General features: G+C 45.1%; 1 protein-coding gene across 2 annotated transcripts; it reads right to left on the bottom strand.

Annotated features, from left to right (window-relative positions):
* Positions 1-4,196: 4,196 nt before the first annotated feature.
* Positions 4,197-99,436, bottom strand: MYOCD (myocardin). Of its 2 annotated transcripts, XM_032839965.1 has the most exons (15): positions 99,065-99,115; positions 58,981-59,046; positions 54,654-54,680; positions 50,074-50,129; positions 48,576-48,651; positions 45,760-45,921; positions 32,682-32,857; positions 30,413-30,538; positions 25,286-25,536; positions 23,514-23,667; positions 12,510-13,442; positions 10,030-10,173; positions 8,955-9,086; positions 7,643-7,700; positions 4,197-5,217 (listed from the first exon to the last, which is right to left on the bottom strand). In XM_032839965.1, the coding sequence occupies exons 5-15, from the start codon at positions 48,589-48,591 to the stop codon at positions 4,664-4,666; spliced, it is 2,706 nt and encodes a 901-aa protein (XP_032695856.1). In that variant the 5' UTR covers positions 48,592-48,651; positions 50,074-50,129; positions 54,654-54,680; positions 58,981-59,046; positions 99,065-99,115; the 3' UTR covers positions 4,197-4,663. The 2 variants fall into 2 exon arrangements, with proteins under 2 accessions (XP_032695856.1, XP_032695855.1); XM_032839964.1 differs by lacking the exon at positions 54,654-54,680 and having other exon boundaries at positions 99,065-99,436.
* Between the last annotated feature and the right edge of the window lie 22,460 nt (positions 99,437-121,896).

Genomic DNA, 121,896 nt, shown 5'->3' with positions numbered 1-121,896 from the left:
CAACACACAGCTCCCCCCAGAAAATATGCCGGCTTTTCTGATTTCTTTGCAAAGTAGGTCTTTGGGTTTCTCCAACGGAGGGCTTCAAGCACCCTTTTTCCTCACTGCAGGCCCACTGGAGGGGAACTCTAGGGAGCAGGTGCTTTCTCTTCCTTTGGAAAACACTAGAATAGCATCCAAGATCCCCATCATTATACTCCCTCTTTCCATAAACACTCGGGAGCTGTTAAACCATTTGTAGAGGAAACTCGGGTGACCAGTGTCCATGATGGGAGCTGGTGATTAAAGAAGCATGAGATGTTCAGGAGTTTGTTGGTCCTAATCCACTGGGGAAATCACCAGATTCTAGAAGCAGAATCATTACTTCTATGTTGTTGACCCTAGTGAGTTCTATTACAATTTCCCTGGTAGAGAGTAGAAATCGTCTTGAAATCGTCTTCTTGTGCGTCATCTCAAGCTAGCCAGGGATCCTCCGAAAATGTGGATTCTAGAATCAAGTTCAGCTCCCTAACACAACCTGAACAGTTCCTGGAACTATAGGGCCATCTGGATTTATAGGAGATTTGTAGGAGACTTACAAGAGAATGAAGACCCCAGACTCTTTTTACTCTGAGTTGACTCATCCCTGACAGCAAACGGTGTGCCCACATTTGTGGGCTTCCCACTGGGAGGAATGAAGGAGGGGGAGGCTGAGTGCTCTTCTCTTAAGGGGATCTGCTTACAGTGGGCACCCCTACCCCACCCCAAGTGTCCCTTTTGCATAGAGAGCTTGTAAAGTCAAAGACAGGGTCTGGAAAAATGAAGACCACACCCCCCATTTTTTTTTTTTTAAATCATAGCAAAGGGTTTCTGATTTGAGGACTGGGAGATTCCCAGTGCTCTTGCTTGTAGGAACCACAGCTCGAGTCACAGAACCTGAACCATGGGTACCTCGTCTGATTAGTAGTGGATATCTGGGAATCGGTGTGCTCGCTGCAGACCAGACGTCAAGGAATTGCCCATTGGGTGAGTTGACTTGATACGGGAGTTTCAGCCAGGTCCGTGTTTGTTTCTGAAGAGTTGGTGGAGTTTAAATATATCTTGAAAAGGACTGTCTTAAAGAATTGGGATAGGGTTTTGTTTGTTTTCCAGATCAGAAATAAATGTCTTTGAATGGCAAAGGCCACCAGTGCACAGACCCATGACTGTTCAGATGGAAACTCTCTTGGCTTCCTTCCCTCTTTCTTTTCCTCCCTCTCTTGTTCCTTTCTTCCCTCCCTCCTTCTCTCCTTCCCTCCCTCCCTCCATTCCTTCCTTTTTCCCCCCTCCCTTCCTTCTTTTCCTCCCTTCTCTGCTTCCTTCCTTCCCTTCTTCTATCCCTCCCTCTCTCCCTCCTTCCCTCCTTTCCTTCCTTCCTTCTTTCCTTCCTTTCTTCCTCCCCTCCCTTCCGTCCTCTCCCCCTCCCTCTCCTCCTTAAAACAGAACGCGTGCCATCTCAATAATATTGTTAGAAGCAGGGCTACTACTAATGACCACTAGCTTAATGAGAGCATTTGCACAGATGCATTTTCTGACTCTGCTGAGTAAGCTTGAACCCACGCGGCCACAGCAACATTGGGGTTGGCTGCAAACTCTCTTGGGCCTGCTTCGCCATGGGAGTCCCAGAAATCTGGGGAAAACCAAATGTGGCTCCTTGCAGCTCTGAGAGTGTGAAGAAGCTGGAACATGGCCATCTTCAGAAGTCTCCGTGCATCCCCCCGGTCACGCCCCACTGATCTCCAGAAAAGAGGATGCACTCAACAGTTTAAAAGTACTTAAAATGAAAACTCCCACTAGCAGATAGATGAATTAACGTGGTCTGATTCACTGGGTGCAGCCGACTTCTCCGAGTTTCTCCCAGGTATCCCTAGTTTTATACTGTAAGTGCCGCACCTGACGGATGGAGAGAGAGAGGGAATAAGTGTGTGGGGCCTGTGGGAGGGGGCTGAGACCAGGAATCCAGGGGTCTGCTCTGTGATGCGTGTATAGTGCTGGTAACATCCCACCGGGGTCTCCACACAAATGCGCCGTCTTAACAAAGCACAGCGGCCTCCCAACCAAGGCCTGTCCTTCTGCTAGAAACAGCCTGAGTAGGGACCCTGCGAGTTTCTTTTCCAAAGGCAGCAAGGGCGCAAAAATAACATAACGTCATACAACATGGCACACGAAAAATGTACTGACCGGCAAGCTTCATCCAGATCCTAATAAAATGTCAACATCTTTGGGACCAACAAAAGTGAGGAATGTGTTAGTAAGAGTTTTCTCCTTCCCAGGAAAGATGGGTAACACTTCCCTCTTGGCTCCTGGTTCTGATGACTGACGTAAGAGAAAATGGAGGAAAAAAAAAAAAAAGAAAAAGTACGGTGTGGATCTCTCAAAGCATAGTGCTGATCAAGGAATGTAAGAACGGTCTTCATGTCTCTCTGATGCTTTCCTAGGAGAGACGGTGTTCACTGTTCCCGGCAACTAAGGGTGAAGCTGTTGTGTCTCTTCACGTCCATAGTCCTTGTCAAGATGAGCGCGTCCACGGTGAGCAAGTGGCCGGGAGTCACGGGGCTCGAGCCGTCAGTCATACACAGAGAGGCAACATGGGGTCTGTTGATGAATCAGGAACTCATAGTGAGAAAGGCCAAGTATCATTTCACATCAAGCTGGGGCTTAAGGGCTTTGGGTAGAGAGTGCTCTGTAACACTGCGTACATGTAACATACGTGTAGAGACACAGACACATGGCATGTATACAGACACGCATATGTCTACACACATATGCACACCTATCCCCCCTTAGATCTGCCAGCGTTCAGAGTAGCGGTCCCCAAAAACACTCCGTGTTCACACATGTTTACAAGTTAACAATGGAATGACTTCTAAAATCTTTGGTTTATCAAAAAGAGAACTTCTAGAATCACAATGTTTTTGGTTATCTTCTCCGTAAGTGCACAGTGAATATTTCTTTTTTTTTCTTTTCTTTTTTTTTTTTTTTTTACAAAAGAAGAAAACAGTGCCTTAGTGATTTAAATTAAACAACAACAACAACAAACCAACCAACCAACGAGCAATAGCTACTTTCTACGGCATGCACTACGAAACGGTGGAGCCACAGTGAACTTGAGAGAGACCGTCCTGCCCTTTGAGTGTTTTGACTCCCAGCAAAAGCCCGAGGTAACGAGGGAGGCACAGGAGACCATTATTTTTCTTCTTTCCCTCCTTTTTCCATGTGCAACTGTGTTTCTTTTCACCAGCCCAGAGCAGCCATCCTCTCTCCTTGCAAATATCATTCAGATCTATCTTTACAACGTAATGATTTCCAATTTCCCCCAAACCACCCAAATCACTGATTGCTATATAAAATGAGAGTGGAACAAGGTTTGGGGGTGATGGGCCACGTCGCCAGTTTGTTTGTTTGTTTGTTTCCCCCTCCAAGGACATTTTTTTGGCTTTTTTTTTTCCCCAGCAAATGATGCTATATGGAAATTGCATTCTCTGGAGAACCTGGAGTTTGGTCTTTTTAAAATATGGCTTTATTAGGAGTGTGGTAGCTTTTTACAGCTAAGGAGTCCTCTTGATGTTGGGGCAGAAAAAAACGTGTCAAAAGAGGAGCAAGAAAAGATTGGTATTTTGAAAGAAAAGTGGGAGAAAGAAAAATGGAGGTGGACCCCCAAGCCCCTTCCCCCCAAAAAAGCTGGACCTCCATAAATCATCAACCTGTTGTAGGAACCCATGGTATTTATTCTCATGGCACATGAAACAAGGGTTTCTAGCACTGTCTGAATGATCCCTGGTACGGCTTCCTGAAGCTAGAGATAGGCTTCCGATCTGCTCATGGGGTCATCTCCAGTCTTTGAAACTAAAGGGGGTTGTGGTGGGGAACTTTCCATGGCAAGAGGTTTGGGGTTTCATCTGCTTTAAGGTTCTCAGCTGTTTCATGGTGTTTAGGACCACGGAGACAGCAGGAATGACCTGGTGACTGGTTGACCAAGAGGGAAATTCTCAGTGGGGTTCTGTGGACCAAATGTGGGTTCATCATTAGCCGTGACCACACAGTCCCGGGTTCCTGGACTGGAACCACCTCAAGGGGGTGGCTTTGAAGCCGAGTTGATTCCGTTTCCCTGGGAATGGATTGGTTCTGTTCCTCTCTCCTACCTCGAGAACCTAACAGAAGAGGGGTCTGACTTCTGTTCAAAGACAGGGAGGGAGGCTGGGAAGCAGCCTCCACCATGGGTCTATTCTCCAGAAACGCTGATGGTTATGCTACAGTCCCTGTACCCCAGAAGAGCCCCACTTCTGTTCCGCACTGTGTCTAATAAACCCACTAGAGAGGCTTCCACGATGTGAGACTATGCCCGGACAATGCCTGATAAAAATCATGGGCTACAAAAATATTGGTATTCGAAAAGGCAGTGAAAGATTTTTTTTTTTTCTTTTTGGCATTTCTGATCTGAGAAAGCACATCTCTGAATGCATTGCTGAAATCATTGAGAGTAACTGACTGCGATTTGCTCTCGTTGCTGGTCACAGACGTCTCCACTGTTTCTTTGTAATTCCCTCCTCCTCCTCTTTTTGGACGATAGGAGTGCGTTGGGGATTGTGTGTTTTCCCCCCGTGAAATTCCCACTGGCCTCTCTTAGCGCCTCTGCCCAGGCAGTCTACCACTGCTGTAAGTGGAGGTCCATGGGGGAATTCAGATTGAGATCCGTGACATCCAGGAAATCAATGTTGAAGATGCTGGGGCCGCTTGTGCCAAGGGAGCTAAAGCTTGGTGTGGAGCTTGGTGGCGTGAGGTCCAGCCACTCCATGGTCTCCCAAGGAGACTCGGTGAAGCTTAGCTGTAGCCCACTGCTGTCCACAGAGGAGGGGGAGAACTGAGTCTGCATCGGGGACAGGGGGCCTGGCAAGATCTCATGGGCGCTGAACAGGTCTTCCGCAGCCTTCCCAGAGAATCCATCCATTATCCCATCGAAGGGAGGCTCTTCATTCCCGATTTTCAGCAGGGCGACATCGCCCACTTTCCCTAAGGGGCTTTGGGAGTTTAGTAAGACTTCAAGGTGCTCATCGCTGTCGGCGCCGTAGTGATCGAAGGAGAGGTGGCCCCCTGAAGAGGAGGGTTTGGGCAGGGCAGCTGGGGGGCTTCGGGAAGACCCGGGTATCTTGGGGACTTTTTGAAGACACGAATGATCGTCTCTAGCATCAGCTGGCATTTCTGTTGGCAAAACACGATGGGAACCATTAAACCATTTCAGGTTCCACAATAGGGATCTTTGGGAGGAAGGAGTCACGCTTAGACACGAGATGGACACGTGTCTCCAGTTATCATCCAGTCTCATCCCTAAAGTGCCCTGTCTGTGCCCAGTTCTTCTCCCTGGTCTCTCCCCAAGCTCTTTTTTCTGGAACTTCCACTCTGATCAGCAACCTTGCAAAGCAGGTTCCTTCACCCGCTCCTTCACTGACACCTGGCTGTCCCCCGAGGACACTGCATCCTCCTCACACCCACAGGCGGGGCTCATTTACTTCAGAGCCAGAAGAGGAGTCACTGGGTGCCATGCCATGTCACTTTCCGATTGCTGGCCTGCCTCCTCCTGATGGCTCCTCAGTGGTTCTGAGGGTCCCTCCGCTCTCCCCGCATCTCCTGGTCTCTCTCCTGCATCCAATGAAAACTACTCCCCAGTTCCCTGCCTTTCCCACTTCACCTCTTGTCCTTCCTATGACTTCAGCATCCTGGGAAGTGACATGACTGTCCACTGACCTCTAGTGCCTTGACATCCTATCCCCCCAACTCAATGGGTTCCTCCATTCCCACTCTGTTGTACACCCTGGACTCTGTCATCCCCAAATACTATATCCCCCTGAAAGCTTAATCTCAGGCATGATCTCTCGCTCTCTGTCCTTCCCTCCCATCCCTCTAGTTCATATATGAAGCACCCAATGACAGCAGTTTCTTATCCACCTGGGGCCACTCCAACCTACTGACTCTACTTTGTTCTCCAGCCATCAGTCCCCCTGGCTCTGGACGATATTCTCTGCTCCATCATTATAGCCACTGTCTTATAAATATTCTCTATCCCCTGGCTCTTTTCTCCTTGCACCACACTCCCTTAGCAAAACCCCACACCTAGGGACACCTGGGTGGCTCATATGGTTAAGCTTCTGCCTTCAGCTCAGGTCATGTTCCCAGGGTCCTAGAACTGAGTCCCACATTGGGCTCCCTGCTTAGCAAGGAGCCTACTTCTCCCTCTCCATCTGCCTCTCTCCCTGCTCATGTTCCCTCCCCCTCCTCCAAATAAGAAAAATCTTAAAAATAAAAAAAAAAACCCACACCTGGATGAAACTTAGCTCCAAAAGAAACATGACACAATGGAGCTGATTGGACTCACTTTAGATGTATGACAACAGACCTACCAATTGCACTTAATATAACCTAGCGTCCTGTGTTTCTCCAGAAAATTCATCCATGATTGATTTATAACTGTCCTCAAATGATGTTTCTGTCCTCAAATCTCCTGTGCTCCCCTCCTGTGCCCTTACCTTTACTGACCTGGCTATACAATTCATTAAAATTAGAAAGGTGTCTTGGGGCGTCTGGGTGGCTCAGTCAGTTGGGAGTCCCACTCTTGGTTTCGGCTCAGGTCCTGATCTCAGGGTTGTGAGATGGGGCCTGTGTCGGGCTCTACCTTCCGCAGGGAGTCTGCTTGTCCCTCTCCCTACCCCTCTGCTCCTCTCCCTGCTCTCTCTCTTATTTAAAAAAAAAAATACATATAAGGATGTCTGATATCACCCTCTCCTCTTATCCATATAAAGATACATCAGCCCATCTTTTCCTTCTTCCTCTTGCTATGAGAGAGGAACTGCCAGTTTGCTTGCCTGCTGTGCGTTCTGCCTTCCCAGACTCTTAGGCTCCACAAAGGTCGGACTTGGTCAGGAGCAGTACTGAGCCCAGTACCATGCCGGGCCCTGCCTTCTCCGAACTTTCGAGGTTGTTATCAAAAGGCTCAGATCTGAGGTTTGTTTTTTTTTTTTTTTTTCCCATCTACATGTTCTCCTTACACAACCTTATTCATCTATGTGGTTTCAGATTCTGGGCACATACCATGCAACTTTGAAAAAATAAATGAATGACTAAAAAGGAGGCAAAAACAACATGTCGATCTTTATCTTTTCTTTTCTTCTTCTTTTTTTTTTTTTTATGGTCACAAGCTGGAATGACATCTAAGCGTGAACGGACCATCCAGAGGGAGGTCAGTAATTGAATTTCATTTCGAGTAGGTAGCACAAAACTTGGCTTTGTCTGTTCTCCTCTTATTATTATTAAGAGGATAGGGAGATTGGGATTAGAAAGGCAAAGAGAAATGGAACAGCAAGGGAAAAAAACTTAGGGAAATGGACCACGATGAGGATGCAAACTGGTAAAATGATTGGTGGTCCAGCTCGGAGGACAGAGGGACAAGGTCAGGGAGGGCTTCTTTCATCTGCTCCAGCGTGGACGGTGAGCTCACATGAAGTGACACTTGACCCCCTCATGGTTTTTGGGTCTGACTTCCAGCGAGCACCTGACATTGGTCCTAAGGCTCACTCCCCAGAGCACGAGCAGGTGCCGATCCACCCCAAGGGCAAGATACAGGCGGTCTTACCTCCACTTTCAATGAGGACGTCCAGGAGCTCATCCATCTGCTGGCTCCGAGTCATTTGCTGTTGCCAATTAAGGAGAGGGGAACAGAGAAGTGAGAAGGTTGGCCCCCTCTTCCATGGGAGTGCGTCAGAAGTAGCATGACAGACTTTGCGAGCTAGGTTTGGTTAAGGTGTGTTTTTTCCCTTAATTTCGGTAAAACACAACATAGAATCTACCGTCTTCATCATCTTTAAGCACACAGTGCAGTGACATTAAGTACGCTATGTTCACATTCTGTGACCATCCCCACCACCTGTCTCCGGGACTTTCTCATCTTCCCCAATGGCAATGCTGTCCCCACGAAATGTGAGCTCCTAGCCCCTGGCGATTACCATTGTGTTTTCTGTTCCCATGAATCAGGCGACTCTAGAGACCTTGGAGAAGTGGGGTCACTCAGTGTATTTCCTCTTATTACTGGTTTACTTCACTCTGTAATATCCCCCAGTCTCCCCCATGTGTCAGAATCGCTTTCCTTATTAAGACTGACTAGTATTGGGGTGCCTGGGTGGCTCAGTGGGTTAAGCATCTGCTTTCAGTTCAGGTCCTGATCCTGGGGTCCCAGGATCAAGCCCCTAGTTGGGGCTCCGCTCTCAGCGGGGAGTCTGCTTCTCCCTCTCCCTCTGCTCCTCTTCCTGCTTGTGCCCCCTCTCTCTCAAATAATAAAATCTTTTTTAAAAGACTGAGTAGGGTTAATTGTATGTATTCACCACATTTTGGCTAACCATTCATCCACAGACGCACCCCTGGGTTGCTTCCGCGGTTTGGGAATAATGCCGCTGTGAACAGGACTTGAACTTGCTGACCGCGCGATTAAAGCCCAGTGTTCATCTCAGATGGGGAAACTCCTGGAGGAAACAATCCAGCACAGGAGAAGGGGAGAAGGCAGAGTGCACCCCAGGAGAGCCCTTCAGAGTGAGCTCGGCGGGGAGGCTTCCACCCCAAGAACAAGGCAGCTGCGGCGGCAGCTGCTGCTGCTGCTGCTGCTGCTTCTTCTTCTTCTTCTTCTTCTTCTTCTTCTTCTTCTTCTTCTTCTTCTTCTTTTTTAAGATTTTGTTTATTTATTTGACAGAGAGGGAGAGAGCCCACCGTCTTCTCTGCCTGCCTCACACACCTGCTATGCACACCCAGCACCTTTCTGCAGTGGCCCATTCTCACCGAGGGGCCCCCGATGCACTCAGTGTCACCATCTACAAACTGCACGGAGGTGACTAATGAAAAAGAAGGTCCGCTTAGGCAACCTGTTTCCCTCCAGAAAACAAATCTTCCAAAGTTACCTGCTTGACAGCGTCTTCATAGGACGGAGGCTGGGTTATCTCTGGAACGGCTGAAGTGGACTTGGAAAAAGTTGGGGATGGAATGGAGAACTTTGGCCCCGTCTTCTCAGAAGAAGAGTGTAAACCAGCCATCTGTGGGGGTACAGTGCAGAGAAAGAGAGTCAACTCGTGGGGTCACAGACGGTACGGCTTCTGTTTTATAAACTCCAGGCTCGAACCTGGAACAACTGATTGGAGGGGGAACAAAAGAGAGCTAGGGTTTAGAAAACAACGTCAATATACTGACAATGGTCCACATCATGGGCCTTCTACTGACAAAGGCACATAGCACGGGCGCATCGAGGGCGTACCCAGAGGCATGTTAGGATGGGAAGATTACAGACTCATTTCCACCTCTAGGATGAACCCTTTTCGGTTAGGAGAAAAGCAAATAAAGTAAGACTCCAGTCCGATAGGAAAAAGTGCATCACCCCAGGAATTCCCAGAGTACTTAAGCCCTCCCCCCACCTCCCCGCCCCGCCAGCAGAGCATTTCATTTGTAACCAAGTGCATTTGCAGAGAGGGGGAGCCATTGCCAGGCTATGTCTTCAGGAACCAGCCTCGTGTATGGTGAGTGTTTTATGAAGTGCCTGGGCCCTTTAGGGCACCCACCCGTGATTTCCACCTGCTGCGATGTACGACCTCCTCCTTTTTCCACCGAGAGTCTGTAACGTGACTCCAACTCCCTGCACCTTTCTCGACCTTTCCACATCTCCGCATACCTTCCTCTTTCCCATGATTATTTTCCCACATGCCTCTATTCCAACCTTCGACTCCACGGAAACTGGTGCATTTGCCGTGTCATTTTCACAAACAGACCACATTCATGTTCATCCTTGAGATTCCCAGGATGACCCCCGGCAATGGCTCCTCGGAACACCCTAACTTCCATCGGTACATCCACATCAATCTGTTTCCAGTGAATTTGTTTTTACCTAAGATGTCATTTATTTCTGCCTTCGTACCCCCTCATTTGGAGGACAAGACCACAGAAGAGGGAAAGAGGCAGAGTTTAAACCCTTCTCCAGGTGCCTACCTTTTGCTGGACCCCTGGGCTTTTAGGACGAGGGGTGCCCCCAGCACCATGACTGCTGTCTGCCTGGACTCCAGAGAAAGGGGGATGGAGGCTGGAGGGCTGGGGAGAGAAGCTCGTAGGCTGGCTCTCGTGCGCCCCTGAGTTCTGGAAGGAAGAAACAACCAATGAGGTGGCCTCTGCTAGCACACTTGAGAGCTTTTGCTGAGACTCCCGGCCCCTTCTCTGGTATCTTATGTTTTCAACTCTCCCTAGATCCCGTGACCAGAGTCTCCAATCTGGATTCGTATGCATCACCCATTGCTCAAAAGCCTTCCATGGCTCCCGTGCAACCACAGCATAGGGTCTGCTCCTGTAACCAGTGTTCTAGATGCTCTAGGGTCTCCATCTGTAACCAGTGTTTGAGATGCTCCAGGCTGGGTACCGTTTCCTTTAAGACTGTGGATTCTATCTATCCCTCCCCAAAACTCCCTCTGCATGCCTTGCACATTGGACCTCCTTATCTTTTCCCACATGGAATGTTCTTTTCCCGACTCTCGTTTGTTAACACTGCCCTTCTCATTGAGTCCCACCCCTCTGCAAAACCTTCTGCCCTCCCCCCACCAAAAGACCTTCCTGGACCTTCCTAGCCCTTCATGACCAATGTGCTTCCCCCACCTTCCCCAACACTTGGTCCTGCATATGACACCAGAAGCATCCATCAGGCATGTTACTCTACATCGCTTTTTATCTTTTTAACTTGGAATTGTTCGTGTCCCCAAGGAGTGCTGTGTAAGCTATGAACCACTGCACAAATGCTAGTTCTTTATGAGTACCCACATCATCAGAATGGTCTTAGGTCCAGAGCTGTGTTTCCAGAACTATTTTTACCTTTGTTGCCTAGAACACCATAATGAGGATGAAGTAAACTTCATCAACAGGGATGATAACCCTTGGGACGTCCCAGTCCCCCCCCCAGGGTGCCCACTCAGAAGCGGGCGTCATTCACTTGAATGTGCTGTCTGAGGCTGTAGAAACAGATTCCCCTTGTCCATGGCCACAGGCCAGAGAACATTCAGTGGGAAAAGGGCCCACCCTTTAGCATCAGAAAACCCTGGGTTGCCATGACCCTGGGCTCGTGGGTTAACCTCCTCAAGCTTCACTTTCTTCCGTGGTTAAGAATAGAGAACTGCAGCTCATAGGGTTGTGACAATCAAGATTACTCAGAGGCAGGCCTCTCCATACCGGTCACGTGGCAGGATCCAATCCTGTGGATTTTCTTCCCATTTCCTTTCTCATAACGTAGATTTGAGAACTTTTGATGACGAAGTTTTCTTTCTCAGAGAGCCTTAGGGAGACTTTCCTAATGATTTTTTAGCTTCGTGGACAAGGGAAGTCTCTGATGATCCCTTGGGTCGATTCTTTGAACTAGTTACTCCTGCAAGCTGTCCCTACAATGCCTCTCATTCAGCTCCAGCCACACTGGCCTCCCTTCTGGTCCCTGAACATTTCACCCATGACTCCCACCTCGGGGCCCTTGCCCTTGTTGTCCTTCCTTTGCCTGCAATGCCTTCCCCCCAAATATTCACCAGGCGCTCTCCTTTACTGCCTGCAAAGATTGGCTCAAATGGCCCCAGACCTTTGACTTAAAGTCGTAAATCTGAAATGCTCCATCACCACCCCTCCTTGCTTTTTCTCCATAACATCTATCATCCTCTAGGGGTGCCTGCGTAGCTCAGTGGGTTAAGCATCTGCCTTTGGCTCAGGTCATGATCCTGGGGTCCTGAGGTCCTGGGATCAAGCCCCACATGGGGCTCTCTGCTCTGTGGGGAACCTGCTTCTCCCTCTCCCCCCTGCTCGTGCTCTCTCTCTCTCTAATAAATAAAATCTTAAAAAAAAAAGATCAATTTCTAATACATTTTACATTTTACATGTTTATTTTATTTACTGTCTATCTTCCCATGAGAATAGGGACTTTTGTTTGGTTAGTGCTCAGCACATTGTAGGTGCTTGGTAAATATTTGCACTCGGCACACCATTAATGGAGATAATAGTAACTTTCCGTTGGCTCTCTTGATGGACTGGTTTGGCCTATGGTAAGGCTTTATACCGAGGAGTCCTAACAACAGGGGATGGCAATCTGGCCCACCGCCTGTTTTTATAAATAAAGTTTTATTGGAGCCCAGCCATGTGCATTCCTTTACAAGTTACGGTTGTCTGTGTTCATGTCCTACTGAGTTGCCAGACTCAGGCCCACAGGGCCCACAAAGGCAACATGTTCATTTCCTAGCCTTATTACAAGATAATTTTGCCAACCTCCACCTTGGAGAAGAGAGTCCCATCTACTGCCACCACTAGAGGCTGCTTTGGGCTTCTGGTAAACCCTGCCCATTAAAACTCCCAATGTCAGCTCTTCCCCCTTTGCCAGGCCACCCCCCCCTCCAACACTTGCAGGAAGCAGGGTGCTGGCTGGGGAGTGGGAGCCTGGGGGCGGGAGCTCTTACCTGTGCAGCACACACCTGGCTGACAGGTGAGGAGATCCTGTGCCCTTCCCCTGGGGCGCCCGAGGAGGAGGGCAGGAAGTAATGGTTGTTGGGTGACGGGGGCAAACTGATGTGCTGCGGGCTTTTGACAGCGCCCAGCGGCGAGTGCTGCGGGGAGCACTGGGGGCTCAGGAACGTGGAAGGCAGCGCGTCGCTGTGGCCCGAGGCCTCAGCGCAGGGAGCGGGCCCCCGGGACCGGCGCCCGGCCGCTTCGCCCGCCTGCGCTTGGCCCTCGGCGCCGTGGCCTTGCCTCTTCCCCGGTCTCTGCTGCGGCGCGAAGGGGCAGCTGGACACGGCGTCCTCCTGCTTGATGGGGACGGCCAGGAAGGGCGGCGGCTTCTCGGGGCCGCTGGCCCTCTTGTGCTTCTGCAGCTGCATCCGGAGCTCCTCCACGTGGCGCTGCTCCTGCTGCAGCTTCCAGGTGAGCTCGTTGATGACCTTCTGCTTCTCCACCAGCATCTTGTCCTTCTCCGAGTCCCGCCCGTCCGGCTCGGGCGCCAGCGAGCCCCCGCCCAGGCCGCCCAGCAGGCTCTCCTCGGCGCACGCGTGCACCGGCGACGGGTGCAGGCAGAGGGACGGGGACGCGTCGTTGAAGGTGTCGGGCAGGGACCCCGCCCCGGACAGGTCGGACGAGGCGGGCGAGATCGGGGGGCTGGAGCTGGTGCTGCCGAAGTGGTAGAAGCCGTTGGACAGGGCGCCGGCGGACGGGGACGACTGGTAGCCGGGCAGCGCGCCGCTGGGCGTCACGGGAAAGGTGACGGTCGTGATGTCCCCGAAGCTGGCCACCGGGTTCCCCGCACAGTCCTGGAAGGGCCGCAGCCGGTCCATGAGGGCCGTCTTGGTGCCTGACACCGGCAGACCCCGGATTCGGAGCTGCTGTCTCAATTCCGAGACCTACAGAAACCAGGGCGTGGTTAGTGGCTGTTTAAGGACAATCTTAAAAAAAAAAAAAAAAAAAAGTTACATTTGCTCTAAAACATCACCAGTGGAACTGTACAACGTCCGCTTTTCTATCACTGGCTTACAATTCCCTCCCCTCCCCTGGGGCTCAGTAGGGTTTTGCACCATACTTTTCTGTACCATGCTTCCCCTGCAGGATCCCGGAATCCTACAAAGGGACAGCCCACTTGAAACCACATGAACACAGAGGTCGCCTACTCTACGGGCTTCCAACCCTCACTCCAGTCCTCGCCCCATTCTGTAGATAAGACTGATGTCTGCCGGGGTTTAGCCATCAGCAGGCAACCAATCATCCCAAAGCACACCGGGTCTTCTGCTCCTAGGCCACTGCTCGCCCTACCAGGCTCCCTCTGTCCTCCGTTCTCCAACTTGAGCAGGTGCAGGAAACGGGCCATGTGCATTTTTAACAGGTTCCCAGGGAATGTTGGTGCCACTGGTCCTGGGACCCAGTTTTGAGAACCATGGTTCTACATTAACACTTAGGTCCTGTTTTTTTGTTTGTTTTGCTTTTTTTTAAGATTTATTTGAGAGAGCGCGCAAGCGAGCGAGGCTGAACCGGGGGAGGGGCAGAGAGAGAGGGAGAGAGAGAATTTTAAGCAGATTCTCCCAATGAGCGTGGAGCGGGACACAGGGCTTGATCCCACCACCCCAAGATCATGACCTGAGCTAAAACCAAGAGTCAGAGGCCCAACCGACTGAGCCACCCAGGCACCCCACTTCATGTCCTAATTTTAATAACTGGCTAGATGATAGTCATATACTGAGAGAGAATGTAATGCAGGAAGTCCCTCAGTTCAAATCCTGACCTTGCCTCTTTCCAGCGCAGAGATCACTTTGTGCCTTGGTTCCCCTTCTGTAAAATGGGTCATACCGACCTGATATGTTTTTGTGAGGCCTGAAATGGCTCAACAGTTGTAAAGTGTTTAGAATAGTGTCTTGCAAATGGTTAGTGGGGTGTAAGCATTTGCCATTATTATGTGGATTCATGTGTGATAATTTCATCCCTGCATTTTTTATAATATTCATAAATGACGAGCTACAGCTATCTAGAAATAGCTGTACTCTATTAAAACTAAATTAATGGTAGTGCCTATGGATGATGGAATACCAGAATCCATGAGCCCTGATGTTACATACAAGAATGAATAATTGCTGATGGTATATTACTTTTTCTTGATCTTTAAAATTTATTTGGGAGAGAGAGAAAGAGAGAGAGGGAGCACGAGCAGGGGGAGGGACAAAGGGAGAAAGGGAAGCAGACTGCCCGCTGAGCAGGGAGCCAGATGCAGGACTTGATCCCAGGACCTTGAGATCATGACCTGAGCGGAAGTCAAACACTAACTGAGCCACCCAGGCACCCCTGTTTATGGTATATTTTTAGGTGAAAAATAGCTTAAATTGCTTGATTCTATTTTCCTAAGAATTATATAAGTTTATATGTGTGCATATATTTAAATGTATGCTTGCAGATGAAAATATGTGGATAAAGATAGACTAAAATGTTAACAATGGTTCTCCTTATCTCTAACACCCTAAATACATCACAGAAGATACTACTTTTATGACTGAAACAGGAAACATTAAATATCCAAGTGTCAATAATTCCATAAAACAGCTAGAAAAACGTATAGGGAGACAGCCTTCTGATATTCTGTACGGAAGGATCTTTTGAGCCCAAAAGCAAAGAAAGCTATCCTAAAAATAAGACAAAAATAAAAAATCCCTCTAAGTCAAAAACACCAAAAAGAAAATGCAAATGCAGATAGCAGTGTCAGACAGAAATAATCACAGGACAAGTAATAAGGTGTTAGTAAGCTCGATGTACCAAGGGTGATTTAACAAACCCCCAATATAAACCAACACCTCAAAATGGATAATGGGTGCGGTCAACTTGTCACAAACAAAAGATTTTTTTAAAAAATCTATTTATTTGAGAGAGAGCAAGAACAAGAGGGAGAGAGAGAGCCCAAGCAGGGGAGAGGAGCAGAGGGAGACAGAGAAGCAGGCTTCCCGCTGAGCAGGGATCCCTATATGGGACTCCATCCTAGGACCCCTGGGTCATGACCTGAGCCAAAGGCAGACACTTCACCAACTAAGACACCCAGGAGCCCCTTTTATTGGCCATTAAAAAAAAAAATGTATCTTTTGTGGGCATCTGGGTAACTCAGTCAGTGAAGTGTCTGCCTTTGACTCAGGTCATGATCCCAAGGTCCTGGGATCGAGTGCCGCACTGGGCTTCCTGCTCAGCGGGGAGCCTGCTTCTTCCTCTCCCTCTGTTGCTCCCTCTGCTTGTACGTGCTGTCTCTGTCAAATAAATAAATAAAATCTTTTTAAAAAGATTAAAAAATTAAAAAATGGCCAATAATGGACATGTACCAGCATTAGTAACCCAAAAAAAACAATTATGGACATAATTTTGCACTCATGAAATTGACAAAGGAATTAAGAATACTTTGTGTTAGGGAAGTAGCAGCAAAAATAAGCCAATAAAAATGTTTTTTAAGAAAGTTCCTTAAGGGGTGCCTGGGTGGCTCAGTGGGTTAAACCTCTGCCTTCGGCTCAGGTCATGATCTCAGGGTCCTGGGATCGAGCCCCCCGCATCGGGCTCTCTGCTCAGCAGAGAGCCTGGGTACCACCCCGCACCCACCCGCCCGCCGCCTGCCTCTCTACCTACTTGTGGTCTCTCTGTCAAATAATAAATAAGATCTTAAAAAAAAGAAATAATTCCTTAATACCTTGCTATTCCAAGTGTGGTCCTTGGACCACTGGCTCCAAGGACATCTGGGAGCATGTTAGGAATGTGGACACTTGGGCCCCCTCCCCACACCTACTGTATCAGAACCTGTATTTTTCCCAGAGCCCCAGGTGATCCAGTGTGTATAGTCATGACAGATAAACGCCTCAGCCCACTGCTTCTGGCAAGTAGACTGGCATAGCCGTTCAGGACAGAAATTTTTACAATATGTATTCTTTGGCAAGAACTTTAGTTTTTTTTTTTTTTTCTTCCTTTTTTTAAAGTAGGCTCCATGTTCAACACAGGGGTCGAACTCATGACCCTGAGATCAATACCTGAGGTCAAGAGTCAGACGCTCTACTGACTGAGCCATCCAGGTACCCCTGGCAAGAACTTTAAAATATGTTAATATGTTTCGGTTCAGGAATTCTACTCCCAGGAATTTAGCCTGGAGCAGTAATCGGATACATTAAAACAAATTTATGTGCAAATATATAATTTGCACATAAATTTGTTTTAATGTATCCGATTACTGCTCCAGGCTAAATCTTAATATATATATATATGTATATATATATATATATATTAAGATTTTATTTATTTATTTGACAGAGAGAGACCACAAGTAGGCAGAGAGGCAGGCAGAGAGAGAGGAGGAAGCAGGCTCCCCGCTAAGCAGAGAGCCCGATGCGGCGCTTGATCCCAGGACCCTGGGATCATGACCCCAGCCGAAGGCAGAGGCTTAACCCACTGAGTCACACAGGCACCCCTGTACAAATTATATATATATATTTTTTAAAGATTTTATTTATTTGACAGATCGCAAGTAGGCAGAAAGGCAGGCAGAGAGAGAGGAGGAAGCAGGCTCCCTACCGAGCAAAGAGCCCAATGCGGGGCTCAATCCCAGGACCCCGGGATCATGACCTGAGCTGAAGGCAGAGGTTTTAACCCACTGAGCCACCCAGGTGCCCCACAAATTATATTTTTAATAGCAAAATTGGAAACCAAGTTAAGTGTCCGACAGAAGACTGTTAACTAGGTGGTAGAATGATATGCTATGAAAAATAAAAATTCCAGGATGCCTGCGTGGCTCAGTTGTTTTAAGTGTCTGCCTTCAGCTCAGGTCATGATCCTGGGTTCTGGAATCGAGTCCCGCATCGGGCTCCCTGCTCAGCGGGGAGCCTGCTTCTCCCTCTGCCTGCTGCTCCCCTTGCTTGTGCTCAGTCTCTCTCTCTAACAAATAAGTAAATAAATGAATAAATAAAACCTTAAAAAATAAAAATTTTATTGAATATTGCAAATTATGAAAAAGCTTATGATATGTTAAACAAAAAAAAAAAATGCCAGAAATTCATGTTCACAGGATTACCCTAAAGCAATAATTTTTAAATTTTTTTTCAACAATAATTTTTAAAAGAAAACATATCCACCTGTATTTTAAGTTTATAGGGAAATATAATCTGCAATGCTATCTATGGGTCAATTATCTTTTAAAATACTCTTTACTTCTCCCTACACTATTCTCTTTCGACAGTAAATAATCACTTTATAATCATTTAAAAGGTATTTGAGGATTACAATATATTACAATATAAAAGGATTACAACAAGTCATACTACTGCAACTGGTAAATATACCCGCCCTTCTTCATCTTTCTGGCACTGTCTTATCTTTTTTATATTCCCCCCAGATTTGCTGGTTTGAAAAAGTACAGAACGGCAACTCATTATTGTTTTAAGTTTGAATTACTTAAAATTAATGAGTTCTACATTTATTTTTAGAATCTGCTCTGGCACTGAATATTTTAAGCTACATCATTAAATAATGCAATTCATATTTGCACTCGGTTTACCTTACATTTCAGAGTATGATGCTGTGTGGGCTTGCTGGGGACAAAGGTTTGTATACATCTCTTTCCTACACTCGCTGGTGTTTTCACCGCCAATCACTCTTTCAACTGTGTATTATGGAAAATGTCTATCATACACAAAAGTTGATGAAAAAAGTAGAATGAACCCTTTGGAGCCATTCACCAGCTTCAACAATGATCCATCTGTCCAATCTTGAGTCATTTATGTCCCAAATCACTTCCACTATATTTCTCAAATTATTTTGAAGCAAATCATATAATGTGATCTGTAAATATTCCAGTATCTTTCTCTAAAAGATAAGTGCCTTTTATTAAAAAAAAAAAGATAAAAGACCATTATCACACCTGAAACACATGAACAACTATTTCTTAATATCCATCATATTTTTCCAGTTTTTAAATTTCCCTTTATTTTCTCTGTTTCTCTCTCTCATGCTCTCTGGCTCTCCGGTTTCTTAGAAACCAGAGGGAAAAAAAATCCATATACTGGATTAGCAAAGAGAAAAAAACCATATACTGTGATGTTACCATGTATAACTTAAAGGAAAAAAAGGTTTATTCATTTGAGAGAGAGAGAGAGAAAATGAGCTGGAGTGAGGGACTAGGGAAGGAGGAGAGGGAGAATCTTCCTGCTGAGTGCATGGCCAGACACAGGCCTCCATCTCACCACCTGGAGAGGGCGACCTAAGCTGAAACTAACAGTCAGATGCTTAACAAACTGCACCCCCATAAGCGCCCCCCTCCCCCATGTATAACTTTTTAATGAAAAACCAAACTTTTCTCAGTGCTTTTCCCCTTTTACTCCGAGTCAGCAAAACATGAGCCTTTTGGGAGAACATCTACTTTTGATACCTTGTCTTTCTGATGACCTGTTTTAAGGGTCACCTTCGTTAACTCCTCCTGTGTCTTCCTTTTCTATAAAGTATGGTTAATCACCCACTTCCTTTATTTCTCTCCTTCTTCCCTTCCCACTCTTTCCAACTGCTCTCCTTCTGTCTTGTTCTATCTTGTGGCTTGCCCCACTATGCAAATGATTCCAAAATTTCTGTGCCTAGGCTGACAACACAGTTGAGCTGAACTAGATCGGAAACTGCACAGACACTAGCTAGACTTTTCCCCTTGGTCATCCTGGTGGTACCTGTGACTTGGTTTCCCCAAACGGAATGCATCTGCCAACATCCCTTCAGATCAGGTCCCCATTCTACCCTCCCAATGTCTGCCCCTGGTGTCACAATCCCAGGTGACACCTCTCCCCAAACACCTAGAGGTCAAGTCCAATGAAGGTTTCTCTGTCTGTCCCTCCCCTTTTCCATCCTCATTTCAAGTGACAGTAGCAAAACCTTTGCGATCACTCAGTTAAAACTAGAACTACTCTCCAATCCAGTAATCACACCACTGGATATTTACTTAAAAAATCATAAAAACAGGAATTCAAAGGCATATAGGCACCCCTATGTTTACTGCAGCATTATTTACAATGGCCAAATTACAATGGAATATTACTCAGCCGTAAAAAAGAATGAAATCTTCCCATTGTGCAACAACATGGATGGAGCTAGAGAGAATTATGCTAAGTGAAGTTAGTCAGAGAAAGACAAAAACCATGTGATTTCACTCCTATGGGGAATTTAAGAAACAAACAAAATGAGCAAAGGGAAAAGAGAAAGAGAGAGAAACCAAGAACAGACTCTTAATTATAGAGAACAAACTAATGGTCACCAGAGGGGAGGGGGGATGGTGGACATAGGTGATAGGGATCAAGGAGGGCACTTGTGATGAGCTCTGGGTGTTGTACAGAACTGTCAAATCACCATATTGTACACCTGAAACTAATATAACACTGCATGTTCACTATACTGGAATTTAAAATTAAATTAAATTAAATTAAATTAAATAAGAAAAAACAAACAAAAAATCATTCCCTTAAGGCCAAACCCCAGTTTTCTCATCTATAGGCTGGTTCACTTGCACAGCATTTAGTCTCTTTTTTGCGGGGGAGGATAAGCACAACATTTATTCACTTAGCATATGATCTCAATGCACCGTGTGCCTGTAGCATGAACCTTGAATTCATGACTGACCAACATTCAAACTTGACAATGTGCAGCCCATGCAGGGAAGTGAGGTTGTTAGGGTAAACGTCATCTGTCTCCTGAATTTAACTCCAGACTTCCTACTTGAACTTAAAATACACAAATCAGTGTTACCCGAGAAACTGAAACTAAATCCTATGAATTTACCAAACTTATTTATGCTGTAAAGGTTCTTTGGCTCCTACAAAAGGAGATATAAGTCTGTTTTTAGTGGTCAGCATTCTGGATTGACTTGTGGGCTCTAGACACACCAGGCAAAGTTGTCAAATGACCAGACGGAACTGGGACGGCTTCTCTAGGTGGGGGAGAAAATGCAGAGTCTCTTTTACGTGTTAGCCTGAGTCCTGATAGAACTAACCTATTTCCCCCACTTTTCTCACCTGTGCTATTGGGGCCAGCTTTAGGTTTACCAACAGTATCTTTCTTCTAGGGGCACCTGGGTGGCTCAGTCGGTTAGGTGTGTGACCTCGGCTCAGGTCGTGATCTCAGGGCCCTGAGATCGAGTCCCACATCGGGCTCCCTGCCCCTCAGGGAGTCTGCTTCTCCCCTCTGCTCCTCCCCCCACTTATGCTCTCTCTCTCAAATAAATAAATAAAATCTTAAACAAACCAACCAACCCAGTGTCTTTGTTCTATACAGCATACCATTTTTGAGCTCAAAAATATCTAGGATGAATAATGAGTTACACATTATTTATTTAGCCTCTTGGAGGTCCTGAATTTTAGGTTCACATGTAAAACCCGTCTTGCAGGGTGAAACATGGAAGCTCTACACAGCATGGTCGACTGATGGTTTACACTCAAACACTGGCAGCTGCTAACGCCATCGTTTCCTAGTACCGACGCTGATCTATTTTGACTCTGACCGGCCCATCATTCTGAGCATGAGCCCATCGAGGAAACCACTTTCAGCCACTCTGCTTAGATGGTACATCACCTCTGGACGATGTTGTCTGGGACTGAGGCAACTTCAGATCTACCTGACCCCGAGCTCCCATCATAAGGTAGACGACTTTAAAAAAAAAATTTTTTTTTTTTTTTCCAATGTGGGGCTTGAACTCACAACCCTGAGAGTAAGACCTGAGCTGAAATGATGACTCGGATGCTTCACCAACTGAACCACCAAGAAGCATCCAAAAAATCTTTTTGCAGGGAACCTGGGTGGCTCAGTTGTTAAGCGTCTGCCTTCAGCTCAGGTCATGATCCCAGGGTCCTGGGATCGAGCCCTGCACTGGGCTCCCTGCTTGGCGGGAAGCCTGCTTCTCCCTCTCCCCTTCCCCTTGCTTGTGTTCCCTCTCTCGCTGTGTTTCTCTCTGTCAAATAAATAAATAAAATCTTAATTTTTTTTTTTTTTACTGTGGTTAAAGACTTACAGCATGAAACATCCTTTAATCACTTTGAAGGATGCAGTTCAGTGGAATTAGTAAATTCACACTGTTGTGCAAATATCACTGCTGTCTGTCTCGGAAACATTTTCCTCATTGCACGCAGAACCTAGGTACCCATGACACACTAACTCCCCGTTCCTCCTCCCCCCAGCCCCTGGCAGCCACCCTTCAACTTTCTGTCTCTTTGAACGTCTCTAGGTCCCTCGTGTAAGCAGATTCATAGACTAGTTGTCGCTTTGTGTCTGGCTTACTTCGTTTAGCATATTACTGTCTGGGTGAGAGGAGCTGATTTTATACCGTCATGGATTCAGGACCTGCGGAGCGGAGGGTGGGTGGCCCGCTATTTTGGAGGGCATTCCCAGAAGCCTGGCAGCCTTATCCAGCCTTAACGGAGGCTACGTTGGGACAAGCTCAATGAAACCCAAGCATTGTGATTCCAAGCGGAAGGGACAGAGGAACTCGGTATCACAACCCAAGATCCATTTCATTGGTGGGTATCGGCCACTGTTAGCCATAGAATTAATTTTCTTTTATATGAAATATCCCACTGCCACCTTTCCCCCAAGGCAGATAATGGCCAAAGGCTGAGAATGGGAACAGAGGGTGACAAATAAGGACTGAGAAAGCCTGGCCATGGGGAACTATAGGAAATTGGCTTTTTTGGGGACAAGCGATAAGGTCCTTCCGGGGAGGAGAGAGTAACAGGTGGGTGGAAAGCAGGTGTACAGGTGGGATCACAGACAACAGAATGAAGCTTTGAGGGGAGCAGGTGTGCTCACACGTTAGAGGAGATGAAGGCACCACAATTGCCTTCAGTTCTTTTGTAAATATTGGAAGGATGAACACACCAGGCGTGAGCGCTGTTCTGGAATGTGTTAGGTTCAGCTCAGAGCCCAAGGTCCATCCCAGTGAAGGGACATGCCTGAGGTCTGTGATCCAGAGGAAACTGCTCCCCCACACCCAGCACTGAACGCGTCTCTGTCGCATTTCAGGGCAGAAGTTCTCGCACCCGGGGATTTCACAGAACGGTACGTTATTTCACATTATGCCGCCAACATCGGGTTACCAACATGTCATCTTGTTCCCCAAGACTCACATCCTTCTTGAACAATACCCCTACTTAACACAAAGAAACAAAAGTCTACCAGCCACATTCAACTTCCGCCCACTGCTGTCATCATTTCCAAACAGGATCTTTCTTTAGATGCGGAACATCGGGAGGAAATAAATACTTTGAATACAGATCTGCCACAGTATGCTGAACACACTCAGATTTATGAAAAGCCCTTTACATGGTTCTTGCTTTTCTCATTTCACCGGAGACTGGTTGAAGTTCATCATGGAGCTGACTGCTGGCTTAGAACATTCTGGAAGCCCACATCAATCTTACCGCTGCTGTGTGCGCTAAGTTCTACCATGGATATACGATTCCAACGGGTTCTCACAAGAACCCCTGTATGCAAATGAGTGATCCAAGAGACAGAGAAATTAAGAAACTAACCTGAGGCTGCATAGCCAGGGAAAGAGCTGAGTTTTCGGAAGCCCAGGGTCTTCTGCTTTGTGGGCAGGGGTGGGGGTTCTCAACCACAGCAGTTAAAATTTTGTCATCTACTTGAGTCTCCCCCATACCTTCTCCCTCCCAATGTCTGATTCAAGAAATCAGTTGGGGGAAATGTTAAAAAGCTACTGATGCATTTGTTGGGGTGCCTGGCTGGCTCAGTTGGTAGAACAGGTGACTCTTAATCTTGGGGTTGTGAGTTCAAGCCCCACATTGGGTATTGAGATGACTTACAAATAAAATCTTGAAAAAAATCTACTGATACATTTCTTGGAAGATAGGAAGGAAGGAAGGAAGGAAGGGAGGGAGAGAGGGAGACAGGGAAGGAGGAAGGAAGGAAGGAAACCACACCATATCCTATACCTTCAGATCATCTAGGTTTGATGGCAGCGGGCCAGGTTTGAGAGAAGAGACACCAGTTTGTCCAGAAAAGCTGTTTTTGACAGGAGACAAAGGGGTATTGCTCAGTGGTGTTGAAGTAGAGTTTGGATTTCTGACCATCTGCTCATTTGGCTCCCTGAAAAACAAACAAAAAAGAGGCACTTAAAATACAGCCAAATAGATATATGGGGGTGTAACGCCATGATGTACAATAAGAAATGACACATTTGGTCCTTGTCCTTCTTTCTGGCACAGAGCTCCCCAAATCCTCGGAGTCTCCTAAGTGATGGGAGCCCTGGGGTTGTCGTCTGTCATGCTGGTGAGGTGACTTTGTGAAAGCCCCAAGGTCACCTAAGGATGGGGGCTGGATGCCTGAGAACCAGCCCTGTGATTTGAGGTGGAAACTTTCAGTTCTACCCCCTTACCCCTCGGGAGAGGAGCTGGGTTGGAAGTTGGGTTGTTCACCAATGACCAATGGTTTAATCAATCAGACAGCCCGCTAACACCTCAAAGAACGGAGTTCAGAGAGTTTCCAGGTTGGTGAACACATGGAGAACGACGAGAGTGTCACGCTTGGGGTGGGGGGCAGGGAATCGCCTCGTCCTTTCCCCATCCCTTGCCCTGCACATCTCTTAAATCTGGCTGCTCCTGAGTAACATCCTTTTATAATAAACCAGTGGTCTAGTAAAGTCAAGTGTTTCTCTGAGTTCTGGGAGCTGCTCTAGTGAATTAATGGAACCCGGGGAGGAAATCGTGGAAACCTCTGACCTATAGCCCAGGCCACCAGAAGCCCAGGTCACAACGTCTAGGCTTGAGATTGGCATCTGAAGTGGGGGAAGGTGGGGACAGTCTTGTGGGACTGAGCCCCTCACCTGTGGGATCTGATGCTCTCTGTCCAGGCAGATGGTGCCAGAATTGAGTGGAACTGCAGGGCACCTGGCTGGTGATGTGGGGAAAGCTGCCCCTCCCCCCCACTGGAATTGGGTGGCCAGAACTTTCCGTGGGTAACTTGCATTTAGATCAGGTCATGTGCTAATGGCCTGCAAGGATCAGGCAAGAAATCAATCAGCAGGAGAGGCAGGTTGAAGACACCAACCACGCAGGTGCAGTGCCAAGGGGCAAGTGACACTCCAGATGAGTTTCGGGGAGACAGGAGGGAGTGGTAGAGACTCTGGCATAGGGGAAAGTGTCCTGAGGGGCTGGAGCACCCCATAAAGCATGGTTGTATTCAGCTCTCAGCATCATTGCCCACACGAACTGAGGCTGAGCAGACACAGGTGCAAGAACCCCTGCTCCAAATTTAGAGTTGAAGGGAATGGCCATTTAAAAGGTGACTGCCATGGGCGTGCCATGTCAGGACCCCCAGACTCAATCTTTGGGGCTGGCTGTCACTCAGTCACTCAGGTCTGTTGCTTCCTAAAGCATATGGGCCAGGCAAATCCAAGAAACAGAACCACCCTGACACAGTTTCTCCTCTCATCCAAGATTCAGTCTGAGAGCCCTAATCCTTTCTCTTTTCCCAGCGATACCTCCTCGCAGGGTTTCCATTTCCTTGCTTCCTCCCGGCTTTCTGCTCCTGAAAAGGTGGGCATGGTTCCTAAGCAGAGTCCTATTCTAAACCTACCAGATGAGGATGGGGCACCGTCGGGCACTTGCTGGGGTCCCAGGTGCCGGCCCCGCGTGCCTGGGACACAGAGGAGCCCTCCCCAGCCGGCCTCTGCTCGCCCCCGCCGCCCTGGGCCCTCCAGACTCACTTGAGCTGAGCTTGGTGAATCCCCGGGTAGCCGAGCCGGTGCTGCTGCTGCTGCTGCTGGCTCAGGATCTGGAGCTGCAGGAAGAGCTGCTGTTGCTGGAGCAGCCGGGCGTAGGCCGAGTCCATGGGCGGCGGGGACTTCTCTGCCTTCTGGTCTGGCGGGATGTACTGGTGGTATTTGAGCTTCTTCACCTTGGGCTTGGGGTCCTTGGGCTTTTTGTGGCGGTTCTTACTGTCGCTCAAGGACTTGGACTGCAAAGGGGGTAAAGAGATGGCAGGTGCTTTAGGTGGGGGTGGGGGGTGGGGGCGGCTGGGTGTCATGGCTAGATCGCTAGGAGGTTCTGCTGTAACAGACTTTGTCGAGTCCCAGAGATACAACAGAGCAAAGGCACAAAGCGCAGCGAGATCTTGGGGACTGAGGCTTACCTACTGCAGGTGCTTCACTCTAGAGTGGGAGGGGATATGACTCTCAGAAGGGGCTCCAGGAGCATTTCCCTCCCAGGGCAGAGTAAGACGGAAGCCTGGGTCTCGGCTAGGAGGCGTTCCTCTGCTAAAACCAACAGACGGACACGATCTGATCCTGAGATGGAGTTGTGAGGGAGTTCCCCCCTCCGTATACACGAAATCACCTTTAGTGAGACGCTCAGTAAATTGACTTTATGAATGACATCCCCTTGGATGAAATTAAGCTTGTCTTTGATGCGGATTTTTGCAGATCTGGGTGGAAAAGTAAGATAGCCTCCCCCTTCCACCACCACCTCACATATGGACATAACCCCAGGAACTGACAGCCTCTGAGATCATGATACTTGACTTACTCTGAGAAGGGTGAGCGCCCCCCACCCCCGCCGCCCCTGGGGATCCTTCTAGAAAGATACTAGAGACATAAGGACAGGTCTCAAAGGATTACACCTATACCTGTAACCTGCTCCTGAAATCAAAAGGCCTCCCTATTTTAGGAGGCAGTAGTCCATACTGTCATCAGCTGAAAAAAAATCTTAGTTTTCCAGCGCTGACTTTAGAGAAGCCCGATGGATGTCTGACAAGCCGCTTGAGGATTTGGGGGAAGGCGCAGCGGGAGCTGTGATACCAGCGTCGTCCACGAGAGGGAGCTCCAGAACACCTGGCCCGCAGGTTCCCACCGGGCAGCTTCCCCTTTCGAACCTCAAGACACGCCTCTGAAAAGTGACCTGTCCAAAGCGGTCTACAACTTCCATTTCTCTGACTCAACGTGTCCCACCTCCGAAGCCTGTTTTGTGTTTTCTCAAGGAGGCTTCTTCGCGGGTAGTAATAAATATGGAGCACAAGAATTCCCACGTGCTTGGTGGCTCAATTTCTCCCCACTCCTCCATCGATTAGCATTCTGGCTAATTAATCAGTCTTCTGGGCTCCAGGGGAATCTCCGCGGGGCTCCTGCCATCAGCCCGGCCCTGCTTTGCTCCAGCTCAGCGTCTGTTCCCACCTCACCCTAGGACTTGCCTCCTTGTCTGGGGGAGCTGCAGGCCGGTCAGGGATGGGAGCTCTCTCTCCATGTTGCCTTCTTACAGGGATGCTGAGCGTTCCAGAAGTTACTCCAGCTGGACCGCTTTCTTTGGAGAGCGGAAGGCAAAGCCTACAGAACCCACGGGAATCCTGTCCATGGGCCTGGATCAGTCTATACTCTTTTTGAAACCAGAATCTACAAGGTGGTAAGTTTGTCTTTTTGATGTTTCTCTCTCTCTCTCTCTCTTTTTTTCTATTTTCTGCCTAGAACTGCATGGCCAAAGGGAGGGGAGCACATTCATTTCTCTAAAGCAGAGGTGAGTACAAGATGCAGTGCTTTCAGATCCAGGCACAGACACGTAAAGTAGGTTAGTGTAGTGCAAGAGGGCATGGTATGGTCTGTGGCTAAAGGTCTGTGATTTTTTTTTTTTTTTTTTTGCAAGAAGGCATTCTGATTCAAACCTGCTCGTGCCCTGGGCCTGACCCATAACCTACCGCCCCAGCAGCCTACAATCAGTTTGCCTGCCCCGCAAGACAAAGTCCCAACACCCCTCTGTCATAGAAGACCGTTCTCCCAACTGCCTGACCCCTCCCACCCAACAGCTTACCCCTCCCACCTCTTTTCCTTGTGATTTCCTGCTGCCTGCAGCTCCCTCCTGCATCTGCTACCTGACTCGGGATTGTCCTCTGAGTCCGGCTCACACCCCAGCTTCCCCGAGAAGCCCTTCCCAATTCAGTAAGGTCTCTCACTGGCAGTCTCATACGGCATTTCGGGGCTGTCTGATAATGGTCGCACCACCACAGTATGCCCTGCTCAGGGGCTGGGGGAGACGGAAGTCCAGCCCCTGTTCTGCTTCCTGCACTACTGGCCCTGATGGAGGCGGTGTTCTGTCCCTCCCCCCAGAAAGGGGACTCTCTTTCTCTATCATGGTAAAACACAAGTAACAGAAAAAACCCTCCAGTAACTATTTTAAAGTATAAATGCACGACATTGGGCAAGCTTCATCACTATGTAGTTCCAAAACCTCTTCACACCCCAAAAAGATACCCCATCCCCAGGAAGCAGCCTGTCCCCATTCTCCCTCTTGGGGTCCCCAGACACTGCTCATCTGCTCTCCATGTCTGTGGACTTGACTGTTCAAAGTGGTTGATATAAATGGAATCCTACACTATGAGGCCCTTCATGTCTGGCTTCTTTCTCTCAGCATCATGTTTTCAGGCTCATTTCTGTAGCAGGACTTTATTCCTCTTTATAAGTGAGGGACACCCCATTGTGCAGGCACGCCACACATGGACCCATCCTTCTGCTGATGGACACTTGGGTTTGTCCCAACTTCTGACTACTGTGGCTAGTGCTGCCGTGAATATTCACTTCCAAGACACAAGATCTCGTTAGAACATCTGTTTTCAGTTCTGTGGAGCATATACCTAAGCAGAGGAAATTCCGGGTCCTGTGGTAATTTTGGGTTTAATTTTTTTGAAAACACCATGCTGTTTTCTGTAGTGGGTGCTCCATGTGTGACAGCTCCAATCTCTCCACATTCTCACCGATACTTGCAATTTTCAAGGATAGCCATCCCAGTGGGTGTGAAGTGGTATTTTGTTGTTGAGTTTGAATTTCGTTTCTCTGGTGACTAATGACACAGAGCACCCTTTCGTGTACTTATTGGCAATTTATTTACCTTTGGCGAAATGTCTATTCAGTTCCTTTGTGGCCCATTTTTTCTTAGTTTCTCGCAGCACTGTATGGGTTAGTGGTGGCTGTGACACTCAGACTATAGGCTTCTTGAGTGCAGGAATCGTGTGTGTGTGTGTGTGTGTGTGTGTGTGTTAAGATTTTATTTATTTTGAGAGAGAGCACAAGTGAGGGGGGAAGGGCAGAAGGAAAAGGAGAAGCAGGCTCTCCTCTGAGCAGGGAGCTCGATGGATGTGGGGCTCGATCCCAGCACCCCGCGATCACGACCTAAGCCAAAGGCAGACGCTCAAACTACTGAGCCACCCAGGCTCCCCAGGAATCGTGTTTTACTCAGCTTTGATATATACCTTCTAGGAGCCTACACTGTGAATCTGCGAACACCCTTTCTCTTACGTAGGATTTTACAGTTTTGGGATATTCTTGTGCATTCTCTCAGTAGTCTTATAGGTACCTTACGACATCAGTAGGGCAGAGATGTTTCCCCCGAGCTGGGCTGCTTCCTTCTTTGGGAAGCCCTGTAGTCCTCGCTTCCTTTAGAGATGATGAATAGCAAACGACCGAGAATTCAGAGACAACGACCCGTCAGCAGGGGGACTTGCTCTCATGGAAACGACCATTTGTGCTAGATCAGTTAGTTACGTGTCAATCCTGCTCTTTGTTGAAACTGACCTGTCCTTCCTCTGGGCGACTACCACGTTTCCTTCATGCACTGAGGTTGCAGGAGGTACTAATTTGACTTAGACAAAATTTAAACACATTGGAAACAGTAATAAAATTTCTCCTTGTACACGACAGTAGAAATTACGTGAGCCATCTCCTTCCTCCACCTGCAGTGAGCAAAATTCACCAACAGGTAATGTCAAAGCTGCAGGGCTGAGTGAATTGCAAATGAGGTTTAAACCACTTAGGGAGTGAGTTTGAGGCGAGATTCCGGGACGTTTACAGGAAACTGAAAGTCCTGCCATCCACTTCTGTGTATATGAATGTAGTGGAAGGGATTCTGAGACTATTACTTTAACACCGAATCTTATGATCTTTTGGAAAAGTTTTCATAAAAGACTTCTCAACTGGCATTAAGGGGTGACCCTGGAGCTGAGATAATTTGCCCCAGACTGATGAGAAGTCATTTGGGAGAGGGGCGCCGCCTGGGTGGCTCTGTCATTAAGCACCTGACTCTTGATTTTGGCTCAGGTCATCATCTCATGGGGGCTCTGTGCTCAGTGGGGAATCTGTTTGAGATTCTCTCTCTCCCTCCCCCACTGCTCCTCCCCTCAACTCTGAACAAAACAAAACAAAACTAGTAAGTTATTTGGGATAGAATATTATGAGGAAACTCAAATGATTACTAGCAGGCAGTTAATTAGTAGGAGGAGAGAGTTCTTTGTGAACTAATAAGTATAATGCAGAGGAAAGTTAACCAAGAGTCGGCTATGATGCTTATTATGGTCTACTGTGCAGACAACCTCTCCCTTTATCTTCAAAGGGAGCCGGGCTTAAATGATTGAGGTATTACATGACCCAAAGTCTTCACATCTGCTTCCCCTGCATAAAACCCAACTCCTCCCCCCACCTAATTGATGACATTTACAAATCCTATGTGTGGTCCCATCAGCTGCATCTTTCTCTAGGCTGACCTTATGAAGTCTTTTAAGTCAGGCACGCATGGGCTGAGCTGTAATTCCAAAGAAATGCAAGCACGTGGGTTTCTCTTTTGCAGGAAAGACCCATGGCCATGTCTGCACAGATAACAGGCTCTTGGTCTGCATACATGCATGGCGCCTTTCTCCTCTCCTGACTTGCAGTGCTCCCAAGCTGAGCCTACACACGGGTCTGTGTGACCCTCTTCCCTGACTCCCACTGAACCACCACACTTCGGCCCGAAAGCTCTGCTCCCAGCTGGCTCGTGGAGCGAGCGCTCAGGCAGGTGCTGGGAGGATGGTCCGCCCCTACCTTTACGGCAGCGTGCACGGTGACTGGGTTGCCAAGAGGGCCGAGCCCCTGCTTCCCCGTGTCTGACTGGTTGCTGGGCTGGGAGGCTGAGTCTTTCCTGTCATTTTCAGAGCCAGAAGAATGATCCTGAAATCCAAATTTCAGCATGAGTCGGATGCAGGAGGAAAACTGTCAGACGTGAAATAGAGTCAAGTCCCTCCCTCCCTCCCTTGACGCATACATAGCTCTGCTGTTCCCATCTGCACTTCATATCCAAGTACATATCACATGACGTCCCCAGGAAAAGGAATCACTCATATACATATATATGATATAGTATGATGTAATATGTCAGCCAACTCAGGTCACTTTTGAGAGCTAAAGGGGTTGTCATTCATCACCGTTCCAGAAGACAAGAACAGAAATGGCCTGTTCTAGACCATCCCAGACAGCTGGTCCCCCTGTGAAGGGTTCTACCCGTGACAAGGTCCACCTATTGGACTTGATAAGGAGACCGATGAGAAACGGAAGAGGGAGGGGGGAGTGGGTGTAGGAATCTGGGGGGGAAAGTAGGACCAAACAAACAAAAAAAACCCCTCGATTAAAATGGTGTTCGCACATGGAGGAAAAATGCACGCGTGTGTGTATGTGTGTGTTTCTGGGTATATATGTTTGTAAGCATGCATATGTGCATATGTATGTGTGTATATGTTTCTACATTTATTTGTGTGTGTATATGTGTGCGTCTGCATGTATGTGAATGTGTCTGTATACATGTGTGTTTGTACGTGCATGTTTATAGGTATGTGCATGTGTGTACATGTACTTACATGTGCATGTATGTATGTAGCTGTACGTGTGTGTGTCTATATGAGGATGTGTGCAGGTAGTGTCTTGAACAGCCTTTAGGAGAGACAGGTTTCTGTATGTGGAGGACTGGGGAAAAGGAGTAACTGTCTTCCGTCCCTCTCCAGCAATCTGATCCTGTGACCAAGAGGGACAGGGGCTGCATGTGCTCTCCCTCCTGGAGCTTCTCTGCCCTTTCCTGAGCCCTGGCATCTGCAAAGTCCTGGAGAACCCTTTCCCCTCGAGCCTCAGTGTCCTAATCCGCTCACTGGGGCTTCTGGGTGTAGTGACAAAATGGTTTTTGCCCTGAGCCTGGCATTGCCCCAGGCTCATTCCCTCTGACCCCTTCTGCTGGGTGAAGCAGAAAAGAACTTGTCTTCTCCTGAACCCATTCTTCAACCAGAAGCTGAGGAATTTACCCTCAGAATAATAGATACGAGAGATCCAAAATACTGTTTGCTGTTATCAGACAAGCTGGGCTGCATAGGCCGGCTGTGGCAGGGAGAGGGAACACGCTTCCATATAACCTGGGCACAATGAACGTATGGCTATTTCCACTCTGTTCGCTCTTGGCTTCTCCCAGTGCACACCGTCTCCTTGGCAGTCCCAGCCTCGCTCGCTTCATGGCATGCAGAAGGGCAAGACGACGATGAGGAAGTGGCAGTTTCCAGAACAGGTCTCTGCATGAGCATTACCCAAGCTGTCCCTGATACCCCTCTGGCAATGTGCAGTGTAAGCCACATTTCAAACATATCATCGAATTTCAGGGCATCCTGAAATTCCCACGAGGCCGGCAGGACCAGACTCTTCCTAAAAGAGAGGCTCTCTGTAGCGTCCGTGGGTAGGAGGAGGACACATCTTGCTGCCACACCTGTGCAACTCCTTCCCCCTTGCGTATGTGTGTGTGTGTGTGTCTGTGTGTGCGTGTGTGCATGTGCATGCGTGTGTGTGCGTGCGTGGCAGTCGTTCGGCAGGTAGAAGTCTGTAAGGGAAGAGCCATCTCGGGGCTCCTTGCCATGCAGCCAATCAGCACCTCCTGCTCTGCCCTCCCCAGGACCCTTAGAGATTCCTCTGTACGTGGAAAGCCTGTGGGCTTTGAAATTGGTCCTACTCTGGCACATTCTATCCGGGAGATCATCATGACTCATCTGATCTCACGGAGTCTCTTTGTACTTGTCCATAAATTTGGCCGATAAAAGGCATGCACTTGGTAGAGCGGACACTTCAAGAGTAAGTCAAAGGGTTATAGTCCCGAGGGTTCTCTTGTGGGGTCTTCTAGAGGTTTTGGCCACCGCACACAGATTGCTGGACTGGATGGGGACAAAAGAGGCACGAGGTTCGAGTGCTGTCAAGAGACATCGCAGGGGTCTCTACACAAAACCAAGGGTGGCAGTGTGCTTTTAAGCTCATGAAGACAACACAGGCTGAGGTGGGGTTTGTTTACCTGGACTGGCCCCAGAGGACCTGCCAAAAGGGTCTCTGAGGGTTTCGTGTCTGCAGGGGATCCCGCTGAGCCCTGGGGGTCTTCGCTCCGAGCCTGGTCCGGAGAAAGCCCGTCGCTGCTGCTGTCCTCTTCGAAGGCAAATGCATCTGCCGATTTGGAGAAACTCACCTGGTTACCTGATGGGGTAAAACCCAAGAACGGTGTCAGTGGCTGAGGCACATCAAAGGGCTTTCTGGAAATGCTTTGCCATGTCCTCCCTACCAGGAGCGCACACATCTCTCTCCTTCGATCTGTTTCTAGCGCAAGGTAAGAGTGAAGACAGGTTTATGTGGCGTCTCCTCGATTTACTCCAAATGGGAACTTGTGTTTATAAAAGGGACATGTCCGGCAGGCAAGAATGCAGGGCGTATTAAAGGTCTCCCATTGCTTGTTCAAGTTTATCTTCAGGTTTATCTGTTCCTGCCCATTTTTGGTGCGAGCCCTGTTATCTTTCTGAAACACAGGGAAGATGAAGGAAAGAAAGGGGCTACTGGATACAGGATGAGACCAAAGGAGATCGCAGTGGGAGGAAGCCCGTCTCCCTCAGGTTCTATGATGAGACATAGAGTGGAGGTGACAAGGGGCCCCCAGCAGCATGTTCAAACACAAAGCAGGGCACACAGCGCACACTGTTTCGCAAACTTCGTCTTTGGGATAAGCCAGACCTGCTACTGAGTCTCAATTCCTAAATGTCAGAATTAGCTCTTGTCACCAGGGTCACAAACCCCCAATCAACGAACGCGTGGCTGTTTATAAAAGCCATAAATATGTCCCAGAAACTGCAGCGTGATCTTATTGTTATTATTATTTGGATTTTCTTTGTATACCTCCTATCTCTGTGTCTATTTTGGAAACCCTCAACAGCTGGAAAGGCAGAAATTCTTCCTGAGCAGCCTGCGTGGCCTTTGGAGGGGACCGGGTTCATCGGCTTGGGGAAAGAGGCTATCCAATCAGGTGGGACTACAATGCCGTCTTTATACGTCCCTCATGGTTTGTATGTGTTTTTTGTTTTCTGTTTTGTTTTTGAACATTGCCGACCTGCATCTGGCTTATTATCTAGCTGCTCGGTACACCATGTGCTCAGGCCCCAGAAACGCTTCTGACCCGATCCCAGGCTCGGCTCTTCTAAAGGAATTTAGGTATTATCAGGAAGTTTCCCAGCCCGGCAATCTGCAATCACACGGACAAGAACTTTTGACTCCTGCTTTGGGCAGATAAGAGAGGGGGGCTTTTGCGGTGGAGATTGGAAAAGCAGCAAGGAGCAGCAAGAAATGGAACAAATGTGGGTTAGGGCTTGTCATCACCACCACTCCTGGTCTCTGTCACGGACCCTCCAGACATCCAAGTGTCAAAGCAGGAAAGAGCCAGAAGGGACACGGCAGGTAGAAATTTCAGTAGTTGCTCCCTCCGCCCCCGCCCTGGGCACCCCACTAACCTGGAAGGACTTGGGGACCAGCCTGGCTGGTCCACCCCTTTGAGGACTGTTTTTAAACTCGTGATTGCTTTTCTGTGATGGCAGACGTAATAGTTACTTACCAGAACCTCTCTCATACCATATGAAGATGCTTAACATATAAATCCATCCCACTTCCTGCTAATGATTTGGTGACTCTTCTAGATCTAGTTCTATCCGTGTAACAAAACATACACACAGGTGCAGAATATTTCACTTACAGGGGACTTGTGAAATATACCTTCTGAAACTTGCTTTATTCTCGTTACAATGTTACTTAGAGTCCTTTCCTTGGGAGCATGCAGAGATAGTCCTCTATTAAAAAAAAAAATATATATATTTATGTATATATATTTTGGTAATAGCTACACAGGATCCCATTGTATTGCTGGAAACTTTTTATTTTTCTCCTATTTTCAGAGGTGTCCTTTTCTAAAGCATAATAAAAAATTTGAAAGAAGAAAAAAGTAAGAGAATAATGTAAAAGATTTGTTTACTGATTACCTGAAATAAATAAATTTTAGCCTTTTTTGATATTTACGTCAGCAACCCATTCGTTTCCTGAGAGAGGGGTCTCCTTGGGTATTTGATAAATGCCAACTTTTTAATTGGAGATCGGGGGTCACTCTCCCCGCCCCCTCCAGTAGTCTCAAACACGCCCCTTTCTATTTTAAGAATCCAGCCTTACACCCTTCTCTTCTCTTACAGGGAACCCTGGGCTTTACAAATAAACCTTTATTTGTCACTGAGATTTCAAGTCCTACTTCTGCTGGTGGAATTAAAGGCTTGGTCCCTGTTCAAAGTCTTACCCGTGTTATTAAGGGCCAGGGGGGTTGGTGGGGGACCTTAAGCCTTCCCTGCCCCAGAAATCACAGCATCGTGTTGGGTGTGTCTGGCACATGCCCTGGGACAACATCACTTCCATCCTCAGAGAACCCTTCATATGAGTGTGTTGGTCCCTTGGGGCAGCCAGTCTTCCTGGCCAGACAGGACCCTCCATTCGAAAGCTCTATCTTATTCCCTCCTGACTTTCCCCAGTCTAACTGGGTAGAGAGCTTCTCCTTGAGAGCTGATACTCCAGGGGACTGCGACTCCCCCAGCCCACAGACCCCCACCATCTCACCCACACCCACACCGAGCATCCCATCGCAAATATGCCACACATCAGAGGAGGTTCCTTGAATCGCAAAGGCGTCTGAACATTCTAGCATGTGAGTAGGAAGCTTATAAGAGGCAGGCAGGGAGAGAGAGGGGGAGGATGGTTTCTTATCAGCAACATCCCACTTTGTGTCAAACAGAGCGATGACAAATGATAAGAACAGTTTTTTGTGTCTTTTTTTAACCAGGAATTTACTTAATGGTGGTGATAGTAACAAAAAGCATTGACTTTGTTGGGTCTCATTGTGGTCCCGTGAGTCAGAGAAGGGCCCATTTTCTCATCACTGTTTTGGGGATGAGGACATATACGGTCCAACGCCCCATCGTATAGGGACTGCGCTGAGACGGCAGTGTGAATGCTCAGACCCACCAGCAGAGGGAAGGCAAAATCCACGACCCTCCCTGGAAATCATCACGTGGCAGCGTATGCTTTAGGGAACACCCGCTGGGTAACGGAAGGGGGAGGTAGCAGAGAAAATGCCTCTCCTTTTCCTGTACACAATGCACTAAGGATAGCTCCAAATTCCACAGCATTTTGTACTGAGGTTTTGTAAGGGACTCATGGTGACACCAGGATCAAGGACGGAGAAGGCGGGACATTCTGGGGAGGGCATTGCCTGGCTATTTTGTTCCCATCCAGCTTTCCCACTGTGGGTGAAGGAGAGAAGCGGAAGTAAAATCAGATGTGATGCCAAGAAGAGCTGATCTCCATGGGTCACCACTGGGGACGTTTGTCAAGGACTAGAACCACCTGGCCAGTGCCGTCCAGGACAGATGGAGGAGATCTCAACTGGAGAAGGTCCAGGAGACTCTCGGAGGCGGCAAGATTGGGTTGAGTGTGAAATGACCACCAGCCATGGACAGGACGACACATAGGGAGGAGACACACTTGACCTTCATGGTGGGGGGTGGGGTGGTGAAAGGGAAGTTAACAGAATGGTGAACAGCAGAGTGGCGATGGGAGGGGGAGGAAGAGATTTCCCCCCTGTCAGGGGACAGGATTATTTGGGGAGCCAATCCCTGGAGAGGCACAGCTTCTGGGAGTCTACTTTAATCAAGTGACAGGCAATCATTTAAAGAGATTTTTCTGCCCAAGTCAATGGAGAAGCCATGCGTTCATGGAACCTCATATAGGGAGTTGTTTACACCTGGGTGAGCCAACAGAGTGAGGGTGAAGGCCCCACACAAAACTACTACTTGTCTGATCTCTAAAAGGCCCATGTGCCAGGTCAGAATACGCCATTGAGAACCATGTTGTTACTGTGCAGACAGAAAGACCCTGCCTTGGGGGCCCCTGCCAATCGCCACCATCTCGGGCTGCAAGTGGCTTGGATTGGTGGCCAAGTAGCTTCGAGTGTGTCCCTACATGGCTGCACTCCCACAGCTCAGCCCCTGTTGTCAGGAGAAATGGAACAGCAGAGAGGCGCGGGTAGCCAAAGGCAGTGGCTTCCTTTAGAGATGATGAATATGGTGTCTGTTTAGCGTGGTCAGTAAGAACCTCAGTTCTGGATTCCAGATGGCTTGGTTTGTTTCTTGGTCCTGCCCCTTCAGTTCTAGTGTCTGCTGGCAAATTACTGAACCCCCAAGAGCCTCAGTGTCCCCACCTCTAAGATGAAAACAGCAGCCACAGTTACCTCTCCAGGTTTTGAGGATTCACACAACGGAACATGGCGCAAAGCACCTCGCCCAGCCCCTGGGTGGGCAAGTGTTCCGTCATCCCCAGCCGGGGTGATGATGGCTACTGCCTTTGTCAGGAGTAGCTGCTTGTCTCAAGTTTGCCATTATCGAAAATAAATAAGACCACCCAGGAGGCCGCTGGTCCTGAGGTCAGCTTTGCAAAGATCAGTGCAACTCCGGAGCTGGAAAAACTGATTTGTGCTCCCCAGACAGTCCCCGGAAAGGCTGCTTGTCACACTCTCTCCCTCCTGGTTCAAGCCAGGCTCACGTGGAGAGGCACAAAGGTCGCCTTATCGCGCTGCCGAGTCTGCTGACTTTGCGCTGTGACCCTGGGCCTCCGCTCCAATCTCCCCCAGCACAAGGCTCCCTGGGAGCCGCTGGAGTGCGGTGTGCTGGCTATTGTCCCCGCAGACACGTCAGGCCGGGCGGTGACAAGGACCTGCTTTGGGAAGCCCTGACATCATCTTCCGGCTAGGCCCACAGGGCCGGCTCTAGGCACTGGCCCCTGGGGGATGTGGGCCTGGCGACACTGAGCTTTCCCCGTCCCTCTTGGAAGCAATTAGATGAATGAGTCAGTTGTACTTTCTTTGCATAGACATTTAAGATTCCGAGATTAAGTGAGAGAGCTGGAGTCCTGGGTACCTTGCTGTGGGAGACCATGAAGCGGGCTGTGGAAAGGGACCTGGCTTGCTTATCTACGTGCAGGATTGCTCCGTGCCCCACAGGAGAGCTATTTCCATTCCGGGCAGACCACCTCTTAATTCCCTCTTGGAAGAGACTGAAGGAAAATCCCTTTCCAAAGGGACAAGGAAATAGCTATGGTTTAAATGTGGCTCTTGCGGAAAGATATTTTAATACAGGGAAGATGTCACCATCTCTAGAGGATGGATTTTATCTTCCAACAAAGACAGAACCTGCGGCCCTTGAAGGGGATCAGAGGCCTCTGCTACGGAAATGGGGTCAGGGGATGTTCCCAGGAAGGAGGATTCCTTGTCCTTCAGATTCCGGGCTGTTCAGCAATGTACCTTCAGCTCAGGTTGTAACCTTGCTGCTAGCACCACATGAGTGGAGACAACGCCTTAACCCTGAGAGGACTAAACCTGTGTTAGAGCTCGAGGTTAATTCTCTAGGGAGGAAAGATGGTCAGGTGTGTGAAGATACTTGCACGGTTTTTTTGCTTCCCCTTTGCAGGACCCCAACCTGTCTGAGCTCCCTCTCAGGGGTAGCACCTGTCCCCAGTCACAGCCTCCTCCGTGAGGCCAGTGACCGCTTCAATGGGCAGCAGAGGCCCCCAGCACAGAAACCTGTTCCTTACGGATGCCTCATTGGGCCTCTTTCCCCTAGGATCACGTGCACTTTTGAACCGATTTCTCCTTCTGGAATGATAAATTCTGTCCACAAGAAAGTTATGCCAAAGCAAACTTTTTTTTTTTTTTTTTTTTTTTTGACAACAAAGCAAATGACTCTACCATCTGGCTTAGGGCTGTGATTATTGTCTATTTGCCTTCAAATAAATGATCAGAGCCTCAGGACTATCAGCATCTCTGAAGGATGGGGATTCTTAGTAAACAGGGATTGTTATGTTTTGCTATGAAGTCTGCACCTGGGGAGTGGGGAGTGCGAGTGAGCGGAGGTGTGTGTAGGATCTTTTGGAAGTGTTAAGTGACAGCTGTAAAAGGATGTCTTCCAGATGAGTCCTCGTGGACTAGAAACACTGCTCCTTATGTTAAAGGGTTATAGTGACACAAAGAACTAATTTATCTTTAATAGCTAGATTGTATATTCTGAGTCACACATTCAATTTTTTTTTTTTTTTTTTTAAAGGAGCTGAGTAGCTGACTTGAGCATTCCACTGGCTGCCTGGGCCAGACCAAGGGAAAGGTGAGGACACTTCTGTAAGGAGGGGTTTGTCTGTTAGAGCTAAGAACCAGCATCCTCCCACTGTTTGGAAAAAAAAAGAAAGCCTACAGGGCTTGTGTTTCACTCAAGCAGAAGCCAGACCTCTGGACAATAAATAGCTTCTGTGGAAGCTTCCAGGGATGCTCCCGGCAAATGAAGAAAAGACTCCAATGGCCAGTGAGAGAATTAAGCTAGGAGTCAGCTCCTGGGGTCTCCAACTACGGGATCTTTAAGTAATAACAACCCTATTCAGCAGCTCAAGGGGGCCCACACCAAACTCCACTATGTAATTTCTGTCTCCTAAATCTTCACGCCCCTGTAACATCAGATTTGGTGTTTTGTTTCAGTATTCTGTCCTGAGAGCCTGGGGCGGTTAGGGGTTGCGATATGGTGATTTATAATACGAAATATACATTTGGAGTTTGTCCCATTTCTGGCACAGAGCTCTGAAAACCCTTGGAATTTTCTAGGTGATGTGAGCCACAAAAGTGTTGTTTGTTATGTTAACGAGGTGGCTTTTGGACCTCACCTAAGGCTGGGGCTGGAGCTGGGAAAACTTTCAGTCCCACCCTCTGGCCCCCAGGGATAGGAGAGGTGGTCTGGAGAGTTCATTCACCCTTGGCCATCCTCCTAATCAATTGTGACTCTGGAATGAAGCCTCCATTAAAAACCCAAAGGGATGGGGTTTGGAGAGGTTCTGGATTGAGGACCGTGCAGAGATTTGGGGAGAGTGGTGTTCCTGGAGAGCAAGAAAGCTCCTCATCCTTTCCCCATATGTGGCTGGTCCCCTGTCTCTCTTCCATCTGTTACTGAGCTATCCCCTTTTATAATAAACAGGTAATCCAGTATGTAAATGGGTGTCCTAAATTCTGTGAGCTGCTCTAGCAAACCAGTTGAGTTCAAGGCGGGAAGATGAATCTTGGATTTGCAAATGGCGGGTTGATTAGAAGCCCAGGTGACACATGCTTGTGACTGGTGTCTGGAGAGGAAGGTGATCTGGCAGGACTGAGCCCTTTACCCCTGAGATCTGATGCTGTTTCAGGTAGGTAGTGTCGAAATTGAGTTGAACTGTAGGATGCCCAGCTGGTGTCCTGTGCATTGTTTGTTGGGATGGGTGATACCCCCCCACCCCCCACGTTGGAAGAGGTCGCTCAGACCCCTTTAATGGCTTTCCAAGAAGGGGAAAAAAGGAATCAGGGACATAGTCCTCTGAGATGTGGCCACGAGGAGGCCCAAGCCTTCTATGGAAGTCAAATCAGAAAGCCAAAGCAATCTTGAAAAGGAACAAAACTGGAGGACCACAATCCCAGATTTCAAGATATACTACTAAAAAGCTGTAGTAATCAAAACAGTATGGTACTGGTATAAAAACAGACACATAGCTCAATGGAACTGAATAGAAAGTCCAGAAATAAACCCACACTTAAATGGTTAATTAATCTTCAATAAAGGAGGTATGAATATGCAATGGGAAAAAGACAAAGACTGTCTCTTCAACAAATGGAGCTGGGAGAACTGGATAGCTATGTGCAAAAGAAAGAAACTGGAACTTCTTACACCACACACAAAAATTTAAACTCAAAATAAATTAAGGACCTAAAGGTGAGACCTGAAACCATAAAAATCCCAAAAGAGAGCTCAAGCAGTAATTTCTCTGACATTGGCCATAATAACATTTTTCTAGATCTGTCTCTCCTGAGGCAAGGGAAACAAAAGCAAAAATAAACTATTGGGACTTTATCAAAATAAAAAGCTTCTGCACAGCAAAGGAAACAATCAACAACCTATTGAATGGGAGAAGATATTTGCAAATGACATATCTGATAAAGGGTTAGTACCCAAATATATAAAGAACTTATACAACTCAGAACCAAACAACCAAATTATCCAACTAAAAATGGACATTTTTCCAAATAAGACATCCAGATGGCTGACACATGAAAAGATGCTCAACTTCACTCATCATTAGGGAAATGCAAATCAAAACTACAATGAGATACCACCTCACGCCTGTCAGAATGGCTCAAATCAACAACACAAGAAAAAACAGGTGTTAGTGAGAATGCAGAGAAAGGGGAAACCTTCAGGCACTGCCGGTAGGAAAGCAAACTGGTACAACCATGTGGAAAACAGTATGGAGGTTCTTCAAAAACTTAAAAATAGAATTACCACATGATCCAGTAATTCCACGACTGGATATTTACTCCAAGAATATGAAAACACGAATTCACAAAGACATATGCACCCCAATGTTCATAGCAGTAGTATTTACAATAGGCAAATTATGGAAGCAATCCAAATGTCCATTGATAGATGAAGGCATCAAGAAGATGTAGTGTATATATACAATGGAAGATTACTCAGCCATAAAAAGAATGGAATCTTGCATTTGCAAAAACATGGATGGAGCTAGAGGGCATAATACCAAGGGAAATAAGTCAGAGAAAGATAAATACCATACGATTTCACTCAGAATTTAAGAAATAAAACGAATGAACAAAGGGGGATGGGATACAAACCAAGAAACAGACTCTTAACTATAGAGAATGCACTGATGGTCATGAGAGGGGAGGTCGGTGGGGGGATGGATGAAAGAGATGAAGGGGATTAAGGGGACATTAATCGTGATGACCACTGAGTCATCATGTTGAATTGCTGTATTGTATACTTGAAATTAACACAACACTGCATGTTAACTCTATGAGAATTAAAATTAAAAAATAAAAAATTGGGGAGGCACCTGCGTGCCTCAGTCATTAAGCATCTGCCTTCAGGTCAGGTCATGATCCCAGGGTCCTGGGATGGAGTCCCTTATTGGGCTCCCAGCTCAGTTGGGAGCCTGCTTCTTCCTCTCCAGCTCCCCCATGCTTGTGTTCCCTTTCTCACTCTCTCTCTGTCATAAATAAATAAAATCTTTAAAAAAAATAAAATTTTTAAATTTAAAAATTAAAAAAAAATCCCTTTGTATATTGGGAGAAGTTCTAGATTGGTCTTGGGTTGGGGAACACTTGGTCTTTCCTAAAACCAAGAGGAAGACCATGACCAAGCGTTCTGCTCAGAGTCGGGCTGAAACATAGAAACCAAGCTACAGACAATGAAATACATAGGAGAACAAGACAGAGGGAAACACTGCCCTGACTCACCGCTTCACCACGGGGACGGCATTTGATCACAAGAAGCAACAGATTGTAGAGTGGGCTCCATAGCTAGTCTGTGAGCTACTTTCTCTGTCTTTCTGACACTTCATATGAGGCCATCATGTTGCCCATAAAAACCCTTATGCACATGGAAAGATTATTGCTATATCCTCCATATCCTTTCCATGGCCATTTGCTCCCTTCATCTTCATGGTCTCCCTCCTCTGTCTTAAAGATCACTGCCTGGGAGCCTCCTAGCTCTCCTTGCTTTTATGCAGCCTCCATTCCTCCCAACGACCCTCTAGCAGGCACTCTTAATTCCTTGGACCCTGCACAACTTTTATTTTTACATTACCCTTTAATTATGATATGTAATTTTTCATTACGTGTCTGTTGACTGCCAGTGTCTCCCAACTAGAACATAAGCTCTGCTGAAGCAGAAATGTTCTAGTCACTGTCATATCCCAAGCACTCAGAATAGTGTCTGACACAGAGCATACTCCATAAATAGTAAGTGAAGAAATATATGAATGGAAAGACAATCTTATCTAGTCCATTGGTTTACATGTTCGTACATGCGGAAGTCTCCTGGATCTGTAGTTCTAGATCAACATTCTCCTGCATTCTAGTTTGATAGAACCCCATGTTTACTTAATCCCTTGCCTTTGGATTTTCTGTGGGCCCCTCTAATTCCATAGTTGAAACAGGAATCCATCATCTCCCCCCATATCTGCTATTCTACTCATGGCCCCCATCTTGATAAATGGCCGCCATTGACCCAGTTGCCCAACCTAGGTGTTATCTTTTGCCTCCCCTTTGTCTCAGTTGGTGTATCCCACTGATCATGCAGAATCAATTTCCTCTCTGAGTCTCTCTTTTCCACACCCCCAGCCAGGACTCTCATTCATGCTTCCATCAACTTTCCTCAACTCCAGCCACCCCCTAACGGAAGACTGTACTCTGGCACTATTTCCCATCTCTTGAGTCCACTTTACATTGCAGCCAGAATGATCTTTGTGACTCTTGTCCATTCCCTTTAGAGGAATTAGCATGTAGAATGCTGGCTTTCCTGCTCTTTTCTTGCTCAAGTGCGAAGTCGGGAGATCAGAAACCGGACTAATTCCCTAATGTACTGTCAGTGCCCGGCTATTTCTTTACATGAGTAAAAAACCAAATCAACCATGAAAAAAGGCCCCAGAAGACAGGTATTGGTGTTTCTGGGGTTTCAGAGAGGCATTTGGGATTAAATCGTTGCATGGCTGTGTGGCCAAAGTCACAAAGTCCAGCTCTGAACATGAGGGCAGTGGATCCCACAGCAACTGTACCTTCAGGGAGCTTCTTGCTCTGCCTGTTGTTGTTGTTGTTGTTATTATTATTATTATTTTGCTAGCCCTCATGTTTATTGCTTTCTACCCATTTCTGCTGACCACACTCCTGCTCACAGACCCTCCAACGTCTCACCTGAAGGGGGGCCTGTTGTTCAAGTTTCCCTCTGCCCCCACCTGTCCCTACTGCACCCAAAACTGATGAACACTCTTGACCCTCAGCTCTGCTCATGGAGATTCTCCTGCTCAATGACCGTGACGAGAAGCAAAATTGAATGAATCCAAGTAGAGACCAGAAACCAACAACCACCAAAACAAATTCATGAACTGCTTCTTTGTAATAATAACCAATTAAAAAGAAAGACTTTTAGCAAGTGTGATGAAAAAGGGAGGGAGGAAGGGGAAAAATGCACAAATCAACAAGGCATGGAAAACCAGAGCAGAACCCCCGATCAAGAGCAGCTTAGAACAACTGTAAGCCAAGACTTTATACAACTTTAGGCTAATAATAATTACTCAGTGGAGTAATGAGGATTTTTTTTTTTTTTTTGGAAAAATCAAATTTTAAGGGCACCTGGATGGCTTGGTGGGTTGAGTGTCCAACTTTTGACTTTGGCTCAGGTCATGGTCTTGGGGTTGTGAGACTGAGCTGCACATTATACCGGAAAATCACCGTTCAGCCAGAAAAAAACCTTCCCCAGCCATACATGCTGTTTTCACAATAGAATACAAGCAGAAGTGATGTGTTTCTTTCCAGGTGGAGGCTTTTAAAATAGGTCCATGGGCCTTTCCATTCTTTCTTCCCCCTCACTGGCTAGATGCAGAGGATGAGGGAGCTCTAGGGCACAGGCTGACGAATTATAGTCTGTGAGCCTGCCTTTGTAAGTTAAGTTTTATTGGAACATGGCCATGTCCACCTGTTGACTTATTGCTTATGGACCTCTTCACACCACAGTAGCAGAGCTGAGTAGTTGTGACAGACAGTTTAAATCACTCAGCCTATCTACTGTGTGGCCCTTTAAGAAAGTTTGCTGTCCTGCTCTAGGGGACAGGGGAGCAGGCAGACCGAAGGGGTCTGTGTGCCGGTAAAATCTGCCATTAAGGAAAATCCCTTCTGGACCGTTTACGAACAAAACGTAAACTTGTGTTGTTAAGCTGCTGAAATTTTGTGGTTGGTTTAGCAGCTACTATTATCCTAACTAATAATAAAACAGATGCAAATCTCAAATAAAATACCAGATATTTCCAGAAAAGAATTCTATGTAGGATTTTTTCAAGAAATGCAAGGTGATTAGAAAAGAGAGCAATGACATATTCCTAGGTCAAAGAAGAAAACTCATGCGATCATCTTTCTGTGAATGTCGAAAGCATTTAAGAATTCAGCACCCATCTTATACACTACTCTTTAGTAGGATGGGATAGAGAAATTCTTCCTTAGAATACCTATCTATATATCAAAAGCTAGTACCATATATAGAGATGCATCAGAGAAGAAATCCCCATTCGTGACAGAAACAAACAGAAAAATAATTGTTATCAACATACCAAAAACATAACATATATATAATAATAAAATACTGATTAAATCCCTGGCAATGTGCAAATAGAGATAATTTTCTACTATGTAATATATTTATAATTACTAAAATGCATTGTTCATTACATAGTATGAAATGACAAACTATGTGCTTTATATAATTCATATATATAATTTTATATATGATATACATCTATGTATAATACAGATATTTTATATATAATAAAGTATATATTAAGTTTGCATAATATAGTATATTATACAATTTGTAATTCATATAAAATTCATATAATTCACAAATACATAATTTGTAAATAAAACATGAAAATTATATATAATTTATATGTTATGAATATAATATATATGGTTTTTTAGGTGATGCTAATTATATAATACATTAACGAAACCTTGGTGTTACTTTTCAAGTATCAGGCATGCACCAAGGCAGAAAAAAACAAAGCGGGAGAGAAATTTTCATTATTTGTAGGAGACATGATGGCGTACCTAGTCAATTGAAGATAAATTGAGAAATTATCATAATGACTGAGAAACTCTTCAAAGTTAAAAAATGAATGAGCAAGCTCAATACATTTCCTATGTGTCAGCAATAATTAACATGACTTTACTAAAAAAAACAAAAACAAAAACAAAAAAACCCCAAAACCTTACTAAGGGAAATGAAAGATGGCTTGAATCTGTGACCTCTGGTTATGGAGAGGACTCTGGGACAGTGACCCAGGGCAGGACTCCTGTCCCGTGAGAGGCCCCGCCCCCAGGACCCTTGGTGCCCCAGAGCCTTGGCTGCCCTCAGATCTCAGAGCACAGAGGGACATACGCCGTGGGTTCTAACTACCTTTTATGGCCTCTTTCACAGCAGAATCCACAGGGAGTATGTTCTTCTCCACCAGCTCCAGTGGCCCCGGCCGGAGGGCGATCTTTTCATTGAGATCATCTGCGAGACGGGCTCTTTTCAGCTTCATCTGAGCAGTTGGGATGGATCTCTCTGCAGTGGAGCCTGCGGGGTTGAAACCGGAAGAATCAGTGCTACTGTTCGGATGGCAGCTTTGGGTTTGCTTTTGCTTTTAGGCTTTTGTACGTGCACCCTAATGATGTTTCCGTGCAATCACGGTCATTTCACATGGATTAGCAGCAAAGACCAGACACTTCCAAATAAAGGCAAATCGAGGGGCCCGGAAGAGTTAGAGAAACGTGCTTTGCACCAATTCTTGAAAAAAAAATGTGCAATTTGGCCATTCTGTGGATAAGCAGTCCCTTTGACCCTAAGCTGCAGCACAGGGATGCCCGTCCTGTCTCTCCATTGCCTGGCACGGACGGAGTCTGCCAGATAATTACCTATTATTATAATTATTTGCAGTAGTATTACTCCTTAAGGTTTGGTGATGTTGTGATACTAATGGACGCCAATGTCAAGGTCAACTGTAAAATTAAAAAAAAAATCCATTTGAAACAGTTACTTAATTAAACGGGGGTATTTTTAAAAATTGAGTCCATCCGGGGGTGGTTTCTTATTATTTGGATGGTGCTAAAGGTCTCTATCAAATCCTGAATCGCCCATATATTCCTCTCCTGATTACTCCCTGACTTATTTCTGGGTAAGAACATGGAGGAGAGCTTGGTTGACCAGTTGTTGCTGTTCAGACAAACCTGTCAGGATTCTAGCTTTCCTCTAGAAGAGGAGATATTTACACATTTTAGATATTTACTCTAGAAGAGGAGATATTTACACATCAGCCTCCCAGCCCTGTTGTTCTATTCTCATCAACCCACTCACCCAGACCGCGTGTCTGGCAGCTGATCTAGAAATCTCCACACGGGAGCGGTCTCGGGCTGTGGTATGGTTGCAACAGGTCAGGTCTGGTCTAAAAGCTGTCTCTGTAATGCACCTGACACAGGGTGGACAAAGCATCAGTACTGCGGATCAAGCATAGGTGTGCTGAGACTAGGTCCTCCCCGGACCTCCTTTAACGTCCCCTCAGGTCATGGCAAGGGCTTCTCGCTGGGTCTCCTGGCTCAGGGGTCCTGCTGATTCATCCTGTGCGTCATTTAACCTTAAGAAAACACTCTTCCCTTGAAAGCCCTGCACAATGCTCCTCTGTCTCACTCTGGCTGTGCCATGAATGGAGATTCCCCATCCCCAAAGGACTACTCCAGCGACCCTGGTCCTTCCCCTTCTGTCCATCACGTCTCACCGAGTTCACCCTTGTACCTTTGCTTAGTTTCCTCAGCCTGGAGAGCTTCCTACCTTCTCCCCACACAAGCCCGGCAGCCAACTCTTTGGGTCTCAGCACAAAGCTTATTCTTACTTGCCCCTTTTGCTGCGACTGTCTCTAGCACTTACAGCCATGGCTTATGCCGCTGCTTCCGAAACTAGACCACGAACCTTTGCAAAGAGGGGTCATTTTGCATCCAGCAGATCCTTGGTGCCCGAGGGCACTAATTCCTAATTTCTCTCTAAAAGAGAGAGGATCCCATGGGAACCAGTAGAGTCATGCAATTGAACAGGGGGCCATGGGAGTTCACAGCCTATTTTAATTCCAGATGGTGATGATGTAACAGATAACATTTCTCATGCCTTTTTTTTTTTTCTTAAGTAGGCGCCATGCACAGTGTGGAGCCCACACGGGGCTTGAACTCATGACCCAAGATCAAGATCAGAACTGAGATCCAGAGTCCAAGGCTTGACTGACTGAGCCACCCAGGCGCCCCTCTCATCTGTTTTGATTGTAGTATTATTACAAACTCGTCCCTCCTAAGTATGGGAAATGCTCAAAGAGTATATGAAAGACAATGAAAGCATCAAGAAACTTCCCTACTTTGAGTCAACAGTTTTTAACTGTTTGTATTTATTGTTAGGGCTATGTATTCCTTTCTTCCTTCCTTCCACCCACCCTCTTTCCCTCCGTTTCTTTCTTCCTTCCTTCTTCTTTCTTTTAAGATTTTCTTTTTAAGTCACATACACCCGACGTGGGGCTCCAACCCAAAACCCCGAGATCAAGAGTCACACGTTCCACCAACTGAGCCGGCCAGGTGGGTGCCCCTGGGCTATGTTTTTTTTTTTTTTTAATCACAGAATCGGACTACAAATGCTGTTTATGTATATGTTTGTTCATCCCTGAATCTGACCGTAAATATGGCTTTGTTTTCTGGTCTTCTTCACTGAACATCTTTTTCTTATTATATCCTCTTCCTTTTAAAGCCTCATTTATAGTGGCTGCGAGGCATTCCGTTGTACGGACCATGCGTCATGAATTCAGCCCGTCCCCCAGTGTGGGGACATTTCACTGCTTTCCATGCTTCAACATCAAAAATAACCCCTCCGTAAACATCACTGTATATGCATTTTTGTACGCCTGGTTATTTTCTTTAGTTAACGTACCAGAGGTTCATTACCAGCCAAAGGACGGACACACGGGGATTCTGGTACATGGCCGGGAGAGACATGCACTCAGGGAGCATCGGGAGGAAGCAGAGCTGAGATGGGAGCCCAGCCTCTACCTTCCTGATTTGATTGTCTCCGTGGCCCTCGGGTGACTCAAACGAGCACTCCAGAATAGGAGGGGACGTTTATCAAGAGGACATAGAAAATAAGAACCTCTGGCACATGCCCACCGTGGCGGGCATCCTGGGTCAGCTTGGGTGTGGTCTCACCTTGGAGTATGTGCATATTAACCACGTCCGCACGGTCGGGCCTGTTTCTGACCTTGTGCTTGAGGGAGTCTTCAGTCTGTGGGTATAAACACAGAGCACATTCCACTAGCAACCTCACACAGTTGAACTGCCCTGTTTTGACTTTAAAAGGACCTCGATTTCTCTCAAAGGGGAGAACAGTCCTTGTTTTGACAAACAGGACTTGCAAATCTCTCTGGTTTCCTACGTTTTGATGCTGGAGGTTTGCAAAAGCCTCGCCAGTAATTTTAAGATGGAAAAATTCAGTAAAGAGGGAAGAAGTCTGGGTCCCCACCAGGGCTGTGCACTTAAAGGCCTGGCAGGTATGTGCTAACAAAACATTAATAAAGTTCCGATGATACAAAGTTGGTTGTGCTATAGTTAATTCTATTCCTTGAACTCTTAAAACAGCCGTGAAACTGACTAAGGTTAGAGATGAAACGTAGCCCAAGTCCACCTAGAATATGACCACCTACTCCCTCTTCCAAGGATGCACCTGCCTTCTCTCTTAGGACCTGAGAAAATGTAAATTCAGGAGCACCGTGAGTGGGAAGGACACACGGAGATGATTTACAGAGTCCCATCGCCTTCTTGAAGGTGGAGCTGTCTGGGGGGATGGATCGGGGCTTGGCAGGGCCACCCCCGGATCTCAGGCCCTGGTTTCTAGTTCTGGGTTTTGATCCCACTCTACTGGATCTCCTACTGGACTCCGGAAAGGGATCTGGAGGTCACTCCAGTTCTGATAGAAGACAGTTGTTATCCAGGTAGCAGGGAACACAGCCTCTCGGGAGTGACTATGAGGTTGTACAGAGCTCAGCTCCGTTCTCCTCCCACGATGTAGCTGCAAGGTTAGAACTCGTGGACAAAGAAATCCCAGGAAAAAGGCACCCCCTCTGCATCTCCTTCTCATACAGGGCTGATGCCGGTTAAATAGTATTTATTCTATTATTGATAAATTCAGCTTGCAGAGATCTACTATGAAGGTATAGAGTATATGCCAATACCTCCTCCCCCAACCCTGATTGTGTTAAACAAACAAAAACAGAAAGAGACATAAACCCAAAGCCTTTTGCCTTTAGGTACCTGCCAATAAGCCCTGTATTCACAGACCCTACCTTAGTAGTACATTGGATTTTTAAAAAATCTGATTATAAGAAAGGGCTAGAAGGCTTTTCGAAGTCTGTCTGCCTTCTTCAGTGTCCTTGCCACGATCTTCCCAACATCAGAAACACTGGGGACATTTTCTTAAGCTAAAAAAATAGTTTCAAAGCGAAAGGTGGTCAATCACCTTTCTCCAGTTTTCTGTTTGTAGGAGTAGGATCCCCTATGGTGTGGCAGGGGTCTGGGGGAGAGAGCCCATGTATCAAGTTTGTGGTACAAATTCTGCCTGCTTTAGCCAAAGCTGAACGCTCAGAGATCCATACCCTGGAGTCCAAGTTCAGAAAGAGGGCAGTTTGAAAAAAAAAAAAAAAAAATTTACCTTGTCACTATCCAAATGTTTTCTTTGCTCATGGAACTCAGTTGGATTTTTCAGTGCTGCAACGGAAAGACAGGGACGTGAGCAGAGGTGGGCTCAGGGCACTGAGCAGCGAAGACGGGATATGCTGGCGTGCTTGCTGAGCTGTGCAGAAGATGGACGTGAGTGCCTTTACTAGGCCACAAGCAATCGAAGAGGAGAGGCCCCGGAGGACACCAGCTTCCCTGAAGCCAGAGGATACAGAGGGGGGTGGAATTGAGGCCGAAAACAGGAGCAGCAGCAGAGGCAGACGTGCGACAGGAGATAGGTGGTGGAGACAGGGCATTCCGAGATCCTGGGGAGGCGCGGGGACTTTTGGGAGGCTGGACACAGATCCAGAGTGAGGGACAGGGGCAGAAGGGGTGCCTAACACCCTCTCCCACTTGGCCCTGCCCCTGAGTGCAGAAGTCTGGGTGGAGGCTGCAGGCCACGGGAGGGGCGTCCCAGCCTGCAGGGAGGGACTCGAACTGGGGATAAGATCCGTGACGGGTCTGACAGGAACATGCAGCTAAGGGTGCTGGGTGAGAAGCACAGAATCAGACTTGGAGGGCTGGAAGGGGCCCTGGAGATGGTAAAATGAGCTCCTGCCCTGAACAGGATGCGGAAACTGAGTCCACAGAAATCTGCACTCGCCCCAGGGTCACATAGTTAGGGCTAAGAGCCTCGGTCCTCTGACAACTTCACTTTTTCCAAGGCATGCTGTTGAAAACATTAGCACCTGAGAGACACACGCCCGGGTCAGCCAGAGTGCACAGCAGCCTGGAGAGCCTGGACCCAATGCTGCCTCCGACCTCCCCTCTTCTTCCTGCTCTCCACTGTGGTGGGGAACCTCTTCCGACTTAGCAGAGAAGCAGAACATCGTTGGGCAACATTCCGCATCTCTTATGAGCTTTCCTGAGCCTCTGAAACAATCATTCCAGAGCCAAAGACAATCAAATCTGCATTCTAAGTGGTAAGGTTGGTGAGAGGTCACAAAACCGCATGGAGTACTTTTCTGAGTTGCAAGTCTGGACAAGCTAATGAGCCACAGGATGCAGCAGATGTCCACCTATAAGTGGCGGGCAATGAAATACTCCTCCAAGGTTTGGCCAGCTTAAAAAATTGGGTTTCTGGCCAGATCGGCCACTTGGAGGTGGACCTGTGTGAGTCTTGCTCAGTCTTTAAGGTAAATTCTAAATCTGAGCACAGATTTCAGGAGAGCTTGCTGGACATCAAGCAAACGGCATGGCAGTCCTGGCAGCTGGTCGACGACCTTATCCTCTACGGAGGGTACAGCCTGGGAAGCCACTAAGGCATGCTCTCTCTCAGTGTTCCTGCCTCAGGGGACCAAAGGAGTGTCGACCGAAGGAACGTGCCCAGTAGTCCCAGCTGGCTGCCTACCCCCTTCCTCACTTTAAGCAGAAATTAAGGGGCTTCCCTTCTTACAGGAAAAATAATGGAACGTGCTGCTTGAATATCCCAGTTCCCATTGATTGAACATGTTTCTCTTTGCTGCTTTCATTCTTAAAACGGGCTTCTTTGCAAAATCTGCCATTTCCAATGCCCCCTTGCCCACACCTTCCGTTCGTCCCTGCTCAGTAGCTCTGGGAAATCATCTGGAGAAACGTGCTGTCCTAACTCACTGCTTAGGCATTTTCTCTGATTCGGGTTGGGTCGCCACTCCTTGTAAGGAGGCTGGTCTTTTCCTGCATTTGATCATGGTTGCAATTTATACCGATGGTGTTCTGAGAGCAACTCTCGTATCCCCAGGCAACCAGAGCCTCCAAGTCTGCTCCAGGTGCAGGGGGCCCTGGTGAATCTGTACAGTCTGCACGGAGAGGTCTTCACCTCTGTCTGAAGACCACAGTCTGGTGGTCATCTAATTTGGGATTCCGTATTGGTGTTGCCCTCAACACTTACATTCTCCAGAAAAGAAATGATCTTTGTGTGACTTTATTAAGTGGTTAGAAAGCATTCACACATCCTTTTCCTTAAGCAGCAGCCTTAGGGGAGCAGTATGAATCCATCCCGAAGTATCACTTACATTCCAAACTCAATTGGTTTTAATGGGGCTTAGGAATTAGGAGGAATTTCTCTTGCCCCCTGGGGCTCTTCAGTTCCTATTAGCAGAACTTATTAATTGTTCAAAGAAGCAGTGCATTTCCTGTATCTTAGCCTTGGAGGGCTGTATAATTCATCACTTCTTGGTGTTAATAACTTGTGAACTGATTTGCACGGTCCAGGTCTCTGATGCCAGGAACACAAAGGTCTTCTGGAAACTTCTATATCAGAGACACAGTGGGAGACGCTATGTCCATTTGGCAAGGACTTGGGAAGAAAGCCAAAGAGGTCCACACACTGCATTTTACCACACACTCATCTCCCCGGGGCTTAAGGGATGTCATATGGGGTACTGGCTTGGGGTCACCCCATGGAGAACCATCCTGCCATGGCTCTATGACTGACATTTGCTTTTTCCATGACTCTAGAGAATGTGGGTTTTAGCCAGCTCCCCTGAGGGCCAGCAAAAGCCATAATGCATGCCCCCCAAATCGGCTTTTTGGAAAATACACAAAAGACCTCTTGCCGCCAGCCTTGGGAGTATCAAATGGCAAAATTTTGTTTTTGGGGACGTTGACATTTAAGACGGAAAAGGAATTTGGATTTCTAAATTGAAAAAAAAAGTCAATGTGATGTCAAATTAAAATATGGTTGTAAATTCAGTCAGCCACACATCTAACTTGTTCCCCCGGGAGGAAGATTAATCACTTCTCACAAGGGAATTCGTGTTCTCGCCTCAGCGTTTAGTTACGGCCTCGTCCTATTTCGGTTCTGCAGTCCCAGCTAATTTGGGTCAGCTGTGTGTATAAACATTTGCTTACGAGAGCTCAGAAAAAGATCCCAAGGATAGAACAGGCCTCCTGCTGTTCTCCACTCTGGACCCTAACCTCATGCCTCCAACAGGAGTCCAGGAAAAGGAGAACACGGGCCCTGGGGCCACTGAGGCATCAGTGAAGGGGACGGGCCAACCCTCCAGCACAAAGCGGGGGGTTGAGAGGGGGAGCCTGCTGTTGGTCAGCTTGGGCAACAAAGGCAGGGCCATGCCTGCCTCCTCTCACGGGCTCGCTCCGTCCAGTCTTGCAGGACAGAACCCAGCAACTTCAGGATTCCAGATAAGGACAGACATGCAGAAACATAGGGCTGGTGTCCTAGGGCAGCACCTCGAACAGTGGTTCTCAACACGTGGCCCCCAGACCGGTATCTTTAGTCTCACCTGGAAGCTTGTTAGAAATGCCAAGGCTCGGACCCTACCTAGACCTCCACAACCTGGCCCTTGGGGGCAGGTCCCCAGGATTTATGTTGGAACATGCCCTCCTTGCTGATCCTGATGCCTGAGTTTGAGAACCACTGGTCTGGAACCCGCCAGGGTGGTGCGTCCTGATCTAGGGTCCTCCAGAACCTGGGAGTTCCAAAGGAGAGAAATGAATTTCTAAGACTAAGTTTCAGCATTTCAAAGAGCCAAAGGAAAAAGGTCTGTGTGCCCAGAGAAAGGCTGATAAGGCTAATGGAACAGTCCCTTTTCCTTGTGGCTGCCTAGGAACATAACAGCGTGCCTTCGTGATGGCTATCTCACCAAAAAGCATGGACTGTTCAGTTTAAATGCCATTAATGAATCAAAAACGGATATATGGATTCCTCATTCATGAAAGTGGGGTTCTCTGGGGCGGGAAGTGGAACACAAAACAGTTTCCAACACAAAGGACCCATGGCAGCGTGGAGTATAATGAAAGTTGTCTTGGGCGACTAAACATTTGGGAACTACCTATCTTGGCTCTGTCCCTGCTTTGTCTCCTCAAACACGTGCGAGAGTCTCCCACCTGTACAGCAGGCTTAGTAATGTTGGTCTTCTGTCTGTCTCACTTAGAAAGACAAACTAGATGGTGAACGGTTTTCTTCTGAGCAGATGAGACGTGCTCTGCTTTGGGAAATGACGTTCTCTCTTAGGCTGTTGACTAACTGCTTACTAAGTACCCAGAGGACAGCCCCAGAAGTCTGAAGAACTTAGCCTTGTTGCCTTTCAGACCTGGATGCACACTTGGGAGAGGTTCATACATGAATATTCGGGATTTCTAAGGAGACTCCAGAAGCATGTGTGTTGTGGCTGTCTTCCTAGTTTCTAGGGCACGAGGAACCCGAAGACAGAAGGAGGGGAAAGGCAACATTTAGGATTTTGGACAACCTCCCCCCGCCACCACCCAGTATGGGCTCGCCATGGAAATCCAGAGTGCCTTGGCCTGTCTCTGAACTTGAGAGGTTAGACAGGGAGGGAGGAGGCAGACAGATTAAAACCCTCGTGCCATGTGCTGCTCAAACAGCCAAGAGTTGTGCGCCGGGTGCTGAAGGAAGCAGCCAAGTCAGATGGATGCACAAAGAAGAGGAGGGAAGACTTTGCATAGTTGACTTCTCAAAACTATCATGAAGCTGCATGTGGTGTGGTGGAGGAGTGTGCCCAGTCATTCTTGCTGCTACCCAGGAGAGGTACCACAGAGAACTCGGGGATTTACCAAGGCTTTGCTGTGGCTGGGATTAGTCTGCAAAACAAATAAGGTGGCACCGTTCATAGATAGCTCGTCGTAGCTTTCCATTCATTTACACTGATCAGATCATGGACGCAAGCCGCCCGGATGGTTCATTCTGGCCAGCGGCGGCTTTCTGGAAGTTTCTGTGGAGACGCCGCAGCTTCTCTGGGCCCCCAGTCTACTGCACTTCTGTTGTTCTCATATTCCAGGACCACAAGCTACCTGTTTCCTCCTCTCTCTCTCTCCCCTGGGTTTTTACAGATGAGCCCCACTTTACTAGAAGAGGGAGAGGGAAAGAGGAAGTAGTTCCTTCCTTTGGTCCCCTTGGAGACTCAGTCCCATGCAGTGGTGTGATGTTTTCCAAAATAGCTGCTTGGAACAATCAAGCAGGGGTGATCTGGGGCCCCTTCCAGACGGTAAGCATCTGAAACAGAACTCACGTCTGACTCCTGTGCTTCCCCCAAGGGCCTTCCTCACAGCACATGGTCAGAATACCACTGAACTGCTACTCCACAGAGCTCATTATCCATCGGCACTGAGGCTTCCCAAGGGGTTGGAATAAAATGGTGTTGTTTTGGACTCCACCAAGAGAGGGATGCCCAAGGAAAAGAACTGTGGTGGAGAAAATCTGCACGAGAAATGGTGAATAGACCCAAGCCCCACAAGTCAACAGGGAAGGAGGCTGGTTCTGTCCTAAAGCCAGGAGAAAAACAGAGAACACAGATGTCTTTTGCAGCCTTGACCCCAAAAGCGAGGGACAGGGAAGTGGTCCCTTTGAATCCTGGCTGGCGGTGGCAGAGAAGGAAACTTGAACTCTCCATTTAGAGATTCGGAGGTGGGATTCTGGAGACAAATCCAAGCAATAGTTTCTTAAAGCAATATTTCTGAGCTAATTATAAAAGGGTATTTCACTGATATTTCATGACTATTCTGACAGTGTTAATTCTATAGTGGTGTTATAAATGTAAAAACAATCTTAGAATCTGGCCAGGGCCCATGCTCCTGGTCTGAAAAACCCCTTTCCACTATTGAGTTGCTCTGGGGCCACTGTGTTGGCCTCGGAACTCTGCCGTTCTTGACTAAATTCAAGGAACAATGAGTTTATGTTCATTCAAAGCATCTGAAAGGGGAGATCCCAGACCCATGATGGACATAAGTGAGAAATAAGTAAATGCCAAAGGGAAGTAATTAAGGGGGGTTAATTTTGGTTGTGGTGGACTGTTTGTTACTCGTCAGTAACTTTAAAACCTGCAGGATACATGCCCAAGTAGAAGGAAGGAGTTAAATTCAATCCACTGAGACCAGTTCTGCTAGTCAACAGAAATTTACACATGGTTCATTTCATCAGAGTCAGGAGGGAGAGGAACCTTATTCTTTCATCATCAATTTGATGTGCAAGTGACGTAAGATCTACCACGAGGCTAAAGCAGCAGAACTTTTCCTTCACTCTTGGTCATGGTGAGGCATAGATGAGGACAGAAAATCTGACGCCATTTTGTTAAAACCATTGGGTTTTTCTAGGCATTTCCACCTACGTATATTTTTAATTTCTCCAGATTCCAAATGAATTTTTGGGCCACAAAATGCTTGAGGGAAACCTAAGGAATTGCTTTTAAAAGTCCAAGCAATTCCTTTGGCATCTCTGAAAAAAGAGCTCTACGCGGGGCCCGATGCCTCTGCAGGTTCTCATCCCAGCTCTGCCACAAATAGGAGTGGCGATGCCTTTGAGATTTAATCTAATGTAAAACTCAAGATGAATTCTGCCAAAGGATAGCAGGTGTTTCTGTGGACTGGTTAAAAAACAGTGATGCTATGCAATAATAGCACAGAGACAAGGAACACTTTGCTTGGCCATCAACCTTCCATTAAGGTGGTTTATGATGAGCTTTCAAATCTTGGGGGCAGAGGATTGCAGTTATTTCAAATTTTATGGATAAAGTGAGCTTATACTCATAACAATGTTAAAAATTCTACCTTGAATTACACTTCTGTGTGTTTTCTATCACTTCTTCCCCTAAAATTTTGAGTCCATCCAAGGGACTATCTTGCTCACTGTTGCCTCTATGGGGCCCAGCACGCTACCCTCTGTCTAGTCTGGTTTGTAACAAAATTTGTTGCATTTGATTGGCTTGATGGGACCCCAAGTCCACTGGCTCTCCTTTCCTTCCCCTGATTGCTTGCCTTGACACAAGCTCTGCACTGCATTTGTGGAGGGCATGTTTGATCTCTGGTTGGATTGACAAAGCAAACCAACTCCGCCCCCAATCTCTCAGCAGGGGGAAGATGCGTCTTGCGTCTAACTTCCTGAGAAGAGCTAAGTTGCCGAGGTCTGTCTGGGCTGGGAATGCCTTGTGTTCCCACAGCAGCTTCAGTATTTTTCCACGGCAGAATATACACCCTCAGGAAGCCTAGTTGAGAGGAGCTAGCTAAAAACTAGGGAAAATGGATGACACTTAATTAACCTTTATCACTTTGCTGAATTAAAAAGAAAAAAAAATCGTTTCATTCTCATAGGACTTTTTTTTCCCCAGTAATTATCTTAATGGTTCAATGGACTAAGGATGCAAAATTTCTGTCGAGCAGGGTTTTGTGAATAGGAACACTATTTGATTCTGGAAATCCCAGAGGACAAAATATCATATTCCTCCCACCCCCACTGGACCCTCCTCCACAAACAGACATTGAATTTACAAAATGCACATAGAGGTGTTATTTTAAAATATACCCTAAGGGTCATTCCTATTTTTCCTAGGTGTTTTTACGGATTCCCAGAGATTTAACCCCATAAACCTTAAAAAACAAAAGGGGAATAAAGGAGTTTAATCTCATCCAAATGCTAGCTGCAAGACCCAGGTTCAGAGTACTTATTAGGCACACAAGTCAAGCTTTGTCAGTTGTGAGCAGACTGGGCTGACGGAGAGGGACTGGGTCTCTCTACTTCACGTGCCTTTCCAGAATCGAAGGAAAGAAACCCCAGTGGGGGAATAGATGATTCTAATAGTGCCCAATTACAGGTGCTTCTCACAGACTTGAGGATGTGGGCACAGACGATGGCCCTCTGAGAGGATCTTGCTGGAGCTATAATCTTCTACTTAGTGAACAATTCTTCTAGGTGATGCTTAATCAGGTAAGATTCTACACGCGTGTAACAGGATTCCAAAAAAGACCGGCCTGCTCAGCTTTGAGTGACAATGTACTTATCTGACCAGAAGTCGGAAGACCTTTGTTCTCTCCTGTGTTTTTAGCACCTCCGCTAGTGGGCTGAGATGAAACAGACCACCCAGGCATGACCATATGGGTTCTCACCACCACTGTATACACTGCGCATGCAGCCTTTAAATCGCAGGCTGAGTGGTTCTACTATTAAAGTCACCTGCTGTTTACTGTTTGGAGGGCTTAGCCATGAACAAAGAGCTATTTTTGAATTATAAAGGAAAGGGCTTGAAACATTCTCAGTTCTGTTCTGGCTCTGGGGCACGGACTACACTTAAAATTGTAGACCTTGGGTCATGGGGCTCCAATATTTATTACTAACCACAGGACATTTGACCGGGCCAAACTGTCTGCCTGTTGTCTGCTGGACTCTGAAGTAAGAGTCATGATGAATCTAGATTTCTGCAAGAAATCATTATGGGTTTTGATTTCTAAATTTTGTTGCGGGAAGGAAGTTAAAAGGTATGACCTACAGGAGCTTGAACTGTGACTTCATTCATTTGGGGCCCCCTTCCTTCTGGTCCTATGGATAATCAAGAGTTAGATTTAATCACTAACTTGGTAGGAAATTTTAAATCTATCTACTAAAAGATATGATAATCCTTCTTCTTTGACCCCAATTATGGCCAATGATTCAATATAATACCATTGATGCTAGAAAGCCATTGGTTCTCAGTGTCCCAGAAAGGAAGCACTGGATAGCATTCAATTAGTTGTGGACTCAAGTGCCCCAAACAGAATGGGAACCAAGGAGGTAAGAGGATGGACGTGTGACTGATGCTTCTGGAAGAACAGGGATGACATTCTAAAAGGAAGAGAGGGGTGAAGGTGCCCACAGTGGAATGTGTTTACTCCAAAAACAAACCCACCAGTGTGCATTTCAGCTACAACCTACGTCATGAAAGGGAAACCCCTGCAGGTGGATAGAGTCCGGGGCAAAGCATCCGAGATCTGGGGTTTCTGCTGACACCGAGTCTACGAGGATCTTGGGGGAGACCCGTCCGTAAGTTTAGGCTCAATGACCCCAGAGGTGCTTTCCAGCTCCCAAATTGCATGGTCCCCTGTAACAGGTCAGTGAACAAGAGACACAGCTACTCACATGGTGTTATGCCTTGGCCAGCCAGCTGTTCCTGGGTCCTCCTCTGCTGAAGTCGTAACTGCAAAACTTAGAAAAGAAAATGTTAGTTTGTAAGTTGGGCTGTGTATGACTGTAGTTGTTTATATTTACATCAGAATTTTTGCCAGCTCTTCTCATTTATTCTTATCTTTTTAAACATTATTTATTTGTTCATTTAGAGAGAGTGAGTGCTCGTGCAAGGGGGGGAGGGGCAGGGGAGGAGGAGAAAGAATCTCAAGCAGGCCCCACACTCAATGAGGAGCCTGACTTGGGGCTAGATCTCAAGACCCATGAGATCATGATCGGAGCCAAAATCAAGAGCTGGATGCTTCAACGAACTGAGCCGTCTAGGCGCCCCTCATTTTATTTTTAGAACAGTCCTGAACTTCTGCAGGAGCTACGTTTGTATTTCTGTTACAGACGTGCAGAAAGAAAAGAGGAGAGACCCCGAGGGTGTTGCAGGGATTTGCAGGAAGACTGTAACAAACCGGAACTGGGAACACTCCACTTCTCTTCTGAAGTGAATGTTGTTTCCAGAGGACTATGCGCCCTGTCTCCCTATTAACCACTTCACAGATACATATCAGCTAATTCTGCTGGGAATTCACCTGCACTTTCAAAAGGGAGAGAGAATGAAGAAAGCAATAGGCTTCGGAGTCTCATGTGGGTTCAAACCTCATTTCTAGCCCCTTCAAAAGGTGGACAGCCCTGAGCAAGCTGGTTAACCTCTCTGACCCTGGTTCCCTCATCTGTAAATGGAAATGAGAACAATGCCTGCTTTGAGGTTTGATAAACAATGTACACAAGTCACTTAGCACAGTGCCTGGCACAAAATAATTCATCGATAAGCAGGGGTATTATGAGCCTCCGGGACCCATTTGGAATTTTAAAGATGTACTACTGGAATCAGGTTTGCTTAGAAAAGTTAAAATACTGTAAATTCTTTGAACTTTATATTTTAAAACTTTGTTGCTATCCATAGCACAAATAGATTATATATATCATATACATACAAATGTTTTAAAAAAACTATACTTAAAATTAGGAGTGTAGCATTTGTGATTTTCTCCTATTCCCTCCCTACTTGCCCCCTAAAAATTCTATCTTTGGACACTTAGCCTCTCCCTCATGGATGTTCCATTTCCTCGGGGAGATTCTTCTTCCTCTTCCTTTTTAATTAATTAATTTACTTGAGAGACGGAGTGAGAGAGAGAGCTCACATGTGGGCTGGGGGAGGGGCAGAGGGAGAGGGAAAGAATCTCAAGCAGACTCCCTGCAGAATGCAGAGCCTGATGTGGGGCTCGATCTCACAACCCTGAGACCATAACCTAATCAAGAATTGGATGCTCAACTGACTGAGCCACTCAGGCGCCCTTCTCAGGGAGATTCTAAGTTTGGCTCCAGCATTTAAATTGCTCAGAATAAGGATAGAAAGAGCAAACATTTACAAAAAGGGGGATTGGTCTCATCAATTTGTAATGAAAAGAGAGAACAAGGAACTGCCTTTAAAAAGAGAAAATTAGGGTGCCTGGGTGGCTCAGTGGGTTAAGCCTCTGTCTTCAGCTCAGGTCATGATCCCAAGGGCGGGGAGCCTGATTCCTCCTCTCTCTGCCTGCCTCTCTGCCTACTTGTGATCTCTGTCAAATAAATAAATAAAATCTTTAAAAAAAAGAGAGAGAAAATTAGAATGGGGAGAAGAGGAGAAAAATAGGAAGGCTATGTGGGCTGACTTTCAAGTTGATTTAGTATCTTGGAGTGAGGCCTCAGAGCAAATACATTCACAATACTGAAAGAGCAATGGGGAAAGATAATCTTTTAAAGTGGTGCCATGGTTTTGAATTGGACGCTCATCAGTCTTCTTCGAGAGACATCAGTGTTGTTGAATTGCTTTTAACTATGTTTGGTTGCTAAACTGTGCTTTACCATACCCTCGTTTTACTCCAAGTTAGGACTGGACAATAAAGAAGACAAAATAAATGAAAATGGTATGAGAGTTTGTTATGTAAGCCCTCCTTCAGAAGAGCCCTCCCACTGATAAAACCTGTAAACTCTGAACAAAATATGAGATATAACTACCTGAGGATTCTGAACAAGAAACAGAATCAGGCACCTTGTTGAAACTTGGAGTTCAACAGAACCAGGCACCCTGTTGAAACCTGGAGTTGAAACTTGGAGAAGTTATTTGCATGGGGTGAGTTTCCTGTTTGGGGGAAAACTGAGGGTGACCTGGAGTCATAAAGAGGCGGGTCCCCGGCAAATAAGACTCTAATAGAAAACATGCTCATCTTTCTGGCCAGAGAAAGCAGAGAAAGGTACCTGGACAACCACAGCTGACCATCATAGATTGAAGGGGACGTCATGTAGGGGAAAGAGCTGGAGAAGGAAGGGATCCCCTAACTATGGGTATGAACTTGCCCAAGTTTCAGGTTGATCCCTTCATGATGTTTCCATGGGGCAGACTCAAAGCAGCACAGCAAAGGTTTAAAATTAAACTGAAATTTGAACCTCTGCACACATAGACGAAAAAGGACTTAATGTTTGGATCTACCTGGACTGTGTACTAAAACAAAACAAAACAAAACAAAACAAAACAAAACCAGCATTCTCCAGAGGATTGTAAAAGAACTCAGAGTTTATGTAACACAAGACAGAATGTCTAGGATACAATCCAAAATTACTTTACACACAAAGAATGAGGAAGAACCAGGAAAATGCAGAAAAGACAATTAACTAATGCTAGCCTTGAGATGACCCAGATGTTGGAATTATCATACTAGTACTTTAAAGTAGTTATTTTCTTTCCTCTTTCCTTCCCCTCCCCCCTTCTCCTTCTTCTTTTTTCTTTTTTTTGGGGGGGGAGGGAGGGGCAAGGGAGAGGGAGAGAGAATCTTAATGCAGGCTCCACATCCAGCATGGTGCCCAGCTCGGGGCCTCATCTCACAGCCCTGAGATCATGACTTGACCTGAAATCAAGAGTCAGATGCTTAACTGACTGAGCTACCCAGTTACCCCTAAAGTAGTTATTTTCAACTATGTTCGATGAAGTAAGAGAAAACATGCTTGAAATAAATGGAATGATACAAAATCTCAGCAGCAAAACAGACACATAAAAACAAGACAAAATGGTAGAGTATCTGAAATAAAAAAAAATCCATGAATGAACTTAACAAAAGAAAAAAATATTAATAAAAAAGAAAAGGATAGTAAATTAAATAAATAAATAAATAAATAAGAAAGAAAAATATTAATAAAAGAAAAAATATCAGGGGCACCTGTGTGCCTCAGTTGGTTGAGGGTCTGACTCTTGATCTTGGGTCCGGCCACACAGTTGTGAGTTTAAGCCCCCAAAAGAATAAATATTAGAGGGAATGAATCAATAAACTTGAAGATAGATCAAAATTAAGAAGATAGAGGAAAATGATAAAAAAAAAATGGACACACAGAGAGCCTCACGGACCTGTGCCACAATATCACAAAGTCTAACGTTGGCTAATTATAGTCCCAGAAAAAGCAGAGAAATAAATAATGGCCCCCAATTTCCCAAATTTTGTGAAAGACATAAATTTACAGATTCCAAAAGGTCAACAAACCCAACCAGACATATTCACAGAAAGCCACACTTAGATACACTGTAAACTAATGACTAACCCAAAGATAAAGAGTAAATTCTGAAAGTAAAACAACACATTATATAAAGGAAAACACTGATTCTCAATCAGAAAGCATGGAAGCCAGAAGATAAAACAAAAACAAAATGCAAAACAGAAAACAAAAATCAACACTTCATAGGAAATGTCCTTTAGAAACAAAGATAAAGTAAAGATGCGTTTGGGGAAAGAGAAAGTGAGATAATTTGTCACTAGCAGATTTTACTGTAAGAAATGCTTCAGGAAATCTTCAGGTTGAATGGAAATGAGAGCAGAAAGAATCCTGGATATTCAGGAGTGAATCAGAAATCATAATTATTTCTTTAAAAATATTTTATTTATTTATTTATCAGAGAAAGACAGCACACAAATGGGGGGGGAGCAGCAGGCAGAGGGAGAGGGAGAAGCAGGCTCCCCACTGAGCAAGGAGCCTGATGCGGGACTCAATCCCAGGACCCTGGGATCATGACCTGAGCCAAAGGCAGACACTTAATGAACTAGGCCACCCAGGTGCTCAGGAATCATAACTATGATAAATATTAAACTTACTTATAACTAAAGTCGGTAATAAATACTACACTTACAACGAAATATGTAACTTTGATAAATACTAAAGATATTCCTTTTTCTTAAGTTTTAAAAGAATGTATGTAACAGTTTAGAGAAAAATTATAATACTGTCTTGTGATGTTCCTAACAGATGTAGATATAATACAGATTAAAACCATAACATAAAGATTTCTACACTTTACATGTAATGGTATAATACTCACTATAGGTAGACTGCAAAAGATTGATGAAGAACAACTAATATAAATACAGAGAGAAGGAATGCCTCAATGGCTCAGTCAGTTAAGCATCTGACTCTTGATCTCAGGGTCGTGAGTTCAAGCCCTATATTGGGTGTGGAGCATACTTAAAAAAAATACAAATAGCTAAAAAAAAATAATAATAAGTTAAAAGGAATACTAAAATATATTCAAACAATATGAAAGAATGTAAAAAGTTGGGACTATAGAAGCAAAAAGTAGAGGGAGAAACAGAAAACAAACATTAAAATGGCAGAAGTATAAAAACATTCATAAACATTCAAACTAAAAGGCAAAGATTATCAATGGCAATAAAAATTAAATATGTAGTCATACAGTGTCTCCTAGAGACACATTTTATATACAAAGACTCAGATTGGTTGGAAGTAAATAGATGGGGAAAAATAGAGCATACAAACAATAAGCATAAGAAAGCTAGATTGACTATACAGTACCAGATAGAAGAGACTTCAAATCAAAGAGTATTATTCAAGATAAAGAAGGGATATTTCATAATTATACAAGGGACAAATCATTAGAGGACCTGGCAATCATAAATGGACAGCCATCTCATAAAATCCTTAAACAAATGAAGCAAAAACAGGCAGAATGAAAAGGATAAACAGACAATTTCAAAATCACAGTAGGAGATTTTATGATTCCTCTCTCAACATTTGGTAGAACTAGATTTAAAAAAAAAATTACTGATGACATTGGGATTGGAACAATTACCAGTCATCTTGATTTAACTGATATTTATAGAGCTCTGTGTTCAGTAATTTTAAATTTGCCATTCTTTCAAGGTTCACTTAGTATTCCACCAAGATATACTAGGCCATAAGACAAGTTTCAATACATTTTTTTAAAAGATTATACTCATATATAGTATGTTCCCTGATCACACTAGAATTAGTTAGAAATCAAAAGCAACATGATATTTAAGGAAAATATTTGGCAATATACTTCTTTTCTTTAAGATTTTATTTATTTGACACAGAGAAAGAGATGGTGAGAGAGGTAATAAAAGCAGGGGGAATGGGAGAGGGAGATGCAGGGAGCCCGATGCAGGGCTCGACCCCAGGACCCTGGGATCATGACCTGAGTCGAAGGCAGATGCTTAACTGACTGAGCTAGCCAGGTGTCCCAAGACAGGAAGAAAAATTTAAAATCAGTGACCTAAGATTCTACCTAAAAAGCTAAAAAAGAAGTATGCTCACAGCAAGTAGAAGGAAGAGATAGTATTAGAGCAGAAGTCTTCAAAATAGAAAGTAGACAAGTAGCAGAAAATTCAGAGCCAAAAGGTGGTTTTTTGCAAAGACCAACACAATTGACAAACCCCTACCTAGACTTAACAAAAATAAGAAAGAATAAATTTTACTAATGTCAAGAACAAAAAGATGGATCATAAGTACAGACCTAACAGGATATTAAAGGATTAAGAAGGACTTTAGGAGACTATCATTAACAATTTCGTGCCAATATATTCGACAACTTTTGGATAAAATAGAAAATTTCTTAAAAGCTACAACTTCTCAAAATTAATACAAGAAATATAAACTTGAACAGCATTCTATGACTGAATACGTTGCATTAAGAACTTGCCCCCTTAAGAAAAACCCTCCAGACCCAGATGGCTTTACTGATAAATTCAGTCAAAATATTGCGATTGCAATGAGTTGTTCTCCAAGCTGTCCATCAAGTAACTTCCATCTTCTACAGGTCACATCAATAGTAAATAAGAATCCTCACCGATTTTGTATTTCAATACCATAGATCTTAGTGCAACAGATGGAAAGAGTTTATAGAGATATCCTGTCATTAAAACCAGCCATCCTGAAGCATGTTTCAAGTGCTCTAAACCTTAAGCTATTCCGTCTTCGATTGAGTTGCATAAAGGCAGTAGAAATGGAAATGAGAAAAAATGAAAAACATTTTGAACAAAAAGAACTGAAAGAATCTAGTGATAAAAGGGAGGAGAGAAATATGGACAACTATCAAAGGGTCTTGTTGGAATCTTCAGTTATGCTGTAGGACATTTAAGAACTCCCTGATGTCATCTGTAACTATGCACTTGTACTATGTACTTACGTGATTTTTCTTGGGAGTGGGTCCATAGCCCTTGCCAGATTCCCAAAGGGGGCCAAAGCCTCCAAAATTTAAGTCCCACTAATCCAGAAATTTGAAAATCCAGCGTTTTGAGAGCATGCATTAGAGTTAAGTTATAACGATGTTGACAAAGAAGTCTGGGGGAAAATGATTAGTTTAATTTTAAACGGTCTGAATCTTAAAAGTCCCAGTACATTATCAACAATGTTTCTGATATGCAACTTGAAAACTGGGCTGGAGAAAAGCTCAGGGGTCAGGCCTGATTTGGGATACTGTCTCCAAAGAAGGGGCCATGAAAACTTGTATCAGAATTCCTAAAAAAGAGGGGTAAGTTATCCAAGGAAAGGAAAGATAAAATGAAGATGGGAATAAAATTGACATTACTGGTCAAGAAAGAATAACATTAAAAGGATCTGGTAAAGGGCATGATTAGTTTGGGGTATGATTAGTTTTGAGTATGGAATGTGGAGAAATCATAGTGCTACCTGACATCGTTCATTTCCCTACTCATCCCTTTTTAGTTCATCACTGGCAGATCTTCCTGTTAAAAGATCAAAGGCAATATTCATCACATCCCTTCAGCCTTTCAATAAGTATCTGATGGCCCGCTATGCGAGAGACTGGTTCATTATCCGCATAACTGCTGAATAGAACAGGTGCTTACCACTCTCCAAGCCATAACTTCCTAGCTGGTGAGATAAATACTTTTTCTGAGTACATAATCTTTTTACTCCTTTTTGGTTTTTTCCCTACTTTATTTTCCTTTCTCTATGTACCATCCTTCTTTTGGAACAAATTTTTCTCCCCAAAGAAGAAGCTGGTCTTCGGAGCTTTGTTAATTTGTTAATTCCCTGAAATTGCACTCAATGTGCGTGTGTGGATTGGGTTGTGCCTTCTTTCATTTTTTTGGAAGTATCTGGGTCATCCAGAAGTTAAGCACCATCAATTCTGATCTAGACTAGATCATCTCACATCTTTTCTAGCAGACTCTCTCCTTACAGTGCACCTTACACATATTATCAGATTAATTTCCCTGAAACTCTATTTCTGTATAGAAATTATTTCTGTTGCTTTGTGCAGTATCCTTCAGTGGCTCCTGATTCTAGCATCTGAGATCTTCTCCACAAGCACTATTCCCACACAAACTCTCTCCTCCAGTTTGGTCTGTTTCTACCGGAGCCCAACACCTACCAAATGTATTTATATACCTTTCCTCTGATTATGATATCCCCGTAGGGGGGATCTTGTCTATGGTTTGAGGCTAGGCTATAATTTTGATTTATTCCAAAGAGTTGGCAAACTATATATATCTGAAACTTATTACAGAATTTCCCTTTGTCCACTGGTTTGTAATGTCACTTTGTCATTTACTAAAATGCTGATATTAGCTATGATCTGTTTCTAGGTGCTAAGTTCTAATGTATACTAACTTATACTTTCTATCCTCTTCTCTTTTTTAGAAGTGAAAGTAGTACATGGTTCCTGATTCCTAGAAATAACAGATATGATAGCTTTAAAAATCTATACCTGCCCTGGAAAAGATGAAGGGAATTCCTCAGTGGATTGAAACTGTAAGTAAACTTTGAGAGGTAAACAGAATATGGGATTGGATTTGAAAAGTAAGACATATGCAAGTGAGTGATAGAAGACCTTGCCCAGCCATCCTCCTTACCCAGGAGCAGAAGGGGGTATTAAGCTCCCTCTCACAGGGTTGTTAGATCGGGTACCCAAAGGTCAGTCTCTACCATGTCCTGTACCCTTCCCCACACTGGACCAGGTACTGGGTATGGGATGGGACTGTCAGTCTCCAGGTAGGAGCAGCAAATATGGCATCTGGGGAGACACAGGCGTGGACTCCAGATTGTTGGCAATATCCAAGAAGGTCAATAATCCTTTGTTGCCTGAAACCAGCTACTGGTCATCCTGTGCCTCTCCCCTAGTCCCTCAAATCAGATCAAAGCACACATGTCAGCAACATATCTTTCCCCCCAAGGCTGTGCTCACGTGTACATCAGACAGTCTGACAACTTCCCAAAAAGCGTACAAGGTGAGGGTATGACTGAGAATCACCTAACCTGGGAAGAACATCAGCACCACAAATGTAGGATCCTAAACGTACAACAGAAGAACATACTAAAGATGACACTGTGAACAAATAAAAAGGGACTTTTCTCAGAGATAGACAAGAGAATTTTCATTAATTTCATTAATTAATTAATTAAATGTTAATTTTTTTATGTTTTATGTTAAACATAATTAATTAATTAAATATAAAAGCAGTGCCTGGGTAGTTAAGCGTCTGCCTTTGGCTCAGGTCATGATCTCCAGATCCTGGGGTTGAGCCCCATGTTGGACTCCCAGCTCAGTGGGGAGCCTGCTTCTCTCTCTCCCTCTGCCTCTACCCCTGCTTGTGCTTTCTATGTCTTTTTCTCTCTCAAATAAACAAATAAAATCTTTAAAATAAAAAAAAATAAAACAAACTGGGGGAAGGGTGGGAAAAAATAATTATCACCTCACACCCATTAGGATGGCTACAATTAAAAAAAAAAAAGAAAGAAAGGTACAAGAATTGGCAAGGCTGTGGAGAAACTGGAACCCTTGGGCACTGCTGGTGGGAATACAAAATGGTGCAACCCCTATGGAAAACAATATGCCAGCTCCTCAAAAAATTCAAATAGAATTACCCTAAGATCCAGCCATCCTGCTTCTGAGTACCTACCCCAAAGGAGTAAAAGCAGAAACCTGGAGAGATGCTTGTACTCTCATGTTCACAGCAGAATTATTCACAATAACCAAGGGATGGAAGTGACCCAACCGTCCATCAACAGATCAATGGACAGACAACATGCTGTATACACATACGCTAGAGCATTGGTCTGCCTTCAAAAGGGAGACATTGTGATACCTGCTAGAGCACAGATGAGACTTGACGACATTATGCTGAGTGAAACAAGCCAGCCACCCCAGGACAAATGCTGTGTGAAGTACTTCAAGTTGTCAAATCCACAAAGGCAGAAAATAGAACAGTGATTTCCAGGGGATGGGGCCGGGGGGAAGACTTCAAGAAATTACTATGTAACAAGGATGGAGTTTCAGTTTTGCAAGACAGAGAGAGCTCTGGAGACAGATGGTGGTGGTGGTTGCATGACAATGTGAATGTGCCTAATCTCACTGGACTACACACTTAAAAAACGCTCAAGATGGTACATTTTATACTAGGGGTGTTTTATAAGCACAAAATTAAATTACAAAAATAAAGCAAATGTTGAATAAGGTTATAGTCCATTAAGATAAACTCCAATGGGTTGCTGAATATTGGAAAAATACAGTTAAACATGAATTACTAAGCAAGGAGATGAGCTGAACGGTTCTCTTAGAATGTAATACAAAGGGATAAAAGACTGGAAACCTGGGATGCCCGGGTGGCTCAGTCAGTTAACCGGTAGCCTTTGGCTCAGGTCATGTTCCCAGGGTCCAGGGATCGAATCCTGAATCAGGCTCCCTGCTCAGTGGAGAGCCTGCTTCTCCCTCTCTCTCTCTGTCTGCCACTTTGCCGGCTTGTGCTCTCTCTGATATACATAACTGAAGAAAATAAAGACTGGAAAGCAAAGTCAGTATGTACTTAATTTACATACATTGCAAACTAGAGAAAAGCTTCCAGGAAAAAAAAAACAAACTTATTCCTACACTAGAGTTAACTATTATTCATGTTTGATTCATGTCTTTGAAGTCCTTTTCCCTAGATGCTTTTGTGGGATCCCATTATAAATCCTTCTTTCCCTAACTGAAAGGACTTTTTATTTTATTTATTTTTTATTTATTTACTTACTTACTTAGTAACACATCACAGATATGTTTCCATATCACTTAATACCCTTCAAAAGACACTATTTTGGTAGCAGCATCTTCCTTTTTTTTGGTTATTCTGTATGTTGTTGAACTAAATGTCTACTATTAAATATTTAATTTTTTTTCCAGTTTTCTGTAACAGTGGACACTCTGTAGTCAATTTAGGGCCACATCATCAATATGACTTTAGGATACACTCCTAGAAGTGGAACTGTTTGGGCTCTGGATGTGTCAAATTTGAAAGCCTGTGGTCCGTGAGATAAACAGCTCTCCTGCAAGGTGGTTCTGATTTTCTTCTCACGAGTGATGGGTGGCAGGTTGCCCACCACCCGCTGCCTGGCCACTCTTACCATGCTGTATTCCTGCTCTCCACCAAAGCCAGAGGCCTGGCTGCCAGTGAGTGCTCCAAGCCTACGGGGAATGGCCAGACAGCCAAGGCCAGGAGGATCCTGGCAGCAGACCTAACTTGTCCTTGGCTGGCTTCTTCTCCAGGGCTGGCTGAGCTCTGATGCTGGAGGTGGGACCTGAAGGACCACCTCCATTTTTGTGGCTGCTCCTCGCTGCATGTCAGGGAGTCCTGACCCTTTGGGCAGAAACCTTGCACTTGGTGAAGCAGGCTTTCCCTGTGGGCACTGCTGCCCCCGGCCAGCACTGGCCTCCTTCCTGAACTGCCTCTGTGTGCTTCCCTGGGCAGTCCCTCCCTCCCTGCTTTCAAGCTGGCTGGAGTCTTTCATGTCCCCAAAACTCTTGGCAAATGTCCACTGATCCACTGTAACTAAAAATACTCTAAGCAGAGGGTTGCTTTTTGGCCCAAGCCTCCCCCATGCCCCACTCCCACTTCTAACCACCTACAAGTGACAGGCACTCATCAAGTCCTCTCTTCACTTCCTTGGAGGCCATACGATGATCTTTGATGGGTGAAGGGAAGGACATTCTTGGAGTTTTTGTCACCACAGTATGTTCTCTAATGGTTCTGGCTTTTGGGTATCAGTCTTTCATAGCTTTCACAACCAAAGCATTTTTTTTTTTTTTTGGCCTTCTTTTGGCCCTTGTCAGAGTTGGGAGTCACATTTGCACTCAAGTTGCTCCTTTCCTGAGAAGTCCTGGGCTCTGGATTCTCATTTCCTCATCTGTCTGGCTATTCTTATCTCCAGGACTATGCTATTTAAGTTACTGTAGACTTACGATAGGCTTTCAGGTCTGATACAAAGAATCTCCTATTATCCTTTTAAAATAAATATTTTGGGACTACCCTAACTGGTCTCCCTCCACACTCCTCCCAAAGAAACTTTAGGACCAGAGTAGCAAGCTCTACCACCACCCCAAATACCCACCTCCCGCAAATAGATTCCTTTACTATTTTGTAAAGTGTGAACACCATCCAGTTAGAGCAACAGCCCCCTGTCTGATGATGATTAAAGAATACACAGAAACTTCTGGATCAAGTATAGGACAAGACGGGGAATAGGTGCCTATATGCAGCTGGGACCAAGCACCCGATTCCAGAATGGGAGCTGGAATATCTTTAGACACCATTGGGTTGCAACCAGAACGTATCACTCCCCTGTGCCCAGGAGAGGAAGCATGATGGAGCAAGGGATTTGGGAATGGAAAACAGAGCCCTAACTTTTTTTTTTAAAGATTTTATTTATTTATTTGACAGACAGAGATCACAAATAGGCAGAGAGGCAGGCAGAGAGGGAGAGGAGGAGAAGCAGGCTCCCCGCTGAGCAGAGAGCCTGATGCGGGGCTCGATCCCAGGACCCTGGGATCATGACCTGAGCTGAAGGCAGAGGCTTTAACCCAATGAGCCACCCAGGCGCCCCCAGAGACCTAACTTTGACTCCACCATGCCCTGTGACCTTAGACAAGCCACTATGACTAAGAGTCCTAGCCCTCTCATCTGTATACAGCAATCAATATTGCTGTCAATAACAAATCCTAAGAACCTATCTCACGGTTGTTGGGATGGAGGCAAGGAGTTAGCCCCTTCCTAAAATATACGAGGCTGTCAAATGCCTTTCTGTGTTAAATTGATGATGACAACTTCAGGAGAAAGTCCACCTGTTTGGTGCTGGTTACAGAAGCTGGAGGAGAAAGGGGAACCATTTTCAGTAGGAATAATAACGTGTAACTTTTAACAGTCCTGTTTAAAGGTAGCGAGTTAGCTACTTTCTAAACTACACAAGGCTGTCAAATGCCTTTGTCATGCTGCCTAAATGCTGGCCAGGCCAGGGCTCCAGGTGGTAGAAATTGGGAAAGAGGAATCTGGAGGAATCTTACACAGAGTGCCTTGAAGATACAGGGATGCCGCCATTCATTGAGCGAGGTGGGAATGGTGGGAGTGAAGAGAAGAAACAGAGTTATTAACTCCTCACAGAGCAGTTCTGGCCTTGAGGGAACGGAAAAGGGCCAGGGTCTGGAACAGAAGCTTTTATAGAAATTACCTCATTGAAACCTCCTGCTAATCCTATAGGACCATAAACTATTATCTTATGTTGCAGCTCGTAGGCCCAGAGGGCACCGATAACTCCTCCAAAGCCTTAAAGTTATGGAGGGAGGGAAGCACATTTCACACACGTGACTTTGGACTCATGGGTACAATTTCCAAATGGACCCATGTTCTATGTTACGTTTTAATGTATTTCCCCCATTTTGGGGGGTTCCTTTCAGATGAAGAAGAGGAGCCACTATAATGTGAGGCATACTCCTTACGCTACCTGCCACCTAGGTACCCATAACATAAGGGACCCTCGGCTCAATAGCACTGCCCGAAATGTCTCCGTAGCAACAGTCATGCAGGGCACCATTGTCTCTCTGGAGCCAACAGCAGCTGTGTGACTATCCTACCTGACCCAGGTGATGGGCCCTGCTGAGTCCCTCATTAGCATGAGGCTCCTGAATGATCCCATGCTCTGACAGCATCACACAGAGTTGTTGCCATGGTTTTGGTGAGAAGTATTGCTTTTCTGAGGGTTGCAAAACACTTCATGTTCCAACCCCATGCTCGTTCATTCCTGACAGAGTGGAAAAAGTGTCTCCTTGGCTGAAATGTTCCTCTTGAGTCCAGCCCAAAGATGACATTTTTAGGAAAGTTTGAGAAGAATCCTGTGGCTGTTACTGAGTCACGATAGAGTGGAAATGGATCTTTTCTATTTAAAGAGTTTTGTGCTACTGTTTGAAAATGTCATATTGCTAGGGAACGGTGGAAATAGAAAACTTTCCATTTGCCATCAACAAAGAAAGATCGTTACTGAATGAAAAACAATGGAGTGGAGGAGTTTTCTTACCTGCCTGACTGAAGTAATAGGTTGCTGGGAGTTGAATTTAAGAACGTGAGTCTAAATTAGCTATGGTGTTCTAGAAAGGGATCATTCATCTGAAATCCAGCAGATACAATTCTAGACCCCATTCTGCTACGTCATAGTAACTACTTCAGACAGGTCCCAGAATCTCTCTGGATCTCAGTGTCAATTTAAATAAAAGAAGAGATTAGATTGATCCCAATGTCCCCCATTTCCTTGATATTAAGAGTCACCTGGAGACTAAAAAAAAAAAAAAAAAAAAAAAACCCTCCATCTACTTCTTTGGTCCCTTCCCTGAAGATTATAGTGCAGCAGGTCTGGGATATATTGGAAATATATTTTAACAAACCTTCCAGGTAGTTCTGAGGAAAAAGTAGGTTTCAGAAATAGAAACAAGCAAATACAACCTGCGAAAACACGAGACCATGTTTTTATACCACTTTGTACCTTGCTTTTTCACTATATGGTTACTTTTTGTGTGGGTGTATATGTATTTATCATTTATGCATGTATCATTTTTTAATGGCTACATAGTATTTCACCATGTTTCAATATCTAATTAATCCCATTTTATTGTACATTTCATGTTCATTTTCTCCAGAAATGATAGATTATTTTGGATTTCTACGAGGACTATTGGAAGGCTCCCATTTCACTACACCCATGTGAAAGAAAACTCCAGAGTGCAGTAAGCTTTGCTAAGAACAGGGCAGGGAGGACACTGAGGAAGGAGGCCTGTGCACATCTCCTGTCTCAATTTGTGGAACACAGGGGACTTTTGACTTTTGTCAGTTGCAACTTGTCAGTTGCACCTCTGCCACCTCCTAGAACACATCCTTCTACTTTGGACTGGAACAGAGATAATGTAGCATCTGGTCGCTGGACAGCCAATCATGTAGTAGACAGTTTAACTCTGTCAGCACCAATCATAATTTCTTCAAAACAAGTTATGTAACCTTGGGGTTTTTGCCTTTATAAGCCTACTCCCTGCTCATGATTTGGAGCACTTTTGAGTTTGGCTCCTTGCAATTCCTAAGACCCCCAAATAAACACTTTTGGTCGTTTTTATAGATGCTTCTTCTTGGTCAACACCCTTATTAACAATGGATGACATTATTAAAGAAGAAAAAAAGCTTTGCTAATGTGATAAGTAATAATGGTATCCCATTACACTTCTTAGTCAAACATGTTTTCATAAGTTTGTTGACTATTCCTATTTTTTCCTATGTGAATTGCCTGGTAACATTCTTTGCAAATGTTTCCATTTTTCTTCCTTATAGATTTGTGAGAGCTATTTATATTTGAAACACATTAAATATAGTCCTCTATGTTGTAAATTTCCCCTGGTTTTAGTTTGCCATCCAATCTTGTTTGTGATGATTTTGGCATTTAACATTTCTATAGCAATCCTTTTTAAAAACTTATGAATTCTATCTTTGATATATACTTAGATCTCCAATCCAGATTATATATTCACTTACATGTTCTTAAATTTTTCTGGTTTTGGTTTTGAATCTAACTTCACATCTAACTTTGCAATGCATCACATTTTAGTATATAGAATTAAGAAAGGCTCTAATTACTTTTTCAAATTGTTAACTATATAATAAGTATATAATTCTATATATAATTGATATATAAATGATTGATCTAATTCTATATCAAATGGATTTTCGATATCATGCTTGTCATATAATACAGACTTGCATAATCTTGAATCTACTCATTTTTACTCATTCTTTGCATTCTGACCTCAATATTTTTGTTTTGTTTGGTGGCAGACGGGGTTTATCTGACTTATTAAATATCCACTTTATAGGGTCTAGGAGTCTAATTTGGGATACTTTGAATCCCCCAGTTACACAAGCCTAGTTCAGATCCTTGAAACCAAGCCTTCAGAATACAAGGTTTTAAGGGACCAAAAAGTGGAAGTCACATAAATGTTTAACATGCACCAGGTAAGGGAAGTTTAATCCAATGAAATTGGAGTGTCAATCAATTCTGAATGCACTGAGGGTTTTCTGGACAAAGAGAAACAGGCAAAAGAAGAGGAAATAAGGTTGGAAGAAAGGTAGCAAGAGGAAGTAAAAAAAGAAATGATGGTAGGAAAACAGGTTCCTTTTTTTTTTTTTTTTTGACTGTGAGAGTATTTGTGTGTATAAATATCGGTTCCAATGAAGACTACTAATTCATGTGTATTTGATAGAAAATGAGAGTGGTGTTAAATCATGCCACACCAGGTTCTACCCCACAAGGGACATAAAAGGGCAAGTGTCTTGGCAGAAGCGCTGGATTTATAAAGCTATGCCTTTGGCCATTTCATGGGTTATGCATCTCCCTAGGCTCAATATAGAGGGGATTCTAAGGAAGGTGGGGAGGGGAGGATGGGAGAAAGAGGAAAGCAAAAACAAAAAACAAAAAACAAAGAAATGAAACCAATTTTCATATCAAAGATTTGCTGTAAGGATTTCAGAATGAATCTGTGCTCAACTGTTTAATTTAGAAGCAGGAAACTAGGGACCAGAATGATGAAGCTATATTTCCTCCTCTAATAAACAGGGTTACTACCCACCCAGGCTTCAGTTTGGGCAGTGTTGGTAAAACTGGTGAGTCCCACTGAAACCCAGAAATCTCTCCTACTTTCATTCAAGGTGGAAAACAGCTGCTTTCTCCTCCATTGGGTGGAGGACACTTTTCAGGGCTTCCAGCAACATTACGGTCCCCAAATAACACTAGGTATCTTAGTGTTTCTCAACTCTTTGGCAATTGTTACTTCTCATTTGTATTATCTTCCATCGAGAATACTTCCTGGGTCCAAGAAATTATTATCAGCTGAAGCTGGGACCTGTGAGTTAACCTTGGATTTGGTCCATCTCAAGAAATCATCACTGCTCCAATCATCATTGGATTTGGTCCATCCCAAGAAATCATCATGGCTAAGAACATCACCCTAACTTCTTACTTCTCCCATCCTGCCACGGATATGCTGCCTTGTTAAGACTGTCAAATTATTCATACTTGATGGAGTTTCTGTCCTACACACCTTCCCCTCAACTGTTTGTTCCTACTGAATCCTCCATTTTTTTCTTATGCCTTTTCTGCTTGGCCTTTGGTCTCCGTGCAGCGCACTTGCTACCCTCTCCATAAGTCTCTAAGCACGGCTGTACTTTGTAAAGGTACAACAGGAGGCATGGTCTAACAAGGTTCTTTTTCTGAATCCTAAATTAATTTATACTCAAACTTTATTAAAGTCATAAAATAACTTGCTTATTCTAGAGTTAGTAAGTCAACTGTCTTTAAGGAGGGGCAAAATAATTCTAAAATTACCCCCAAAATAGTACATGATAAATAAAACATGTGTACTCACTGTACCAACCCTAGATTCCTCACCCACAGAATCACTGTCCTCTCTTTCAATGGGCCACGATTTCTAGTCCCTCTAGAAATGGCTCTGTCTTGACCATGCAGAAAGGTGAAAAGAAGCCTTCCAATTTTGCTGAGTGAACTTAAGGACTCCTTCCAACACCACTTCAAACTAATAACACAAAGGAATCCACCTCTTTGGGTCTGAGTCTCCTAACCCAGGAAGGGAAGAGAATTAGGTGCTCTCAAACTTTAAAAAACAAAACAAAACAAAACAAAACAAAAAAAAAACAACAACAAAACACCAGAAACCATTTTTAAGCTGAAATCTTACATGGAAGGAAAAAGAAAATAGCACAGGGGCAAACGATAAAAGCAGAACCTCTCATGAAATGTCAGAGCTCCATGAAGCAGAGTTTGAAAAATCATTGGATTGGATCATCCTAAAATCCCTTCCAAATTAAATGTTATTTTTATGATTTCCATCTAAAAAAGTCTCCAACCTCCTAAGACATATTGCTTAAGAATAGATGGGAGTGATTCTATTCAGGAGGAAAGGAGTGAGGGGTGGATTATGGTGCCTCGTTGAACTGAGAGAACCCCATGCCCCAAACCATCTTGGTCCTTGGAACCTTCCCTGCAGGACGGTGAAGGCTTGAGAGCACAGGAAAGTTCCCGATTCCAGCCGAGGACCAAGCCCAGATCCCTTAGCAACAGCTGCAGAGGGAAGCCTCCTTTTACATCAGCAGATGGTGGTGGGCCTTCCCAGCTCTATGGCACCTTCTTATAATGGATTCCTGGCTACTATTAGAATCTTCTGGACACTGTCTAGCAACCAGCACCCCTTGGTAACTAAGGAGCAATCATTCCTTCAGACCCCATGATTGCTGCTTGTCTTATCACTGCATACTTTTTCTATTTTCTGCATAGATGATACTCCCTGTGTCTAAATGTAAATCCTTTAAATAATTTGTATATCAGAGGACAGATGCCAAAATCCAGAAATTCACAGAAAATCAAAGTGAGTTAGTTGTATTTTAAAAATAACCTGCTTCTGTAACCAACTTCTGCTTTGCATACAAAATACCTAGGGATAGTGATTAGAAGGTCACCCAACGTTCTGTCTGCTGCAATAAATCAGTGTGACATTCCAAGTCTCACAAGAGTTCAGGGGAGAAGGCCTTATTCCTCCAACTACGTAACTATGCGTCCTCGGTCAAGACACTTCACCTCCAAGTAGTTTCTTCCTTCATAAAGCAAGAAAGATGAGCTGATGATCACAGAGGCTCCTTGGGGTGCTCACATCTCATGACCTTTGGCTTCATTTTTGACCAGGGTCTTTGTATGTCTTCAAGCCCAGACCTCTGAGTTTTTTCCTAATCCCTAGAGTTTCCCCCCAAGAGCTCACAATATATTTCTTGTAATAGTTCTTAGCATTATGTTCAAAGTACAGGGCAGGGCTTGCAAGACCCCAAAGCAAGACACAGGTTCTAAGAAGTCAAAACTGCAGGGTCCACAAGTGAGCCTGTGGTTGGAAATGACAAATTTCATTCATGTGTCTATCGGCCAATTCCATCTCTCCGAAAATATTTAACAGTTCCTTGCTATTTGCTGGAGCATCTATAGACCCTCAAGATGAGACATGGTAACTTAAAGCATGAATCATCTAGTGGGGAAAGAGACGACACATGCACTTGAGTTAGATAAATAAAGCCTTAGGCCACAGGTGATTCAAGAATAAATATTCACAGAAGGCTACCAAGGGTAGAGCTGGACCTTTCCATTTGCAAGGGAGAATCATGTGGGGACGATGGTTGATACAGAGCATTCTTGGCCAAAGGAATTCCCAACACGCTTATGAACTTGAGTGGGATAAACATGGAGCATTCCCACGCTCAGTGGGGCTCTGTGCTTGGCCTAACACAGCGCTGTCACCACCTGACATTGCCCTCATTTTTGAGCAAAGGATGTCATGCTGCCATTTTGGATGGAGCCCCACAATTTATGTCATGTCCCCCAGTATACCAGCTAGCTCAAGGAAAAAGATCCTATCATGGACTGGCAAGAGATGAAACTGAAGAGGGGATGGAGAATTCAAGGACAGAGGTCCTTAAGTGCTGGGACGAAGTGTTTGGACGTTATTCTATAGAAGGAGGCAGTATGGGCTGCTTTGGGCAGCAGAGCAATATGGTAACATTGAGATTCCAGGATGACTAATTTTGTGCTAACACAGATGGGGGAGACAGGACTGGTTTGAAGACTCTTCATGACCAATGGGTAAGGAAAGGAAGTCCAACGATGTGTAGTAGGAATGGAGAAGAGAGGGAAGATTTGGGAAGCAAGTGAATTACAACTATTATTCTGTCTTGATAATAAATTAAGGAAAGATGGAGAGACAGAGACAGAGACAGAGAGAGAGAGAGAGGGAAAGGAAGGAATCAGAGTATTGGTGTTACTATGGCTATTGGTAGCCAAATTGTAGGGCTACCAGGAGACTTTGGGGTAACACTTTCATCTGAGAACTTGGCAGTCAGGTGGATGGACACCCTAACACATTTCGTTCATGCACTTCATTCATTCAATATTTATTGATCGCCTAACACGATGTCCAGGCACTGTTTTAGACACTAAAGATCCAGCCACAAATAAAGCTATAATGAACTCTGTTTATATGAATTTTTCGGTCTAGGGAAAAAGAACGAGGAAAAGGTTAAGCAAATAGTTAAAACTGTGGGCATGCTCTACATCGTTTGGGAAATAGAGGAGGCTTTTCTGCCTTTCTCCTGAGAAACCTAAACAAATCAATAAATGAAATTGTTAAGCTTACAACCCTGATTTTATTTCGGGGAGGGGGTCATTTCCTGAAGACTAGGCATGTCTCATGTCTCATGTGAGAAGGAAACACGCACATAAAGTTACCGCAGGAGGGAGAAATAAAAGAACAATCCAGAAGCCAATGATACCTCCCCTTTTATTTATTTTCTTCCAAATGGTTTTCCACTGGGTTCTTACAAAGAAATGCCTTTTTAAAATCTGCTAGAGAAGTGGATTTTCTGCAGCTAAGATGTTCCCAATGGGCCGTCTCTCTCCCTGATCACAGCTTTTGTTCCAAGGATGGGCATTGACCTAGCCACACTGTGCTTGTCCTGGGAACTTTGGAAATCGGATGGAGAGACAACAAACTCAGGAGCTTTTTTTAGGGGGATGTGTGGCCATTGTCAACTGTGTGAACTGGGAAAATGGTGCAGCTGGCTGATGGAGAGAGAATGCAGTGTGGACAGGAGCCACAGACCGTGGCCTGCAAGTGTTCCGGTCCCCAATTCCAGCTGATTTTCCTCCAAGTCTCAACCGCGTCTCTGTGGCTGAGTTCCGTGAGACACCCAGGTACCTTTCTAGTAAGTGCTTCTTTTTGCTAGAGCTTGTTCAAGATTTCTGTGATCCGATTCTAATTTTTTTTTTTCCAACAAAGAGGTTTCCTACTGATGAATGTTGAGGGAAAGCATCCGAGGTGGCAGATGTTATTGGTACAACAAAGGACAATTTTGAGATCTGTTTTCAAATCGTGTTTTATCAGCCTGAACTCCTCGGGGGGGTGGACTGAGAGCTCATCAGGGGGCCTAGAGATGCCCACCCCAGAGCGTGACCTTGGCGGGCCCAGAACCTGGCTGACACATGTCACCTCAAGCATCCTGGGTGGCAGTTTACATTGTGTTCCCTCTGTACAGCATCAGCCAAAGACCACAAGCCCTGGACACAGCAGAGCAGCCCGCTGAAGGCTCTTCCCTCAGGAAGAGCAGCAGCACACGCCTAGAACTTCACCCTTGACGTTAGCCAGCTGGACCTTTATGCACAACCCATGACTCCGGCACTTCTGTCTTTACAGACACTGGACATCATTTATCCTGTCGACAAAGGACGCCAGGAAGCTGTTGGCCATGGTTGGTCAAGCAAGAAGACTCCTGGAGGTTCTGGGTCCTGACTACCACAGGAAATTGGTACTGTGGCTGCATTAGAGATACAACTCTCTTTTTCTTGCCCAATGGGTGCCCCCCCACACACAAAAAAATCCTTTCTTCCACTTGGCGGTATCCCACTCTGGGCCAGATCTACCCTTCACATGAGGAGCCCGAGTCACTTACGGGGCTGTCACGTCCTTCCTTGGGGGTACACAGCTATCGGACTGCCTGGGGAAGAGGACACAGGGCTGCCCCTGATGTGTCTGGCCAGGAGAACGTGGCCAGACATGCCAGGTGGCCTATGCTATTCCTGCTCCGATCCTGGCCATGTTTCCCAAATAAGGCAGAGAGCCAAGACATATTTTTGTGTGTCCCGATGCCTGAGCACACTCTGCTCCCTGACTTCTGACTCCAGGTACCAATAATAACTACTCCCTGGCCAAGCCCGGCCCGGCGTGCTAATGCACAGCCAAGTGGCCACAGTGACCAAGAAGGTCAAAGGTCCAATGGGTCTACCCATTAACTGATGGAAGCATCCAGAGAAGAGGGGGTCAAAATGATGACTGGGTTACCAATGCAGCCCTTTGTGGTCTGGGGGTGGGGAGAGGTGAGCCTGGGGTGGGCTGGGGTACCAGACTGGCCTCAGTAGCCCTCAAAACGAGCAGGCATGTGGGCAAGAGCCTGCGACCAGGCATATACTATTCCTTCTTAATCCTAAAACAGCTTCTGACTCTGGTTCCTTTCAGGAGCCTGGGAGATGGGCATTCAGGACATTCAGAACAGGGCTTCGAGCCCTGGGCATTCAGAGGGTAAAAATCAGAACAGTCAAACACCAAAAGACCAAACTCAGCATCGCCTCATGGTTATTTCAATGATCAAGCCTCGTGGCTCGGTCCAAAGGCGTTTTAGAGAGATGTCTGTTCACACAAACACCGCGAAGCTATTCTTTCGCTAAGCACCACACTCAGTTTGTCCAAACACTTGAAGAAGACTAATTCATGCCTCAAAAGGAATTCTCTCTCACTTACAAAGCTGCCAGGTTTGGGAGCTGAAGGCTTTGCATGTTACAATAGCTCAAGACACCCCAGGGACGAGGAAGCCGGACCTCCAGTGGGGCTCACCATGTCACAAAGGGGGCAGAATCACAGTTTGTGGGCTCTCCTGGATGATGTTTGAGAGAGTCGGGTGGTGCAAGCCAGCTCTGGCCAGTTGGTGCCAGCAAGAAGCAGAGCAAGAACAGCGGAGCCCATATGGGCTCTGAAGCCAGGGGTACAAGTGTCCAAGTCCCACCTGTTCCATTTATGGGTCATGAAATCTTAAGAAATTTCCTGAAGGGTGCTTGCATTTCTTCCTCTGTGAGTCTGGGGGTAAGCAGGGGGCAACTACCTCCTGACGGGATTGTTGTTGTTGCAAGGATTAAATTAGCACCTGCTACACACTCAGAGTGGCACCCAGCCAACAGTGGGCACCGGATACTTCTGGGGTGCCCTATCAGGGCTGCAGCCAATCTCCTCAAACCCTGTCCCCCCGTGTCAGGAGGACAGGGGGGCTGCAGGGTCACGCTGTCCCCAGAGCCACCCCACAAATGTCCCTGCTGAGCAGCAGGAATTTTTCCCTCCATCACAAACAGGTCCCTGAGGCACAGAACAGAAACTCGGCAACTGACATAAACAATTTCAAACAATAATTTTAGAAGACAGATTGTTCCATTTGGGCATCCAGATCCCCCTTGGAGGCTTTCCCCACTTGTTTATGTATTCCATGGCGTGAAGCCACGAGTGAATTAAGCAGACAGCCTGCACGCTCCCGGGACGGCAGGAGCGGCATGTAGGAGAAACAACTTGCCATTTGACCTGCTTTCCTTGAAAGCTATTGCCGAGGGAGGTCCTTGAGAAAAGGGCCTCTGGTTTACGCCTCCTGATGTCCACCCACTCACAAGGAGAAGTCACCAGATCCGCGGCCTGGGGATCCAGGTTCGAGTCCTGCTCTGCCATTTTTCTAAGCGTGTAAATTGGAGGAGGTAATCAACCCTTCCCGGACCTTGGCTTCCCATCTCTACCAGGAAGGTATTATTCCTCCCACTTTCTGTACCCATAAGGAAGGTACCACGACACCCGATGTATAGCAAATCGCAATAGTCCGACTGAAACTCCTTCAGGAGGGGTAAATTACTACAGGGATATTAACAAGGTCCACAGAGCTGTCCAGGGACCCTCTGGAGAACTGGTAACAAAGGGGAAGTAGGGCCTGGAGCAAAGGGCATGTTTTAGAAGGGCAAAGAAAAGGAATTCTTCCCCAGATGAAGAGGAAAATTTTCATTCCACGTTGCTAGAGTCTCTGAATGTCTATTTCAGTTCTTTTGAGATTGCGAGTGATGCCAGTGACACACTAGTCTAGCACTTAGAGCACGCATGACTCTTCTGACTACAAAAGAAACGTGTGTGCATTAGAGAAAAACGGGAAATGTGCAAAAGTCCCAGGATGGAAGCAAAATCACTGGTAGTTCACGTGTTTAATGCCTGCCCTGATAACCTGCCGATATTTGCCTTTCCTTCTTCCAATTCACATATGTGCACATATATGCAGGAAACATCTATTCTACAATTTCTCAAGAATGAGACTGTAGGATAGTCGAATACTGAAGCCTCTTTCTTGCCTTCTAGACAGCTTCCTGCCTCATTTGGGATCCTTCAAAAGGACCATCTTTAACGTGCACTCTGTCCCATGGTGAGTGGATTTAAACGTTCTCCTTTGGTTGAACATTCCAGGTTTCTCTTTCAAATTTTCTGCAGTAGACAGAACACCCCAAAGACAGAATCTTTGACCTTTCATATGATATATGGAGTCTATAAATACTTATACAATAGACAGTACAAGACTATACCTTAAAATATCACACTATTTTTTATATATATATATATATATATATATATATATATATATATATATAAAGTGCTACATATTAAGGGTGATAAAGATAAGTATATACATGAAGACAAATGAGTATATACATATTATATATGTGTGTGTATATAAATGTACTGTATCTACATTTATTATTTTTCCAAACTTGAAAAAGATACTGGTATATTAATGAAAGATGTAAAGTATATATATATATACACACACATATATATACTTTACATCTTTCATTAATATACCAGTATCTTTCAAGTTTGGAAAAATAATAAATGTAGATACAGTATATTTTTTTTAATGTTCCAAAGTAATCTTAGCCCTGCTCTTAGACACAAGATTTTGACGCAACCAGACATAACATTTAGAACATTTTCTGTGTCTGGGACATTCCATGGTGTCAGGCTCTAATCTATGTGTTAAGACCAGAACCTTCTGCAGAGGCTGGCATTCCACTGAGTCAGAGGTTCCTCCGCAAACCCAAGGCCCCATCCTGTTCTCGACTCCCAGCCAATAGTGTGCTCCACTTGCTGAATTGTCCCCTCTCCTGATCCAAAGCCCTTCCAATCCGAAGCCAGCATAGGTGGCTGCTCTGTACAAGAAAGCTTCAGGCAGGGGGAACACTGGGTTGAGAGAGCCACTGCCTTCAACACCAGGCACTTGCCTCTCTTAACACCGCCCTGCCCCTGCCAGCACATTCCTCAGGGAGTTCGTGTGGTGAACTTGATTCTGGGGGCCCAGATGCAAAAGTTCTGGTTCTAAATCTACTGGGAGACCTTGGGAAAATTTCTTAAGGTCTTCACGTCTCCTCATCTGTACGAGCAGCTTTGCGACCTCCCAGAGTTGGTATGAAAATAAAGGCGTATGGACTGATATGATTTTTTGTGGGGGAGTTAATGCACTATAAAATAGTATATGTGTATATATATTATATGTATATGTAATGTGCTCTGGATAAAATAGTATATGGTATGTAAAGCAGACTGTTTTATATAGTCCACGAGCTCTGTGAGACTCAAATTTTGTTTCCTCTGGAGCGAGCTCTTCGTCTAGGTTTTATTTTTAGACAGAACAGTATTTTTGATTATAAGAGCATAGGATCTGGGTTCTCAGTAGTGCCTGAAAAACAGCCATGAGCCTTTGCTAATCCTTACAGCCAGTGGTAACCTTGCAGGGTCCCAGACAAAGCCTGGGGCTCTCTTCAAAAAAGCCTAAAGACTTAATCTGGACAATAACCACCCCTGTCCAGAGATGAAAATGACAAGAAAGCTTTCCATAGAAATTTTCTTGAAAGGGAGAAAATAAATGATAACACGTATCCAGAGCACTTTATAGACTATAATGTAAATGTTACAATGATAATAACTTTTCATTTCTCTTAAACACAACCCAAGGTAACAAAGAAATGAGAATAGTAGCACATCTTAAGAGAGAGCCACGATCATGATCCCCGGGTCTTGGGATCAAGCCCCATGTAGGCTCCCTGCTTGGCAATTTCCCTCTGCCCCTTCCCCTGCTTATGTTCCCTCTTTCACTTTCTGTCTCTGTCAAATAAATTTAAAAAAGAGAGAGCGAGCGAGCAAGCCACGGGAAGCTCCCAGTTGTTAATTTAGAAACAATGTGTTTTATAATAACATTTAAATGATTTAAAGGTATTGTACAGGGTGCCTGGGTGGCTCAGTGGGTTGGGCAGCTGCCTTCGGCTCGGGTCATGATCTCAGGGTCCTGGGATTCGAGTCCCGCATCGGGCTCTCTGCTTAGCGGGGAGCCTGCTTTCCCCACCCCCGCTTGCCTCTCTGCCTATTTGTGATCTTTCTCTGTCAAATAAATAAATAAAATCTTAAAAAAAATAAAGATATTGTACATTAACACACCATATCATAGTTACACTAACAATTAATATTGAATTGATATTCATCTGTGAATAAAAATGCTACAAATTATTGCTCACATGGGCACACCCCTGAACTATGTCAAACACTTTTTTTTTAAAGACTTTAATTATTCGACAGAGATCACAAGACAGAGATCACAAGCACCCCTGTGTCAAACACTTCTATGCTTTCTCACTAACGCCTCACAGAATCTCCATGGGGAAGGCTTCTTTGTTGCCACCTCTACCAAGAGAGAGGTGGAGGTTTGCCTACAACCAGGAGGGCAGAGTCAGGATTTGAACCCACAGCAGCCAGACTGTAAACATACATTTACAGTTTCCAACGCTGATTAACATGAGAGGCCACGGGTCTTCCGCCTTCACAGAGGAGTGAGGTTTTTAGGTTACAGTTTTTTGGGGGTGTTTTGTTTTAGATTTTATTTATTTATTTGAGAGAGAGAGAGAGAGAGCATGAGCAGGGGGTGAGGCAGGGGAGTGGGGGAAGGAGAGAAGTAGATTTCCCACTGATCAGGGAGAGCCCAACGTGAGTCTCCATCCCAGAACCCTGAGATCACGACCAGAGCTGGAGGCAGACATTCAACCAACTGAGCCACCCAGATACCCCTGGGTTATAGTCTGAATGTGAGCATGCTTTAGGATTGGAGGGAATTTATCAAGAACTTAAACCGACCAGGTGCTCAGCCACCTCCTGGTCTAATTCCTCAGATAAATTCTAATTGCCACTCCTCCTGTAAGGACCTATTTAATCAGAGGCTTCCATTAAGGTTAAACAACAACCTTGTTTAACCCTTAAACTGTCCCTGCTCCCCTTCCCCCAGGGGACTGACTTAAAAACAAGTCCCGGAAACCAGCAGAGCAGGTAACAAGGCCCAGATACAAGTGTGGGTCAGGCCAGGTGGAGACATCCGATCAGTTGGGGGTTGCATACTGTCTCCTTAGCTACCAAAGAGTATGGGCCCTGCCCTTTGGGAGCTTTTGGGGCGCTGATTCTAACCAAGGTGTGATAGGCGAGGTCAAATGTCTACTATAGGGTAAACTGTAATTCAATTGGTCACTTAGCATCACTGTGCAGTTTCCTGTGTGTGTTACAATCTCATTGGCCACCTGTATGTGGCCAGGCCCGACCGCACGGCCTTAGCCCTTAAAAGCTAGTCTGTGAAACAGAGAAGGGTCACCCTCTCTGTAAGAGGCGTGGCCCTGGCCGGTCAGTTTGAGTCTTCCTGATGCTTGGCACGAAATAAATCTTTGCTTGACCTTCGCTTTATATCAGTCTCGCTCTTTTAATCACGGACCCATTTTTGGGGCGGCATAACACTCCAGGACTTAAATAAACATATAATGGTCACTGCTAGTTGATTTATTACTGAAGTCATTCCTGATTATTATAGCAGACCTAGGAGACACTGAAAAATCAAAAGAAAGAACATGGGAATATAAGAAAGAATATAAGAAAAATTCAACATTACTCCCAATCTTACCACTTGGAGATAATCACCTGGGGGATGGGTCTTTCTCAGCTTTTTCCTATGCATATGCTTCAACACTTTGGGTATGTTTGTGATGTGTTTTGATTCCTAACTTGTGGAGCTTAAAATAATTCAACTTTCCAAAGTATTTTCTTTCAAAACTGTGATCAAGAAATGAGTTTGAGATTTGAAATTTATTGATGTTTCAGTGAGTATTGTGTTGGGGGTGGGCACAGTTAAATTCAAAACTGTCTTCTGAATGAGATGCAACATAGGGGGTTAAGGGGGTAAGAGAAGAGTCAATGAAACAAGATGGGATTGGGAGGGAGACAAACAAACCATAAGTGACTCTTAATCTCACAAAACAAACTGAGGGTTGATGGGGGGAGGGGGATTGGGAAGGGGGGGTGGGGTTATGGACATTGGGGAGGGTATGTGCTATGGTGAGTGCTGTGAAGTGTGTAAACCTGGCGATTCACAGACCTGTACCCCTGGGGATAAAAATATATTATATGTTTATAAAAAATAAAATAAAAAAAAACTGTCTTCTGATATTCTAGGTCATGTCAGAGGCTTAAAATACATAGTCAGTTTACTGTTAAGTGTTCACATCCTACAAATCCCAATGTGAATGTTTGTCTATTCGATTAGGTTGACAGAAATGTGTTTTCTTCTACCACTATGATGATGTCAATTTCCCTTTAGACGCTGGCATATTTAAAAATTTAAAAATTTCTCAGGGGCGCCTGGATGGCTCAGTTAATAAGCATCTGCTTTAGGCTCAGGTCATGATCTCAGGGTCCTGGGATCAAGCCCTGAGCCTGGGGCTCCCTGCTCAGTGAGGGCCTACTTCTCCCTAACCCTCTGCTCCCCGCCCCCCCCCACCACTCACTCTCTTTCCTGTTCTTTCAAATAAATAAAATATTTTAAAAACATAAAAAACTTAATTTCATGGATACTAATACATTCTTGTTTTAAAAGATTCAATTCACATACACATATATATACACACATATGATCTTCCCTCCTCCTACCCCTGGGTATCACTGTGAACAGTGTGACTTACAGTCTTACAGATTTTTGTCTGTGTACTTATACCTATTTTTAAAAATAAAAATGCAAATATGCTGCCTGATTGTTTCATAGTGTGTGTGTGTGTGTGTGTGTGTGTGTGTGTTTTAAACTAAGTGTATGTCTTGGAGATCTTTCCATGTCAGTTCATATAGAATTTTATCATCTCTTTTTTGCTTTGCACTGCATTTTACCATATTTCATGAGTGTAGCGTAATTAACCACATCCTCCACTGACAGAGGTTTATGCTATTTCCATCCTCTTTGACATTATAAACTGTGATGTCCTGAAAATCCCAGTACATACAAGCATTTCTTTCAATTAGATGGCTTAATGTCTCTCGGTTGATAGTGAGCTCATTTAAAATTCAATAGAAACTGGCAAACTCTATCCCTCGAGGCTTTCAGATGTGCTAACTAAGGGGATTAGGTGTCTGTTTTCTCCACGCTTGGAAAATACTTGATGTTATCAATATTTGGCATTTTTGCAGATCTGATGTTTGAAAAAAATGCTTTCAATCTACAAGTTCTTGAGTGTTAGTGAGTTGAATATATTTTATGTGCTTAGTGATGATTTTTCTCCTTTGAATTCTCCTGCTCTTTAGGTTGTGGACTTTTAATCTTATTGTTTATACAAGTCCTTTTAATAACTTTGAAAGTGTTTTCTTTCAATCTACTGTTTGATTTTTAAATTTTTTTTGCTGATTTTTTTCCCATGTAGCATTTTAAACTTTTTAAGTGGCCAAAAACATCAAATTTGTATTTCTCTTCTGACTTCAGTAATATGCTTCAGAAGGTGTGTCTTACTCCAAGATTATAAAACAATTTTGTTTTCTACTAATATTTTACAGATTTCCGTAGCTCTTTAATCCACATGGATTTTTTTAAAGACTCATAAAATAGCTGAATTCATTTACTTCCAAAAGGACATCAATTTTCCCAACACACTTTCATCACATCCGTTATTGCTAATTTGAACAGCCACCATTATTTGTTTAATAAATTGGAGATTAAATTCTAAATTAAATTAGTTTAGTTTAATAGAGATTAAATTCATACATATATACATAAAGGTGTGTATGTATGTGTACACACACACAATTCTGATCCACTGATAATGTGTTTTATTCCTAACATGAATTACTATATATATATGTGTGTGTGTGTATCTTTATGTGTATATATCTTCCCCCCCCCCAGCTTTATTGTGGTATAATGGACAAAACTGTAAGGTAAGTGCGTGCGTGAGATGATGGTTTGCTGTGCATACTCGTGGTGGAAGGACACCCACCACTGAGCTAATTAAGAGGGCTCTCCTCTCAGATACTTACCTTCATTTCTTTGGTGAGAACATTTATGTTCAGGGCTCTTAGCAAATTTCAATCATACACACAGTGTTATCAACGACAGTCACCATGTTATACATTAAATCCATAGACCTGATTCATCTTATTACTGAAGGTTACCAGCCTCCCAATTCCTCCCACCCTCCAGCCCCTGGCAACAACCATTCTACTCTCTGGTACTAGATATTTCTTTTATAGCTATGTTTAGGGCCTTGGGGCAAGCCTATTATTGTTGGTGTTGTTTTTTTTTTTTTTTTTTCTAGATTTATTTATTTATTTGACAAACAGAGATCACAAGTAGGTGTTGTGGGGGGGGGAGCAGGCTCCCCACTGAGCAGAGAGCCTGGTGTGGGGCTCGATTCCAGGAACCTGAGACCATGACCTGAGCTGAAAGCAGAGGCTTAACCTCCTGAGTCACCCAGGTGCCCCTGTTGGTGTTGGTTTTTAACAATTTCTTGAATTTTTGTTCTCAAATTGAGAGTTAAGTAGTCAGCTTTCATTTAAAGTCCTAACATTCTGGGAGGAGAGCATGCATAATTTATCGATTAACTTGTACTAGAAGCAAGTCTCTTGATAAACCATTATTTAGGAAATCAAGGACAAGAATGGTAATTGGGGAGTAGGAGGAGAGAGCTTTAAGGCTATAACAGTCAAGGGTCATCCTGACACAGTGGAACCGATGGGATCAGATGTGGTCTACATCAGGTATTGGGTTATGTTATGCTGACCAAGGTATTCTGAGCCTCAACTTCTTCATCTATAAAATGGGGATAATCACAGCTGTCCCATAGCATTCTGTAAGGATTAAATGAGATCATAACAGTGCTACAGATAATAGGTTCTCATTAACTCTTCCTCCTCTTTGCTTCTCCTTTGATGAGGCATCAGTCCTATCTGGTAACAGGTGGTCCCCAAAGACCAGATCACACAGAAGTTTCCAAAAGTATCCTTGGACTGTGGCTCCTTTTCCTTCCTATTTTAGACTGAAAAGGTGTGAAAAGCTTACTGAACACCAGTCACCGCTGAGTAAGTACCCAAGACGACTCTGAGCTGGTTCAATTACAGGGGCAAGCATTCACTGTCATATGGAAATTGAACTTGAGTTAGCTTGGTACATGGTTGGTGCTCCAGAAATATTAGCTACCAAAGTGAATCATAAAGATTCCCACACTTGGATATTTGAATGATGAGTATCCTATAAAATAATTAAAAAGGCTATGTGCGTTAAGATTTTCACAGTAATGTTACTTAAAATATAAAAATTATAACTGTCTTCATTTTCCAACCCAAGTGGGGAAGGTTTAACAAATTCCAATATACTCACTTGATGGGCTTTGAAAAAAATCTTCAAAACAAGAATATGTTACTACATAGCAGCTCAGAAAACAACTTATGGTATCATGCTCCCTGATTAAAAACACTGAGCATAAACTTATGTATATTCTCACCATAACTTTATAAAAATCTTTATGCATCTGGACAAGGACAGGAAGGAAACACAAAATAGTAAAAACTTTTAAAGTATCGAGGAGATTACTTTTCAATTAATGTTGAATAGCATTTTCTCATTCTGGCCTGTTTTGGAGCCTTTTCACCCCGTCTGGAGCTTGAGTACCAAAAAAGTTCCACACGGAAATTGACTTCAGGCAGAGAAACCAGCCCCACCAGTCCTCAGGAGAACAAAGTCAAATGACTTCCGGAAGGTAGAGTGTTTCCGGAAATAGGAAAGTCAGAAAGCTATGGGAGACATTCCAGTCACTTCTCCTGATCTGCGAAAGGAGGATATTCCCTGGGGCCACCTGACTTTGTTTCCTAAGAAAGCATGGATGACTTCACTTAGGGGCTGAGAAGGGGCTCAAGGGGCAGAGAAGAACGAGATGCGGATTGAGGGTAGAAGACTTACTTAGGTGATGGATCAAACCGGGGTGCCAGCAAGGGGTGCTAGGCAAGACATCTAAGTATCTGAGAGGTTGTGGGTCCGCTCTTCATTGCTACACCTACCAAGGGATGGCTAAGTATCCACGCACAAGCGAAGCAGTTATATACCCTTTACAATGTTACAGTAGCGTTAAGTCAGTATTGCTGCTTCTAGCCTGCTACTGCTTCTTTAATCTAAGGTGGCTGGATACAACAAACCTCCACTAGAGTGATCAAAATGATAAGAGAACTACGTACTCCAGTAGCGTCTATGGGGAGATGGAAAAATGTATCTTCCGTCAACCAACAGGAGAAAAGGAAGAAATTAGTCTTCCTTCGGTGGCTCCTGAGGTCACTCTGCTGTGCCTAGATACATACATACATACATACATACATACATACATGGGTAAAATCAGGAACAACCTTATTTGTTCTAAATTTCTGGGAATAAATGACATTTGCACAGCATTTGGAGATGCTCATATTTTACCTGGGAATAAGATCTGAAACTGGTTAAGTGAAGTTTGACTTACTAGTTCTCCTGGAGGACATCAGCATAGAAGTTAGTGCAGATTACTCATTAAAAACCACCAAAAGCTACCTGCTTAGAAAGTTGAAATTCTAAGCACAGAAAGAGGAAGGCTGTAATACAATTACTTGGCTATGAGTTTTGTGTTTTTTTTTTTTTAAATCCTATTTATGTCCATCAAAAGATTTTAACTCTTCCATATTTGTCTCTTATCCAATTCACGTCACCAGGTCACATTATCCCTTCCTGTACGGGGACAGGGACTTATTTCTGTACAAGAAACTATCAATAATTTTGCAAAGGTCTTTCCCTCACAGATGGCATGAATCATTTTATCAGTATGGAAACAAAGGCCCAGGGAGCAGGGTTGATTCCCAGCCCAAGGTCACGGAATCAGAGGGAATGTGATGGGCATCCCCACCCTCCTACCCCCTGCCATGGCCTTGCTCATGGGAGAGCATGAGTGGGCCTGAGAAGGCAGACACCTGTGAAGTGCACCTGCTGGTTCCTCCTTCCAGATCTGGGCAGAGATGCAAGCTAGCTGGTCGCCATCTGCTAGATGGCCAGTGAGTTCTTGATAATAACAGGGAAATAGAGGCGACGAAAGATCACCTTATGCTCTAGCATCTTCTACTCATGTTTGGCTTCCCTGAAGTATACAAAAGTTGGGCCCTGGGGCTGAACACTTCTAGGTTAGCCATGTGCTGGTTTCTCTCCAGTGTAATTTAATGAGATTAGAATCCATCCAATCTGGTTCAATCCAACTTGACTAAGTCTTCCTGACATGCCCGCCACACACTATAGCAGAGAAAAGATGAATGCTACTCTTTCTGGTCTTGAAAAACTTAATTTTTTTTAAAGGACCCTGGGCACACTAAATTGGACTAATTACAATGCTTGATTCATGTTATATTGCCACATAGGATCACTAAGCCCTGAATGAACACTGCTTAATTAACTTGCTTAATAATAAACATACAGGCACCCACTGCCTAACGAAGAACTCCACCAACTGATTCCTTAGTTAGGGCTATACCCTACCTTCTCACCCAGCTTCCCTTGTTAATTAATTAATTAATTATTCCCCACAGGAACTACTTTTCTGAATTTTGTATTTATCTCTCTCCTTCCCTTGCTGTTCTAGTTTTAATACACAACACCTATGCCTAAAAATATATAAAAACATGGATTGCTGGGGTGCTTGGATGGCTAAGTTGGTTAGGCATCTGCCTTCAGCTCAGGTCATGATCCAGGGGTCCTAGGATCAAGCCCAATGTCGGGCTCCTTGCTCAGCAGGGAGTCTGCTTCTCTCCCTCCCTCTGCCCTTCACCCCTCACTCATGCTCTCTCTTGTTCTCAAATAAAATTGTTTACTTTTATTGCTTTTGAATAGTCTTCGGGGGAAGAATAAAATGTATCTGTAACACACACCAAATGGTGCCCTCTTTATGCTGATCATGGTTCTACATGCTGGGGAAGAAAGCAGCAAAACAAACTAATGAACAAAAATTCTGGCCTCTATGGTGGACAAATAAACAAATAACCAAGTCAAATGTTTAATACACCCGATTAATGATAAGAGCTATAGACAAAAAGAAGACACGTGGGAGGTCGGGGCTCTTGCCCCAGTAATGAAGATGGTGAAGGATGGATGTCCAGTACGAGAGTACAGCTCACACAGCTGGGACAGGAGGGAACAGCAATGGTCTCAAGCAGGTGGCCTGAGCCAGACCCCGAGTGCTCCTTTGGCTTTTAAAGAAGACTTTAAATTCCCATTTAGGAATGAAAACGCACTCATCTTTTAAGGTCCTGCCAGTTGTGTTCTCATGCGGATTTCTGAAGGCACAGTTTCCCGGAACCATGCACAGAGAAATGGAAGGTCGGCTCTAAGAGTCCATGTTAGGATGGGGAAGGTTTCTGTCCTGCTTCCCAACTGTATACCCAGCCCCCACCTTCTCATAACATCCCCTGCAAGGGAAACATGGAAGACACAGCTGTCAAATGAATGAATGAATGAATGATATGTAACTCACAGAGAACATTTTCCAGGTCACCTGTGAGCTTCTTTAGGACAGTGTTACAATCCTACAAAGATTATCCCTGGGGCAGTGAAGCCTGATACCAATTAATAACAAAGATCCAAGGAGAGAAAGGGTGAGTGGGCATCTAAGCAAGCAGCTAGGAAGGAAAACTATCAGAATGCTAACCTCGGTGGCGGGGGTGGGGGGGGGGGGTAGTGCAGGGCAGACAGGGGATGGACCTGCCAGGAACCTACCTATAGAAATTCACCCTATTAAAGAATTCACTGTTTCCAGCTGTGAGCTTCTCTGTTCAGGGCAGAATTTTCCACATTGTGTTTATCCAGCTAATCCTGCCCCATGGGATGCTGTGTAAATAAATAAATAAGCGTGTGAAACACGTTTGGGAATCACTACTTTTTAAAAGTTCACAATATAGGGCACCTGGGTGGCTCAGTGGGTTAAATGTCTGCCTTTGCAGATCAGGTCATGATCCCAGCGTCTTGGCACTGAGTCCCTCATTGGGCTCTCTGGTTGGCGCGTAGTCTGCTTCTCCCTCTGCCCCTCCCTCTGCTCATGCTCTCTCTCTTTCTCTCTCAAAAATGAATAAATAGAAAAATCTTTTTTTTTTTTAAAGTTCATACTATACATCAGAACTAGTAAGGTCCTCCAGAAATCCTGCAGTTAAAGATACATCATACTCTGTCTCCCTCTTGTTACAAATGTCATATCCCACAAATGTTAAGGCCCCAGGGAATCAGTCTTCCATGGACCACTGGGGGGAAAACAGTGGGACTGTGGCCATGTAATCCATATTAAGGGAAAACTGCAGAACAAAGTCTGCAGGACAGAGGGATGGTGGAGGTAAGGAAGGTGGGAATGCTATATTAGAGGGTGGGATCATAAGTGGAATAAAGTGCCCCTCCCCCAAGATGTCCACATCCAAATCACTGGGACCTATGAATATGTCACTTCACATGGTCTTAGGGATTGCATCTTGCCGCTCCCTCTCCAAATTCATATGTGGAAGCCCTAAACCCCAGTGGCATGTATTTCCTTTGGGAAATATTAGGTGTAGAGGAGATCAGGAGGGTGAGCCCTGCCAATGGGACTAGTGCCCTTGGGAACAAGAGAACTAGAGAGCTCACCCTTCCCCACCCCTAACTCGCTTCTTTCTTTCTCTTTCCATCTACAGCCATGATATCCCCCATGTGCTATGTCTAATTATTCCACCCAAAGTTGTGGATGGAATTCAGCTGACCTTAAAGCAGGGAGATTATCCTGAAAGAGCCCAGTGAAATCACGAAATTCTTATATGTGCAAATGAGAGAGAGACTTGAAATTGCTACACTGTTGGCTTTGGCAGAAGGCAGAAGTGACCATGAACCAAGGGACCCAGGCTCCTCTAGGATCTAAAAGTCAAGAAAACAGATTCTTTGGAGTCTTCAAAAGGAGCACAGCTGTGCTAACACCTGGATTTTAGCCCAGTGAGACTCTTCTCAGACTTCTGACCTCCCTAACTAGAAGATAATACATTTGCGCTGTTTCAAGCCACTAACCTTGTGGTAATTTGCTACAGGAGGCAGATACCACTGTTGCTGAGAAAGGAATTAGTGTCAAAGAAAGAATTAGTTCAGCTAGGAACGGTTTGTAACGGACGCCCAGAGTGAAAATCAGCCCTATGCTTCCTTCTATTCTGCTTGCATCCAGGAGAAATTCCTGAAAGATCTTGATAGAACAAGTTTCCCCAAATTTTAAAAATAACCTCCTGGTCTTTTTCAATAGCAAGATGGAACTGAGCAGTTAAGATATTTGCACTTAAGAAGGCTTCACAGGAAAAAGTGGTCTTCCACGAAATACTGAAGCAATGCATGCGCACATGAACAATTATCTTAGATTATCGTGTTAATTACGAAGACGACAGGTGTGACTCATTGATTCCTTCAAGAAATATGTATTGAGCACCTACTGTATGTCCAGATCCCTGAGAACACAACAGTCCCAAAACATCACGATAATGGTTTTATGAAGTTTGTCGTTTTCAAATATTACAAAAATACTCAAGGCCATTCCCTTGGGGGGAAAAAAAAAATCAAATCTTAGGGCTGGAAGCAATGCAGATTCAACTAGTCACTGCCTCTGCCACTGCCTCTCCAGTGCCTGCTTTGCATGTGCTTTGGGTTCTTTTGGCCGGGATACCAAGTCTGGGAGTCCTTGCACTTGAGCACCAATCAGCCTGTCTGCTGAGCCCCCTCGCCGCCCCCCCCTCACCCCCAGGGCAGAAAGCCCAGAGAGAAGCTCCCATGTTCTTTCTCTGGCTTCCACCCCAGGTGACCCAGCACTCATGTTCCTGGCACCCCCTCCTCATTCCGAGTCTCCTCTTTCATGCCTAAAATGTGAGTTTTGCATTTTGAGGCATCGTTGGGCACCCAAAATCTCGAGAGCTTGATGGCGTATTGGAGGGGCCAGCACAGAGAGTTGGTCAAAGGTTGCTCAATTTGAAGGTAGGGTTGCCAGAGAAAATACAGAATGGCTAGTTCAATTTGGATTTTCAGATAACAGTATGTCCCTAATTTGGCAATATGCTAAAAAATTATTCATTGTTTATCTGAAATTCAAATTCAACGGGGCATCCTGTGTTTTTACTTATTAAATCTGACAGCCCTAAATTTGTGGGGAAAGGAGGCAAGATCATGGGGGATACCAGTTTGCCTTTGCGTGGACTGTTTGAGTCAGAAGAGGAGACAAAAACCCAAAGAAATATAGCCGTTCTCTTGAAGGGAATCCATGAATGGATCTCTCTCTCCTCTTTTGATTCTTCGTGCATTGTGTGTGTTTGTATGTGTGTGTGTATGTGTACCCACAGGTCGGAGTCCGAGGTGTGTTGACACAAGGATTATGGTATTGATGGTAACGGGTGACAGAGATACTGATCACAGATATTAACAAAACAAGTGAGAATTTTTTAGGTAAAAAAGTGATCAGTCCAAAAGTAATACTACTTACTGCATTTATAGAAACTACCATTTATGTCCAACAGCTACACAGGCCCATCACAAATTTGTTTGCTCCCAGTCTTTGTGCGTCTTCATAAAACCATAAAATGTTATGAAAGGGTCTGCGGGATCACCTAATCCCAATCTGACATTTAAAAGTTAAGTAACCGAGACTCGGAGAGAGGAAGTGACCAACCAGGGATCGTGCCCTGTCATAACAATATTTTTTGAGGGCTTACCACGTACCAGGCATTTTTAAAATGCTCTGCTTTTATCATCACATTTAATCCTTGCAACCACCATATAACCACCATTATTCAGATAAAGCAAATTGCGGCAGAGAAAATTATGACATTTATCTAGGGTCAAGGTTATACAGCTGGAAAATAGAGACGCCTGCAAAACACCCAGCTAGTTTGGCTCCAGATTCGCACACTCAGCCATGAAACCCCACAGCCTCTCAAGTAAGAGGAGTTTATATCATTAAATATGTTAAAACATGCAAAATATCCCAGTTTACTGCTCCAGTAGCAGGATTTTGTCCTTAATAAAGAGGACACGTGAGCATAGTTTACAGAAAGCTGGTTGGCATCTGCTCACTTATAAACGAGCCCACAAACATGGGACGTTTTGCTGTGATCAGAGTTGCAATTATTTTTTGAAATAATTTTAATTAGACACATCACGCCAAGGTCTACCAGCAAACCCAACACCGGCAGTGGGACAGAGTTTTACGAATTTACATTAGGAGTAGCTCCTGAAAGCAAAGAAGGAAAAAGCAAACCGAGCAGAAATGAAAACAGAGAAGAGGCTTTCCCAGTCATTGTTAAACACAGAATAAACAATGTTCTCTTAGGAAGAGGCAGGCCCTCTTTGCTATCAGGCTGCCTACCCAAGGTCTGAGCTGGTACAGCCAGCCAGACTTGATGTAATTATATCCAGGAAGAATCATCGAGGTCTACAACATGACATTTACTTGATTTCACATGCTGCTTGTTTTTTTGTGTGTGTGCCTTTCAGGAGATTATCAGACCCTGTATCTCCAGTCACCAAAGTGCTTTGTCCATTTCCAGACCCCAGTTGGGCTGTTTATCAAAGCTGGAGAATTAAGCATGCCCATATCTGTTGATATCATGTCTTCCCGAAGCTACCCTTTCCTGTGATGCAAAAGTCTGTCCAAGCTTAGCAGAGAAGAAAAGAAAAAAGGAAAAAAAAAAAAAAGAGAGAGAGAGAGAGAAAAGAAAAAAAGAAAGAAAAAGAAAAAGAAAGAGTAGGCAACTGGAATTCTCAGAAGCTCCAGGCTCTACCTGGGAGACACCAGGACTCCACTAACTCGCTAAATCAGGAATTAGGAATTCCCTCTCCTCCACTTTCCCCAAGGAAGGATTCCTTGATGAGTTCCCTAAGACTGTTGTGCAGTGCTCCTACCAAGTACTTCAACTCCTTTTAGAGACAAACCACCCCCTCCCCTGCCCCTTCCATGGGCAGAGCCAGGGTGCATCCCAAATGAGCTTAGCTTCTTGCAAAAACCAATCTGCATCTTCTCTTCTTCAGAAAGGTGGCAGTGTTGCCCTGCCTTTTTGACCACATTACACAGCAAAAGCAAGGTCTCTAGCGGCTTAACAGACCAACCAGCGCACCTCACCAGGGAAAGGAGAGGAAGGACATCATCCGCTATGGAACCCAACGCCTGGCAGGTTCACCCCGGAGCCTCAGGGCACCGAGGCTCGCCGCCGCGGAAACTCTTGAACGGTCATCTCCCTTCAGCAGTACAGAGCCTTAGAAAACCCCCAACAGACCCCACAGATTATCTAAAAGCCAGAAGCGTCTAAGGAACTCCAGATGACCCTTACTTTCCAACACCCATTTTTGAAACACGAATCCCAAGTGAAAACACTGAGTGGTCCCATTGAGCAAAGCTGCGGAGAATCATCATAAATGAGGCCGGCATCCTACCATCGACCACCTGTTACCAGGAACGTTCACAAAGGAGTTCTCAAAGTAATCCCCTTCTAAGTAGGAATTCTGCCATTTATTGAGTGGTTTGTCGCCGCTTTTATAAAACCAATATTATACACAGCGCTATTGAGAAAGAACTTCAGGGGGCGAGCCTCTCCCTGTCTAAACGTGGGGACCCACATGTTGGTACCTTCCATGGGCGCCTAGACCAACCCTTCATGGCGAGCGTCCGGACTTCCCGGCTCTCCCTTCCACTCACCTTCACTCCGCGTCCTCTCTGAGAAGTTTCTGTATGCGCCACTAACACAGAAATTTTGGGGGGGAAATTCTCCATTTATAAATATCAGATGGTTTGGGAAAAAATATTTGTGGCACTGGACTTTTTTTTTTTTTTCTACAGTGATGTCATCCTAAATACTTGGTGTGCTCCAAATTTGCTATTTTTACTTCCCCCAAGTGACTTTTTTGGGAAATACATTTGTTTGGATTAGCTACATTTTAAGTGACCCTGTATCTATTAATACACAGCGTCAGGTTCATCTTCTCAGCAGTTACAACTGATATTATGTAGCTCTCCAACTTGAAATCCCTTATTTGTTCATTTTCAAAGTCCTTCCTTTCCGATGGACCCCTCCAAAATTTCTATTCACAGATACAGGAAAAAAAAATGAAATAAAAACAAATAAAAATCACATCCAACAATTCAAAGCACTGAAAACGGAAGACATTTGAGTTTCCCGCCCCCCCCCCACACCCTCCCCAAACCCCAAAGTCAAATAAAAGTCTTCACTTTCAAAAATGTGCTTTGGCGGGGGACAAAGTGGAAGGAGCCACGGCCGGCTTTGGATCACTGGTTGGGAAGCCGTTGTGAGCTGCAGAAGAGGAAAGTTAACAAGAAATGCTAAGCGACTTAGCCCTACCTGATCTGAATTTGCTCCTAATCAGCAAAGAATGCTCAGACCCCAGGAGTGTCATGTTGAGCCTCAACGAGCCGCTGGTCCCTTGGCCAGACGCCCCCTGTTTTCCACCAGGAACGGGCTCCCGGGAGCCCAGCGGAGCGCAGCTAACAACCCAGAACGCATCCAACTCTCCGGGAGCGCCCCTGGGTAGGAGGACCGCGGCGGCCTGCGGCCGAGACCGGTGTCCCCAGGCAACTGGCGGGTCCCCCCTCGCTGCGCGGGGCTAACTGACTCCTAGCCGGCGGGACCCTCCTCCTGCGCGGAGTCCGGCCGGCCGCGGCGGCATCCCAGGCGTGCCCGGCTGATGTCATAGGCTGCCGGCGACCGCGGAGTATCGCCACCACGCCTTTATGAAGGGCTCAAGTTTGCCACCCGATACTTTTTTACTCCTGACAGCAGCTCAGCCAATCAGGCGCGGCGAGCCCGGCCCGGGGCCGCCGGCCGCCCCGGGGGAGCGGCGGGAGCCGGGTCCCGGACGGCGGCGGGTGGGCGGTGCGCGGGGCGCAGGGGCTGCGCGGGGGTGGGTGCGAGCCTCCCGCAGCGCAGGAAGCGCGCGCGCGCGCACGCGGAGAACCCAGCGGGGCTCCGGACCCAGCGCGCTCCCACCTTCTCTCCGCGTTCCCGGGCCTCGGGGGCGCAGGCAGAGCCGAGCGGCCGCGGGGAAAAGGAAAAGCTTTTCATTTTCCCGGGATGGATGCGCGGATCCGGCCCGGGGACGCAAAGCCCTCCGTCTCGGGGAAGACACAGCAGTGGAACGGACGTGGGGGCAGGAGGGTGGGACTCAAGGAGGGAGGGTCTCAGGAGGGGGGAGGGGGTCAGAGCTGGGGTCGGGCTTAGCTTGCAAAGGCTCTAGGCTTTTCCTACGCGTGAGCCCCTCCTTCAGGGGAAAATCTATTCTGAAGCCCAAACGGAGTTATTGGACGTCTAGAATGTGCCAGGGGTTATAAGCTCTACCTGATCTGAATTGGCTCCTCATCACCAAAGAAGGCTCATCGGGGAGTGCAACAGGCTCTGCTCTCAAGAAGCTCGCTCAGTAGGTGATGGCACTGAAAATAAAACCCAAACTGTGTACCTACATGATGTTGGGTTGAGTTGATTTATAACCTTCTACACGCGTGGGCCCCAGATCTCCTGGATCACATACATAATTGCTTAGGTCTCAGGAGAACGCAACCCTTAAAAGGTTAGGGGGTGACAGGTGAAGACCCGATGGGACAAGCTCCTGGGACAGCTTCTGGTGCCCTGGGTTCAGACCTCTGCTGGAATTCTCTGATCCTTGCCTTCATTCTTTGGATCAGACCAGTCCTTTGTGCACAAGTCTTCTGAGCGAGGAAGGCCCCTGCCTGGGTCAGAAGGGAGGCAAAGCAATCCCAGCCATGTTCCCATTGGGAACCACATCCTGGCCGCGAGGGGGTGTCCAGGCAGGTGGAAGGTCCTGGAGCATCTCGGTGACCATGTTCCATTTCCACACAGTACACAGTGTGTTACTTTCCTAGTTCTGCAGTAACAAAATACTGCGAGTTCTGTGGATCAAAATGATACAAATTTATTACCTTGCAGTTCTGGAGGTCAGAAGTCTGAAATGGGTTCTCACGGGCTAAGATCGAGGTACAGTCAGACCTACGGTCCCTTCTGGAGGATCTGGGGGAGAACGGGTTCCTACCCCCGTTCCAGCTTCTCGAGGCTAACCATGCTCTTTTGCTGGTGGTGCCTTTCTCCCATCTTCAGAGCCAGCAGCGGTGGACACTAGCCCTTACCCCTCTGGTGACTCAGATCTCCCCACCCCCCAATTCTGCCTCCCTCTTCCTCGCTTTTAGGGTGCTTGTGATTACATTGGGCCCCCCCTGGATAAATCTGATTGCAAGTGGGGGCGCCTGGGTGGCTCAGTGGGTTAAAACCTCTGCCTTCAGCTCAGGTCATGATCCCAGCGTCCTGGGATCGAGCCCCACGTCGGGCTCTCTGCTCCGTAGGGAGCCTGCTTTCTCCTCTCTCTCTGCCTGCTTGTGATCTCTGTCTGTCAAATAAATAAATAAAATCTTTAAAAATAAACAAACAAACAAATCTGATTGCAAGGTCAGCTGATTGCCAACCTTAATTCCATCTGGTACCTTCATTCCCCCTTTGCTGTGGAGTGTAACAAATCCCTAGGATTGAGATGTGAGCAGTGGGGAGGGGAGACATTATTCTTCTGACACAGAGTGACCCCCTTTCTCCTCCCAGCGCATTCCTGTCCTCAGTCAAGCCCCAGGCTCCTGGTCTTCAATGGAAAGAGGTCAAGAGGCTGGGGTTTGGGAACCCAGGACCCGGGAGCCTGGAGGAATGCCAGTGACTTCGAGCTGCCTGTGGCCGAGAGGTGCTCTTCAGGGAAGAGATCAGTGACATAGGGAACGTTGCAAGGTGATCCGAGTAGAGAAAAAACACATTAAAACGAAAACAAAAAACAAAAACCCCAAACAGATTTTTCTCCCGAGGGCCGTAGGGCTGTGAAGAGGTCCACGCAACTTGGCAGAGAATTCTTTTTCAGCGAAAGTTGTTCATGAAAACAGCTGGAGCCAGCATTGAAAGTAAGGGTCTGCGTGACCCAGGGGAGTTGGACAGGAGTGAGTTGTTTTCCCTCTGCTGGTCTGATGGTGTGTGTGTGTGTGTGTGTGTGTGTGTGTGTGTGTGTGTATGTGTGTAGGGGAGCTTGGTTTCTTTTTTGAGTGAGTTTGGGAAATGCTAGCCACCAAAATGTCAATTTTCCCATCGCAGCCCAGGGTTGCTGACATCTGCCTGCTGAGATTTATGTCCCCTACGGTGTGGACTATCTCTGGATATAAATATGCTCTAATGCAAGCTCATCCTTCCTCCTCCTCCCTGGGCAAGCATTTTCTTTTTTTCTTTAAAGAAAGCAGTTTGGAGAGGCTGTTCCCGAGGGGAAAAAGATTTCCAAGCAGCTATGAGAGCAGCAACGGGATGCCACCAAACTCTGTCCTACTATTTGACCATCTTGGTGGCCTTTGTCCCATATACCATGGGACCCTGGGCTTCTGTCCCAAGCCTGTGATGTAAGGTGGAGGAGGGACATGAGCTGCCTGCATCGGGTGGCCCTTCATCTGACTCTGAGCTCCCTCTGTGACCTGGAGTGAGTTATGGAAGTCTTCCAAGATGGCAACTTCCGGTAACATGATGTTGGAAATATTTACTTCTAGAAGGGCAGGCAAGTTTAAATGAGATAGGACATTGGGAGTGCCCTGAACAATCCTCCACGGCGTGTTTTGTGTTTTAGGTCCCTCTCTTGACCCTCCCCTGACCTCTGATCATTCTTGATGATTCCAAGCAATCCCGAATCCCTGTGCTACGGCTTTCCTTTACTTCACCAAGGTTTATCTATGACTGGGTAACAAAGTACCACAAGTGTAGCAGCTTAACACAGCACACATGCTTGCTATCTCACAGTTTCTGTGGATCAGGACTCTGGGCAAGCTTAGCTGGCCAGGGCTTAGGATTTCATGGGGCTGCCGTCGAGGCAATGGCAGGGTTGTGGCCTCCTCAAAGGCCCAGTGTCCTCTTTCAAGCTCACTGGCTGAGTGGAATCCAGCTCCTTGCAGCTCGAGAGCACAGCGTAGCTTGCTCCATCCAAGCCAACAGGAGAACCTCTCTTTCACAAAAGACCCTTTTAAAGGACTCCTCTGATTAGGCCAGACCCACCCAAGATAATCTCCCTTTTAATGAACTCAAAGTCATACCATTAAGGAAACGTCATGGTATTTGCAAAACTCCTTGCCTTTTGCCAGATCACATAACCTAACCGTGGCCGTGTCATCTGTCACATTCAAGGGCCCCTCCCATGCTGAAGGAGAGATGGTTATTCAATGGTGTAACTCGCTGAGACTCTGCCCTTCACAGCTGGGATCCTGGGCCTGCAGCCAGCTGGGAGTGTTGTGTCTGGTAGCATGAGTCCACCGCTCAGCTCAGGGTGGTCAACTTGAACCCCAACCCTGTGTGGACCTCCGCATGGGGCCACCTGGGGACAGGGGCTGAGTCACAGGGCACAAGGTGGTGAGCAAAGGGACAGCTCACACATGTGGACCTCAGGACCTCCAGTTCTCTTAGCACAACCCCTCCGCCACCCTAAGGTCATCCCTGTCCTCTTGGACATCATCGTCTCCTTGTCCTCAGTGCCTGTCCCTGGTATCATCTGCTGTCTGTTTCCTCTTCTATTCTTTCATGTGTCTGATGAGCAACTTGAGGGGAACATTTCTGCCTCTTTCATCCATCCATTCAAAGTGTGTGTAGGGATCCATGCAAGACACTTTGGCGAGGGTGCTGGTTAGACATACACCTTACAGGCGGGTTTGCACACTCCCCTGATTCGACCAGTGATCAGAGAGATTGTGTTGGGGAGGCGGGTGTCTGCAGCAGACCCGACACACAGGGCTGGTCCAAATGCGGCAGCGAGGACCTATAGCCTGGGCTGACCACAGCCAGACAGAAACTTATTGCCATTCCCTCCGGATATGCAAACAAACTGAAAACCCAGGGCAAGACCTTCCAGGTATTAGTTTCTAAAGATGTGAGTGACTAGTAGTAATTTCAAAAAAAACAAAAAACAAACAAAGAAAACCAACTCTTAAAACACAGTGCAAGTCAACCAGGGGCCGATTCAGGATGGGGGAACTGAGCCTTATATATCTGGGTCAGGGCGGGGAGCTTTAAAAAAATGAGTGCCAAATCAGAAAGGGGATGGTTCATAAAAGTGTGGCTTTTGACCAAAATTGAGAAATGGAGTCACAACTATGACTGTAGCATGGAAGACTCAGATCCTTCCGTCAACTGACCAGAAATGGAAATGCAGAAACGCTTCCTACTTGCATCCTGGCTTCCCTTCCGACCTGGAACTCTCTAGGATTCCCAGCTATTCCCAGCACCCCCAGGGCCAGCGTCAGTGGGAGGAAGGACCCTGAAGCAGAAGCTTCATTAACCTCATGTAAATCCATCTCTGGGGCCAATAAAACATGTCTCCAAGCCGAATGAGGCCCATGTGCTTCTGCCAAGAAAATCTGGTCTCTAAGAGGCTCCGTGACCCCAGAAACGAGAGTGAAGTGCATGCTACCAAGTTACCAATTTAAGAAATTACCTATTTAAGGGATATAGACTCAGCCTGTCAATTTTGTTTCAGTTTCAATTCCAGAAGTATTTATTAACTATGAACTGTGTTCTAGCCCTGCGGGGGTTATAAAATAACACAGCCGTGATCCCGGACCTTCAGGGGCTAAGGATACAGAGGCTGGGCATTCCCCAACCCCCAGCGCACCAGAAATCCAACATCATTATTATGCTATCATCGGAATGAAATCTCCGATGGAACTCATGAGGGGTGGCCCTATGAATATAACCTGTTTTCTTTCATGAAAGTGAATGTAGAAGGACTTCTGCCTAAGTTAAACAAAGGCTTTAAGTTAAACAAAGGTAAAGAAAGTAGTTTCAGTTGGAAGTTATCCGTCACAGCTCCTCGTCCCCCTGCCTGCCAGCGGTGTTTCTCACCCTGTCCCCCTCTCTTAGCCTGTCTCCACCCTTGCTCATGCCCAAGGAAAGGGAATGCAATTCGATCATTCTGGTTTAAAGCCACTGAGCTGGGCCACGTTCACTAGAGGGCAGGGTCACTGCGTTAAGAAGACATGCATCCCTGTATTGCCTCTTCTTGGGCTGCTTCCTGGTTGCTGTTACTGTCGAGAGGGCGGGGAGAAGCACAGACCAGAAGCAAAAAAATGTGCATTCCGACATGTGTTAGTATTTCTTCAGCTAGTTTGCACTGGATTTATGCAATGACTGTGTCCTTGGGGGCACAGGGTATATCCAAGAGGCTCGTCACGCGGCTGTGACTTGCTTGCCCTAAAGAATATGGAAGCTCGAGGTGTGTGATACACAGAGCGGGGCTCATGGTTGTCCTTCATGAGTGGATAGATGGAATTTGCCTCATGCCAATTCTTCAGGTCCCCTCCATTTTTTTCCCTGTACTTGGAGGGCATCTGATGAGGAATAAACTTTGTCTTGGGGGTTAGGCAGTTTCCTTTCTCTCAAAACTCTTGCCAAATCTGTATGTCAGCCGGAAATTGTTTCTTTACATCCTAGACCCATAGATGGGTCTACGTTCTAGACCAGATGCTTTCTACACTAGACTTTACAGAAAGAGCCCATATGTCCATCGACAGATGAATGGATAAAGAAGGTGTGTGGTGTGTGTATGTATATATAAAATTATTACTCAGCCATCAAAAAATGAAATCTTACCACTTAGAACGACGTGGATGGAACTAGAGGGTCTTATGCTAAGCGAAATAAGTCAGTCGGAGAAAGACAATTTTCGTATGATCTCACTCATATGTGGAATTCAGGAAATGAAACAGATGAACATAGGGGAAGGGAGGGGAAAATAAAATAAGATGAAATCAGAGAAGAAGACAAACCGTAAGAGACTCTTAAGTCTAGGGATCAAACTGAGGGTTGCTGGAGGGTTGGTGGGTGGGGGGATGGGATAACCGGGTGATGGACATTAAGCAGGACACATGATGTAATGAGCACTGGGTGTTATGTAAGACTGAGGAATCACTGAATTCTATCTCTGAAACTAATATTACACTATATGTTAATTAATTGATTAAAAAAAAAAAACCCAACAGGTACAAAACCTAAACTTACTGCTTCCTCTCGCCAAGTTTCCCTACAAAACCTACCTCTTTCCCTGCACTTTCTATTGAATGAACGGGCAAAGTGTTCACTTCATGTCTGGCTTGGGAGCTAGCCTGCCATCCACCCCCGCATTCTGTCCATCAACAACCTGCCGCCATGCCACATCCATTCTTCCGAATTCCTCTTGAATCTACCCCTTTAATTTGTTCCTGATGCCTCTTCCTTACTTCCAGGCCTCCTTGCTTTTCTCCTGGTTTGTTCCAAGTGTCTCTTGAGTGGTCTCCAGGCTCCTAGTCTTTCCCAGCTCCAACCGGTTTTCTGTGCTGTCATCAAAGTGATATTTCTAAATCATAAGCAGGATCACCTTCCTTCCTGCCTAAATCCTTCCTTGGCTCCCTAGTGCCACACTCCTAAGAATGACATAGAAACTCCATGTTATTTGGCCCCATCAACTTGTACATTATTTCCTGCCTTTCCCATTTTATTCTGCACATACTAGCACATACTAGCAATGACAAAGAGTTTTGCAAACATGAAGGTCTTTCTCGATTTTTCTTTTCCTAAATTGCTTCTTTTTACCAGAATGCCTTCTTTTTCTCGGTCTCCACACATCCTACTTACAACTTCACAACCCAAGTTGTGACCTTATTCGGAAAGCCCTCCTTGACAGCTCAGGCAGAGGATATTAAGGCCTCCTTGCTTTGCTACTCTCGTATCTTGTATGCAATTTTGTTATTGCATTTGCCGGGGAGGCTTATCCATTCCTTTTTAACACAAAAATCCTTCCACGAGTTTATGGGCCCCTGGGGGACAGAAACATTGTTTTCATTCATACCCATAACGCATTATTTTCCCTTTTAATTTTATGTTGCTAGTTCTTCGCATGACTCGTCTTGTAACAAACTGCCCTTTGATATAATTTCTGTTTGAATTATATAGAGACTAGCTTTTCTGTTTTGTTTTGTTTTTTTAATCTTCTCTTCTGCAAAGAGTTTATAAACTTCTCAAAGGCCTTGGCTATGTCTTACTATTCTTTATATTTACCACGATGTCTTATACGGTGGCTTTCAAAGACTAGAGAGTACACAGAACAGGGGTGGGTGAGCGGATGCCTGGGGGGTAGGGACTGTTTTGCTCTGATTCACTCCATTCACGTTTTCCAGAGATGATGAAACCCCTTCTGGTTCATTTGGTCTGATCTGGGAACTTTGCTTTTTCTTTAAAACCTTTTTTTTCCCCCTTCCCTTGGCAACTGGTCCCATTCCGTTTTCCTAACTCCCCACTTTGCTCCGCTCCCCTGCCATCTCCCCCGCTCCCCAGAAAACAGAATGGAAGCCCATAAATCCCTGACCTGCTTCGGATGACCTGACAAGTCCTGCGTGCCTCGCCTCCTTAACCTGGGCCGCCTATTATGGCTGAGGAATGATGACGCTCTACCCAGGGTGGGGTGGGTATGGGAGGGGCACGCGGTATTATTCAGTGGGCCACAATCATTCCAGAGGTTTCCAAACCTCTTTACCTCATCGCATGTCTCCAGGGCTGTGAATAAGGAAGGAGAGTTGTGGGGTCGGTGGGGGCACTGTGTGGAAAGGTTATTTCCATCCATCTGAAAACACCAGGCCCACTCGGGGAGTTAGAACAGGTTAATTAAAACTGACATCGGACTATTAAAATTAGGACATTCCAAGTCAGAATGCCCAAAAAGGGAAAATTCCAAGTGCTATTAAAACCAGCTATGATAACAGTAAAGAAAACCCAGGATGGAAGCCTTGTTAACCAACAGTACCCTTGCTCGCTCATCTCAGGAACCCGGTGTCCAGTAAAAAGAATTTTAAAAAAAATCATTTCCTGGGGTGCCTGGGTGGCTCAGTGGGTTAAGTACCTGCCTTCGGCTCAGGTCATGATCCTGGGGTTCTAGGATCGAGCCCCACATTGGGCTCCCTGCTAAATGGGGAGTCATCTTCTCCCTCTCCTCTCCCCCTGCTGTTCTCTCTCTCAAAAAAGTAAATAAAATATTTTTTAAAAATCATTCATTTTAGCCAAGGGCCAAGCACTGAATGCCTCTGCAGCAAAATTCCTTTTGGTGACTATTAAGTTGAATGGATAGGTCAGTTTCATAGAAACTGACCCAGGTATCTCTCAGACTTAAACCCACATGGTGTTAGGACAGGAGTTGCAACCCTAAACATGACTCTTCTTGCAAGCTTTTTTTTTTTTTTCTTTTTAAAGTAAATCAAGACAATCTTTTTTAAAAGCGCAGCTCTGGATTCGCAGCAAAACTGAAAGGAAGGCCCAGAGATTTCCCATACACCGCCCCTGCCAACACACACCCCGTGGAGAGGTCCGTTTGTAACAGCTGACAGACCAACGCTGACACATCAGAACATACACAGTCCAGAGTTTACGTTATAGTTTGCTTCTGGTGTTGTACGCTCCACGGCTTTGGAGGAACGTGTGACGGCACAGAGTACGCACCGCGATAGTATCATAGAAAAAGTGTTGCTGCCCTAAAAATTCTTTGTGCTCCCCTTGCTCGGCACCCTCCCCCTCCCGTAAGATCTTCCCGTTTCACAACTGCACTACTTTTATGCTTCAATTCATATGGACTGGTGCCTTCTTGAAGTCCTTTTGTGTGTATTTGTGATCCTCGTAGTGCCCCTGTAAGGTACTGAAGACGCTTTTTTTTTTTTTTTTTTTTTTTTTTTTTTGGACAGCTGGAGTAGTGGACTTAGAAGAGAGGAGCACTGAGTCACCGAGCTTGTTCTCCAGATAGAAGATCAGGTCTTCTGTGCAACTGCTCTTTTTAGAACCTTTTTTAGCCTCTTCCTTTCCAGTTGATTCAGAAGCCTGCTCCCATTTCCCTCTCTGGGTATATACGTGCCCTGCATTTATTTAACAGGTGGGTTGTTGGTTTTTTTTTCTTTGTTTTTGTTTCTTAATTCCTCTGGGTGGTCAGTTTTCATGTCAGGGGAAATTTAAACATCTCTATGTTGCTTCCTGGCTCGTGCAGTATCTTCTTACGGTATGTTGCCAATTCCTACTTTTCCTCTGGAAAACTCTTTATTAGGAACTGACCCTGGTGCTGACCCATTCCATTAAAACAACAAACAAACAAACAAAACAAAAAAAAAAACTCACACACACACACACACACACACACACACACACACACACCAGGATTTTGTTACATTATCATGGAAAGCTAAAGAATGGTAACTGTGTGTTTAAGGCTTTCCAGTCTTGGGGCTGGAGTTATCTTCCAGAGTGCCTGACAGAAAACTTGCAAGAAGGAGGAGCCTAGAAGGTTCAGTAGAATTTACGGGTCTGCTGATGGGTTGGGTTCAAAAAGGAGTTTATTGGAACATGGGGCTGTCGGCAGTATAATTTTTCCTTTGCATATAGGGGCAGTGGTAGCATGGTGGCTAATTATGGTAAAGGATGTGGTTTCTGGAGTCAGATGCCTACGTGTAATTCTGGGGCTCTACTACTTCTTAGCTGGGTGACCTCAGGCAAGTCACTCAACCTCTCCGTTCTTTGTGTCTCAGTTTCCTTGTCTGCAAGACGAGGATATCTAGATCACAAATTTATGGAGAGGATTCAACAGACAGATATGTATAACGCTCTTAGGACAAAGCCTGGCACGTGGGAAGCTCCCCCCAAAAAGGAGAGCCATGATGATGGCCATAATGATGGTGGTGAGACATGCCTCAACCAACGCATTTACAGGCAAAGGTAGGGTGCAGAGAGGCTCATCATGTATTTTGAAGTGCTCTACCAATGCTACATATTAGCATCTGCGAATGGTGATCCTTTGGGAAATATTTGGTTTTTTTGTGGTAGAAAGATCCAGAGCAATTCCAAAGCAGTGGCAAGGTCAGCATTCTGGAAACAGCCGCCAGGGACCAGAAACCAGACTGTCCTTGCAAGAAATAAGTGCCTCCTTCTGGATGGGTGTGGTACTGCAGGGGGGGGAGGGACCCCCTGACTTGCAGTTTTGCATTGGGGGATATCTGAGGTTTTTTTGTAGAGATTCCACCGGAAATATAAATGACAATGATCCTTCCTTAAGTTAATTATAATAATGGAAACAATGATATACTCAGTTTTAAGTTTTGTTTTTGTCTTACTTTTTTTTTTTTTTTAGGATTCATTCATTTATTAGAGGGGGAGAGAGAGAATGCTCGAGCAAGGGTAGGGGGCAGAGGGAGAGATCCCAAGCAGACTCCCACTGAGCGTGGAGCCCAGTGCAGGGCTCAGTCCCAGGACCCTGAGATCATGACCTGAGCCCAAACCAAGAGTCGGATATTTAACTGACTGAGCCACCAAGGTGCCCTGTTTTGGCCCTACTTGAAAAAGAAAACCAAAAGCTGGAGACTAATACCTACTTGGGTAGAACTTTCAGAACTTAGAACTAATGTTTCTAAAAAGTTCTGCGTCCTCTTCTTTTTTACTGTTTTCACTGTATTTGGGTTTGCTGACGGGCAATTTTGAAGACAGACACACTATTGTGCCTGCCAGAAAATAGAGCCACATGTTCAATGTTGATAGACCTAACCTATCATCAGAAAGTTTGCTGAATCTGGGCTATGACATACTTACTCAAATGCATGTATTTATACGTAGGTACAAATACATAACAGCATTGGCTAACATCAAGTGAATTCCAGGGATGTGAATTGTTTTGTTACCACATTTAACACACACACTAGCCTTGGGAAGTAGTACAAGTTTATTCCCATTTTATAGATAGGAAAACTGAGATTCAGAGAGTGTCCCATCCTTCAATAAGGGGCTCTACCCCAGGTGCCATATCTCAGGGACACCCGCCCCCCCTGCTCCGCCTTGCTTTGGAGTGCCTCCCTTGAAATTTTCTAAGTCTTGTGGTCAGAAGTGCTACCTCGTCTAAGACCTCTGAGCCCAAATTAGATAGGCTGAGCCCCCTCCCTGGTCTCTATCTCCTCCGGGGTGCTCTCAAATGCTCTAGCCCATGGTGGGGTTGACCAGGTGTCCACAGAAGCTCTAGCATCAGAGCTTCAGTGGTCCATGGCCCCATGACCAGCCCTGATCACATCCTCTGACTGTTGTGTTATTAGCCTGCCAGAATCATGCTGACATGCTGATTTTGAGTGACTCAAATTATTTATATGGGCAGGAGCCCTGCAAAAAAAAAAAAAAAATTCCCCAGAGCCTCCTTAACTCCTGTGGAGGGGGGAGGTGGGGAGGTAGCCTTGCTTAGAGAAGTTTGAATGAAATCATCCATCTGGGTAAGGGGCAGGGCTGTTATTTGACCTTGGGCATGTCAGAGGCACTCACACGTTCATTTTTTTATCTTTAAGATACCAGGAGTTGTGATTCATATATGTAAATTTTGCAGAAATGATCAATTCCCTCAGCAGTACTAAGATGCTCAGAACGATCAAACAACCCTTCCACAGTTTTTTTTGGTTTCTGACCACCTTCCATGCTAGGCCTACCTTATATGAGAATATGAACTTAATAGTGTCCCCAGGTTTATTTATGGGACCCTGGAATTTCCCATTAATGCTTTGGAACGGTATTATGGCACCAGCCTTTAAGCCACTTGCATCACTTGTGTGGCCTGATCCTTGAAAAGACATAGATGGATTTTCAGAAATGGCTTTCCAATCTTTAGTTGGAAATGATACCACCTCTGGGAACGTAGCAAAGGCATTTCTGATGTCCAACAAAAGTGTCACCAACGAGGGGCGCCTGGGTGGCTCAGTGGGTTAAAGCCTCTGCCTTCAGCTCAGGTCATGATCTCAGGGTCCTGGGATCAAGCCCCGCATTGGGCTCTCTGCTCAGCAGGGAGCCTGCTTCCCTTCCTCTCTCTCTGCCTGTCTCTCTGCCTACTTGTGATCTCTGTCAAATAAATAAAATCTTTTTTTTTTTAAAAAAAGTGTCACCAACGAGAGAGAGAGAGAGAAAAAAAATACAGCACTTCTGTAAACATTCATGACAGTGGAATTAAAAAATTTCTGACATCTGTTTATTAAAGATTGTAACTCACTTCAACATCACACAGAATGAAACCCCTTTAAGCAGATAATAAGCACAGCACGTTCTTTATGATCATGCTGACGATAAAAAATGAGAAGACTTTACTATTTGTTATTTATCGGGTTGACTGGACAAATCATTCTTCCACATGTCAGCCTCGGAAAACTCCTTATTTTTCTCTCTCCTTCTTATAAATAAAAACAGCATAGGGTGGGTAAATTTATCCTAATGCACTTTGCTCTTTAAAAGCAACATTAGTTGGCGTTGGTGCTGAGGTCCCAGAATTTACAGCAAAGACACAATGTATGTGTGTTTTTATTTCCCATTAGTTTTGTAGAAGAGAGACACCTTTAGCTCTTGCCAATGGTGGACACTACTGGTTTTCTTTCCAAAAAATTTTCCAATGTCTATCAGAAATCCATTTGTTTTTCCTTATCTTCAGCCACCATGCTGGATCACACCAACATGCATTTCTTAGATGGTGTTAATAACCCCGTAACGATTCTCCCCAACTCACATTCTTGCCCCACTGAAGTCCACTCTCTACAGAGAGGCAGAATGATCTTTTTAATATAAATCCATGTAAAGCACTCCCTTGCTCAAAACTCTCCAGCGGCTTCCTATTGCCCTCAGAATACAACCAACCACCTTCTCGTGGCTATTCTGGATGTCTCAGGATGGCTTCTCTTTCCTCCTCCAGATCTTACTTCTTCTTCCTCTATCTCACCCTTGGAGTTGGAAGGGGTAGGGGGTTGCACCAATATGGCCAGTATTAATGGGATCCTTCGCTCTTGACTTGCTGGGGTATTCATGGGAGTATCAGCTTCACAGAAAGGTCTTCTCTGATCATCTTACCTTAAATAGCCCACTCCTCCCAAACATGCTCTACCAATGTCTCCGTTCTGTTTTCTTTCTTTCTTATCATTTACTGTAACAATCTTGTTGAGTTGTCTACTGTTTTGGTCTCCACTATGGGAATGTGAACGGGAGGACTCTTGTCTCTCCTGTGCCCCAGTGGAACCACCTCAGTGCCTGGAACTGTGCCTGTACATAGTAGATGCTCAGTAAATGGTTGCTGTTAGTTAAATGAATTCTGTTGGACTGTCTCATTTTACAGATGAGGAAGCTGTTATCCCTTGAAATGGCCCTTGTCTAGATCTTCACATGGGGACTTGAACCAGGGTTCTTGTGATCTAGGGCTGCCCTTCTCAGTTTTTGAATTCCTGTCTTATCTGTATCCTATCTTTTCTATAGAAAGGGGCCTCTTCTCTTTACTATCTATTTAGTGGGTTTGTCTATTTTTAATACAATGAGTAATTTCTTCTAAAGCATGGATTTTCTACTGTGCATTTCCCCAATCTTTCTCTATTCTCTCTATATATTCTTTGACACGTCCTATCTCCATGCCTTCTTGTAGCCAGGAAGCACCGACTGAGAGCTGATGTTTAGATAAATGATTGGGGGAAACCATATTTACATGACAGAGCAACTGGGGAAATCAAGACCTGGGAGATCTTTGAGGAAGTCGGGGCATCTGTGCACAAATGACAATAATCACAGTCACCACTATTTAATCGGTGAGTACATGCTCTGGACCACAGGATGAGGTATTTACACATAATTCATAAATGTACACATAAATTCTTATCTATTCCTCATAGTAATCCTAAGACCTATACAATTTCCTCTCTCTTTAGGGGAGGGAGCTGATATTCAAGGAGGCTTCTGGGAAAGTGGCAGAGATTCTGACATGAACCTCCTTCTCCCTACACCCTCTCAAGGCTAGTGAGGCTCCTGGTAAGTCAGGAGATGGAGCTGCAGGTTACCCAGCCTCCAAAGTGGGGAATGACACAAATACCACCCTAACTAGTTCAGCCCGAGCTTAAGAAATCAGAGGTGGGTGAAGAAGTGAAACTGAAGGTATAGAGTCGGAAAGAGCCAGTTTGGGGCTCAGTGGAAAAAATTAGATCTTGAGCACCAAAAGTCAGACATGGGGAGCCAAGGCTCATCATAAAGATGGTGCATTCTGGCCTTATGATGTTCTGGCAGCTTTCCTGAAACCATAAGAGTATTCTTTGGAAATGACATGGGGGAAAAAATGGAAATGGTATGGGAAAAAAAATGGAAAGGACGTGGAAAAAAATGGAAATGACGTTTTTTAAAAAAAAAAAAAACACTTGACATTCAAGGAGGGTCTTGAGGAATTTACTGGCTGGACCCTCTCGAGGGCAAAGGTAAGTTGCCCCTGAAACATGGTGACTAGTTTTGGAAGCCTAATAAAGCAGCAATGCAGGACAGGGTTAGGGAGAAGCATTCGGAAAGTAGGAGCGTCTGACGGAGAGGGAGGCAGCCAAGCTGAGGGTGTGTGGCCTTTGACTTCCAAACAGATGACTTCAGACTGCCACCCTACGTCAACACTTACTTTGCAGCCCAAGGTTAAGCATGAAATGTATTTTCTTGACTAGAGTCCCCTACCAATGCCCACTCTATGTTCCAGAAGGTTCTTCTCCAGTTCACAAAAGGGATGAATGGCCACAAAGAAGGGTCAGGATGTTTCATCGAGGGGGACCAAAGCCAGGTAGAAGAAATATCTAGCCATGAAATATTAATCTCCATGCTTCAAGCATCCCAAGGAAATTTCTTAGTGTATCGCCATGCAAGGGATGTTGTGCAATTGACCCTAACAAAAACTACTTCTGTGCTTTACTAAAGTCTACTTTTGAGCTGCCCAATGTTTTCATCATAATATTTACTTCTGGGTAAATAGGCTAAATTCTCTCATTCTGATACAAAAACAGAAAGATCAGAGATTGAAAATAAATAGATGACATGGCTGTTTAAAGATAATGTAGAATGTTTTCTAGCAGCATAAATATTTGATTGTAAAACTTTCAATATGTTGTGTCTATTAACTAGTAATGTACAATATTTAAATAATTTGGCCAGCCATTGTGGGCCGGGGTCACTGGGGAGGACGTGGTGAAGGCGAGACGCCAGTTGGCGAGACGCCAACTTGCAGTCATAACACAACCCCAAGCCAGGCCCCAGGCACTATCTGTTCCATCTGGAGCTTTTTGCTCAGGACCAAGCCACAGCCAAGAGCAGAGGGTCAAATGGAACATGGGACATTTGAAATTTCCCTGTCGCCTTCCATTGCTAACGTGGTTTGCCTAGAGCTTCTATGCATCATTTATATTTGAACCTTCAACTCGGATGTTCAACTCAGTGGGTACTCTTTGGCACGATTCTTTGATTTTTGTGTTTGGTGGCAGAGGAGAAGGGTGGACGTTTCTGGGACACCCTCAGGACTCAAGTGGAGTTACCTGAAAATCCACCCGCCCTGCTGTTATCCCTGCCTCTCGATGTGTGTCCTCTGGCAAGGAGCGTTCAATTTACAGTTGGGAGGCTGTAATTGGGAGCTGCAATTTGGGAAACCCTTTAAGCCACCCGAATTTGGGTGTTTGTGCGAATCTCTCTGGGCCTCACTCTCATGAGTGTAAAATGGGACTCGTGAGATGGGTCCTGGCTCTTCCGCTGGGCGGTGTGATCCTCATCACACATCACAAAGGAAAAGGAGACAGAAGAGCTATAAGTATAAAAATCCTCTAAGGGACTGTCCTCGTTTGAGGGACCGCTGGATTCATTCCAGGGTGTACTCCTCTCTGTACGTGCTCCACGGTCTAATACCGAGCCCAGCACATCGTGAATCTCTTTATGTGTTTGCAGATGGATTGAATGAGCATTGCTGGCAGCCAGCTGTCCCTCTCCTCACTCTACTCTCCGAGAAGCATGCTCAAAGAGTAGGAACTTCCCAGAGCTAGGGACCCCCAGCTGATCAAAGCCCACAATGGGCATTTTCAAGGGATGCATCCTGCGATCTCCAGAATCCTCAGAGCTCTGAATAACGTTGAAGAGGAGAGAGGCAAGGCTGCCCTGACATTCCGGGATTCTGGGGGATGACCGGCCCTCGCTCCTGTCCTGGTGGCTTTCTGATATCGATCAATCTCCCGGGTGAGGCAGTACCCAAGAAAAAGGCAAACTGATAGACAGTATGGATTCTAAGATGGTTCATAAAAGGTAAAACACAAATCTTCAGTCAAAAAATGAAAAGCATCTGCTGCTTTATTATTCAGAATAATGGGGGGGGGTGCTTGGTTGGCTCAGTTGGTTAAGCATCCAACTCCTGGTTTCGGCTCAGGTCCTGACCTCAGGGTCCTGAGATCCAACCCCGTATCCGGCTCCACCCTGGGTGTGGAGTCTGCTCAAGATTCTCTCTCTCCCTCATCGTCTCCCTCTGCCCCTTCCCCTTGACCCCAGTTGCACCCATACGTACACACACACTCTCTCTCCTTCTCTAAAAGAAAAAAAAAGCTACATAGATAAAATAATTGGGAAGTTAGTAATTTTATAAAGTGGTACAAATAATGCATAACAATCATCTTCTGTGTTCATCTGGTTAGCCCGGAGAGAACTTGAGACAGTGCCCAGGCCCATCTACATAACAGGATTTCTTCCTCCCACATGTTTTAAACTGCATGCCCACCTGCCCCCTTTATGAAGTCGTGTAAAGGCATTCACACTGAGAGGTCTTTAACCTTTTTTTTTTTTTTTAGATTTTAAATTTTTATATATTTTTATAGAGGAAGAGATAGCCAGAAAGAACAAGAGCAGGGAGGAGAGGGAGATTGGGGAGCCGCTGACTGGGGATCCCTACGAGGGGCTCAATCCCAGGACCCTGAATTATGATCTTGACCAGCTGAGCGACCCAGGCAACCCAGTCTATAATCTAACTAGTGTTCAACAGATCACATATTCTCTCGTGTCTGAATTTAGAACTGAGCTGATTGCACTGCGTACACCATTTTTTTCATTTATTACCTCACTCACTAAATATTGACTGCCTACTCTGTGCAAAATAGACATGCTACCTACTATGGAAGGCAAAGTACAAGACACCGATTTCTATCTTTAAAGACCTTACCATCCTTTTGGGGGAGAAGGGGTGGTAAAAGTCACACGCAGCAGAGTATAAATTTGAACGTGGGCTCCTTGTTGGTGTTTGTTGATAAGATCTGCATAATGCTGAGCATATAGCAGGCACTAAGAAAATACTTACTGAATGAAACAACTATCACATTTTATTGGACCTCAGATGCACATTTTCCCATTCTTCACTATCACCAAAGAAGTCTCTTAAAAATCAGTGGAATGTCACACTGTAATTGACAGGGTTTTTTCCTTTCTTGTACATACAATAATGATGTCTCTTACAATCAACAACCTTAAATTTGATGATACATGGTAAGGAATGATAGACGCAAGGACTTATTCAGGTGTTAGAATACCGGTCCTAATTCCTCGTTCATCAAAAGGGTAATTTCTCTGTGAAGCGGCTAGACTCCCTGTATACTGAGACCGGGACTGGGGTTGGCAGCAGAAAAGGCCCACGTGGAAGTGGATGGAAGAAACTTTCAAGTGTGAAGGAGGAAAGACACAGAGACAGAAGTAATTAAAATATGTTTCAGGGCTATTGGAAAGGTGGATATTCCTGGGGAGTTCATACTGAAAATATACAACCTGAGCCTGTAAATAAAGGGTAGGATCATGGCAGACTGCAGAGAGCTTTGAATAACAGGCTGGAAAGTTGGGATTTCTTCTTGTGTATAACTCTTGAGCCAAGGAATGATATACTAAAAATAGTGTTCTAAGAGGATTAATCCATGCGGGGCAGAGGGAAGTGTACGGAACTGGAGACAGGGAGAACAGTTAGGGGATTATTTTTGTAATCAAGCAGAAATATAATGAGAGACTATAATAGGGTTGTAGAGAAGAGATTAGAGAACAAAGGTGAGGAAATCGGTGAATGATGTCTTTTGCATTCTGTATCGTCATTTATTTAACTCTTTCTACGTGCCTGGCAGCATTATGGTAAGGACTTTCAAGCAACATCTCACTTGTATTCATATAGGACTCATCATATTCTCTGTTACTTTCTTACTATCTCTTATTTTCTCCATTTTATGTCAAGGACACAGCAAAAGAAAGGTAGACAATCTGTGTCATTGCGATGTCCCTTGCCTTGTGTTCTTCTTCAATGTCCATATGACTATCCCTGTATTCTTTGTTTTCTTCTGCAAGTTACACCTTTGTACACATTTTTATTTTAACCTTTTCATGCCACGTTGTTTTAGGTACTTGTCTAATAAGAATACACAATCTGGATTCTCAATCTGATTCAACTTCAGAGTCTTTGTTAATGAGGGAGATTTAACCTATTAATATTTATTGTGATACATTATTTGTGAACATGACTTCTTTCACCATGTTTTATGTATTCTGCTTTTCTATGATTCCATAATAGTTGCTAATTTTCTCCTTATATTGTCTTCCTATAGTGATTTTCAAATTCTCTTTTTAAAATTTCTTTTAAAGAGTATTTATTTGAGTGAGAGAGAGAGAGAGAATGAGCAGTGGGAGGGGTAGGAGGAGAGGGACAAGCAGAATCCTCACTGAGCACAGAGCCCAACACAAGGCTTGATCCCGGGACCCCAAGATCATGACCTGAGCTGAAGTCAGATGCTTAACTGACTGAGTCACCCAAGCACCCCTGATTCTCAAATTCTATATCTTATGCTTAGTCTTTTATTACTATCTTATCTATTTTAAAAATAGCCAAACATATATGTCTCTATTTACACCATAGGCTTCCATTTACATGTTCCCTCTGTTAAGAATGATCTTCTCCTTTTTATCACCTAGACATTCTGCAGGAACTTAGTTAAATGGCACTTTGGGGAACCCCTCACTGACTCTTTCCAGTTAGAGTATAAGTTAACCTCTGCTACTCTCCCTCTTCTGGTTTTTGCTAAAATAATCAAGAACATTAAATCCAGAATAATCAGGCTTAATTTACTTTTCCATGATACAATTCAGTTTCAAAATCATTCTAACAAAAACTATGAAACTGTTGTTTAAATATTACTGTTATTACTTATCACGACTTATTTGTATATTGACTTCTTCAATCTTGCATTATCTCTTTCAATTTTATTTACTTATTTGTTTTTGTGAAATTCTTTTCTCTGGTCTGTTTTACAAGGATGGGTGGACTGGTGTGGTTTTAAAGTCTAAATGTTGAAAAACTTTCTCTTTATCACAATATTTTCTCATATAAAATCTGTAAACTTGACTTTAAGTTTTTAGTGTTGTAATGGAGATATTTGATGTAGAGTTGACTTTTTTCATTTGTGGGTAGCTTTTAAAAAGTGTCTAGATGGTTATGGGATTCCCCCCCACCCACCCAGCCCATACTTGAATTTTTTAAAAATACAAAGAAAGTATGTCTTGATGTGTGTCTCAATTCATTCATTAGATGTAAGACTTGGTGAGAAGACTCGTGTTCTTTGTAGTTCAGGAATTATTTACTCTGAATTCTTTTGAGTATTCATCTTTTGAACACTCTGATCTCTCTTTCTGGAATTCTTATTCCACAGAAATACTAGAGCTTCTGGATCATTCTCCCTGTTTTCTTCATCCTCAGATCTTCAAAAACATCTTCACATTTCTATCTTATATTCCAAGTTATGGGAAAATTTTTGAACTTGTACTGTAATTACATGAATTAAATTTTTATACAGGATCCATTTGTTATGTACAGCATTTACTGCATTTTAAAATGTATCTGTCATTTTTAATTCACCAATAAGTATTTTCTAATGTCAGATTGCTTCCTTTTCAGGACCAGCTTCATAAATGTAAAATCCTCCTGGAGAGTATTGAGAATACATCTTAAAGATTAGGTTGCCTAGGATTACTGTAGTAACTGTTACTGAAATGGAGGGGCATTTCCCTTGATATATCAGATCAGTTTCCTTTTTGGAGATTATAGAACATTTTCACACATTTACCATATTTCTCCCATGACCATTCTTAGAGATGATTTGTCCACTATTGAGAGCTGAGATGGCTTCTAGCAAGGATTTTGTGTATCAGTAATAAAATACTTCAGGTCCAGATGAAGGGAACCAGGAAATGTTTCGATGTATAGATCTTCAGTTATCCAGATTAGAGAACGAGTATTTTGTAGAGAGTAAGGAGGGCCTTCAAGCCAGAGACAACTATGACAAGAAGGAATCTGGCCAGGACGACACAGCATCACTTCACCTCCCCATTATTTATAGGTGTGTTGGAGCCCACTCATGCTGGCCAGTGAGATTTGAATGTCTGAATCCCTTCCCAGCCCTGTGTTCAGTGACATCACAGTGATAACTTGCATTATATGGCGATGGGAATATTTACACCACAGAAACTGACCAACACTACAAATCATGGCTTCCTTTTTGACTGACCAACAGACAATGCTTTTAGAAAACACATTCGTTTTTCATCTTCCTGGGTCTAATGTCTACACCTGCCTTGAAAAAACTGGGGATGAAGATGAAGCTTGATTTTGGTGCGTGCATGCATCACCCCATTATGGGCTGAACTGTATCCTCCCAAGATTCATATGTCAGAGCCCGAACTCTCAGTACTTCAGAATGTGATTGCCTTTGGAGAGAGGGCCTTGAAAGACGTGATGATGTTAATGAGGTAGTGGGCTCAAATCCAACCAGGTAGTGTCCTTGTAGAAGAGATGAGGACATGCAAAGAGACACCAGGGGCATATATGCCTAAAGGGAAGACCGGCTGAAGACACAGGGAGCTGCCGGCCACCTACAAGCCAAGGAGAGAGGCCTCAGAAGAAACCAACCCTGTGGCCACCTATAGACTTTCAGTGTCCAAAAAATAAATGTCTGTTGTTTACGTCCCCTAGTCTGCAGCATTTTGTTATGACAGCCCCAGCAAACTCAGACATTCCCTCTGGTAATCCTGCATCCTCTCATATTCCGCCTTGCCCCTTTCCTCACTAAAATACCAGTTCTCAGTCCTAACAGAATACCATAGAATCATGGAATGTAGCCACTGCCTACTTATCAGCTTATACGCTGAATTGGTGGTGTTAGATTTCAGGCTCAGGGGTCAGGTCAGTGCTCCTTTATAGGGCAAACCTACTGAAATCTCCCCTCCCCTTGTCTGGCTATACTTGGCTTTAGAGTTCTCGTCTGCACAGACAGTCAGGCACGAGAATGAATGGAGCAGTGGGAAGCATCCCGTGAAGGCAAGAATGCAAGCCAGAGACCAGGGGTGATGGGTTCAAAGATGATGAAGGATGAAAGAAGAAACAAATGGCGTTTTTTTGTTTGTTTGTTTTTTGGTTGAAAGGAACTTCCTTTTTCCAAACTACACTATCTTAGAGGACTATGAAAATGATGGGCTCCAGCCAAAATTCCAAAGTTGGCATCGTTAATTACAAAGACACTCCCAGTTGACTCAACTTCCCATCTTATTGCCACCTAAGCTCATCAGATTTATGTCTCTGGTGATGCTACTTCTATTCCTCATAAGAAATTATAATTCAGGCCACACTACTCAAACTGTCTCCCTATCCTCTCCAAGTTGCTCATTACATTTCAGAAGCAAGATACTCAAGGAAGCCGGGTTTCTGGGCCTATCACAGACAGAATTGCCAACCCACCATTTTTTTGCCCCCCGCCCCCCATTTTGGGCCACACTTTGAATCATATGCAGACAAGTCTTTGTCTCAATTTCTGGCCATTCCTGACTCTGGGGCAGTCTGACACATAGATCAGAGAGGCGGATTAGTACTGAGAAGTCAAGGTCTCTGCATTCCAAGTTCCAATTCTGTACAAACTTGCCTTGCAACCTTGGCTAAGACATGTCACAAGCAGGTCTTTGTTTCCTAAGCAACGTTGTCTGTGAAAGGAGAAAGGTTGAGTTGGGTTTCCTGCTCAAGAGTGACAGAGAATCAGCCGGAGCCCAGATATCCTCCTTCTACACAGCATCCTTTTGCTCACAACTGTGTCGACTGTCCACAGTTCTGCTGGTGGGCAGGAAGGAGGGAAGTCGGCTGGCACACTTCTCAGTTCCCTTTCACCCATGAGTTGGCAAATCCTCAGAGAATAAAAACGCCTTTTCGTGTAACTCTAATCAAAACACACTTTGAGAGGGGTGTCTGTTGCCAAAAAATTTATATTTATCCCAAG

The sequence above is a fragment of the Lontra canadensis genome, unplaced genomic scaffold, assembly GCF_010015895.1.
Source record: "Lontra canadensis isolate GAN:19392208 unplaced genomic scaffold, GSC_riverotter_1.0 scaffold110, whole genome shotgun sequence".
Lineage (NCBI taxonomy): Eukaryota > Metazoa > Chordata > Mammalia > Carnivora > Mustelidae > Lontra > Lontra canadensis.
This window is presented reverse-complemented; position numbering and strand designations above follow the sequence as displayed.

Excerpts from the sequence above, each read along its gene's own strand:
- MYOCD (XM_032839964.1), bottom strand. The coding sequence starts at position 99,119 with ATGACACTCCTGGGGTCTGAGCATTCTTTGCTGATTAGGAGCAAATTC. Across the intron at positions 50,130-58,980 it reads TGGCCAAGGCATAACACCAT|CACTGAAAAATCCAACTGAG; the intron begins GTGAGTAGCTGT and ends TTTCCGTTGCAG. Across the intron at positions 32,858-45,759 it reads TGTGAAAGAGGCCATAAAAG|GTAACCAGGTGAGTTTCTCC; the intron begins GTAGTTAGAACC and ends TTACCCCATCAG.